The 144,179-nt window shown below is 46.5% G+C and overlaps 1 protein-coding gene across 1 annotated transcript; it reads right to left on the bottom strand.

The window, feature by feature from the left end:
* Positions 1-37,801: 37,801 nt before the first annotated feature.
* LOC120924585 lies at positions 37,802-109,889 on the bottom strand. The gene is made up of 9 exons (XM_040335571.1): positions 109,744-109,889; positions 79,638-79,931; positions 76,492-76,599; positions 73,658-73,735; positions 72,207-72,302; positions 69,887-69,991; positions 48,963-49,079; positions 44,405-44,504; positions 37,802-38,787 (listed from the first exon to the last, which is right to left on the bottom strand). Exons 1-9 carry the CDS (start codon positions 109,805-109,807, stop codon positions 38,766-38,768), a joined length of 984 nt encoding a protein of 327 aa, XP_040191505.1. The 5' UTR covers positions 109,808-109,889; the 3' UTR covers positions 37,802-38,765.
* Between the last annotated feature and the right edge of the window lie 34,290 nt (positions 109,890-144,179).

Here is a 144,179-nt window from a genome sequence, read left to right as displayed (position 1 = left end):
CTGGATTGGAACAGGCTTCCTCAGAAATTTGTTTCTGAGTTAGTGGCTTTTCTGTTCCTTGAGAGAAGATACCTCATTGAGGTGCACATTCTCATAGTTTTGGCGTTCATTCTCCCGATAGTAATGCACATCATTACTTGCATCAGGGAGTGCAATAACGCTACACAGATTAGGACAACAACAGGGTGGAGCAAAATGTTTAGGAAAGCTGAAGCGTTAGGACTATATCCAACTATACTCTCCCACCAGGAAATCTTAGCGTCTGTCTCTAAAGCGTGGGATACATGGATCAACTTATTTTGATCATGGGCGAGTCGTATAGTGGGTTTTTTCTCAGTATCTCTTAGCACATTTAATATTTCATCCTGTTGTTCAAATTCTACCAGCCAAGCCTTTAATTCAGTCCCAAATCCCAGAGGAAGTTTCTGTAAGTGTGAAGGGGATGTCAGGTTTGCTATAAAACCTTTCTTCAGGGCAACTCGGGGTGTAACCCGGGGTTCCGTCTATATCCATCCCAAGGACAAGAGAATAGGTACATTAGACTCCCCACGGTAGTGTACCTTGCTGAGTACAATTCAACCTAATGCTGACAACAGTGCATCACTAGACCAGCACCCATACCCCAGCATTCGGTATTGAGTACAACGGCACATATACCATTGAAACAATGACAAAACCCACAAAAAAAAACTCCATCCCCGTGACTTGATTTCAGTGACCATACCCCACTACCACCTAGTAGGTCCAAGGAACACCCATCGGTATCCTCTAGGACAAAGAAACAAAACTCGCCTATGTCCTAAATTATACCTAGGTGTTTCCTCCCCCGTAATGATCTTCCCATCCAGAACCCACAGTGAAATACCTTCCCAACATTCCTCCTTCACCACCGTGTATTGACCTGGAATGCAAAAGACATCGTGGTCACACTTCTGACAGGGGGAAATATCAACCTGCTCTCAGCTTCCGTACCCTCTGATCACATGTGGGTCACTTAGCCCCAAATGCACCAAGATAGAATCCCCAGTCAGTAAGCTCATTGATGCCAACATCTCTACAGACCGAGTCTGCACTTCCGTATATGGGATCATACAGCACCTCATCTCTCACAATCCAAACCAGTACAGCCCATCCCGGCATTTGACTATCATTTTGGATTAGTGTAAGCGACGAGTTTTGTCAAAGTCTTACTGAGTGGTGATGCTAACTCCTCAGGCTACCGCCCATCATACAGAGATTTGTACAATCAGCCTGATACTGGTCAATAACTCCGCCTGCCCCTGCAAGTACGCCAGAGCCAATGACATGTTTTTGTCCTATACCCTATCACACTCTCTTCCAACCTCTTAACATGGTCAATAAAATCGTGAGCCATATTAAACTGGGTATTTATGTAACTCTGTTGCATGTTGTCACAACTGTCACCAATCTCTCAGAGCAACAAAGCCGTGCTTATTGTCTGAAGCCATGGCTGCGGGTCTGTTCCTCAGGAGACCGCTGTCCACTCTATTACTAACACCCATCCCAGCTCCTATTCTCCCTATATAGTGCTGAATACACCCCTCCTCTGTTGGGTTACTCCTCAGACATAAGCGTCCTGCGTGAACCTTATGCTGTGTCTGCACATCTCTGGGAGAAAGCCACTGGTCACTTAACAATCACTGGATTCAGTGTATACTCAGCACATACAGGGTAATAGTCTTATCAACCACTCTGTACCCTGTTAGCCCGCGTGTATTCCCTTTATTTAACAGGGCATGTTCCTGTATGTAGTTACTGTCATTACTTGTGCAGGGATTCAACTTCTCAGGTGAGACACCAACTAGGTGTACCTCTCCCATGTCCAGTAAGCGAAAGCTTCTTTATAGGACTGCTAAGCTTGAGACACTGCCTCTACGAGGAAGTTTTCACCCCATTGATGTATCACCTGGCACCCTCTAGTTTGGCCAACGGACACCCTATTATGCATAGATGCCAGTCTCCTGGGTACCTGCACCACATACATTAATGTCATACTAGTCACCCATTCCAATATTTCTTTCAATTCCTGTCTGGACTCACAACCCTCAGAACAGGAATGGACTCCAGGGTATAACCCAGTAGAGTCAGATAGGATAGTACCCAAATTGACCGTGATATATGCACAAAGTTCCATCCATGCCCAAAGTTCCTTCCCTTAGGGATGAGAATAGAACGAGTTGGATTTACCTAACCCTTCCCTGATATGTAGCCCAGGGCCTCCCAATGTGTTCCTGATTATCTCCAGCTCTATAGTGATTACGGTACCCAATGACCCATCTCCCACTCCCAAGACAGTCGCCATTGAGCCTCTCTTTATTATGGGAAATAGTTTGGATACCCGGATTGAAAACCACCTGCCACCAGTACACCCAATCCCTCATAGAGGCTGCACACTTTCTCCCTCCTCTATCAATTCAGTAATTAAACTATGTGATCCTTCACCCCTACAAAACACACTGCCTTCACCATTCAGACAGGACTCCCATGAAAGACAGGAGTCTAGTGCCACCCTGGGGCACTGATATTCTTGGCATGCAAGTCACAGACCACCAGTTAAGGTACCCAAGTAATCTAGGACAGGAAGGACACCCATGGATATTAACTGAGGAGAATACTGCATGCCCACAAATATATCGGAAGTGAGGGCCTCTGGAACAGCCAAGAGCTGATATCACCCCATACAATCTTCCTGCACACCTTTTCTCCAGACTCAACCCAAAAACTATACAATACGAGGCCATACCTATGCACCTTCAACTCGTATGCCACCAGGCAGGCCCTCGTACTACATGTCTGCCGGTAAATCTAAAAGAAATTGGAAAACAAGAATTGCATAATGTGTATCCAGCTCAAGGGAACGGATGCTACCAGGCCCAACTGACCAATAGACTAAGAAAAATCCCTTGTAGCACTGAGGCGCCGGGATCACTGAACAGTAGGGGATACACGAGCCGACCAGTGTGCCTGGACACACACAGCTATTCATTAGGCAATAGGTAACAAATAACCACCACAACTGACAAAAATAAACTCTAGGAGAAAATAGGGTCGCATGGTGACACGGAAGGAAACAGTTGTGAACTTCATTTTTGGGACATACAGATAGCTAGGGACATTAGCATACCTTAGCCTGAGGCAATGCAACCTTGTACAGCCAGGCTTAACAGCGGGGGGGGGGGGAGTTTAAGCAGTCCTAAAAACACAAGTCTGGACAAAGTAGCCTCAGGATTTTACCTATTAGATCTATGGAACTACACGTGTCAGCATGGCTGATCTTCGGTAATAAGAAAACAGATATGCCACGGATCTATGGCCGATCCATTTCAACCTCTGGAGACTACCCCAAAATCCTTTTACCACTAAGTGTGGTACCCCTGAACGCTACTTAGCCTAATATATGTGTTAGAGTGCCAATTATCCCTTGCAGTCTTACTCAATTTTTCATAAAAAACTAATACGCGGACCTCAGTTAGTTGGTTCTGCTATTCAGTGGATCAGCACATGTAACCCCCACTAGGTGGTCCAAAAACATAGCCAAATGGACTGACCACTAGACGTTCCAACTAGATAATGGTCATGAAAACCTAAACCTTGTGAAACCCCACCGACTGACCAACATAAAGATTTCCTCTTATTCTGAAATCCTGAAAACCCAGTTATCGATTCTGAGGGATAAAACACAAAATAAAATTTAGTAATAAACATTCAATTTTTTCTTAACCTGGAAACAAAAAACAATGGTTATATATCTGTAACAAGACATTAGCATATGAAACACAAATATACATTACATTATATTACACTTTTTTGTTTAAAATACCAAAAATTGTTGAGCTCAACTTTTCATCAATATGTATTACTATAATACATATTGATGCCATATGGATTTTTATTCTATGGTATACCAATAATTCCCCCCTAAAAAAATGTATTCACCATGGTTAAAAATTAGCAGTTTTAAAACAAACACATTTTTATAAGTTTCCCCTTTGTCTTGCAAGACAGTCATACTTCACCTATTCTGAGTACATTGGAAAACTTCAAAAAGTTTTTTCTATGAAAACAAAGATTACCGTTAATACAAACAAAATACACACATATATATATATATATATATATATATATGAGGCATCTTACTTTTCTTTTACCATTTAATCGGCTCACTCAATTTGCATGACAATACCGAATAGAAGGGGGGTCATTCGGGCTGTCAGCACTGAGTCAGCAGCTGAGAGCACACGTCACACACTCTCACAGAATAGAAGGATCTCACACATTTCCGCACAACACGTTTAGCTAGGTCAAATATGACCTCAAGACCTTACACAGATCCACATGTTCTATATCCTACTTAAACCCATAACCACTGTTTATCACTTCTCTGGGGATGTGGATTCCCTATTAAAAATACTCACCTCATCAGTTCTGTTATCCTACCATCCCTGCCCTCCAAGCATCTCGCATTTCTCTTAAAAATACCGTTTCCAGTCTAGCGATTCCCATCATTTATATATTTCACAACCCAAGGTCCATATTTATCTATCATTTCTTCCCTCGGAGTCAAGTGGCAAGGTTCCCCACAGTTCGACTTCCTTTTCAAAGCGATTTGATTTCCCATCCTTTACGGACGAAGGACTTTGAGCTGATCCAGCAACCCTTATAGGGCGCTTATTCCAAAGCTAGCTACACTTTGACATGATTGGGTTGACAGGGCTTGCACCTGCCACCTTTACCGATTTTTTTTCACTACTTGCCAGAACAATCCCTGTACTGATTATAGTCCTTCAAAAAATTAGCCCGGAGATTTTCCAAACCAAACGGTTCAACCTCCCCGCAGACTTTCCAAAGTATTCTAAAAGAAATGCTTACTGTACCACAGGGCTTCCCAAGCGTTAAGCATGATTAGACCCTATGATGGCTTGTACTACAGGAGGCCATTTTAACTGACGAACACCGAATTACACTATGATTTTTTTTTTTTTTTAGCAGTTACAATATAGCCAGTGTTTCCAGATTCAATTACACCACTTACAATCCCCAGTTATTTGTTTAAACAGAAGAATAGATTCACACACATCCAGATAATTCAGTGTGATTTTAGTCTCCGTTTCCACTGATGCGATTTGCCATGCGACTTTGGACCCAAAGTCGCATTACAACTCGCAGCCCATTGATTTCAATAGCACCCATTCCAATCTATGTGGCTCAATGCTGCAGCGACCGATAAAGGTACCTGCACCATTTTGATGCGACCTCTGGATCAAAAAAAACGCATTCAAAGCCACACCACAGTCGCATTAAAGCTGCATTTCCAAATCGCACCCTGAATCAGGCGACATTGGAGTTGCACCAGTGGAAACGCAGCCCAAAAGCATAGGTGCTGACGAAACTGAAAATTAACTTTGTGAGATGGATAGGGAAGCTTTGCTCAACAAGAAAAAGCTTCATTAAGCACCTACCATGGATCTGGACTTTATCACAGTATATAGCAACCAATACCAACAATTGGAAAAGATCTTCAAATAGTATTGGCCCATTTTGAAAGAGCACAGAACTTTAGCAGCGGTATTGCAATCACGACCCAGACTCACCCACCGCAGAGCACCAACACCACGAACACACCCCGTCCACAATGCACTCGATCCCCCCAGGGAAGCGAACACCCGTCCAGAACCTGAAGGACTCCACAGACGCCAGAGATGCCCACCGTGCAAAACAAATAAACCCCAGCCCCGGAGACAAACCACCCCCAAGTCCCATGTCCACAACAGAGAACCCCAGACAAAACAACTCACCACCTGCAATAGCACCCATGTGACCTACGTGATAGAGTGCCCCTGCCGACTCCAGTACGTGGGCCGTACCACCAGACCCTTACGTGTAAGAACACGTAAGCACATCAAAAACATACGTAATGGATTCCCAAAACATAGTCTCTCTAGACATTTTGAGGAAAAACATCATAAGGATCCATCTTGCCTCACGTTCTATGGGGTTGACATTATTAAAGACCACTGGTGGGGGGCAACAAAAAGATCCAGGTCTCACAAAATGAGACCCGTTGGATACACAGGTTGGGGTCTCTAGCCCCTAGAGGCCTCAACCTGGATATTGATTTGAACTGCTTTATTTCTAATTTTTTAATTTTTTGATCACAAGTCACTTCTCTTTGCTGGCCTGCACAGGGTCCTGACTTTATTCATTCATCTATTTCTCCTACTAACGTGGAGGTTTCTTGGACACCAACTATTGGTGAAGGTTCACCAACTGAGTCACATAGGTTTAATAACCACTACACCCACACCTTATTGAATATTAATCATTATAGCGGCGCCATCGCCCCACTGTTTATTTACAAAAGCATAGGTGTGTTTCACTCACAAAGATTGGCCTAATCTCATTCAAAGGGTCAACTGCATAGAGGCACACAGGGCCAGATTCACAGTCAGCGGGGTAAATTTGTGCGGGTGTAACGTATCCGCTCTATGCTACGCCTCTGCAACCCAGACGGGCAAGCGCTGTATTCTCAAAGCACTAGCTCCGTAAGTTGCGGCAGCGTATCGCAAATCAGCCGGCGCAAGCCCGCCTAATTCAAGTTTGGATCAGGGGGGCGTGTTTTTTTTTTGTAAATCTACTGTGACCCGATGTGATTGACGTTTTTGCCGAACGGCGCATGCGCAGTCTGTGGAATTTCCCAGTGTGCATTGCTCCAAAGTACGCCGCAAGGACGCCATTGGTTTCGACGTGAACGTAAATGACGTCCAGCCCCATTCACGGACGACCCACGCAAAGCACGCAACTTTCTCTAACTTCGCCGCGGGAACGACAGCCATACTTAACATTGGTACGCCGCACTTTCATTCTATATATATCTACATAATTCAAAATCAGTCTCATAAACACATTCGCATAGACAAAAAAGAAAAGGTTAAGTTCTGAAAAGTTAACTCTCCTTTCACACGGGGCACCATTTGTTATAGAAAAATTAATAACGCACGTACATAATTAATAATCAGAGAAATATTAATATCGCACGTAAATAATTAAAATAAGCTATAAAAACCTTTCTGTCTATATAAAAATTAAAGCAAAGAATAGCGCTGCGAAAAAGAGAAAAATATTACATTTATTGATACAGAGAAGAAAACTTGTATTACTCCAATATATACAAACATAACATAACTGATAATACCTTTAAAACCAAGATGATATCCAAGGCACACAATTATACAAACAGTAAGACGGCTAAAATGGATACATCAGTAAGCAATGCCAAGTTGTAGAGAGAGAGAGACAGACAGAGGGAGAGAGACAGAGAGAGAGAGACAGAGAGGGAGAGAGACAGACAGAGAGGGAGACAGACAGAGAGGGAGAGAGACAGAGAGGGAGAGAGACAGAGAGGGAGAGAGACAGAGAGGGAGACAGACAGAGAGGGAGAGAGACAGAGAGGGAGAGAGACAGAGAGGGAGAGAGACAGAGAGGGAGAGAGACATAAAGAGAGATAGAGAGAGAGAGGGGGGGAGAGAAGGGGAGAAGGGGTTATATCACCACGCCTGGGTCAGCTCATCCATCATCCTTCAGTCTGCCCTCAAGTCCAGCTAGGACATCATACACTGATTTTATACCCCTCAGACTACACATTTTCCCTCCAAAAAACTCAAGTTTCCTGCGGATACGATTGGATGACTTATGTTTCTTTTCAGAATGACACATAAGGACCCCCCAGTGTGCATCCCCCTGTTATCACATCCTCTTGACATAGGAACTGTCTTAGAGTTTGCATATTTATCAACAACAAAACTTCTCGTGTGAGCACTACCTCATCCAGTTCCCACACTTTGCATATTACAGGACCCCTGGCTTATGGAGACGCCTTGTCTGTCCGAGCTCTATACACACACACCTGGTATACACAGGCAATCTAACTGTGTGTTTTTTTAATCAGATAGGAGATGACAGGAACTTCTTTTAATACAATGAGGGGGCATTTCCTATCACATCCCCCCCCCCCCCATTGAGGTAACATCCATATGCTGACATATGGTCAAAAACATGCTCCTCAGCCAGGGCCGGCGCTACCACTAGGCGAATCAGGCAGCCGCTTGGAGCGCACTGCCGCCTAGAGCGCAGCCACGGCCACTGGTTCCCCCACAGTAGTAGTCGTTACCGCTGCGCAGTCCTGTGGACGGAGAGGAGGCGCTGTGAGCTTGTCACAACCTCGAGCATCCAGTCAGTGGGTGGATCCATGTGCTCCCCCCCCCCCGGCTCCTCCCAGGCTCCCCTTCTCCCGCTCTGCGGATCTCCTACCATGTGCTGTGCAGAGCGCGGATAATGACTGCCGCCGCCGCCGCTGAGCAGCTCCTTGACCTTCTCTCCTCCTGGATGGACCGGACGGCCGTAGTGTGGAAGACCTGTCACCTGCCAGAACAGCGATCATCAGAGAGGTACTGTGATGACAGTCCGCGGCGCTGCCCGACATCCTGTGACGTCACTGCCTGATCGAGGGTGCCCCGAACATCCCTGCTGACCACACACACAGACCTCCTGTCATCATCATGCTCCTCGTCATCCCCCTGTTCCTGGCATTCCACCATCCCACCTCCAAGGCCTGTCATACATTTTATCACCTCCCTGTCACTTCCTACCGCCCACCCCTGTCATCTCCATCCTTCCTGTCACCCACCCCTGTCATCTCCATCCTTCCTGTCACCTCCCTGTCATCTCCATCCTTCCTGTCACCTCCCTGTCACTTCCTACCGCCCACCCCTGTCATCTCCATCCTCCCTGTCACCTCCCTACCACCCACCCCTGTCATCTCCATCCTCCCTGTCACCTTCCTACCACCCACCCCTGTCATCTCCATCCTCCCTGTCGCCTCCCTACCACCCACCCCTGTCATCTTCATCCTCCCTGTCGCCTCCCTACCACCCACCCCTGGCATCTCCATCCTCCCTGTCGCCTCCCTACCACCCACCCCTGTCATCTCCATCCTCCCTGTCGCCTCCCTACCACCCACCCCTGTCATCTCCATCCTCCCTGTCGCCTTCCTACCACCCACCCCAGTCATCTCAATCCTCCCTGTCACCTCCCTACCACCCACCCCTGTCATCTCCATCCTCTCTGTCACCTTCCTACCACCCACCCCTGTCATCTCCATCCTCCCTGTCGCCTTCCTACCACCCACCCCTGTCATCTCCATCCTCCCTGTCGCCTCCCTACCACCCACCCCTGGCATCTCCATCCTCCCTGTCGCCTCCCTACCACCCACCCCTGTCATCTCCATCCTCCCTGTCGCCTCCCTACCACCCACCCCTGTCATCTCCATCCTCCCTGTCGCCTTCCTACCACCCACCCCTGTCATCTCCATCCTCCCTGTCTCCTTCCTACCACCCACCCCAGTCATCTCCATCCTCCCTGTCACCTTCCTACCACCCACCCCTGTCATCTCCATCCTCCCTGTCACCTCCCTACCACCCACCCCTGTCATCTCCATCCTCCCTGTCACCTCCCTACCACCCACCCCTGTCATCTCCATCCTCCCTGTCACCTCCCTACCACCCACCCCTGTCATCTCCATCCTCCCTGTCACCTCCCTACCACCCACCCCTGTCATCTCCATCCTCCCTGTCACCTCCCTACCACCCACCCCTGTCATCTCCATCCTCCCTGTCGCCCTCCTACCACCCACCCCTGTCATCTCCATCCTCCCTGTCACCTCCCTACCACCCACCCCTGTCATCTCCATCCTCCCTGTCACCTCCCTACCACCCTCCCCTGTCATCTCCATCCTCCCTGTCGCCCTCCTACCACCCACCCCTGTCATCTCCATCCTCCCTGTCACCTCCCTACCACCCACCCCTGTCATCTCCATCCTCCCTGTCATCTTCCTACCACCCACCCCTGTCATCTCCATCCTCCCTGTCACCTCCCTACCACCCACCCCTGTCATCTCCATCCTCCCTGTCATCTTCCTACCACCCACCCCTGTCATCTCCATCCTCCCTGTCACCTCCCTACCACCCACCCTATCATCTCCATCCTCCCTGTCACCTTCCTACCACCCACCCCTGTCATCTCCATCCTCCCTGTCACCTCCCTACCATGCACCCCTGTCAGTTTCCTACCACCCACCAGGGACAATTTTTCTCATCACAACACAGACAGAAGGACATTCGTCCTTCCAGTGAAACCACAAATGAAGGGACTTTTTTTTATTTCAGCGACACCAAGGAGGGACGTTCTTTTTTTTGGGTGGGGGGGGCGCACATAACTGGTCTTGCCTAGGGCGCCAAATTGCCTAGCACTGGCCCTGTCCTCAGCTCACAGAGTAATCTAAAGACAGACCCAAATCACATTAATAATAAAGCCTTGTAAAAGAAAGACATATACATCTTCAAAAAAAACTTATAAATATGGATATGAAAAATCTCTACCACAGGTGTGAGGGGTGATGGTGTGAGGGGTGATGGTGTGAGGGTGATGGTGTGAGGTGTGAGGGGTGGTGGTGGTGTGATACAATCACTTCCCATCATTGGCTGGGCAGGTGGGGTGACTATTACATACTTATGTGGTTTATTGTTTTGGCAGAGGAATCTCTGCCATGCTTATGTAATCAGTACACAGAGAGTAACCGCAGCTCAAGAAGAGGAAGTATTGTTATCTCCAAGTCTAAAAACACATCCTGAAAGGGAAAGAAAATGTTTACATGATTATTTTTTGTGTGTATATATATATATATACTGTATGTATGTGTATATATATATATAGTTTTATGTGTTTATTATATTTATATACAGTGCCTTAAAAAAAGTATTCATCCACATTTTGTCATGTTAAACCAAAAACATAAATGTATTTTACTGGGATTTTATGTGATAGACCAGGGATCGGGAACCTATGGCTCGCGAGCCAGATGTGGCTCTTTTGATGGCTGCATCGGTACTTGCCTCTCAATCCGCAGATCGCGTGGTGTGCCGATCCGCAGATTGAGCCCATAGGAAAGGCCGCGGCTTCGGCCTATCTCCGGAGCAGCAGCCATCTTGGTACACCCGGCAGGGGCCTAGGTGAGCGGCGCTCTAATATCATCATCACCCGCCTCAACTGCTCGTGGATCTGCCTGCTTGTGTAGTGGTAAAAGAAGGAAAAAGCCCTAATGCCGCGTACACACGGTCGTTTTTTGTGATGAAAAAAAACGTCATTTTTTAGCATGGAGAAAAAACAACGTTGCCTACACACCATCGTTTTTTCAAAATGCTCTAGCAAAGCGTGGTTACGTTTAGCACGTACGGCGGCACTCTGTTCCATTCGTTTTAAACGTTGTTTTAGCCTACACACGGTCATTTCTTATGACACAAAAAACGACGTTTTGAAAAACGACATAAAAAATTGAAGCATGCTCGAATTTTTTTTTTTTAGTTTTTCAGAAGACATAAAACAATGTTTTCCCCACACACGGTCATTTTAAATGAAGTTTTTAAAAATGTCGTTTTTTTTCATCACAAAAAACGACCGTGTGTACGCGGCATAAGGCTGACGCAGCGCTAAAGGGAAAAAAAGTTTGTGAAATAAAAATTTATTGTGTATCGTGTTGAATAAAAAATGTATTAAAAATGTATTAAATAAATGAAGCAGCTAGCAGTGCATTATCGCAGTCGTGACAAAAATCACAGATCGCCACCATTACTAGTAAAAAAGTAATAATTCTAACCCCTATTTTGTAGGCGTTATAAAGTTTGCGCAAACCAATCACTATACGCTTATTGCGATTTTTTTTTTTTTTTTACCAAAAATATGTAGAAGAATACGTATCGGACTAAACTGAAAAAAAATGAAGGACCGGCCGTACTGCGCATGCGCGCACAAATCTGCTGCTCACTGGGCATGTGCAGAACTTGGCTTGGCGCAATCAGTGAGATAGGTAAAAGGCCAAGCGTACTTAGTTTGAGGATCGCCCTGTGTATAAAAAGCCCCAGACAAACACACTTCCCTTGCAAAAATATTTCCCTGTGTTCCCCTTTCTAGAGCAAGTTGCTTCTGCTCTGAATGTTTGTTGGTGTGTGTTGGTGAGTTGTGTGTGATAGAGAAGTTTTGGAGGAGTATTAGGCCTCTTACACACGGCCGAGGAACTTGACGTGCCAAACACATCGAGTTCCTTGGCCAGTTCAGCCCTGAAGCCGCCGAGGAGCTCGGCGGGCCGAGAGCTCCCATAGAACAACGAGAAAATAGAGAACATGTTCTCTATTTTCTCGACGAGTTCCTCGGCGGCTCCATCGGGCCGAAAGTGTACACACGACAGAGTTTCTCGGCAGAATCCGGCTCTGACCGAGTTTCTCGCCGAATTCTGCCGAGAAACTCTGTCGTGTGTACGAGGCCTTAGATAGTAGTTGGTGTTTGTTTCTGCTAAGAGTCGGTTCACACTAAGGCGACACGACTTCCAGCGCGACTTTCAGAGGCGACTCCGACACGACTTGAACATGAACCACAGGGCGATCTGGGGCGATTTACAACACGACTTGAAGTCGTCTCCAGGACAGGAGACTTTCCAGTGGCCAATAAAACAACAATCAGCTCTGGGAGAGGGAGGGAGGGGGGCAGGAGAGGTTTGCCTGAGAAATGTATCTTCCTGGAAAGTAGCTTCAGTGAGAGCCGGTTCACACTGGGGCGACTCGTCAGGCGACTCAGCCGCCTGACAAGTCGCGTCCCATTCTATTCAATAGAACCGTTCTAATAGGAGCGACGCAAGTCGCTCCGACTTAGAAAAAGGTTCTTGTACGACTTTGGGGGCGACTCGGGGCGACTTGCATTGACTTCTATACAGAAGTCATTTTGCAAGTCGCCTCTGAAGTCGTCTTCAGGACGCCTTGCCGAGTCACCCCCGAAGTCGTGCCGCCCCAGTGTGAACCGGCTCTTAAGACAGTGATCCGACTTCTGAGGCGACTTCCATTGAAATCAATGGGTACAAATCGCCTACAAGTCGGATTGAAGTAGTACAGGAACCTTTTCTGAAGTTGGATCGCCTTGAGTAGTGTGTATTAACACCGCTCCCATTCACTTCCATTGTTTTTCTCTACAGCGCGACTTGGGACGACTTGAGGCGTCATGAAGTCGGATCGCAAGTCGCCCCAGTGTATTTTGTGTTTGTTTTTTTCTGAGTGTATTTTCTGTTTGTTTTTTGCGTGTTTGTTTTTGAATTTGTAGTAGCTGTCTGCTTGTGTGTTTTGCTTTTTGTGTGTTTCTTCTGTGAGGTTTTTTGTTTGTTTGTTGTGTGTGTATTTTTGTTTGTTTGTTCTGTGAGTTGATTCTTGTTGCTGAGTGGTGTCTGTGATGGCACCCAAGCGCAGGAAGCTCAATTTTTCACAGGTGGAGAAGCAAATCCTTGCTCGGGCCATCGTCCTATATGGGCGATATTTGCATGGCCATGATAGCAGGAACACCTCCCCGGCCTAAAGGAAGGCGATAATAAAAAAGATTACGGATCAGATCAATGCGGCGGGGGAGGGGGGGGAGACGAGGACCCCCGCTGGCATCCAAAAAAAGATCAACAATCTAAAGAGCCTGGTCCGTAACAAGGTGGCCCAAATAAATGCCCATACCACAGGCACTGGAGGAGGCCCAGCCTGCCCCATCAGGCTCAGTGAGGAGGAATGGGCAGTGGCCCGGTGTTTCCAGCCAGAGCAGGTGGTGGGCCTGCGTGGATATCAATCTGATGTTCCTGTGAGGCCAGGTACGTTTTGGGTTTTTCTATCTGGTGATTAGCATGTGTGGGTGGGGGAAGGGAAGAAGTGCCAAGTGTGTGGATCCTCAAACCTGTGATTGTTTTGTGTCCTCCACAGATGACCAGGAGATTGCAGGCCCATCAGGCCAGGAGGTTGCTGGCCCATCAGGCCAGGCTGCTGCACCACCCCAAGGACAAGAGGCTGCTGATGAGTCCCAAGAAGGGCAGGATTCCCCAGGGGAGGGGAGTGGCCAAACCTCCCCTCATGAGGAGGTTGAGGGGGAGGAGGATGAGGGGGAGGAGGATGAGGGGGTGGAGGAAGAAGATCTGCAGATTGGCCGGGAAGTCCTTTTGGCCTTGGATATGTTGACCCTTGAGGCTACCCTTGAGGCTACCCCTGAGGCTGCCAGCAGTCAGGCCACCATCAGGGGTAGCCCCTCCCACTCCTCCCTCAACAGGCCTCAACCCACAAGGGTCACTCTCTCCCCTCCTCCAGGGCCACAAGCCTCAGGGGCAGGCAGGATGGCGACTCAGGAGACCAGGGGGGTGGCCGAGCGTCTGCCGGGCAGTCTGCAGAGGGACAATGCCCGGCAGACCCGCCATCATGGTCAGAAAAAAGAGACTCTGACCCAGATGGAGCACAGCCTGGGTGCAATGAAGGAGTCACTCAGTGATGGGGCCACAAACTCATTGGCGGTCATCACATGTTTGTGGGACCTGAAGACCGCCACGACAGGCGTGGCCCAGGAGGTGACTGCCCTGACCCAGGCTGTGCAGGACAATACCAGGGCTGGCCAGGCCAATACGGCTGCCCTCACAATGTGTCTCACAAGGATAGCAGTGGCCTTGGAGGGCAGGCCAGCAGGAGGACAGTCACCAGGGGAGGCTCCCCGTTCTCACCCACCCCCCCATGAAGATACTCCCTCCCCTGCTCACACCCCCCCATGAAGATACTCCCTCCCCTGCTCACACCCCCCCCCCATGAAGATCCTCCGGTTGGCCGTGGCCGTGCCCGTGGGTGGCCCAGGCGTAGCAAACGCTGCCGCTATTAATTTGGCAGGGGTACTTTTGTTTTTTATTTTTATGATTTTGTTTGGTATATTGTACTTATGATTTGGTTTATGTGTGTGAATGATGTGTGAATGTGGGGGGGGGGGGGAATTCCTGATTAAATAAGGGTGTCACCCTCAGTTTTGGTGGAGAAGGGATCCCCAGGACCAGGGAGAAGTGATCCCAGGTCCCTGAATGGTGTATGAATGCACAGTGACATAATTGGAGCCGTGGTGGGGCGTTACTGCTCCCAAGTACCATTGGGGGGGTTACTTGGATCTAATCCAATTCGATGTGCATGTGATGTGTCTGTGCTAGGGACCACAGTGGTGTGCATTCATGCATTCTCATTGTGACATAATTAATGTGTGTGTTTACTGTGCAAAGATGCATTCTGCGAGGCGTCTCCTGACTGCTGTTCCCTCACAAGAGGGGGTACCCTCGGTTACTAAAGTCACTAGTCTAGCTATGCGCATGGATGCCCCTGGCATGTTGGCATACAGATTGCTGTCCTGCAAGTGTGTGTGCTCAGCTCTTCCTTAATGGTATTGCTTTAGCTGACCTTTACACGGCATGTGTAAAATTAGGGCTGCTTTTATAAAGTGTAAAATTGCTCCTGGAAACTAACAGAAGTGCACAGGGCGTAATCTACGGCGCACACACTTAATTTTGTTGATCGCCTTATCTCCCTCATTTGTATCTTTGCCTCTCAAAACAGCGGTGTGTCTAGCGTATTTTGCGCTCGGAGAAGGCGCCGGTGTAAGTTTTTTAGGTAGGACTGAAAAAATTACATTTCAGGCGTAACTCGTTTTGAGGATCAGACGCATAAATACGCGCGGCGCAAATTTCAATTACGCCGCGTATATCGAGTTAAGTCGGCGCATCTGCATCTGCGTGCGTGTGGATTCGACCTCGGGGCCACGTTGGCTCAGGGTTGCTTCGCTGTTGAGTAGGCCCAGCTGTTCTGTCTGGGGCCTGCAATCCTAAAAGGGGATCCCAAGCTGTCTGTCCACAAGGGAGGAATCTGTCTTGATGAAGGAAACCGGGGGAGGACCTTCCCTGGAGGAGACTGGCAAAGTGCTAGTGTCTCGGGTGAGGCCTGGTGACCTAATTAAGGAGGAATCCATCATATTCAAAGCCCTGCAGTCTGCCGGTTCGGCTTAAAGGCTCTTCTACTGCAGGGCTGGAGGTTCGGGACTTTGAAATCCTGTGGCAGAAGATTCCTGGACGCATTCAAGTTCATCCAAAAGGTCTGTGGCAGAGACCAAGTTCATCCAAAAGGTCTGTGGCAGAGACCAAGTTCATCCGAAAGGTCTGTGGCAGAGACCAAGTTCATTCTACGACAGTTTGTGGCAGAGACCAAGTTCATCCAAAAGGTCTGTGGCAGAGACCAAGTTCATTCTACGACAGTCTGTGGCAGAGACCAAGTTCATTCTACGACAGTCTGTGGCAGAGACCAAGTTCATTCTACGACAGTCTGTGGCAGAGACCAAGTTCATTCTACGACAGTCTGTGACAGAGACCAAGTTCATTCTACGACAGTCTGTGGCAGAGACCAAGTTCATTCTACGACAGTCTGTGGCAGAGACCAAGTTCATTCTACGACAGTCTGTGGCAGAGACCAAGTTCATCCAAAAGGTCTGTGGCAGAGACCAAGTTCATTCTACGACAGTCTGTGGCAGAGACCAAGTTCATTCTACGACAGTCTGTGGCAGAGACCAAGTTCATTCTACGACAGTCTGTGGCAGAGACCAAGTTCATTCTACGACAGTCTGTGGCAGAGACCAAGTTCATTCTACGACAGTCTGTGGCAGAGACCAAGTTCATTCTACGACAATCTGTGGCAGAGACCAAGTTCATTCTACGACAGTCTGTGGCGAGACCAAGTTCATTCTACGACAGTCTGTGGCAGAGACCAAGTTCATTCTACGACAGTCTGTGGCAGAGACCAAGTTCATCCAAAAGGTCTGTGGCAGAGACCAAGTTCATTCTACGACAGTCTGTGGCAGAGACCAAGTTCATTCTACGACAGTCTGTGGCAGAGACCAAGTTCATCCTACGACAGTCTGTGGCAGAGACCAAGTTCATTCTACGACAGTCTGTGGCAGAGACCAAGTTCATTCTACGACAGTCTGTGGCAGAGACCAAGTTCATTCTACGACAGTCTGTGGCAGAGACCAAGTTCATTCTACGACAGTCTGTGGCAGAGACCAAGTTCATTCTACGACAATCTGTGGCAGAGACCAAGTTTATTCTACGACAGTCTGTGGCAGAGACCAAGGGCCAAATCCACAAAAGAGATACTCCGGCGTAAGCCGTCGTATCTCTGGTTCTAACTTTGGAACTGATCCTCAGAAGCAGTTTTCCAAAGTTAGGCAGAAGATCCGACATCTGTAAGGGACTTACACTGCCGGATCTTAGGATGCAGTACCGCATCCGCCACTGGGGGCATTTCCAGTCGAAATGCCTCTTCTGGTATGCAAATTAGCACTTAGGGCGATCCACAAAGCTTTTGTGCTTCGTTTTTTCGCCGTAAGTTTTAGTTTGCCAAGTGTAAAACTAGGGCTGCTTTTACAAAGTGTAAAGTTAGTAACACCATGTAAAAGCCCATTCAAGCGACGGCATTTGGTATGCATTCCCGAGGGAGAACTCCACGGCAATTTGTAAAATCCAAACCGGCATGGGTTCCCCCCCAGGAGCATACCAGGCCCTTAGGTCTGTTATGGGTTGTAAGGAGACCCCCCCTCCGCCGAAAAATCGACGTAGGGGGTCCCCCTACAATCCATACCAGACCCGTATCCAAAGCACGCTACCCGGCCGGTCAGGAATGGGAGTGGGGACGAGCGAGCGCCCCCCCCCCCCTCCTGAGCCGTGCCAGGCCGCATGCCCTCAACATGGGGGGGTTGGGTGCTCTGGGGCAGGGGGGCGCACTGCGGGCCCCCCCACCCCAGAGCACCCTGTCCCCATGTTGATGAGGACAGGACCTCTTCCCGACAACCCTTGCCGTTGGTTGTCGGGGTCTGCGGGCGGGGGCTTATCGGAATCTGGGAGTCCCCTCAAATAAGGGGGCCCCCAGATACCGGCCCCCCACCCTAAGTGAATGGATATGGGGTACATCGTACCTCTACCCATTCACCTGGAGGCAAAAAGTAAAAGTTAGTAAACACACAACACAAGGGTTTTTAAAATAATTTATTATTCTGCTCCGGAGGCCCCCCCTGTCTTCTTTATTAGCTCTATTACCAGGGGGGGGCTTCTTCTTCCACTCTCCGGGGGTCTTCTCCGCTCTCCGGGGGGGGTTTCTTCTTCCGCTCTCCGGGGGGGGCTTCTCCGCTCTCTCCGGGGGTCTTCTTCTATCTTCGCCGCTCTCCGCTGTTGACTCGGCGAACCCCGGTTCTTCTGCAGATGTCCGGTGCCTTCTTCTTCAGCGCTGGCTGGCTGCCTGCTATCTTTGTGTGTTAGCTCAATTACGAGCAGGCAGCCATCGCGGTCTTCTGTGACGTCAGGTTCTTCTCTTCTGTTCTTCTCCCCTCTTCCGATGTTGACTCGTCGCATCTTGTCACTGTAATGATGGAAGCGCGCCTTGCATCCCATTTATATAGGCATCACCGTCCCATCATGCTCCGGCAGGTACCCACGTGGTGGGTGCCTACCCACGTGCACCCACCACGTGGGTACCTACCGGAGCATGATGGGACGGTGATGCCTATATAAATGGGATGCAAGGCGCGCTTCCATCATTACAGTGACAAGAGGCGACGAGGCAACATCGGAAGAGGGGAGAAGAACAGAAGAGAAGAAGATGACGTCACAGAAGACCGCGCTGGCTGCCTGTTACTAATTGAGCTAACACACAAAGATAGCAGGCAGCCAGCGCTGAAGAAGAAGGCACCGGACAGCTGCAGAAGAACCGGGGTTCGCCGAGTCAACAGCGGAGAGCGGCGAGGATAGAAGAAGACCCCCGGAGAGCGGAGAAGCCCCCCCCCCCGGAGAGCGGAAGAAGAAACCCCCCCCCGGAGAGTGGAAGAAGACCCCCGGAGAGTGGAAGAAGAAGCCCCCCTGGTAATAGAGCTAATAAAGAAGACAGGGGAAGCCTCCGGAGCAGAATAATAAATTATTTTAAAAACCCTTGTGTTGTGTGTTTACTAACTTTTACTTTTTGCCTACAGGTGAATGGGTAGGGGTACGATGTACCCCATATCCATTCACTTAGGGTTGGGGGCCGGTATCTGGGGGCCCCCTTATTTGAGGGGACTCCCAGATTCCGATAAGCCCCCGCCCGCAGACCCCGACAACCAACGGCAAGGGTTGTCGGGAAGAGGTCCTGTCCTCATCAACATGGGGACAGGGTGCTCTGGGGTGGGGGGGCCCGCAGTGCGCCCCCCTGCCCCAGAGCACCCAACCCCCCCATGTTGAGGGCATGCGGCCTGGCACGGCTCAGGAGGGGGGGGGGGGCGCTCGCTCGTCCCCACTCCCTTCCTGACTGGCCGGGTAGCGTGCTTTGGATACGGGTCTGGTATGGATTGTAGGGGGACCCCCTACGTCAAATTTTCGGCGTGGGGGGGGTCTCCTTACAACCCATACCAGACCTAAGGGCCTGGTATGCTCCTGGGGGGGGGAACCCATGCCGGTTTTTTCTTTGAAAATTGGCATGGAGTTCTCCCTCTCAGGAATGCATGCCGAGCGACGCTGTCATTTTTTTTTATAATTATTTGTTTTTCCGGCGCGTATATTTTTTTCACCCGTCGCAACTTTAGTGTCCCGTCGCAATCCACAAAGCCGCCCGGCGTCAATTACGTTCGCGCGCTGCACGTCGGGAAAATTACGTCACACGCATGCGCAGTACGGCCGGCGCGGGAGCGCGCCTCATTTAAATTTTACACGCCCCCCGGAGAGGAGGACCGCCTTGCGACGGCGGCACTTAAGTTACACGGCCTGAAATTTCTAGGTAAGTGCTTTGTGGATCAGGCACTTAGGTAGAAACTTTAAGTCAGTGTAACTTAACTGCTGAAAGTTAAGTTACGCCGCCTGGCTGAGGATTTGGCCCCAAGTTCATTCTACGACAATTTGTGGCAGAGACCGTCTGGACATTAGTTTGTGCACCATCCCGGCTGCTAGGCCATAAGAGTGGAGACTGATTGACTATTTTTGAGCATTCTGTACCGTGTGCCTGAACCTTCCCCTACTGTTCTCCTCCCTTCTACTTTCTCTTCTTCAAGTTACCCTGCAGAGAAAATAAAACCCAACTGTTAAAGGTTTTACATCTGTCTGGACATTGCATTTATTTTGGACTCCCATACCCTGACAACGAAGCTTAAAAGGTAACATGCAAACCCAAAATTTATCCAGCAGCTCCTTCGGGGGTAGTGCTACATATATATTTTTAATTCTTTCTAAATTCTTTTTATACTATGCACTTTTTTCAATAAATATTGTATTTATTTTTTCCGAATATTCTCCATTGTTTACTGTGCCTCAAAAGTCCGACCTTGGGTTACCTATTATTTTCTTGTTCCCCTTATCATTTACGGATGTGGCTATGTGAGTGCTTTCTTCTCTATTTTTGCAAAGTTCGCTGAGTTCCTTCAGCTACCAAGGGACTTGTTTATTCCGTACAGGTGCTTTATGGTCCTACAGATAATCTGCTACACAGTTCTATTGACACCTGTGAATAGTTCGTTTGGAGCAATGGAGGCTGGTGCTCCAAATTTTTGGGGGGGCGCAAACAAACAAAAAAACCCCCCAAAAAAAACAATTGCAGCCTCACTGTGCCCATCATACACAGCTACTGTGCCCATCAATTGCAGCCACTGTGCCCATCAAAGGCAGCCACTGTGCTCATCATACACAGCTACTGTGCCCATCAATTGCAGCCACTGTGCCCATCAAAGGCAGCCACTGTGCCCATCAAAGGCAGCCACTGTGCTCATCATACACAGCTACTGTGCCATGCCATCAATTGTCGCCACTGTGCCTTCATTTGTCGCCACTGTGCCATGCCATCAAACGCAGCCACTGTGCCAATCAACTGTCACCTCTGTGCCATGCTATTACACGCACCCACTGTGCCCATCAATTGTCACCACTGTGCCCATCAATTGTCACCACTGTGCCCATCAATTGTTGTCACCACTGTGCCATGCCAAACGCAGCCACTGTGCCATGCCATCAAACGTTACCACTGTGCCCATCAATTGTTGTCACCACTGTGCCCATCAATTGTTGTCACCACTGTGCCCATCAATTGTTTGACACTTCTTTTACTTTATACATGCTCTCTGCCTTTATTTAATCATAAGCAGTGGGAAAAAAATCAGAAATGTTGGAGCCTTCGATTTAAAGAAGTGTGGGTGAAATGTGTTGGCTGCCATTGCTGAACTTCTTCTCGGAAATGCCAGTTTCTCAGTTACGATGGTGACATCAAAGCCTTCAATGTAATTATACACTATGCATTGCCTAATACTGAGACCTACTGACTCTCTGCAGGATATATTTTTTTCAAAAAGGTGCCAATTTTCCATCACTGATTGTTTGCTATTGGCAGCATGAATGTAGAGATGTTTTCTAAATTGTTTGATGTTGTCACCACTGTGCCCATCAATTGTACTCGCCACTGTGCCCATCAATTGTACTCGCCACTGTGCCCATCAATTGTACTCGCCACTGTGCCCATCAATTGTACTCACCACTGTGCCCTGTTAAATGCTGCCACTGTGTGCCCTGTAAAATGCCCCCTCCCCATTTCAGCCCGGCACTTACCTTTTTGGGGTCAGCCATCCTTCTTCCACCGTCCCTCGATGTCTTCTCCCGACCCTCGATGACGCTTCAGCCAATCAGGTTACCGGTAGCCAGAATCAGCCAACCTGTTTGGCCGAGACGCCTGTCAGTCTTATCCAAGGAGCGCATCCCTAGTGCGTTCCTTGTATAAGCTTCCGGGACCCGAGGGCTGTTGGCTCTGATAGGCACTTCCGAACAGCCAACCAGCTGCCGTTATTCAGATGGCCGGACATGAGCGCCGACCATCTGAATAGAACAGCGGCGATAATAACATAGATTCGTGCAATGCATGAATCTATGTTATTAGACTCGGTGGCGGTGAGAGCCAGAGGGGGCGGCGCTCCAGCGCCCTCTATGGACAAACCGCCACTGGTTTGGAGTATCCCACTAAATCCCTTCTCCTATCCAAGTTCTCCAAATAAAATACAAAAAACAAATCCCCTAGACAGGTCATTGAAGATAACGAGCGGAAGTGTGTGTGTGCACCTGGTTGTGTGAAAATACCCTGTGACTGGCTGTAGATTAATCAGTGGGAGGCTCGGGAAAATACAATATCCAAGCAGCTCCTGTGGGGATACCGCTACATATAGTTGAATAAAAAAAAGGTAATAGACAAAAAAAAGGTGAAAATTGTATACAATGAAGAAATAATCAAATGGAGATTAGCCCTTGAAAGCAGCGATAGACACTACATGACCCCGGGGGACATCTAGATTACAGAATGAGTCAACCGTGACTCAGAGCGTGCAATTTGAAAGTTTTCTCAGAATGAAGCTGTGTTTTCAGAGAAAAGGAAGTGAGAGAGGGCACCACAAAGCTTACCTACTATTGTATGATATTTATATACATTACTTACATGCCAGAAAGGCAGGAAAGATGATTGGCCAATTCATTTTAAGGCTCGGTTTACTTTGGAGCGTTGTGTGACATCGCATGTGATTCGCACCGCACTGCTGTGCAAATCCCATGCAATGTCTGTGCGATGCGAATTCAGCCATACAGATTGTATGGCTGAATTTGCATCGCATTCGGATCAAAGTCATGCAGAACCCTTTTTTTGGTCCGCCTAACAGCCTGAGGCCCCGTACACACGAGAGGATCGATCCGCTGAAATTGATCCGCGGATCGGTTTCAGCGGATAGTTCCGCTGGTGTGTACGATCCAGCGGATATTTATCCGCGGATATATTTCGGGCCGACCGATTTCCAGCGGATACAAATTTCTTAGCATGCTAAGAAATCTATCCGCTGGAATCGGCTCCAGCGGATCGATCCGGTGGTCTGTACAGACTCACCGGATCGATCCGTCCGAACCCATCCCTCGCATGCGTCGTAATGATTCGACGCATGCGTGGAATTCCTTATATGACAGCGTCGCGCACGTCGCCGCGTCATCATCGCGGCGACAGCGCGACACGTCATCGCGATGGGAATTCGGCGCGGATTTCGATCCGATGGTATGTATACTCCATCGGATCAAAATCCTCAGAAGATTTATCCGCGGAAACGGTCCGGAGGACCGTATCCGCGGATAAATCCTCCCGTGTGTACCCGGCATAAGGCTCCATTCACACGAGACGGACTCCGTTCCTACGGAGTCCGCCTGCTCCCGCCAGCTCAGCGGGGAACAGTCTGCAGATCTTTGCTGAGCCGACGCATGACAAGCTCCTCTCTGCTCACTGAGCGGGGAGGGGCTTGTCGGGCACCGCTGTCTCCTATGGAGCGATCTGAGGCCTCGTACAGACGAGCGGACCTGTCCGATGAAAACGGTCCGCGGACCGTTTTCATCGGACATGTCCGCCCTGAGATTTTGGTCTGATGGTTGTACACACCATCAGACCAAATTACCCGCGGACAGAATACGCGGTGACGGCGACGATGACGCGGCGACGTGCACGAACACGGAAGTTCAATGCTTCCACGCATGCGTCGAATCACTTCGACGCCATGCGCGGGTTCTCGGGCCAGCGGACATGTCCGATGAGTCATACTGACCATCGGACATGTCCGACGGACATGGTTCCAGCGGACATGGTTCTTAGCATGCTAAGAAACATTTGTCCGCTGGAAACCTGTCCGGTCGGCCGGAAAATTGTCCGGTCGGCCCTACACACGGTCGAACGCGGACCAGTTTCAGCAGAAATGTTCGGTCGTGTGTACGAGGCCTGATGAAAACGGACAGCATGTCCGTTTTCATCAGATCTTACCCGATCTGATCCGCATGGACGGATGGGGACGTGCCCCCCATACGTCTGTTTTTAGCGGATCGGGTCAGATGTCAGCGGACATGTCTCCGCTGACATCCGACACTCCATAGGGATGCATGGATCGGCCGTTCAGGTCCGCCGTCAAAACTGACAGGCGGACCTGAACGATCCGTCCGTGTGAATGAGGCCTTAAAGCAGTGGTCTCAAAGTATCGGCCCCCGGGCCATTTGCGGCCCGCGGACCAGTTATAAATGGCCCGCAGGCAGGGCTTGCGCCATCTGGTGGTGAGCCGTTGGTATTACAAGTTATTACCACCAGATGTGAGCTGGCGCCATCTGGTGGTGTGCCCGTTGGTATTACAAGTTAAGCATTACAAGTTAAACAGCAATTCTAATATGTTATTTTTCGCTGTTTTCACTGCCAACTTCTTCCCTCTAATTAGAACCCCCAAACATTATATATATTTTTTATCCTAACACCCTAGAGAATAAAATGGCGATCGTTGCAATACTTTCTGTTACGCCGTATTTGCGCAGCGGTCTTACAAGTGCACTTTTTTGGGAAAAAATTACACTTTTTTTAATTAAAAAATAAGACAACAGTAAAGTTATCCCCATTTTTTTTAATATTATGAAAGATAATGTTACGCCGAGTAAATTCATACCCAACATGTCACGCTTCAAAATTGCGTCCGCTTGTGGAATGCCGACAAATTTTTTTACCCTTTAAAATCTCCATAGGCGACGTTTAAAAAAATCTACAGGTTGCATGTTTTAAGTTACAGAGGAGGTCTAGAGCTAGAATTATTGCTCTCGCTCTAACGATCGCGGCGATATCTCACACGTGTGATTTGAACACCGTTTACATATGCGGGCGCTGCTCGCGTATGTGTTCGCTTCTGCGCGCAAGCTCGTCGGGACGGGGCGCGTTTTCTGGCTCCTAACTTTTTTAGCTGGCTCCTAGATTCCAAGCAAATTTGTCAAACCCTGACTTACACCAGTGCTGGTGGTAATAATGCGCTCGCTGACACCAGTGCTGGGGGTTAATAATGTGTTCGCTGACACCAGTACTGTTGTTTTTGAAGTTTGAAAGTTTGCATGCGGCCCCCCATGGCATATGAAAACTTGTCTTGTGGCCCTCAGGTCATTTGAGTTTGAGACCCCTGCCTTAAAGGGAATAAAATAAAAAAAAGTTGGTAAATGTAAAATGACATTTTTGTTTTGCTTTTAAGTGTAAATATGAGATGTGAAGTCTTTTTGACCCCAAATACCGCAAATAAAGAGGACCTGTCATGCTTGTTTATATTACAAGGGATGTTTACATTCCTCGAAATAGGAATAAAAGTGATCAAATAAGAAAATTTAAAGGGACAGTGTAAAAATAAAAAGTAAAATAAATAATATATTTTTTTTTTTAAAGCACCCCGTCCCTCCGAGCTTGTGCGCATATGCGAACACATACGCTCACATATGTAAACGGTGTTCAAACCACACATGTGAGGTATCGCCGCGATCGTTAGAGCAAGAGCAATAATTCTAGCACTAGACCTTCTTTGTAACTCTAAACAGGTAACCTATAATAAAAATGAAAACATCGCTTATGGAGAGTACCGTAGTTTGTTGCCATTCCACGAACATGCTTAATTTTGAAGCGTGACATGTTCTGTATCTATTTACTCAGCATTTTTATAAAAGTGTATTTTTTCCAAAGAAATTGCATTTGAAAGACCACTGCGCAAAACGGTGTGACATAAAATATTGCAATGATCTTCATTTTATTCTCTGCTACAAAATATATATATATATAATCGTTGGGGAGTCTAAGCAATTTTCTAGCTAAAATTAAAAATTTAAAGTGGTTGTACACCCTTTTTTTTTTTTACCTACAGGTAAGCCTATAATAAAACTTACCTGTAGGTAAAATGAATATCTCCTAAATAATATAAAATGAATAATAATATAAAATTAATATCTCCTAAACCTGTACGGTTTAGGAGAGATTCACTTTGCATGCAGCCACTGACGTCAGCGTCGCTTGCGCGGGAGAGAAGTCATTGTGGCTCTGGCTCAGCACAGATCTGCAAACCCGGAAGAAACGCAGAAGGCGCCGAGGGTGAAATGTCGGCTCCCTCGGCGTGGACCGGGATGCGATACAGCAGGGTTCGACAAAATCCGGGCGCCCGGTCGCAATAGCGACCTGGTGCCTGGGGAAGCTTAGGCCTGCAGAAGGCTGCAAAGCTGCGGCTTCAATTACCGGCAGGCACGGCCTGACACGATCACGCGCCGGGGGAGGTGGGGGCGTACGGAGACACAGGATTCCCCATCCTGTGTCTCTGTGTGCCCCCACCTCCCCCGCCGCGCCGGCCAATAATTGAGGCTGCGGCTTTGTGGCCTTCTGCAGGCCTAAGCTTACTTCTGTGATCTGGCGCCATCTTGTGGTGGCCGTTGGCATGACAGGTAAACCAGCAATTCTAATGTGTTTTTTTACTGTGTTTTCACTGCCATCTCCTTCCCTCTAATTAGAACCCCCAAACATTATATATATTTTTTATTCTAACACCCTAGAGAATAAAATGGCAGTCGTTGTAATACTTTCTGTCGCATTGTATTTGCGCAGCGGTCTTACCAGCACACTTTTTGGGGGAAAAATACACTTTTTTAAATAAAAAAATAAGACAACAGTAAAGTTAGCCCAATTTTTTTTTATATTGTGAAAGATAATGTTACGCCGAGTAAATTGATACCCAACATGTCACGCTTCAAAATTGCGTCCGCTCGTGGAATGGCGACAAACTTTTACCCTTTGAAATCTCCATAGGTGACGTTTTAAAAAAATTCTACAGGTTGCATGTTTTGAGTTACAGAGGAGGTCTAGGGCTAGAATTATTGCTCTCGCTCTACCAATCGCGGCGATACCTCACATGTGTGGTTTGAATACCGTTTACATATGCGGGCGCTGCTCACGTATGTGTTCGCTTCTGCGCGCGAGTTCGGCGGGACAGGGCGCATTTTCTGGCTCCTAACTTTTTTAGCTGGCTCTTAGGCCCAGATTCACAGCTGAGATACGACGGAGTTTCTCAGATACTCCGTCGTATCTCTCAGAGTATCTATGCGACTGATTCATAGAATCAGTTACGCATAGATAGCCATAAGATCCGACAGGTGTAATTGTTTTACACTGTCGGATCTTAGGATGCAGTACTACGGCCGCCGCTGGGGGGAGTTCGCGTCGTAAACCAGCGTCGGGTATGCAAATTAGGAGTTACGGCGATCCACAACGGTTTTTCACTTTCGCTACGTCGCTGCTAGTCTAGTTTCCCGTCGCAAATTTAGTCGTCGTTTTTGGTGCCCTAACTTTACACAGCACACGTATGTGCTGTATAAAGTATGGCCGTCGTTCCCGCGTCGAATTTTAAAAATGTTTCCTTCTTGCGTAAGACGTCCGGGAATACGGAAGTACGCTACGCACGTCGCCGTTCAAAAAATGACGTCACTTCGCGCAAAGCGCGGCGGGAAATTCAAAAGGGAGCATGCGCAGTAGGTCCGGCGCCTGCAGTCCGGCTCCTCTCTCGAGTACACGCACAAAAATACACTTAATTATTTTTTTTTTTTAATTACTTTTTTCTTATAGTAATCTCATTTTGTGCAGGGACAGTTCTAAACATGTGCTACTTCACAGGCATACTATAGACACCCAGCAGGTACGATATTTAAAGGAATTTTTCATATATATTTTTTTTATTTAACCACTTAAGACCCGGACCAAAATGCTGCTAAAGGACCCAGCCAGGTTTTGCGATTCGGAACTGCGTCGCTTTAACAGACAATTGCGCGGTCGTGCAACGTGGCTCCCAAACAAAATTGGCGTCCTTTTTTCCCCACAAATAGAGCTTTCTTTTGGTGGTATTTGATCACCTCTGCGGTTTCTATTTTTTGCGCTATAAACAAAAATAGAGCGACAATTTGAAAAAAAATTCAATATTTTTTACTTTTTGCTATAATTAATATCCCCGAAAAATATATTAAAAAAATGGTCATGTGTGGGCTTTAACGACGTGAAAAAACGCGCATGTTCAAAAGCAATTTATGAGATGGGAGCGCTCGTTCTGGTAAAACTAGCGTTCGTAATGGAGTAAGCACATTCATCACGCTGTAACAGACAGAAAAGCGCAAATTGTCTTTTACTAACATGAAATCAGCTAAAGCAGCCCAAAGGGTGGCGCCATCCGCATGGAACTTCCCCTTTATAGTGCTGTTGTACGTGTTGCACGTCACCGCGCTTTGCTAGAGCATTTGTTTTTTCATGATCGTGTGTAGGCAAGGCCGTTTTAATGATCGGGTTTAAAAATTACTTTGTTTTTTCTAAACCCTTAAAAACGTAATTTTTTTAAACCAAAAAATGGTCGTGTGTACACGGCATTAGGGTTAGGGCTTGGGGTTTCCCATTGAAGAATATGGCTAGGACTCAGGAATTGGAACAGGGACCTCCCCCAGAGGTCAAAGGTCAGAAGGCGGGTTCCCAGAGGTCAAAGGTCACAGGGCGTGGTTGACCCACCCCCACCAAAGTGTACCGCCTATCCTAACTAAGTCGGGGAATGAAGAAGTCGGGGAATGAACAAGTCTGGGTAAGCGTCTCCTGCTGCTGTCAATCAAATCCTATGACTTGGGCTCCCGGGGGCGGGGCAGAGTCATACACTTGGCGGCTATGGACGCTGAGTGTATGACACAGGAGCACGCCCGCAAGGTAACCTCCTCGGGAGAGAGCTTCCCAGAGGTGGTTACCTAATGTGGGGAGGAGCCGCGAGAGCCACCGTGGGACCTCAGAAGAGGAGGATCGGGGAAATCTGTGCAAAACGAAACTGCACAGTGGAGGTAAGTATGATATGTTTGTTATTTAAAAAGATAATAAAAGTGAACCTTTAGTGTCACTTTAAGGTGGACCCAGACAGGGCCGGCGCTACCACTAGGCGAATCAGGCAGCCGCTTGGAGCGCACTGCCGCCTAGAGCGCAGCCACGGCCACTGGTTCCCCCACAGTAGTAGTCGTTACCGCTGCGCAGTCCTGTGGACGGAGAGGAGGCGCTGTGAGCTTGTCACAACCTCGAGCATCCAGTCAGTGGGTGGATCCATGTGCTCCCCCGGCTCCTCCCAGGCTCCCCTTCTCCCGCTCTGCGGATCTCCTACCATGTGCTGTGCAGAGCGCGGATAATGACTGCCGCCGCCGCCGCTGAGCAGCTCCTTGACCTTCTCTCCTCCTGGATGGACCGGACGGCCGTAGTGTGGAAGACCTGTCACCTGCCAGAACAGCGATCATCAGAGAGGTACTGTGATGACAGTCCGCGGCGCTGCCCGACATCCTGTGACGTCACTGCCTGATCGAGGGTGCCCCGAACATCCCTGCTGACCACACACACAGACCTCCTGTCATCATCATGCTCCTCGTCATCCCCCTGTTCCTGGCATTCCACCATCCCACCTCCAAGGCCTGTCATACATTTTATCACCTCCCTGTCACTTCCTACCGCCCACCCCTGTCATCTCCATCCTTCCTGTCACCTCCCTACCACCCACCCCTGTCATCTCCATCCTTCCTACCACCCACCCCTGTCATCTCCATCCTTCCCGTCACCTCCCTGTCATCTCCATCCTTCCTGTCACCTCCCTGTCACTTCCTACCGCCCATCCCTGTCATCTCCATCCTCCCTGTCACCTCCCTACCACCCACCCCTGTCATCTCCATCCTCCCTGTCACCTTCCTACCACCCACCCCTGTCATCTCCATCCTCCCTGTCACCTTCCTACCACCCACCCCTGTCATCTCCATCCTCCCTGTCGCCTCCCTACCACCCACCCCTGTCATCTTCATCCTCCCTGTCGCCTCCCTACCACCCACCCCTGGCATCTCCATCCTCCCTGTCGCCTCCCTACCACCCACCCCTGTCATCTCCAACCTCCCTGTCGCCTCCCTACCACCCACCCCTGTCATCTCCATCCTCCCTGTCGCCTTCCTACCACCCACCCCAGTCATCTCAATCCTCCCTGTCACCTCCCTACCACCCACCCCTGTCATCTCCATCCTCTCTGTCACCTTCCTACCACCCACCCCTGTCATCTCCATCCTCCCTGTCGCCTTCCTACCACCCACCCCTGTCATCTCCATCCTCCCTGTCGCCTCCCTACCACCCACCCCTGGCATCTCCATCCTCCCTGTCGCCTCCCTACCACCCACCCCTGTCATCTCCATCCTCCCTGTCGCCTCCCTACCACCCACCCCTGTCATCTCCATCCTCCCTGTCGCCTTCCTACCACCCACCCCTGTCATCTCCATCCTCCCTGTCTCCTTCCTACCACCCACCCCAGTCATCTCCATCCTCCCTGTCACCTTCCTACCACCCACCCCTGTCATCTCCATCCTCCCTGTCACCTCCCTACCACCCACCCCTGTCATCTCCATCCTCCCTGTCACCTCCCTACCACCCACCCCTGTCATCTCCATCCTCCCTGTCACTTCCCTACCACCCACCCCTGTCATCTCCATCCTCCCTGTCACCTCCCTACCACCCACCCCTGTCACCTCCCTACCACCCACCCCTGTCATCTCCATCCTCCCTGTCGCCCTCCTACCACCCACCCCTGTCATCTCCATCCTCCCTGTCACCTCCCTACCACCCACCCGTCATCTCCATCCTCCCTGTCACCTCCCTACCACCCTCCCCTGTCATCTCCATCCTCCCTGTCGCCCTCCTACCACCCACCCCTGTCATCTCCATCCTCCCTGTCACCTCCCTACCACCCACCCCTGTCATCTCCATCCTCCCTGTCATCTTCCTACCACCCACCCCTGTCATCTCCATCCTCCCTGTCACCTCCCTACCACCCACCCTATCATCTCCATCCTCCCTGTCACCTTCCTACCACCCACCCCTGTCATCTCCATCCTCCCTGTCACCTCCCTACCATGCACCCCTGTCAGTTTCCTACCACCCACCAGGGACAATTTTTCTCATCACAACACAGACAGAAGGACATTCGTCCTTCCAGTGAAACCACAAATGAAGGGACTTTTTTTTATTTCAGCGACACCAAGGAGGGACGTTCTTTTTTTTTGGGGGGGGGCGCACATAACTGGTCTTGCCTAGGGCGCCAAATTGCCTAGCACCGGCCCTGGACCCAGACAATCAGCAGCTCTGCTTGAACACTTCCCTACTCTTCTGACTTCAGAAGAGACCACAAGAACGATGCCTTGCCACTGCTCATGTGACCTCTTTATGGGGAAGAAAAGGAGTCTTTGACATTTCTTGCTGTAACATTTTAGATAAAAAATTAATAAAAAAAGAAACAATTTGCCAAAAGTGCATTTATTTTAAAATGCAACATTTACAGTAATATTTGGTCTTCTAGAACTATATACAGTAAAAAATAAATAAAAAATACAGTTCAACAATGAAGTTAAAACACTCATTCAGCTTATATATATATTTTTTCTAATGCTATAAGATAATATCACAGGAATCATGGGGTCCCATAGCAAAACTTTGATAATACTTAGAATTAATCTGAACATAAGGTATGTCTAAATCAAGGACAGGCAGCAGGATAGAATAGTCAGTACAATTATAGGGACAAGTGCTCTATATAAAGGTTTTTGATGTAGTAGTAGTAATAATAATAATAATAAGTTATAATATGGCAAAATAATGAATACTCTTACACACAATTACTCTATAACACTAATACAAACGTCTTTAACCCCTTCCTGTCTGCTTTTTTACCTTTGTAAAGGTAAAAAAAAAAATCCCCTAAATAGCTTCCTTTACCTTAGTGCAGTCCTCCTTCACTTACCTCATCCTTCCATTTTGCTTTTAAATGTCCTTATTTCTTCTGAGAAATCCTCACTTCCTGTTCTTCTGTCTGTAACTACACACAGTAATGCAAGGCTTTCTCCCTGGTGTGGAGAAAGCCTCTTGAGGGGGGAGGGGACGAGCAGGAGTGTCAGGACACTCTCTAACACACAGCTCCTATCTCTATCTGCAAAGTAGAGAGTGTCCTGACTCTACTGTAGTCCACGGGAGGGGGGAGAGCACGACACTCCACACCAGGGAGAAAGCCTCGCATTACTGTGTGGAGTTACAGACAGAAGAACAGGAAGTGAGGATTTCTCAAATTTTCATTTTGGATAGAGTAAGGGAGGGTTATAGCCCCTGTCAGTTTATTTTTTTACCATCCCTGTCCCATTGCAGAGATTTCCCTTCACTTCCTACCCCAAAGCCAAACAGGAAGTGAGAGGAAATCTATGCAAATTAAGGGAATTCATTGCCCCCCAGGCCCTCAGACTAGTGTCCCCACTCGAAAATTTCAGGGTGGGTCTTAAAAAGCATGTGGCCTTGACAGAAAGGGGTGGGTCATATTTAAATCAGGGGTGCAGGAATTTAGTCAGGCCTAGGGCAGCACAAACCCTAAATACACTACTGACCAGGGCAGCACACAAGCTTAAGAAAGGGACTAAGGATGTAGGCAAAAACAGTTGTGCACTTGGAATTTTGTACTGTTCGGAGCCTGTTCAATAAAGCTTTCAAACCTTGTCTTCTTCCTGGTCTGAAGTTATTAAGGGAGTGTATGCAAGTAACTGGCACAAAAAAAGAGCAATAAAAAGTCAACCTGTAGTAAAGAGAGCAAGTGGTAACAAAGGGTAACAGATGTCAACCGTCAGCCTCAGTGGCGTAACTATAACTTTCAGGGCCCTGATCCCCAGCCGGGCCCATCCCTCCGAGTCCGGTGGTGGAACTCCAGGGCCCGGTCACAGGTATGACCTTTGTAGTCCTGTAGTTCCACCACAGGTATCAGTATTTTTTAAAAAAAAATATTTTTTAGGAGCCCCGTTTGGGGGACTTTTGTGAGATGTTCCACCTTTGAGATAAAGAAAAAGACTGAGGACACAGCCCCCAATCTCCTTCTCTGCAGCCTCAGATACATAGAATGAATAGACAGGAATAGCTCTGTACAGAGCTTCCTGTCCATTCATAAACTGAAGCATAGTAAACACAGTTTAGTATATGCCACAGTTATAAATGGACAGAGTCAGCGATCGGTACAGATCCCTGACTCTCAATTCAGAAAAAAAGGGGTGGTAAATTACACATTTACCAGCCTATTTCCCACTCTCACAGCAGGAGGAGAGAGGATGGGGGAACCTGGCAGAGCTGACGAGGGGGTCCAGGAAAGAGCTTTACCCTCCCTCCTCCCCTGGTGTCCAGTGACACCTGCTGGTACACCCCTCAAATGGCTGGGAATTCAGATTTCCTCTGGGTGTTCTGCCCACTCCTCCATCCTGGCACCCTAGGGTGGCTGACACTTGCCCTGCCAGCCAGCATGGTCTGTAGATGGGGTTCCTTTTCTTAGGGGAGGCGGGGTCCCTAGGTAAGATGAAGTACCCATTGCCAGGGGAGATAGGGTTTCTGTCCCTAGGCAGGATGGTGTCCCCATCCCTAGGAGAGATGGAGTCCTTTTTACCAGGGCAGATAGGGTCCCTGTCCCCAGGGGAGATGGGGGTCCCTGTGCCCAGGTGAGAAGTTGGCCCTGTCTCCAGGTGACAAAGGGCCCCTATCCCCAGGTGAGAAGGGGAACCCCTCCCCAGGGGAGATAGGGTTCCTGCCCCCAGGGGAGATGGGGATCCCTGCCCCAGGTAAGAAGGGGGCTCTGTCCCCGTGTCAGAAGGGGTCCTTGTCCCCAGATGAGAAGGGGTCCCTGTCCCCAGGGGAGATAGGGTCCCAGCCCCCAGGGGAGATGGGGATCCCTGCCCCCAGGTAAGAAGGGGGCTCTGTCCCCATGTGAGAAGGGGTCCTTGTCCCCAGATGAGAAGGGGTCCCTGTCCCCAGGGGAAATAGGGTCCCTGCCCCCAGGGGAGATAGGGGCTTTGTCCCCATGTGAAAAGGGGTCCTTGTCCCCAGATGAGAATCAGCCTTAGCTTTGTCCTGGAGCTTTGATGTATATGGCACAAGTAAAAAGTACCCCAGGTGCAGGAGAGTGACGCTATTCAAGGTGACTAGCATAGCCGAGAAGAACCCACCCAGGGTAGTCCTCTCATGTGACTCAAACTCGGCATTCAATGAGTTAATGGGGAACATGGCCTAAAGTCCATCACCTGCCCCCTTCTGCCCTACACGCCTACCTCTAATGAACAGAAGGGGATCCGTTGCCCTCTGTCTGGGTAGATCGGAGGGCAGTTGAGTGTAAATAGACAGCCGGTCCATTTACATTAGATCACTCATAGACCAGAACAGGCTGTGTCCGTGTCTGCTCTGCATAAGCAGGCACGGTCCTGCCATCTTCCCGCTTCGCTCTGTTTAGCGGATGATCAGTGGTGTGGTGGTGGGACCCTGTGCTACCTTAAAGATTGCTGGTTTATGCCAGATTTTGGAGAGAAAGACACACTGGCCCAGATTCAGTAAGCAATTGTGCCTGCGTAACCATAGTTACGCAGCGCAATTGCTGACTTGCGCCGGCGTAACGAGTTCTCCTGATTCAGAGAACATCGCTACGCCGACTGCAGCCTAAAATCTGCGTGGCATAAGGCTCTTATGCCACGCAGATTTTAGGCTGCATTCTTGCGATGACCGATAGGGGGCGTTCCCATTGTGGTCAGCGTATAGTATGCAAATTGCATACTTACGCCGATTCACAATGTTGCGCGCCCCCTGCGTACGCAAGTTACGTCGTTTCCGTACGGCGTGTTTAGCGTAAGGCTGCCCCTTCTAATAGCAGGGGCAGCCAATGCTAAACTATACCCAGCGTTCCCGCGTCGCGACGTTCTAATTTTACGTCGTTTGCGTAAGTGAATCGTGAATGGCGCTGGACGCCATTCACGTTCACTTTGAAGCAAATGACGTCCTTGCGACGTCATTTGCCACAATGCACGTCGGGAAAGTTTCCCGACGGAGCATGCGCTCTACGCTCGGCGCGCCTAATTTAAATGATTCCCGCCCCCGGCGGGATCATTTACATTGCGCGCGCTTACGCCGGGCAATTTTGCCGGCGCGCCCTCGCAATTTACGGAGCTACTGCTCCGTGAATCGAGGGCAGCGCAAAATATTTGCGGGGGCGCAGGGAAAAATCGTTGCCCTGCACCTTCGCAAATAGAGCGCAATTCTTTCTGAATCCGGGCCACTGATTGCACAGCTGTGTGTTTGGCTATTTAGTTCTGACCTGACTATGGCTCAGGGCCCCACCCAACAGACAGGAAGTCTGTTCCTGGGAGTCATGTGGACTCCCATCACTCTGAGAGGAGTCAGAGGCTGCATGTCTGCAGGAGGCAGATGTCATTGATGATTGAGCAGCAAGGCGCTGATCGGGAGTAAGCTAGGTGTGAGCTTAACTCTAGGAAACTCTGTTTGTTCTGAGGAGCAGACTTAAGGCCTAGGCTAAAGGCCTGAAACAGCCGGATGGCAAGAATGAAAGCCAGGAGGCTAAAGTGTTGAGTATGCAAGATACAGTAATGGTGGAACCGCCTGTGCCTATGGGCTACTGATGTATTTTGTGAACTTTTTGTGCTTTTAAATAAAAGGGGGCTACCAGGCCCTTAGAAATTCAGTTCTGAACTGGCATACTCACTAAAAAACGCACCTACCGCTGGAGTCTGATCACCCCAGTGGTCAGATCAGCCGCTGAGCAAAGCGGAGTCCGCCACATGTGAAAGCAGCCTAAATCTACATCATATATCTAAATTAGATAAGCAATTACTGCACAGAGAGGGAAATGTCAGTGAGGACCATTCTGTGGTTTGAATTCCGCCCTTCTATACATTGCATCCGCCTGGGCTGTTATGGCTCTTGTTACACCACTGAGCATAGAGGGGGGAACAAAATAAAATATATAACACGTCAACAATGTAAATAAACGTTAAAATACATTAAATAAAATATATTAAATGCAACAATGTAACCGAAATATAATAACAATATATAGGGCAGCATTCATTTCACTTCAATTAATGCAAGAGTTTGTAGGTTTTATCCAACAAGACAAAAATAGAGGGTTTGTAATCAGATAACAAAAACAAAATGTAAAAAAATCTACAGTTCCTAGCCCCAGTTGAAGTCTATTAAGACGAAACCGGTCGGGTTTTACTGGACTCTAAGCATTTCCACTGCGCATTAGACCTGTTCACTTTCTTGCTGTGGGTTTTTGCATTGTTTTGTGGAATTTTATTCACTGGGACTTTTTATGTGTACCCTTTTGTACTTCCTGGCCCAGATTCAGCATAGCTTGCGCTTTATTTGCGCGGGCACAGGGCAACGATTTTGCCCTGCGCCCACGCAAATATTTTGCGCTGCCCTCGATTCACGGAGCAGTAGCTCCGTGAACTGCGAGGGCGCGCCAGCAAATTTGCCCGGCGTAAGCGCGCGCAAGTTAAATGATACCGCCGAGGGCGGGAATCATTTAAATTAGGCACGCTCCCGCGCCGAGCGTACAGCGCATGCTCCGTCGGGAAACTTTCCCGACGTGCATTGCGGCAAATGACTTTGCAAGGACGTCATTTGCTTCAAAGTGAACGTGAATGGCGTCCAGCGCCATTCACGAATCACTTACGCAAACGCCGTGAAATTAAAATTTCACAGCGCGGGAGCGGCGGCTATACTTTAGCATTGGCTGCCCCTACTATTAGAAGGGGCAGCCTTGCGCTAAAGTAGCCGTACAGAAACTCCGTACCTGGCTTGCGCGGGGCCCGCGCAAGCTTGTGAATCAGTGGTAGTATGTAATTTGCATACTACATGCTGATACACAATGGGAGCGCCCCGTAGCGGCCCCCGCAAGAATGCAGCCTAAAATCTGCGAGGCATAAGAGCCTTATGCCGCGCAGATTTTAGGCTGCAGCCGGTGTAACGAGGTTCCTGAATCAGGAGCACTCGTTACACCGGAGCAAGTCAGCAATTGCGCCGTGTAACCTATGGTTACACGGGCGCAATTGCTTTCTGAATCTGGGCCCCTGTTTGGATACCTCTAAAGCTCAATATTTTTTTACTTTTGTGTTTTTAACCACTTCCCGACGGCCGTACGACTATTGACGGCCGCGGGGTGGTTCTAAATCTCTGAGGTGCCGTCAATTGATGGCAGCCCCTTTGCTCGTTTCCCGAGCGTGCAGCGGGGAACTGCTGTGCTGGCCGTGTCCCTTGGACACAGCCAGTCACAGATCGCCGTGAACGGCCAATAGGAGCGGCCGTTTCCTAGGCGATCTGTGCGGCCAATGAGAGATGATCTCATATGTTTACATATGAGATCATCTCTCATTCCCGGCTCTCGCAGACAGCGGTGCTGTCAGGGGAGAGAGGAGACGGATCTGTGTCTCTCGTACATAGAGACACAGATCGGTCACCCCCCCCAGTCACCCCCCTTCCCCCCACAGTTAGAACACTAATATTAGGGTACACATTTAACCCCTTCCTCACCCCCTAGTGTTAACCCCTTCCCTGCCAGTCACATTTATACAGTAATTAGTGCATATTTATAGCACTGATTGCAGTATAAATGTGAATGGCGCCAAAAATGTGTCAAAAGTGTCCGATGTGTCCGCTATAACGTCGCAGTCGCAATAAAAATCGCAGATCGCCGCCATTACTAGTAAAAAAAAAAATAATAAAAAAATAATAATTCTGTCCCTTATTTTGTAGGCGCTCTAACTTTTGCGCAAACCAGTCGCTTATTGCGATTTTTTTTTTTTACTAAAAATATGTAGAATACGTATCGGCCTAGACTGAGGATAAAAAATTTTTTTTTTTTTAAAAATTGAGCCATTTATTACAGCAACAAGTAAAAATTTTAAATTTTTTTTTCAAAATTGTCGCTCTATTTTTGTTTATAGCGCAAAAAATAAAATTCGCAAAGGTGATCAAATACCACCAAAAGAAAGCTCTATTTGTGGGGAAAAAAGGACGTCAATTTTGTTTGGGAGCCACGTCGCACGACCGCGCAATTGTCAGTTAAAGCGACGCAGTGCCGAATCGCAAAAAGTCCTCTGGGCAGGAAGGGGGTTTAAGTGCCCAGTAAGGAAGTGGTTAAATTAAAAACTTTTTACACTATGAGGAGGTGTTTCTCCTTTTTTCCTCTTTTCCTCTGATTGGAAATTTTTGGAGCATTCCCTCTACACCATCCCATTGGAGATTCCTGCGGCCATTCTTACCAGCTCAAACATTGGACTTCACCTGGAACATCTCGATTAGGAGTTACATCCACGTTGGTTTCCAAGGAGGGCGTTCGGCCCAGACAAGCCTTTGAGACCCACCCACCGTATGGGTGAGTCGTGGGTCAACAGGATCTGGTAAGCGTATTTAATCTATTTTATATGCCAAGGAGTATCTGCCTGAAGATGTGATGTTTCTGACAGAGGGGATAATATATATCTGTTTGCATCCATGAGATTCTAAGGACCACCTGTACACGCACATGGGACTATATATTTTTTATTTTTATTTATATATCTGTGTTCATTACGGATTTATATATATTTTTTATTTTTATTTATATATCTGTGTTCATTACGGATCTATTTTGGTTTATCATATTGTTTGGATTACATTTATTCACCATTCATATATTTGCGTGAGCATTATATGGTCTTTGCACTTCATTTTGTAACACTGGGGAATGGATGGAGATCTATTTCCTCCACGCGATTGCACTATATTAAGACCCACCTTTCCAGGTGGATCTTTTTGACTTTTTTGTTTTTGGCACTGCATTTTTTCTTTAACATTTTGTACTTTTGATCCACTGGTATGCAGGCCGCCTAAATATCACAGTCACTTTGTTCCACTAGTTTATACCTATCACAGTTTAGCGCAATATATTTGCTACATAAAAAATCTACTGCCGTCATCTTATGTGTCTCACAAAACAACGGATATAAAAAAGTGCATAGAAGAATGAAGACGTAAAAGGCAGGCATCTAACGTTTTATGTAATTTCATAGCCGACCATCAGTATCCAATGCAGGCTTTTCCTTCAGGTTAGTATTTCTTTTCTTCAGGCCTAAGCAACAAAGTACATAAATAAAAATTCATTCATTCATTAATTAATGGAAATTTATTATAAAATGGTATTATAAATACATGAAAGAAAAGTAATGGTGAGCGACATTAATCCTTGAAACCAATCACAACTTTAATAAATGTGGCCATAACATTGTCACGTATGACGAAACGCGCAGGGAAAAAGTTACATACTGACGTCATCTCGTTTTTGCAATCCCGGGAGTACAGGTGTTTGTTTTTCTGGCGGCGAGAAAATTTACTGTTTAGCGCTATTATTCTCAACTTGATGTAGTTGATAAAGTGCGATTTAAATATTTTAATTCAATTTAATAAATGATATAAAAAGATTTTATGCTTTTGGAGCACGTTGTTTTTCCATGTCCCTATACACAATCTAACGAGAGGATGTTTGGCGGAGGACTATTATAAGATTCCTGATGATCTATGATTGGATGTTTTTTTTGCCCGAGCCCTTATGACCTGTCTAGAGATAGAAGGTCATATATAGTGGGTAAGCATGCAATCTCTCTACTGATGGTGGTGGTTTACACAAGGATGCCATTCTCCAATCTCCATTTGGTGACGGATATTTACTAATCCAGTGAGCACTTAAAGTGGATGGAAACCCCAATCATGAAATCTGACCTTTCCTCCAATCAGCTGTCTCCCAGTGTAAGCCAAGAATCCACTCCTACTGCTGAATGAGGAAGTGAAAATTCTAACCCGATGTAAGAATTCTAAAGAATATAGCAAGCTGAAGACAGCAGATATACAAGTAAAACTTACGTAAGGAGATTTATTTCATCTCTGTGTATCATCTGTGTCTGTTCATTTAACTGGGTATATGTGAGGGTTTACATCCACTGTAAAATGCGATTTTCTTCATTCACAAGGACTTTCTATGGATTTATGTTTCTTTTTTATTTAGATATATGCACTCAGGGCCATCTTTAATGTTGATTGGACCCTGGGCAATTTTTTTCTTGGGCCCCCCCCCCCCCCATGCAATTTTGCTCTCCAACTGCTCTGAGACATACAATAAATATCAGCTAGACTTAAATCAGTTTACTGTATCAGATCAGGCAGTGATTGCGATTGGTTGCCAGAGGTTACAGCATATCATTACCACTTACTGACTGGTTGCTAGAGGTTACAGCACATGATTTCTTCTTGTCGATTGGTTGCAAGAGGTTACTGTACAGTAATACTGCTCACATCTCTTCACTGCAGAGGGACATGATATACATATGAATGCCGCTTTTATTTACATAGGAATGCTGCTGGCCTCAGCTATTTACATATGAATGACGGTTATTTACATGTAAACACAGGGGCCCAGATTCAAGAAGCAATTTCGCCCGTGTAACCATAAGTTACACGGCGCAATTGCTTACTTGCTCCGGTGTAACGAGTGCTCCTGATTCAGGAACCTCGTTACACCGAAAGCAGCCTAAAATCTGCGCGGCATAAGGCACTTATGCCTCGCAGATTTTAGGCTGCATTCTTGTGCTTGCCGCTAGGGGGCGCTCCCATTGTGATCAGCGTGTAGTATACTACCACTGATTCACAAGCTTGCGCGGGCCCCGCGCAAGCCAGGTACGGAGTTTCTGTACGGCAACTTTAGCGCAAGGTTGCCCCTTCTAATAGTAGGGGCAGCCAATGCTAAAGTATAGCCGGCCTTCCCGCGCCATGAAATTAGAATTTCACGGCGTTTGCGTAAGTGATTCGTGAATGGCGCTGGACGCCATTCACATTCACTTTGAAGCAAATGACGTCCTTGCGACGTCATTTGCCGCAATGCACGTCGGGAAAGTTTCCCGTCGAAGAATGCGCTGTACGCTCGGCGCGGGAGCGCGCCTAATTTAAATGATTCCCGCCCCCGGCGGGATCATTTAACTTGCGCGCGCTTACGCCGGGCAAATTTGCCGGCGCGCCCTCGCAGTTCACGGAGCTACTGCTCCGTGAATCGAGGGCAGCGCAAAATATTTGCGGGTGCGCAGGGCAAAATCGTTGCCCTGCTCCCCCGCAAATATAGCGCAAGCTATGCTGAATCTGGGCCAGGGTCTGCAGGTCATCTGTACAAAATAGGGCAGAACTGGGCATCATTAATAGCAACACTTCAAACTGAGATATTGGGACACAGCACAGGACTAAAACTTCAAGGGAATTTACACTGGGATAGTTGGCAAGTATGAGGCAGCTGCTTTGGGCCCCACAACAATGACAGGGCCCAGGGCAGCTGCCCCTTTTGCTCTGTCTTAAAGACGGCCCTGTATACACTATGGGCCAGATCCACAAAAACCTGACGTAACTTAAAAAATCCAATTTAAGTTACACTGGCTTAAAGTTTCTACCTAAGTGCCTGATCCACAAAGCACTTATCTAGAAATTTCAGGCTGTGTAACTAAAATTCCGCCGGCGCAAGGCGTTCCTATTCAAATGGGGCGAGTCCCATTTAAATGAGGCGCGCTCCCGCGGCGGCCGTACTGCGCATGCGCGTCGGCCGTACTGCGCATGCGCAAAGTTACGTTACGCCGAGTTTTGAGGATCGCGACGGCTTAAAGTTGCGTCGGGGAAAAAAAAAATGACAGCGGCATGCATTCCTGAGGGAGAACTCCATGCCAATTTTCAAAGAAAAAACCGGCATGGGTTCCCCCCCCAGGAGCATACCAGGTCCTTAGGTCTGGCATGGGTTGTAAGGAGACCCCCCCACGCCGAAAAATTGACGTAGGGGGTCCCCCTACAATCCATACCAGACCCGTATCCAAAGCACGGTACCCGGCCGGCCAGGAAGGGAGTGGGGACGAGCGAGCGCCCCCCCCCCCCTCCTGAGCCGTGCCAGGCCGCGTGCCCTCAACATGGGGGGGTTGGGTGCTCTGGGGCAGGGGGGCGCACTGCGGGCCCCCCCACCCCAGAGCACCCTGTCCCCATGTTGATGAGGACAGGACCTCTTCCCGACAACCCTTGCCATTGGTTGTCGGGGTCTGCGGGCGGAGGCTTATCGGAATCTGGGAGTCCCCTTTAATAAGGGGGCCCCCAGATACCGGCCCCCCACCCTAAGTGAATGGATATGGGGTACATCGTACCCCTATCCATTCACCTGGAGGCAAAAAGTAAAAGTTAATAAACACACAACACAAGGCTTTTTAAAATAGTTTATTATTCTGCTCCGGACGCCCCCCCTGTCTTCGTTATTAGCTCAATTACCAGGGGGGGCTTCTTCTTCCGCTCTCCGGGGGTCTTCTTCCACTCTCCGGGGGTCTTCCGCTCTCCGGGGGGGCTTCTCCGGACTCCGGGGGGGCTTCTCCGGACTCCGGGGGGCTTCTTCCATCTTCTCCCCTCTTCCGCTCTTGACTCGGCGAACCCCGGTTCTTCTGCAGCTCTCCGGTGCCTTCTTCTTCAGCGCTGGCTGCCTGCTATGTTTGTGTGTTAGCTCGATTTCAAACAGGCAGCCGGCGCGGTCTTCTGTGGCGTCAGGGTCTTCTCTTCCTTTCTTCCGATGTTGCCTCGTCGCCTGTTGTCGCTGTAATGATGGAAGCGCGCCTTGCATCCCATTTATATAGGCATCACCGTCCCATCATGCTCCGGCAGGTACCCACGTGGTGGGTGCCTACCCACGTGCACCCACCACGTGGGTACCTACCGGAGCATGATGGGACGGTGATGCCTATATAAATGTGATGCAAGGCGCGCTTCCATCATTACAGCGACAACAGGCGACGAGGCAACATCGGAAGAAAGGAAGAGAAGACCCTGACGCCACAGAAGACCGCGCCGGCTGCCTGTTTGAAATCGAGCTAACACACAAACATAGCAGGCAGCCAGCGCTGAAGAAGAAGGCACCGGAGAGCTGCAGAAGAACCGGGGTTCGCCGAGTCAAGAGCGGAAGAGGGGAGAAGATGGAAGAAGCCCCCCGGAGTCCGGAGAAGCCCCCCCGGAGAGCGGAGAAGACCCCCGGAGAGCGGAGAAGACCCCCGGAGAGCGGAGAAGACCCCCGGAGAGCGGAAGAAGAAGCCCCCCTGGTAATTGAGCTAATAACGAAGACAGGGGGGGCATCCGGAGCAGAATAATAAAATATTTTAAAAAGCCTTGTGTTGTGTGTTTACTACATTTTACTTTTTGCCTCCAGGTGAATGGATAGGGGTACGATGTACCCCATATCCATTCACTTAGGGTGGGGGGCCGGTATCTGGGGGCCCCCTTATTAAAGGGGACTCCCAGATTCCGATAAGCCTCCGCCCGCAGACCCCGACAACCAATGGCAAGGGTTGTCGGGAAGAGGTCCTGTCCTCATCAACATGGGGACAGGGTGCTCTGGGGTGGGGGGGCCCGCAGTGCGCCCCCCTGCCCCAGAGCACCCAACCCCCCCATGTTGAGGGCACGCGGCCTGGCACGGCTCAGGAGGGGGGGGGCGCTCGCTCGTCCCCACTCCCTTCCTGGCCGGCCGGGTAGCGTGCTTTGGATACGGGTCTGGTATGGATTGTAGGGGGACCCCCTACGTCAATTTTTCGGCGTAGGGGGGGTCCCCTTACAACCCATACCAGACCTAAGGGCCTGGTATGCTCCTGGGGGGGAACCCATGCCGGTTTTGTTTTTTACAAATTGACGTGGAGTTCTCCCTCGGGAAAGCATACCAAATGCCGTCGCTGCAATGGGCCTTTACAAGGTGTGACTAACTTTACACTTTGTAAAACGAGCCCTAATTTTACACTTGCAAAATAACACTTACGGCGCAAAAAAGAAGCTAGAAAGCTTTGTGGATCGCCTTAAGTGCTAATTTGCATACTAGCAACGGCATTTCGACTCGAAATGCCCCCAGCGGCGGATGCGGTACTGCATCCTAAAATTAGGCAGTGTAAATCAATTACACATGCCGGATCTTCTGTGTAACTTTGGAAAAAGCCTTTTGAGGATCGTTTCCAAAGTTACACACAGACTGAACAGCACTTAAGTCGGAGTATCTCTTTTGAGGATCTGGCCCTATATTACCAAAAATATTGGGGTGCCTGCCTTTACACACACATGAACTTTAATGGCATCCCAGTCTTAGTGAGTAGGGTTCAATATTAAGTTTTCCCAAACTTTGCAGCTATAACAGCTTCAACTCTTCTGGGAAGGCCGTCCATAAGGTTTAGGAGTGTGTCTATGGGAATGTTTCACCATTCTTCCCGAAGCGCAGTCTCTAATTCATCCCAAAGATGTTCTATCGGGTGGAGGTCAGGACTCTGTGCAGGCCAGTTAAGTTCCTCCACCCCAAACTTGCTCATCCATGTCTTTATGGACCTTGCTTTGTGCACTGGTCTAACTCATGGTCAGCTCCACCCATTTTCATAAGGCGTCCCCTCTTTTGCTGCCTAAACTATGAAGGGGCCCAGCGTGGCTCTGAAACGTTGCTGCGTATCTACCATGTGACCACGAAACAAAGCTTTGGACCCCATTTGATTATCCAAATTTTCCAGCCCATAGTCATTACAGCATCCAGCATCACTGAACAGCCGGTTTTCTTGAATGTGCGCATGGGGAACATTGTATTTAGACAAGACTTGGTAATAGCTCAGACAAAGACATCTACTATAGTGCCATCGGGGACTGTGATATGATAGTACAGTACTTACCAGTACTTACGACATAGAATGAATATCACAATTTTCAAAATAATGGAGATCAGAGGGGAGGCAACCAGGACCCAAACCATATCAGTGGAATTTACCCCATCTGGAGAACAAATAAGAAATATTACTGAATAAGGAATCTTGATGATGACCTTTATATATTTTTATTTCTAATGTTCAACCAGTCACATCAGTAAACCAGAGGAACTTACACACTAATGACCCCCCCCCCCTCCCCCCCCAGTCACACACTATTAATATTATACATTTATATAGCTCTGACATATACTGTAGTGCTGTACAGAGAAAACTGAGCCGGTCACATCAGTCTCTGTAACAGAGGAGCTTACACTTTAATATCAACTGTGACAGTAGGCAGGTTAAATTCCCTGGTTGCATCCAAGATGCTATATATATATATATATATATATATATATATATATATATATATATATATCTCCTAGGTTCAGGCTTTATGCCAGTTTGTACCTCTAGGGGGAGTGCTGGGAGTCCTGCTGGGAGGACTTGATGGGCCCAGCTGTATCAGGTGGGCTCGTTAGGTCCTCTACAAAAACTCCCAGCATGCAGAGAGATGTGCTCCAACCTGGAACCAGATCTGTGTGATTAGTCTGGGGAGTGATCTTTGTTCGGTGAGACAAAGCCTGTGTGGCTACTATTACCAAAACTCGAACCAGCAGGGAGTTAGGGACTGGGGCAGCACTAGGCTGTACCCATGCGTTAGTTAGGGAGACCGAGGTGTTTAGTAAGCGGTCAAGTGACCAGGATTTATTTTTGTATTTCTTTTGTTTCTGTCACATTTGTTTTGTATATAGTTCAAATAAAATCTGCACCTTTTTGTTTTCCTCCTACCATCGTCTGCTGTGCCTAATTGTTTTTTGTGCGCTGAACCCGTCCAGGGGGTCACACACACCCGCTGCCGGGCTAACCCCCTCACACAACATAGTTACACAGTATTATTATTATACATTTCTATAGCTCTGACATATACCGCAATGTTGTACAGAAAACACTGAGCCAGTCACATCAGTCTCTGTAGCAGAGGAGATTCTCTACCAGTTGGTGCCATTTTGCAGGGTGCTGTTGGCTCATTCTGCTTTGGTCTCAGCTGAGAGAAGCAGCAACCCTGGGAAATCTTATGCAGGCTTTTCCCAGGCAAGCATGGACCATATTGGGGAAGACAAAGGTGGAGGCTCTCCAGAGGCACTGAGGCCTACACCATGTGCTCATGCTGTAGTGGATCCTGGGTCTGTCCCCATGCAAGGGGAGTCCTTACTATCCTTCCAGGATAGAGTGGTGAACAGACTTTGCCGCATTACTAAGAAGGAACAGAAGCTTGCTGTCCTGAAAGATCTCAGGAAAAATAAATCCCTGCACAGTAAGTCAGGAAGCAGTAAGAGGGAAGTCTCCAAGGTGAAGCCTCTGGAGGAAGCATTGAAAAAGCAGGAGAAGTTGGTCGCCTCTCTGAAGCAAAGCAGCGGTGTGTTTAGAGAAAAACATGAGAATGAGGAGAGATTCCAACAGATGGAGAGTGCCTGTGTCAGTACCAGCCAGAGGATGAATACCACAATAATGGCGACAGTATTGATGGGAGATAAGGAAGTGCCTTCACATGGTGGCCCCAGTACTACCCTGTCTCAGGATCTGTCGTGTCTACGTGAGTATCTGCCCCCCCTCCTTCCCCAGCAGCCTGGGTCATCTCGGGAGGAGGTTGAGGAAAATGGCGGATTGCTGCAGGCCATTATGGAAATGGAATCTTCCTTGAGTGGCATCGACTTGTCAGATGAGGAGGAGGATGTTGTCTCTCAGACTGTAAGGGAGAAAGTTGTGGAAAATTTTTCATTTGTTAAGTCTGATCAAGATGGTGGCAGTGCTACTTTCAGTTCAGGAAAATGCTGGTAAAGGAGTGCTTGGGATAAGATTAACGTTTTCTACCCTGGTCAACCTAAGCTGTGCCATAAATGTGGAGCCAAGGGACATTTCTCCTCTTCCTGTCCAGAACAGACGTGCTCTTTGTTTCACGAACTGGGGCATCTGGCATGGGACTGTAACATCATTAAATGTAACATATGTGATAAGGTTGGTCACCCTTATAGCCGGTGCCCTGAGGCTTTGCACAATAAGCCTGAGTTAGTGGAGAAATTCTTCCATCTAGATAGAGAAGAGTCTGGGTTGGCGGAGGTTGTACCACAGGGTCCTAGTGTCTCTGTGCCGTCAGAATCTGTGTCTGTGGTGTCAGTGTCCCCCCAGTCTGTGGTCTCCCAGTCAGTGTCAGAAAGTGTATTTGTCAAGTCCTTGTCTGGACCTATTGTTTCTCCTAGTGTAGTGAAGGCAGTTGAGGGTGCTGGACCAGCGTGTATGGTTGAGCCAATACCTCCTCCTCGGCGTGGCAGAAGTGCGGTTGGAGGTCAGCAGACACCGAGGGCTGGAGTAGGTGATGGTGGGGGGGAGGTGGGAAGGGGAAGGGAATGAGAGTGGCTGGTGCAGAATGCAAGGTGAATGATATGAAAGTCAGGGTAAAAGATGTAGAAGTTGGGGTGAATGATGTAAGGGAGGGGTGAATGATGTAAGGGAGGGGTCAATGGGGGGGTTTTGGCTGAGGATGTCCTGGGGGGCCGTAGCCTCTGATGTCGGGATTGTCTAATGAGGATATGGAATGGTTGGAAGCTAAAAGGAAAAAGGGTAAGGAGGCAGAGAAAGAGGAAGGATGTCAAAGCTCCAGAACCTAGGAGGGTGGAGGTGGCAAATGCTTTTGAGGTGTTTTCTGAGGTGGAGGGTGGAAGTTCTTCTGGTGATGAGTCAGTGATTTCTATGGTGGAGGAATCACAAGGGACACTGAAGCGTATAGGGTTTCCAGGTAGGGAGGGGGGTAAGCAGGCTAAGAAACGTATACCTCAATCATCCTGATGGCGGTTCCCACTCCACTGAAGGTGGCGAATGTCGCCAGCGTAAAATCAGTAAGTGCTCGTAGCATGGCCTTATTTTTGCTCAGCAGGTTTGATGCTGATATTTTCTTTTTGCAAGAGACCCGGTTGTCTAGTTTGGCTGATATTCATCTGGTAAAGGAGTGGAGGCGCCCCCCTCTGGTCTCTTGCAGCCGAGCCTTACACTGGAGTTGCGGTATTTTTTTTCCAGCATGGTAACCTGTCGGTGGATTATTTAGGTAGAAATGGGGATATGCATGGTCTTAGATGTCTCCATTGGGGGGGGGGGGGGGGGTTGCAGGACCTGCGCCTGATCAACATCAATGGGCCCCAGACAAAGTGGGACAGGAAATGCCTCTTCATGAAGATCAAGCCTTTTCTTTTTACAGCCCGGCAAGTTGTTTTCGGTGGCGATTTCAACACTGACACTAGGACTAAGGGCAAGAAAGGTACTGGAGCCAGCCTGGACTGTGGCGGCTTTTTATTTTTAACAAAATAGCTAGAGGGTCATGTCTGGTTGATGTGCAAATTCATTGCTGCCCAGTCTACACAGGATTCACTTTTCAGCGAGGTAGTAGTCAGAGTTGAATAGATAGGTTTATTTTAAAGGGGAACTCTGCCTTCTCAGCACCAGTGTGTCAGGCGGTGGAGTTTTCCGATCACTGTATGCCGTCTGTGACTCTGAATAGCCCCGATACACCACCTAGGGTGAAGGGTACCTGGAAGCTAAATTCAGCACTCCTGGACAATGTGTATATATTTTATTTTGTGTATATATGTAAATAAAAAATTACACTCTTATTCTCTTACTTTCCCTATAGATATTTGTGAACAAACTGTAAAGCCTCGTACACACGATCAGTCCATCCGATGATAAAGGTCTGAAGGACCGTTGTCATCGGTTAACCGATGAAGCTGACTGATGGTCCCTCGTGCGTACACACCATCAGTTAAAAAACTGATGGTGTCAGAACGCAGTGACGTAAAACACAACGACGTGCTAAAAAAAAAACGAAGTTCAATGCTTCCAAGCATGCGTCGACTTGATTCTGAGCATGCGCGGGTTTTTAACCGATGCTTTTGCATACTAACGATCGGTTTTGACCTATCGGTTAGGCGTCCATAGGTTAAATTTTAAAGCAAGTTCTCATTTTTTTGACTGAAGGTTAAATAACCTATGGGGCCTACACACGATCGGTTTGGACTGATGAAAACAGTCCTTCAGACCGTTGTCCTCTGGCGATCCTATCGTGTGTACGAGGCCTAAGGCTAGTTTGGTAAGAAGCAAAACAAACACATTTTTAGTTTAGCACCTAAATTTTCATTTAGATTTGCAGCTTGGCCATTGACTGGTAAAGGGGAAATCTTCCAATGGGGACACTAGTTCTGGTGACCTGGGGGGCACCTATGGATTCCCTTAATTTGCAGCGATTTTCTCTCACTTCCTGTTTGGCTTTGGGACAGGAAGTGAAGGGAATTCTTCCGACCGGGACACAGATGGCAAAAAAAGTGATAACCCTACTTTACTCTATATAAAATAAAAAAATAAAAAATTAATGAAACTGCTCTTGCAGCCCTTGTGGAAAGTTATACTTAGACAAGGAGAAATGAATACTTACATTGAGAGAAATACAAGCAATATATAAATGCCAGAAATAGCAGAAATGCCAGGGACTGCGCCACCTCCAGAACATAACAGAATGACTGATCTCTCGGATTCAATTTTCCTTTATTACCTGGAAAGCAAAATGTTTAAGTCATGAGAGAGAAGAAAGAGAGAGAGAGAAGATGCACATGCTGCAATATGTAAAGCATTCAACTTGGTCGTGAGTGCTGGTTACTGCCCTAAAGTATAGAACCAAGCCTTTATAACACCTATCAGGGGGCGTGGTCTCGGCATGGAAGCGCAAAGACTCGTCTTCTCTGAGCTCATGGCCTGGGGCCCTATTGCAGCTTTATCCCACATTTTATTCTCCCGCAGTAACACTTTGTGACAGGAAAGCCAGGGCGCAGTGGTACGGGTCTGACTGTCACCATGGAACGGTTCCTGATCCAGGTACAGCCTGCCCCAGACCCAGACAAGATGGCGCCGACACTCACCACGAGGACAGTGTGCAGCCTGCCCGCCTCTGATGCAGTGAGAGAGAGGACTGGCAATGATATGCCGCCATTCTCTCCACCCAGCGACCTCTCTCCCTGCCTGCCTCGCTCACTCTCCCTCACTTCCATTTGCAGCCCAGGGGAGGAAGTCTGCTGCTCCCCGCTGGACACAGTGAATAGACACAGGGCTTCCTTGTGCTCTCAGACCTCCAAGCACCAGGATAACTCAGCAGGTAACCCATTGGTCAGATCAGTGTCTACGGCTGCCACATTGAGTACTGCACACACCACACTGCCCTCACAGAAGTCCCCTCCTGCTCTTTTCTCTGATCAGACAATATGGGCTCTTCTGCAGAAACTGCCCACCAGAGAGGAATTTTACTTGGTGGCCTCCCGCATGGAGGTGGCACTCCAGGGAGAGTTAACAGGGCTAAAACAGGATGTGGCTGAGGTAACCGCTCGAGTCTCCTCACTGCAAACTGATACTACCACCCTCCATCAATCTGTTTCAAGTTTGCAAGTGGTGCTGGGGGATGTGTCAGATCATATATCTCAATTGCTTCTGCTCTTAGATGATTTGGAAAATCGTGATCGCAGGAGTAATATCAGAATTTGTGGCCTCCCAGAAGCCACACCACAGACAGGCCTTAAAACAACTGTGACCGCCATATTCAACCAGTACCTGGAGCCCCCCCCCCAGAGACTAACATTGTCATCGACAGGGTCCACGGAACCTTGGGACACAGGAACTCCTCCAAGAATAGACCCAGAGACGTTCTCTGCTGCCTGCATAATTACTCTATAAAGGAAGAGAGCCTTCAAGGGGCCCATAGACTTTGAGAGAGCCTAGGTTCTTCTTTTGCCTGACGTCTCCCGGAGGACTCTACAGATGCGTAGATGCATGAAACCCCTGCTGGAGAAGTTCGGTGAGTTCAGTTGATCGTGTGTAAGGGGAGCCGCTCATTTACCCTATGACATGCCTCGGATCTACCAACTTTCTGCAGTTCTCTGCCTCCAGTGCCTTTCCCCAATTGGCTGGTGTTCACCTTACCAACGAGCAATGTCACCACAACATCAGCTGGCAGGCCTCAGCAGGCCTGGAGATATCGCCGGTCCCAGCGAAGAAGACCACAAGCTCCGCAAGATAACAAACCCTAATTTTCTTCATAGCCCAAGTTCTTGATGTCATACAACTCTCTTGATGTCTTTTATGCAAGCTGTCATCCTACCCCTGCTAAGTTAACTTGCGAATAACCCAGTCCTTGGACTTGCTTAAAGATGTTCTATATCTGCCCTATCCTGGCCCACCATCTACAGGTGATCTTTGCATGGGTCCCATAGTGACTGGTTCATGTAACCGAGTCGTTCCCCTGGTTGTGAGAGGGGGATGTTGTCGTTTTTTTTTTACCCTGCTGTTGAATCCAGACTCTTGTCCTTGGGAACCCCAGGGTTAACCCTTATAATCACAATAATGGTTTTGGTTATTCATCTCAGAGTTTACGTTTTGATTTTGAATTGTTTGGTAGATGTGGTTTGTTTTGCCTCTGGGGGGCCGCCCTGATCTTTAGCCCTGATTTGTCTGAGTGCCGGCTACGCTGACCTCATTGAGTTGTCCTGGGCTGATACTAGCTCCAGGGGTCGGGGGGACTGGGTGGGCCCTTTAGAGGTAGACATGGGCTGGAGCGCCTTCCAGGGTTTCCCTGGGGGGTTCTCCAGCCCCTCCTAAACATGCAGGCTATCTAGATTCGGCCTTTTTTCAGCCGAATATTAGGAAATAGCTGTTGCAATGCTTTATCTCTGGGGGCCACTGGTAATTTTTACAGATGGAGGAGGGGTTCCCGTGGAGTTTTTACACTTACATACCCTCACAAATATACATTTTTTTTGTCTTTATGGGCTCTCATGGAAACCTCTGTGTGTGGCTCCTCAGTTGTCCTCTTCTCCTGCCCCCTAACGGGTATCAATTCACTGTTTATTATATCTGAAGGTGTAAGGTTCTGGCTTTTTGTCCGGTCATGTGTGCTTTGCTGCATCTGGTCCCGCTGCAGACCTGGTCTGGCTTATACTAACCCCTCTGTAAGTAGATGTTTTTTAAAACTCGGACTGCGGGGGGCACCTTAACTATGAGGCCTTTTGGCTAGTGCAGCGGGGTGCGCACTCCCTGACTTAAGCCACCCTTGGGTGGCTCTAGATACAGTTGCCATAAAAAGTATGTGAACCCTTTTGAAATGATATGGATTTCTGCACAAATTGGTCATAAAATGTGATCTAATCTTCATCTAAGTCACAACAATAGACAATCGCAGTCTGCTTAAACTAATAACACACAAAGAATTAAATGTTACCATGTTTTTTTGAACACACCATGTAAACATTCACAGTGCAGGTGGAAAAAGTATGTGAACCCCTAGACTAATGCCATCTCAAAGAGCAAATTGGAGTGAGGTGTCAGCCAACTGGAGTCCAATCAATTAGATGAGATTGGAGGTGTTGGTTACAGCTGCCCTGCCCTATAACAAAACACACACCAGTTCTGGGTTTGCTTTTCACAAGAAGCATTGCCTGATGTGAATGATGCCTCGCACAAAAGAGCTCTCAGAAGACCTATGATTGGGAATTGTTGACTTGCATAAAGCTGGAAAGGGTTATAAAAGTATCTGCAAAAGCCTTGCTGTTCATCAGTCCACAGTAAGACAAATTGGCCCGGATTCACATACATCGGCGCATATTTATGCCGCCGTAGGGTATCTTTTTTACACTACGCCGACGCAGCGCAGAGAGGCAAGCATGGAATTCAGCAAGCCAATGCTCCCAACGTTGCACCAGCGTGGCGTATATTTCGTAGGGGTAAGCCGGCGTAGGTGGAAGTGGGTGTGACCCCATGCAAATGATGGTCCAAGCGTGGTGCAATGATTTATGCCCGTTGTATCATGAACAGTGCATGCGCCGTGATGGCGACGTATGATCTGCACCCCTATGCGCATGCTCACAACTACGCTGGCGCAACTTCCTTAGATACGCCGGCCCACCGGCTTATGCCAAGCTCATAAATACGCCCAGCCATACGTCCGGTGCAAAAGTGCACCAGCTTTCTTCTCTTCCCCCTGGAGCAGAGTACTTTTGCGCGGAGCCATGGCTGATGTTGAGACTGAGAGGGACAGGAGGAAAAAAAATTCTCACCAGATGAGAGGGCTGTCCTCATCTCTGCCATAGAGAAATTTGATGTTTTCCTCCATGGCGCACAGAGTGCCCGGACCAGCAGGGCCAGGAAACAACAGATCTTGGAGAAGATCACCCTGGATGTTAATGCCCTTGGTCATGAATCCCGGACAACTAAGGACATTAGCAAGAAAATTAATGACTTGCGTCGGCTTGTCCGGGATAAAGTGACCGCCATCAGAAGGCACAGGGGACGGACCACCATCTGCTGTGAAGTTGACACCGGAGGAGGAGGTTATCGCCAGGTGTCTGGAGCGGGAGCAAGTGGAGGGCCTGGAGGGCTTTGACTCCACTGATCCGGACTTGAGGACACTTAAGTGTTTTTTATCCCCCATCCGGTGTGTAGCATGTGAGGGGGTGGAAGGGAATATGTGACAAGTGTGTGGGTCCACTAACATGTGAATGCTTTGTGTCATCTACAGATGTGCTGGAGGGAGCTGGGCTATCTGCTGCCCCTGGACGACCTATGCCATCCCCGGAACATCTGCCTCAGCCTGACCCCCTGGGAAGCCATAAGACAGGAGGAGACGGTTGCTATTGATGAATGCCTCTATTTTGAGGAGGCTTCCACCTTCCCTGGACCCTCACAGACCTTCACCCCATCCAGGGGATCCCCCTCCCGGGCTACCCCATCCAGGGGAACCCCCTCCCGGGCTACCCCATCCAGGGGAACCCCCTCCCGGGCTACCCCGTCCGGACAGGCACAGGCCTCTCCATCCCCCTTTACGTATGACCAGGGTTGTACCCGGAGCCCTCCAGGAAGGGCTGCAGAGGGAGCAGGCCCGGCAGACCCGCCATATGGGTGCTTTAGCCGGTGACCTGCGCCATGTAGCAGACAGTCTGGCCTCCTCAGCCAAGACCCAGGCTGAATGCATAGTGGCTGTGCAGGGCACCACAGCCACTATGCGGCAGTGCCTCACAAAGCAGGCTGAGCAGAGCACCTCAATATCTGACAGCCTGCTTGATGTGAGCGCAAACTGCGCTGCTATTGTTACCTGTTTGGGTGACCAAGGCCAGACCCTGGAGGCCATGCGGGACCACATGGTAGCAGGGGGTCCCTCACCATCTGGTGACCAGGGCTCCAATGTTAAGGCCAGCCTGGAGGGTCATACCCGGGCAATTGGGGAGCTTCAGGCCACAGCAGCAGGCCTCGTGGCGGAGGTGAGGAGCCTGGGGGAGGCTATCCAGGCCAATACTGCTGCCATCGAGTCTGAGGGAAGGCAGACCAGGCGCCACCAGCGGCAGACCACCACCCGCCAGCTGAGGATGCAGGCGGAGACCAACTCAGTCCTCAACCGCGTCGCCCTTGCATTGGAGGGCAGGCAGCCAGCATCTGACAGACCAGAGGATGACCCTCCTGATTGCCTTCTGCCGCAGGTGCTCATGGGTGGGTTTGATGATGTGGTGGGACATGCGTGTGAGGATTGCGGGAACAACCTGGTGCATGCATCTGCTCATGGTGGATTGTGACATCCCAGACACGACTCCACTTGTACGTTGAAACGATGCACTGGCGAGGAAATGAAGTGTTGCCAGTACCTTGACCAGTGGCTGCACTGCATGTGAGCGTTGTGTCTGGCTGGTGATGCCATCATGCAGGGCTGTGGCTAATTTCAGGATGGCATCAGGGCTGAATCTGAAGATGCGATACACCTCCGATTCCCCCATGCCAAAGACGTTCATGCCCGTTCGGTATATCCTCTCCCGTGCCCTCCTACGTGCCTGTGGACACAGTAGTAGTGCTATGACCATGGCTGCCCCTGGCATGTTGGCATACAGATGTGTTGTCCTGCAAGTGTGGTTCCTCAACTCGTCTGTAACGGTGCTGCTGCAGCTGCTCTCCAGCTGACCTGTGCACGTCTGTTGCTGAGTTACACCTGCTTTATGAGGAATAACTTTGCGCTGGGCGTACAACTTACGCGCACATCGCGTAGCCTGCGTCGGGCGCATGTACGTTCGTCAATCGCCGTATCTCCCTCATTTGCATATTTGAATAGGAAATCAATGGGAGCGCCACCTACGCCTAGCGTAAATATGCGCCCACGATATGCCGGCATAGGCAAGTTACGTCGGTCAGATGAAGCCTATTTTCAGGCGTATCTTGGTTTCAGAGTACGACGGCGCATATGTGCACTTATGCGACGTATCTCGAGATACTTCGGCGTAAGTGCTTTGTGAATCCGGGCCATTGTCTATAAATGGAGAAAGTTCAGCACTGCTGCTACTCTCCCTAGGAGTGGCCGTCCTGTAAAGATGACTGCAAGAGCACAGCGCAGACTGCTCAATGAGGTGAAGAAGAATCCTAGAGTGTCAGCTAAAGACTTACAAAAGTCTCTGGCATATGCCAACATCCCTGTTAGAAAATCTACGATACGTAAAAACACTAAACAAGAATGCATTTCATTAGAGGATACCACAGAGGGAGCCACTACTGCCAAAAAAAAACATTGCTGCACATTTACAGTTTTCACAAGAGCACCTGGATGTTCCACAGCAGTACTCGCAAAATATTTTGTGGAAAGATGAAACCAAAGTTGATTTGTTTGGAAGAAACACACAACACTATGTGTGTAGAAAAAGAGGCACAGCACACCAACATCAAAACCTCATCCCAACTGTGAAGTATGGTGCTGGGGCATCATGGTTTGGGGCTGCTTTGCTGTGTCAGGGCCTGGACAGATTGCTATCATTGAAGGAAAAATGAATTCCCAAGTTTATTAAGACATTTTGCAGGAGAACTTAAGGCCATCTGAAGCTCAACAGAAGATGGGTGTTGCAACAGGACAACGACCCAAAGCATAGAAGTAAATCAACAACAGAATGTCTTAAACAGAAGAAAATACGCCTAATGGAGTGGCCCAGTCAGAGTCCAAACCTCAACCTGATTGAGATTCTGTGGCATGACCTCAAGAAAGCGATTCACACCAGACATCCCAAAAATATTGCTGAACTGAAACAGTTCTGTAAAGAGGAATGGTCAAGAATTACTCCTGACCGTTGTGCACGTCTGATCTGCAACTACAGGAAACGTTTGGTTGAAGTTATTGCTGCCAAAGGAGGTTCAACCAGTTATTAAATCCAAGGGTTCACATAATTTTTCCACACGCACTGTGAATGTTTACATGGTGTGTTCAATAAAAACATGGTAACGTTTAATTCTTTGTGTGTTATTAGTTTAAGCAGACTGTGATTGTCTATTGTGACTTAGATGAAGATCAGGTCACATTTTATGACCAATTTGTGCAGAAATCCATATTGTTCCAAAAGGGTTCACATACTTTTTATTGCAACTGTAGTTTCTGCAGTGAATGCATGGCTTTCTGAAGGTTGCCCCTATTGGGCTTTATGTCTCATTCAGCTGCATGATCATAACTTGAGATGTTAAATGTTGCCGTACAAAGCTTAGACTTGCTGAGATGAAAGTGGAAGTTTCGGCTCACTCTCGAGGTGCTTAGGCTCTCAGGGTCCAAGCAGTCTCTCTATTTTAGGAGCCTCAGCTCTGCCTGATGTCAGTGATCACAAATTTCTATCCTTAGCAGCTTCATGTCTTCTCTGCCTATATTCTTTTATTGTTTTTTCTTTTTTTATCAATGAGAAAGACACCTATTAGTGTTGCCCCTTTGTGGGTCAACCCCTAACATTGGGCTGAATGCCTTACCTCTTCCCCCACTAGACATTTGCTGCCCATCCTGGCAGTAGCCCCCAACTTAGAGCATTAGTTCTTGACCCCCTCATCCACACTTTTCTTCTCTTCACCCCTCTAGTTTCCTTGCCCATTTTCTTACTGTATCTCCTCCACTCTTTACCTCTTTTTTCCAAAGTTTTCCTTCCCCCTGCTCGCTCCCCCTCCCTTTTTTTTGTCCTTTTTACCACCCCCTCCCCCACCCCTTTTACCATGCCTTTTCGCTCCCCTTTTCCCACCCTATCTACCATTTTCAGCCCTGGCAAAGGGTCGACAGCCGGAACTCACTTCTTTGCAAAGAAACTGAAAATTCTGTCCTGGAACATGAAGGGCCTAAATGCTCCTGAAAAACAATCCAGTTGCCTTACTGATCTATGGAGACAACACTCTCAGGTGGTGTTCCTACAGGAAACACTTCAGAGCAGATACAATGACGAACCTGTACAGTAAACATTTCCTAACAGCCTATAATAGGCATGTCACCCTCATCTAAATCCAAGGGAACAAGTACTCTCCTGGCAAAAACCCTACCTTGGACCTCCATTCTGACCATGAGGGTAGATATCTCTTTTTAAAAAGGTAAAATACAGTCACAGACATTCACTCTGGTGAACATATATCTACCAAATTCAGACCAGCTTTCAGTGCTTGAAAGGTGTCTATCCTCCTTGGCTTCTTTTGCCGAAAGGAACACTTATGATAGGGGGAGACTTTAATTTCACAGTTGATCCGCATAAAGATTCTATCCCAGAGATCCAGAATCCGACTGAAGGAACAGTTTCATCCTCACCAACTGGTTGACATTTGGCGTATGCTTCACCCACAGGAAAGGAACTGTACATTTTTGTCATTGGTACACAGATCGAATCCCAATGGTTTCTAGGGCACATATTGGCCATATTGCTCTCCGATCTCACTAGAATTAGCCCCAACACCTCACATTCAGATCCACTAATTGGGGGCTAAATGAATCTCTCCTACAAAACCCTGAAGTTAATGCAGATATTCTGCGGGAACTGGACCTCTTTTTTGCGACGAATAAAGATTCAGTCTCCAACCCTCTTTCCTTATGGGCCACACACAAATGCTACATTAGAGGAGTTTTCATTAAACATGGTGACAGAATCAAGATAGATAGAGCAAAAACGCTGTCTGGGCTGCTATCCAAACTACATGACTGTGAAAAGCATCATAAGAGACATTCAGACCCACTCACGGAAGCAGAGCTAGTGCGACTACGGGAGCAGATTAGAGATCACTCGTTATTTCAAGCTAAAACAATTCTGAAAGCATGTCTAATTTTTTACGAATTTGGTGACAAGTGCAGCAGGTCATTGGCCAATGCTATAAGAGTCCAAAGTAATTTGTCTTACATCCCTGCTTTGTCCACCAAAATCCATACATCTCTAGAAATGGCAGAGACATTCAGAGATTTCTATGCTTCACTTTACAATCTGCACCCCTCTTCTTCGGGCCCCTGACAGGTTGGAAGGTATAGATGCCTACCTTAGAAACGCGAATCTGTCCTTGCTTAATGAGGAAGAAATAGAACTGCTTTCTCAACCTATTAATACAGACGAACTCTTGAGTGCATTAGCTGGATCCCCAGGGGGGAATGCTCCTGGCCCTGATGGCTTTATAGTCTCATATTACAAAACCTTTTACGAACAACTAGCAACTAATTTTGTTGCCACCTTTAACACAATATTAGATGACCATGCCATGAATGAATGAATGAATGAATGAATGAATGAAAAACTTATATAGCGCGGCACATGCAAACTGAATTGCCACCTGACCTCCTGAAAGCATATATCTCGGTAATCTCCAAGCCAGGGAAAGACCCGCTCCTTTGTGCCAGTTATAGGTCCATCTCATTGCTTAATTGCGACCTCAAGAGAGACTGGGTACAGTTCTACAGCTTATCAATCCCCTTGACCAAGTCGGGTTCATCCGTAATAGAATGGCCTGTGATAGAATGGCCTGTGATAATATAAACGCTTTTTTAGCATCTGTTGATAAGAGGATAAATGGATTATTAAGATGCCTGGACATCAATGGTCCTCCATTGATGTCCAGGCATCTTAATAATCCATTTATCCTCTTATTAACAGATGCTGAAAAAGCGTTCAACAGGGTAAACTGGACCTTTCTACTGGCCACATTGGAATGCCAGCCCCTCTCCTATCTTGGATTTCTGCGCTTTACTCGACCCCTACTGCTATTGCAACATATTAGTCTCTAGTCCTATGATGACAGGATTGAGCCTAATTCATACCATAACAAAATTGCTGCTTACGCAGATGATCTACAATTTTATATAGCAGACCCTTTTGTCTCCCTACCGGTTCTCTTATCCGAATTACGCGTTTATGGTGACTTGTCAGACTTTGAAGTCAACCTACAAAAGTCGGAAGCCCACAATTACTCTCACACCTTACTCGCTTCAGTAGTAACTTCCCATTCCGTTGGGCCTCGCAGTCCATTCAATACCTGGGGACCAAGATCTCTTCACCTCATTTTCCAATACAACTTCCAACCTTTACTGAACATTTTTTCCACCAACCTGTACAAAACGAAAACTTTGGCTGTTTCGTGGTTTGGTAGATGCAAGGTTTTAAAGATGAAAGTCATGCCGCACCTTCTATATCTTTTACAAGCTTTGCCAGTTAAGATTCCACAGCATTTCTTTTGTATGCTTCGGACAATCTTTATTAACTATGTATGGCAAGGTAAATCCTCCCATCCTAAGAGCTCCCTTTTGCAGTGACCAAAGCTTAAACATTAGTGAACTAGTGAACATTAGTGAATTAGTGAACTAAAGGAAAACATTTTTTTTGCTGAAATGACTGTTTACAGGGTATATAGACATAAAAGTTAACCGATTCCTTTTAAAAATGATTAAAAATAGATTAAATTCAATCATATAATGTGCCTGTAGTTTCATTTTCGTTTTTAAACTGGTTTCATGTTTATGTGAAGTAAAGAGACCCACAGAACAAAAACAAACAAATCCAGGGCAGTGTTTTGTTTTTAAAATGAATCTGGTTCTGAGGAGTTTTAGACACACAGCCTGGACCACAGTGAAAAGCTGCCATGAGATTTTTCATAAGGAGCCAAACAAGCAGGAAGTGTGGAGAACACAGCAGAATTACAGCAACTTCAAAGCAAAAACGAGCAATGAGGACATGAAACCAGTACTGCAGTAAGGTAAAGGAAGCTATTTAGCTAAACATTTTTTTTCCTTTAGTGATCCTTTAACCACTTCTCTACTTTGGGTGTTTTTCAGATTTGGTGTTTACAAGACTAAAACAGTTTTTTTTGCTAGAAAATTACTTAAAACCCACAAACATTATATATTTATTTTTTTCTAATACCCTAGAGAATAAAATGGCGATCATTGCAATACTTTTTGTCACACCATATTTGCGCAGCGGTCCTACAAGCGCACTTTTTTTTGGAAAAAAATCACTTTTTTGAATAAAAAAATAAGACAGCAATAAATTTGGCCCAATTTTTTAATATATTGTGAAAGATAATGTTACGCCGAGTAAAATGATACCCAACATGTCACGCTTACAAATTGCGCCCGCTCGTGGCATGGCGTCAAACTTTTACCCTTAAAAATCTCGATAGGCGATGTTTAAAAAATTCTATAGGTTGCATGTTTTGAGTTACAGAGTAGGTCTAGGGCTAGAATTATTGCTCTCGCTCTAACGATCGCGGCGATACCTCACTTGTGTTGTTTGAACTCCGTTTTCATATGCGGGCGCTACTCGCGTATGCATTCGCTTCTGCGCACGAGCTCGTCAGGACGGGGCGCTTTAAACATTTTTTTTTCTTATTTATTTTTATTTATTTTATTATTTTTTACACTGGAAAAAAAAAATGATCACTTTTATTCCTATTCTAAGGAATGTAAACATCCCTTGTAATAGAAAAAAGCATGACGGGTCCTCTTAAATATGAGATCTGGGGTCAGATCTCATATTTAGACTAAAATGCAAAAAAAATAAAAAATAAAAAAAAAAACATTGAAACTGTCATTTTTTCAAATGACAAAAAAAAAAAATGTTTCTTTTAGGCCCGGTACACACGAGCAAACATGTACGATGAAAGCGGTCCGTCGGACCGTTTTCACCGTACATGCCTGCCAGAGGGCTTCTGTACGATGGTTGTACTAACCATCGTACAGAAGTCCGCGCGTAAACAATACGCGGGGCGTGTCCGCGTCGTCGCCGCGACGATGACGCGGCGACGTGGGCGGGCCTGCCATTTAAAGGCTTCCACGCATGCGTCAAAGTCATTCGACGCATGCGAGGGACGGCGGGCGCTCGGACATGTACGGTAGGTCTGTACTGACGACCATACATGTCCGAGCGGGCAGGATTCCAGCGGACGGTTTTAAAACACGTCCAGGAATATTTGCCCGCTGGAAAAAGGCAAATGTTTGCTGGAATTCGGCCCGCTCGCGCCTACACACGACCGAACATGTATGCTGAAACTGGCCCGCGGACGAGTTTCAGCATACATGTTTGGTCGTGTGTACGGGGCCTAAGACGCTGGGCAGGACTGACGTTTTGACGTCACTTCAGCCCAGCAGAGCTATGGGGACGGGCGAAGGAGATTTTTCCCTCACTCGCATCCCCAGTCAGCAGCCGAGCGCACCCCGATCTCCTCCGCCGCTACCGACGGCTCCGGTAAGCGGCGGAGGGCGCGGGAGAGCGGCGGGAGGCCCTCTCCCGCCGCCGATAACAGCGATCTCGCGGTGAATCCGCCGCGGAGACCGCTGTTATCGTTAACAGAACCGCTGACACTAAAGACGGATACCTCGGTTGTGGCAGCAGCTGCTGCCGTTACCGAGATATCAATCTTTAAAGTTAGGCCGTATAAAGACGTACAGCGGTTTGGAAGTGGTTAAAGGAGGGACGGGCCTTTCCGACCCATCCTTATATTGCACGGCGGTCCATATGAACAGAGTGGTCGACTGGTGTAGACACTCGCTATATAAATTATGGTTATCCCTGGAACAGGAATCAATAGCGGGCCCATTAGTTGGCCTTCCATGGGCTGGGATTTGTTACTCCCGATTTCCCCTCCACACCCTTTGATTGAACCCACAATACTTGAACTTCGTAGATGCTACCGGTTAGCTGAGATGTCCCGTTTCCCCTCTCCGTTGACACATATTATTAGTCATTAGTCATTACACCTGGATTTTGTGCCCTGTTTCTCTGATAAAGCTTTTCAGCTCCAGCCGGACTTGAACTTGGCCAGAGCTTCTACCTTCCTTGGTCCTGAGTGGGTCAGTCCTTCAGTCTTATATCCCGCCCTCAATTCTTCAGCATTAGGCAAGTGGAAGATTTTACAATTGGCCCACTTTCTTCAATCCATCCCAGACCCTGCTCGTTTCCGCAGGCAGCCCAATTAATTTGAAGACCTCTGTCTGGGAGACGAGCCCTTATTGAAATCTCTTTCCTACTCCTATGTTATTTTACTTGCAGCCTCCTCCCAACATGACCCACTGTATTTGAGTAAATGGGAAAGAGATCTTAATACATAATTCTTGGAAGACCAAAAGAACAACATACTTTTCTTTGCTCACAAGCAGGGCTGTCTTAATGAGAGGACACACTTGGGCACTGCTCAGGGGCCCCATCTGTATAAGGGGCCCCTGCACTTTCCCAAAAGCAGCTTCTTCTTGAGCCCATGCTGCCCCAAATTTGGGGGCCCCATGATGGCACTGAGAGTGATGGATACACAGGGGAGGCAGGCTGGCAGCAGTGTACCATGCTGTACAGAACAATACCTATTATTTCACAGCCATCAGGGAGGGGCAGGGCCGTAGAGCCAGTGATGCTCTGACACTGCTTGATGCAGCTTGAATGCTTGGGACTTAAAGCGGTGGTTCCCCCTTAAAAACAACTTTTTTTTATTCCACTGCCCCCCCACATTCCATCACGATAAAGGCACATATTTTTTTTTTCCTGCTGTACATACCTTACTACAGCATATTCACCCGTGCATCCGGGTTGCGAGTCCCGCGGGAGTGGGCGTTCCTCACATGCTGTTGATTGACGTTTTGCCCAAAAACGAGCTCTCCCCCCGTCGCATAAGCCGCGTCACGGTTGGCGAAAGGAGCCGAACGGCGAGTCGGCGCTATACTGCGCATGCGCATCGCCGTTCGGCTCCTTTCGCCAATCATGACGCGGCTTACGCGACGGGGGGAGAGCTCGTTTTTGGGCAAAACGTCAATCAACAGCATGTGAGGAACGCCCACTCCCGCGGGACTCGCAACCCGGATGCACGGGTGAATATGCTGTAGTAAGGTATGTACAGCATGAAAAAAAAAATATGTGCCTTAATCGTGATGTAATGTGGGGGGGGGGCAGTGAAATAAAAAAAAGTTGTTTTTAAGGGGGAACCACCGCTTTAAAGGCTGTGTTGTAGGAGCTGGAGTGGGAGTTGCTGAGTCAGCAGCACTGAGAGCCCAACTGCAGAAGTAGCCTTGTGGATGGTGTCATGGTGAGCCCAGCTGTCCAGCACTGTTTGCAATGAAAGGCTTGGAATGCCCGGAGGGATGTTCCCTCCCCCGCCCCTTCTTCTGCCTGCTTGATTGGTATAGGTGAGTGTAGAGCCAAAAGTTTACATGCACTGTATCTCCACTGGAAAAGGGGGCACTACATGGATGAAATAATGGTGCTGGGGGATATCAAGGGTGTATGGGGGAAAACAATGCTGAGGGGGGATCTGGGGTGTATAGGGGGTAGCAATGCTTGAGGTAGCTTGGGTGGCTATAGTGCTAGAGGTATCAGGGATGTAGAGAGGTCACAGTGTAGGGGGGTATCAGGGATGTAGTGGGCTCACAATATAAGGAGTATATTATGGTATATAGTTACAGTGCTGGGTTTTAGAGGGATCAGAGTGCTGGGGGGATATCTGGGGTGTAGAAGGATCAGAGTGCTGGGGGGATATCTGGGGTGTAGAGGGGTCAGAGTTCTGGGGGGATATCTGGGATATAGAGGGGTCAGAGTGCTGGGGGGGATATCTGGGATATAGAGGGGTCAGTGGGCTGGGGGGATATCTGGGGTGTAGAGGGGTCAGAGTGCTGGGGGGATATCTGGGATATAGAGGGGTCAGTGGGCTGGGGGGATATCTGGGGTGTAGAGGGGTCAGAGTGCTGGGGGGAGATCTGGGGCGTAGAGGGGTCAGAGTGCGGGGGGGATATCTGGGGCGTAGAGGGGTCATAGTGCTGGGGAGGCATCAATCTAGCAGATTATATGCACAGGACAGTTTTGTTACTTTATGTATGTAGTATTTTCCTCACTGTTTCTTTGCTGTACAGAATGATTGTTCATGTGGTTAATGTGGAGCTCCACCCAAAAGGGGAAGCTCCGCTTGTCTGCCTCTTACCTACTTGATGTCTATTTACCTGCACTGTCTCCATTGTAGGGGCCCCAGAGCATTACTTTGCCCAAGGGCCCATGATGCTATTATGACGGCCCTGCTCACAAGTCTTCCCTATGTAGTAAATACCAGGAGATCACATTTAAAAGCTTGACACGCTGGTACATGACATGTTAAGGACAGATCCCAGCTAATGACCCGTTCCCCAGACTACCCAACCCCCCTATGTCCCATATAAACAAACTGACACCGCTGTGGAGTAAAATTGGCCTTACGGCCTATTTATTTAACCATTTTATAAACTTAAAATAAATAACCATTTTAAATAACACATCAGACAAACTTTTCTATCCTGGTGGTCTTGGAGGCCACGACACCCAACTTGGTCACTGGGACAAACTATTTACCCTAGGCCTCAGTCGCAAGACACCGACTCGGAGGCAGTACACATATCTCCAGTGACCTACCTTCTGTTTACCCCTTGCTGGTTAACCCTCGTAGATCGGAAGGTACCCGAATAACCCCATCCCACAGATGGGTACCACCCTTTTTCCTCAAAACTTCAGCCTTTTCCTCCTCTTCCAGAGACCTAACACTGCCACCGTCATTCCCAAACTCCCAAACCATCCCTTACTGCCAACCAAACTGGCAAGGGTGGGTAGGAGGCTTCACCTCTCATGTCTAATGGCGGAATGCCGTGCGTCACTTTCTTCCGCCCACAGTATGCTGGGACTAACCTACAACCCTCCTCAGCCACCCCCCTTTCATTAAAGGGGACTGCACACCTGGTTTGCTGACTGTCCCCTCCTGTCATGCCGTCCCTCCGCTCATTGTTTTTCCCTTCTTTTGCTCCGGGACTCTCTGGACACCTGGACCTGTGTCTTTTTTTCCCTGGCCATAGCCCGCTGTGCTGGACATGTGGTTCCCAGACAGGCACACTACTCCACATCTTCTGGGATTGTCCCATTCTGGCAACAGGTCCTGCTGATTGTTTATAGGCTTACAAACGTTTCCCCCTTCTCAGCACCTGGACTGACGCTACACGACACCAAAGTGAAGTTCCTGCTGTATGCGGATGACCTCCTACTATGGTCACCAACAGAGGGGCCTACAAGACAGCCTGAAAGTGCTGGAGAAATACAGTGCCACATGGGCACTACCCATCCACCCCAAGAAAACCCAAAGTCATGGTGGTGTTCCAAAGGAAGAACACAACAAATAATGGGTTTATAGTTTACATTAAACAACTGCAGTCTTGATGAATTAAATATAATATCGACACAACCCTTAGCCCAGAAATTAATCAGGGTAGCCATAGAGGCATTAATTTAAGACAAGGCACACAGAGCCTTCAATGCCATCAGGTAAGAGCCTGGCTTAAAATCTCTGACAGTGTAATCACCCCGATCATCCTTTATTTAAAGAAATATAGGGTCCTGTTATCTACTCAGACCAACCCAAATTGGGCTCCAGTCAGTAGTGTATTTAGGTTTTGTGCTGCCCTAGGCTTGACTAAACTCGTGCACCCCCTAATTTAAATATGACCCACCCCTTCCTGTCAAGGCCACACCACACCCACACCCCTGTTTAAGACCCACCCTGAAATTTTCGAGTGGAGACACTGGTTCTTAGGGCCGGGGCAATGGATTCCCTTAAGTTGCATAGATTTCCTCTCACTTCCTGTTTGGGTTTGGGGCAGGAAGTGAAGGGAAATCTCTGCAAAGGGACAGGGATGGTAAAAAATAAACTGACATGGGCTATAAACCTCCATTACTCTGTCCAAAATGAAAAAAAAAAGTGTTGCCTATAGTTCTACTTTAAGCACAAATTTCGGATAATTTTATAGAGAGGACTAAGAAGATATAACCATGCCAATTCTGCAGCAGAAAACATATAGCACAGTGAGGAAGGTTTGTGGTCCAGGATAATAGGACAGTCAAAATTTTAAGCAACTTGCGTTACACTAACAGTGTAGCACAAGCCGGCAGGGACTCTTTCCGTGCTGCCCCCCTGCAAAGTGCTGCCCTGGGCCTGGGCCTAGTTGGCCTAGGCCAGAATACAGTGTTGGCTCCAGTTCAAAAGAAATATTTCACCTGGAATTCTGCAAGCATCTACTCAAAGTCCATCAGAGCACCTTCAACAATGCTTGCCGGTCTAAATTGGGCTGATTTCCCTTCATTCTCGCAGTACTGAAGAGGGCGCTATCACACTGGCACCACCTAAAAAACAGCAGTCCCAACTCATATGATCATAAAGCCTTACTAACCAACAAGGACCCGTCCAAAGAATGTGTCCAGCAATCAGGGGTGAACTGACCATTCAGGCTCTCGGGCACTGTCCGAGGGTCCCATGCCACTAGGGGGCCCCATCAGGGTTGCCAGCCTCAGTAAAACCAGGGACAGTATGTAAAAATCAGTGTTTTTTAAAAAAAATCCCTAGATTATTGCTGCCCCGCCTCTCCAGTACCTTTGCAGTGTGTGTATGTATACTGTGTGGCTCCATTATCTTTTGCCTGGGGGCCCCAAAATCTCCTATTGCCCGGGGCCCCATAATCTCCGATTACGCGGGGGCCCCATTATCTCCTATTTCCCGGGGGCCCCATGAGTTGTCAGTCCGCCCCTGTCAGCAATTCATCAGCACCTTGCTTATCCCAAATTCCCAACAATGTGGCCTGACAAAATCTCATATGAAAGATATAATAAACAATTTGGCTTATCTGACACTGCAGAGAGACTACAAGCTGGCCCCCTACCTGAAGATGCTACAAGTGCCCACAGCCTGGAATAGATTGCCCCAAGTACTCTTCAGTGAGGGACTCTCACTACCAGAAACTCTGCTCTCATCCTGGACTTCACTTCTACAGAAACTCCATATTTCACTGGGAGAAGAGGAGCCAATGGTGAAAATAGCTGCACAATATGTCACAGACTGTTCTACATGGACTTACCCCCTATTCCCTTTATATCATCCTTTTATTACGCCCCAAAATTGCCCTAGCCGCCATTACTTCCCTACTCCCTTTCCCATCTAACCCATTCAAAATTCTCAATTGCCTTGGCAATAACATTTATTTGGTTATTCAAGTTTGAACGAGAGAGAAGGAGAGAAGGAGAGAGAGAGAGAAGGAGAGAGAATGAAAGAGAATGAGAGAGAGAAAGAAGGGGAGAGAGAGAGAAAAGAAGGAGAGAGAGAGAGAAGGGGGGAGAGAGAGAGAGAGAAAGAGAGAGAGAGAGAGAAGGAGAGAGAGAGAGAAGGAGAGAGAATGAGAGAGAGAAAGAAGGGGAGAGAGAGAGAAAAGAAGGAGAGAGAGAGAGAGAAGGGGAGAGAGAGAGAGAGAGAGAGAGAGAGAGAGAGAGAGGAGAGAGAAGGAGAGAGAATGAGAGAGAGAAAGAAGGGGAGAGAGAGAGAAAAGAAGGAGAGAGAGAAGGGGGAGAGAGAGAGAGAGAAGGAGAGAGAGAGAGAAGGAGAGAGAGAGAGAAGGAGAGAGAGAGAGAAGGAGAGAGAAGGAGAGAGAATGAGAGAGAGAAAGAAGGGGAGAGAGAGAGGAGAGAGAGAGAGAGGAGAGAGAGGAGAGAGAGAGAGAGAGAGAGAGAAGGGGGGAGAGAGGAGAGAGAGTGAGAAGGGGGGGAGAGAGAGAGAGAGAGAGGAGAGAGAGTGAGAAGGGGGGGAGAGAGAAGGAGAGAGAGAGAAGGAGAGAGAGAGAGAGAGAGAGAAGGAGAGAAGGAGAGAGAGAGAAGGAGAGAGAGAGAGAGAGAAGGAGAGAGAGAGAGAGAGAGAGAGGAGAGAGAGTGAGAAGGGGGGGAGAGAGAAGGAGAGAGAGAGAGAGAGAGAAGGAGAGAAGGAGAGAGAGAGAAGGAGAGAGAGAGAGAGAGAAGGAGAGAGAGAGAGAGAGAGAGAGAAGGAGAGAGGAGAGAGAAGGAGAGAGAGAAACAGAGAAAGGCCTACAAGACAGCCTGGAAGTTCTGGAGAAATACAGCGCCACATGGGCACTACCAATCAACTCGAGCAAAACAAAAACCATGGTGTTCCAAAAGAAAAATACAAAACAAACAAAGAGCCCTTCCTTCATAATAAACAACTGCACTGTGGATGAAACTAACAGCTACACATACCTCGGCCTAGACATTACCCAATCAGGAAGTTTGAAGCCAGCCATAGAGGCACTAAAAGACAAGGCATGCAGAGCCTACTATGCCATCAGGAGACGGCTGTACCACCTAAAACCACCCGTGAGAGTCTGGCTCAGAATATTTGATAGCGTCATCGCCCCAATTCTTCTTTATGGCAGTGAAGTTTGGGGTCCTGTCACCTACCCAGACCAATCCAAATGGGACCCCAGCCCAACAGAAATATTCCATCTGGAATTTTGCAAGCACCTCCTCCAAGTTCATCGGAGCACCTCCAACAGTGCTTGCCGGTCCGAGTTGGGCAGATTTCCCTTACTCCTCGCAGTACAGAAGAGGGCGCTATCATACTGGGACCACCTACAAAACAGCAGTCCCAACTCCTACCACCATCAAGCCTTACTGGACAGTAAGAAGCAGTCCAAGCCGTGTGGCCTGCAACAACTCATCAACACCTTGTCTCCCCAAAACTCTCAGCAATGCGGCCTGACAAAATCTCAAATAAAAATCATAACTTATAACTCCAAAGAAAAACATGTTGGAGAATGGAGACACGCAATAACAAACTCCAAAAACGAATGATTTACCAGTCACTGCAGAGAGAATACAAACTGGCCCCGTACCTGGAGGTGCTACAAGACCCCAAAGAGAGACAGACAATGAGCCTGTACAGACTGAGCGCCCACAGCCTGGAAATGGAATTAGGATGGCACAGACAGACCTACAAGCCCAGGGAGAGGAGACTGTGCCAGCAATGTGACCAGGGGGTCCCGGAGGATGAGGAACACTTCCTGCTACAATGTGACCAGGGGGTCCCGGAGGATGAGGAACACTTCCTGCTACAATGTGACCAGGGGGTCCCGGAGGATGAGGAACACTTCCTGCTACAATGTGACCAGGGGGTCCCGGAGGATGAGGAACACTTCCTGCTACAATGTGACCAGGGGGTCCTGGAGGATGAGGAACACTTCCTGCTACAATGTGACCAGGGGGTCCCGGAGGATGAGGAACACTTCCTGCTACATTGCCCTAAGTACTCATCGGTGAGGGACACTCACTTCCAGAGACTCTCTGCTCTCATCCCGGACTTCAACTCTGCAGAAGAGAAGAGGAAACTCCAAATTCTTCTGGGAGAAGAGGAGCCAATGGCGAAGATAGCTGCCCAATATGTGACAGCGTGTCACCGACTGAGAGGGACATGAGAAACTGAGGACTTTCACAGACTTATGTCCATTCCCCTTTATATTACCCCCCTTCCCCTTTTCTTATACAAACTCAACTGCTTTGGCAATGCTAACATGTATTTGGTCCTGCCAATAAAGCTTATTTGAATTTGAATTTGAGAGAGAGAGAGAGAGAAGGGGAGAGAGAGAAGGAGAAAGAGAGAGAGAGAAGGGGGGAGAGAGAAGGAGAAAGAGAGAGAGAGAAGGGGGGAGAGAGAAGGGGAGAGAGAGAGAGAGGGAAAGAAGGGGAGCGATAGAGAGAGAGAAAGAGAGAAAGAATGGGAGAGAGAGAGAGAAGGGGAGAGAAAGAGAGAAAGAGAGAGAAAGAGAGAGAAAGAAGGAGAGAGAGAGAGAGAGAGAGAGAGAGAAAGAAGGGGAGAGAGAGAGAGAGAAAGAAGGGGAGAGAGAGAGAGAAGGGGGGAGAGAGGGAAGGGGAGAGAGAGAGAAAGAAGGAGAGAGAGAGAGAGAGAGAAAGAAGGGGAGAGAGAGAGAGAAAGAAGGGGAGAGAGAGAGAGAGAAAGAAAGAAAGAAAGAAAGAAAGAAAGAAAGAAAGAAAGAAAGAAGGGGAGAGAGAGAGAGAGAGAGAGAGAGAGAGAATGGGAGAGAGAGAGAGAAAGAGAGAAAGAAGGGGAGAGAGAGAGAGAAAGAGATAAAGAAGGGGAGAGAGAGAGAAAGAGAGAGAGAAGGGGAGAGAGAGAGAGAGAGAGAGAGAGAGAGAGAGAGAAGGAGAGAGAAGGGGGGAGAGAGAGAGAAGGGGAGAGAAAGAGAGAGAGCGAGAGAAAACTCACATTTGGAGGTAAAATGGATGCAGCAGTATCCAGCAGCAAAGAACCAACCAATCACTGTAAATGCAGTAGCGGGTATGAACAGGCAGTCCATTGCATCTATTCTCCCTGGAGAGAGAAAGACATTACAATTACTCTGGGCTTATAGGCCACCTTATGGAACCTTATCCATTTACATGTATTTATATTATTCACATACACCAAAAAGTTGCACAGGGAATTGTATACCATTTACATCAGTTTGCACCAGAAGAGCTTGCGTTCTAATGCATAAAGAAAAACGCTCAAAATGGGACTTTAACAGCACTGGGTCATTATAGTGTCAAGTGAATGAACAATATTTCTAGGTAGTATAAAAATTAACAAATCTTTATTAGTACAGATTGTGTAAAACATTACAATACATCTTAAAAATAATGGAAAACAGGTTTTTGATACTGTACTTAAGATGGAATCAATAGGGAACAAAGGATGGGAATTGCTGAATGACTAACGCGTTTCAAATTAGATTTTCTTCTTCAGGGGTGCATACACATTATAGAAAGGAAATTACTTTCTTAATATGCTATGAGTACAACTTGAATTAAGAACCAAAAGACCGGTGCCTGAACAGTGTGTAAAAATTTTTTTTTCCCAGGTCATTTACCACAGACTAGTGGAGAAATATGCTAATGCAAGGATCACCAAGGATCACCAAGGATCATGCATCACCAACAGCTCTTAAATGCATTGTCACCAGGGATCATGAAGTGATGTTTTTTATGACATCACGAGCGCCAACAGATTACATACAAGAGAATCTGTTGGCGAACAGTCGTCCAATGGCAGCGCAGGAGACGGGACTTCCTATTACAGAGGCTGACGTGCAAACAGGAAATTCACCTGTATGTACGGCACTTGTCCTGCCTCCTCCCTGTCCTCTCCAAGGCAGCCAGCATGTATATCTTTTGTGGTCCCCGGCGCTCGGGGATTCGTTGGGGGGGGGGCAACAAAAGATATATATGTCCAAATTACCAGGCGGGCTGTTTAAACTGTAAAAGACGGGCCGCAGGTCGAACTTTGGACATGCCTGGCTTAACCTATCCAAATTTATTGCTCTGTCTTCTAAGCTTGTGAAATTTATTGGAAAACACAATGATCAGTGGCGGCTGGTGCTCAAATTTTTTTGGGGGGCGCAAACAAACAATTTTTTTTTTATTTATTGCAGCCTCACTGTGCCCATCAATTGCCGCCACTGTGCCCATCAAACACAGCCACTGTGCTCATCAAATGCAGCCAATGTGCCATAAAATTGTTGCCACTGTGCCATGCCATCAAACACAGCCACTGTGCCATGCCATCAAACGCAGCCACTGTGCCCATCAATTGTCGCCACTGTGCCATGCCAAACGCAGCCACTGTGCCATGCCATTGTCGCCACTGTGCCCATCAATTGTCATCACTGTGCCATGCCAAATGAAGCCACTGTGCCATCAATTGTTGCCACTGTGCCCATCAATTGTCGCGACTGTGCCATACCATTGACGCTACTGTGCCATGCCATTGACGCCACTGTGCCATGCCATTGTCGTCACTGTGCCATGCCATTGTCGTCACTGTGCCATGCCATTGTCGTCACTGTGCCATGCCATTGTCGTCACTGTTCCATGCCAAATGCAGCCACTGATCAATTGTCGCCACTGTGCCCAGCAATTGCCGCCAGTTTGCCCCTAAAAAGCCGCCAGGTTGCCGTCCCCCGCCTGGCACTTACCTTTCTCGGTCAGCCATCCTCGGACCGATCCCTCGAAGTAGTCCCGCCCTCAAAGGTGCTTCAGCCAATCAGGTGACCGGTAACCAGAACTGGTGAACCTGATTGGCTCAGACGACTGTCAGTGTTAACCAGGGAACGCACACCCCGTGCGTCCCCTGGTTAACTGTTTGGAAGCCGATTACAGCCCTCAGGCTGTAATTGGAAAGCCTATCAGAGCTGCTGGCTCTGATAGACACTTCCAAAGCCAACCAGCCGCCGTTATTCAGATGGCCGGCGCTCACCAGGGGGCTGGCCATCTGAATAGTGGGCGGCAGCGACAATACATAGATTCATGCAATGCATGAATCTATGTATTGTATTTCAGTGGCGGCGCAGGAGTGATAGAGGGCGGCGCTCCTGCGCCCTCTATGGACCCACCGCCACTGATGATGGAATGACTTCCCTCCCACATACCCCCATGCCAGTAATGTAATTGTAAATGGTAAATTGTGAATATTAATAACAAGATGTGTGGTTTTATTGAATCCAGAAGACATTATGAAGCTCAATAGATGTCGTTTTCTGTCTACTTACCACAACAGACCAGTGAGATGAGGCTGACGATCTGGCAGGCCAGGGAAACAACTTTAATGGAGATACAAGCAAAGTTTATCCAGTTTTTGTCTTTACCTAAAAGGTAAAAACCATGTGATCTTGACTTAATTTAAGCAATATACATATTGTAAAAAATAATGTGAATATAAAAACTATCATAGTCCACTTACAATTGTATCACTCATTGATTCCCAAAAGAAAAACTTCATTGAGGAGTCACCCATAAAACAGTCAGGGCTGGGACAAGGGGTAGGCAGGAGGGGAAGCCGCCTGTGGCGCAGTGGTAGGTTGGCTGCCCCTCCTGTCTTGTGTTCTTATTGGGGAGAATTTCTCACTTCTCTTCAGGCAAAAAGTGAAAATGGTTTTATAAAAAAGAAATACAAATATTTGATTTGTCTAAATTGTTTATTAAACACACCGCTTCCGCACTGTCACCCAGCTTGGTGTATTGCTAGAGAATTATCTTTGTCTTGGAAGGGATACATGAGATCAGCACTGTCCAGACAGAGGGTCAGGGGTCATGCAGCCTCATAGGACAGTCAGAGTAGAATGAAAACTCCTCCTACAAGCTTTAACCAGACACTGATAGAAGTCACAAGACTGCTATATACTGCTGATGAGAAAAGGTATTTAGCAGTTTATATATGATAAAACAATTGCATTTCCATGTTCTGTGTACTGTGGGAAACCAGATATAGTAAATTCAGGGTCCTGGGTTTAGTAACACTTTAAAGTGGTTGTAAAGTCTTGTTTAAAAAAAATAAAATAAAATAACAAACATGTTATACTTACCTGCTCTGTTGCAGTGGATTTGCACAGAGAAGCCCCGTTCCTCCTGTTCTTGGGCTCTCCTGGCCCCTCCCTCCCGTTGGGTGCCCCCACAGCAAGCAGCTCTCTATGTGGGCACATGAGCCAAATCACAGTTCAGCCCCACCCCCTTTCTATTCTCATTGGCTGTCTGACTTTTATTGACTGCAGCAGTAGCCAATGGCGCAATGCTGCTGTCTCAGGCGCTGAGGAGGGCAGTCCTGGATGGCCGAGACATTCCTACAACATCACTGGAGCTAGAGGGTACTCAGGTAAGTATTAGGGGGACTAAGGGGGCCTGCTGCACACAGAAGGCTTTTCCTTTTAATGCATAGAATGCATTAAGATAAAAAAAAATTCTGCCTTAACAACCACTTTAAGTATTTCCTGAAGTGAATCAGTGTAGCCCACAGATATAGTAAGACTTTTGTAACAACTGTGAAGCATGGTGTAAAAAAAGATATGGGGGACAGGTAAGAAATGCTCTAAAATTAAATTGCAGACAAATTCAATTTGAGGATTAAGGAAGGTTTTGGTTTCCCAACTGAAGCACGGACGAACGAAAGTTCAAATGTAAAAGTAGTCCTAAAACAAAGAAGTATAATGTTCTATGTTCCTCTTACCTATAAAAGAGATGACAGCCTGTTTCATGCAAGAGCCAATCTCAGCATCATTCCAGCGTTTTTCCTTCATCTTTTTAGCTGAAATACAGGAAAACAGGTTACAGGCCTGTACTATAGCTAAAATAAACTATAATGACGTTGAGTTGATTTCCATTATCTCTTTAATTGATATATTAACCACTTAAGCCCCGGACCTGTAGGCAGCTAAATGCCCAGGCCAGGTTTCGCGATTCGGCACTGCGTCGCTTTAACAGACAATTGCGCGGTCGTGCGACGTGGCTCCCAAACAAAATTGACGTCCTTTTTTCCCCACAAATAGAGCTTTCTTTTGGTGGTATTTGATCACCTCTGCGGTTTTTATTTTTTGCGCTATAAACAGAAATAGAGCGACAATTTTGAAAAAAATGCAATATTTTTTACTTTTTGCTATAATAAATATCCCCCAAAAACATATATAACATTTTTTTTCCTCAGTTTAGGCCGATACGTATTCTTCTACCTATTTTTGGTAAAAAAAAATCGCAATAAGCGTTTATCGATTGGTTTGCGCAAAATTTATAGCGTTTACAAACTAGGGGATATTTTTATTGCATATTTATACATTTTTTTTTTTTTTACTACTAATGGCGGCGATCAGCGATTTTTTTCATGACTGCGACATTATGGCGGACATTTCGGACAATTTTGACACATTTTTGGCACCATTGTCATTTTCACAGCGAAAAATTCATTTAAATTGCATTGTTTATTGTGAAAATGACAGTTGCAGTTTGGGAGTTAACCACAGGGGGCGCTGAAGGAGTTAGGCTTCACCTAGTGTGTGTTTACAACTGTAGGGGGGTGTGGCTGTAGGTCTGACGTCATTGATCGTGTCTCCCTATAAAAGGGATCACTCGATCGATGCAGCCGCCACAGTGAAGCACGGGGAAGACGTTTGGGATTTTTTTTTAAATCATACTCATCTAGGTGGATGCAGCATCGGTCCCCTGGCATTTTTAAGAATGAGAGCTGAACGATCAGACACCATTGATCGCTCAGTTCTCAGCCTTCACTGAGCTCTGCCCCTCCAGCGCTCACTGAAGCGACTGGCTGAGAAGGGGGGTGGGAGCAGCTGCCTTGCTTTAAAGTCAGGATCTTTCCCTAGCCTAGACTGGAGCATGCTTTAGCCCACTGTCGCCTGAAAATGGGTCACAGGAGTGCAGAACGTACTGCACTCCTGTGCAATAAAATTCCAAATCATAATAAAGAAAGAAAGAAAGAAAGAAAGAAAGAAAGAAAGAAAGAAAGAAAGAAAGAAAGAAAGAAAGAAAATACGTACAAAACCAGTCCCAATCTTGGACTTTTCACTGGGGTAAACCACCTTATGAAGGCTAGGTTCACGCTATTCCTATTTAATCACTTATTAGGCCTTAGTTAACCCTAATCAGCCTAAATAACTAACCTTAAATAGATTGGGTATCTGGACTGATCCAACGGGACATCATATACACTATATTACCAAAAGTATTGGGACGCCTTCCTTTACACACATGAACTTTAATAGCCTCCCAGTCAATATTGAGTTGGCCCAACTCTTCTGGGAAGGCCGTCCACAAGGTTTAGGAGGGTCTATGGGAATGTTTGACCATTCTTCCAGAAGCACATTGGTAAGGTCAGGCACTGATGTTGGACAGGAAGACCTGGCTCGCAGTCTCCTCAGTAATTCATCCCAAAGGTATTCTATTGGGTTGAGGTCAGGACTCTGTGCAGACCAGTCAAGTTCCTCCACCCCAAACTCACTCATCCATGTCTTTATGGACCTTGCTTTGTCCATTGGTCCAAATCATTAGGTGGACTTTAACTTTTGCTAATATAGTGTATATTAAAAAATCGTAACTCGGTTTGCGAGTGTTGTCTCACAAAATGAGCACGATTCAGGCAAAAGCGGTGTGCAGTAACGCTTTGGCCTGAGGTGGGGGGGGGGGGGGGGGGGCAAAGCCGAGTGGAGCCGAACAGCGCCGATCACAGCCGATCCGCACCGTTCGGAAATGGACAGAAAGGCCCGAGGACAGCTCGGCTGGCCTCTGCAAACCTCTGGAACGGAGTCTTTCCGAGGTTTGCCTTCCCGGCCATTTTCGATGCTCTCCGGCGCCCCCCACCTCTGGCCGCATGCGGTATTGCATGCCATTGAAGTCAATGCGGAACAAATTATTTTCGTTTCAATTGACTTCAATGGGGAAACTCGCTTTGATATGCGAGTACTATGGATTACGAGCATTCTCCTGGAACAGATTATGCTCGTAATCTGAGGTTCCACTGTATATTGATTTATGATATCAATAAAGTCAAAGCAAATATCTTGGGTACAGTAGGGTGAAAATAAAGACAGTGGGCAGGGAAAAATAAGATTGGCTGTGTTGACCCAAGAGGCGGAAGCAAATAACGTCCACAGGACAATGAAGATCAAAAGGGGGAGCCAGATGCAGGGGAAAAAATGGGGCCCGTCCCACAACTAAGTCGTTTGTGGCAAAAATGCACGTGACCCAGATCTCACTGTAGAAAGTTTTTTTTGGCCTGCTAGCCTGGAGGGGTTCAAAGTGGGGAGAGGAGAGGGGGCCCAATAAAGGGCCCTCTAGTCCATAGGATGGTATAAAAACAGATTTTGTAATTGTCACAAAACGGTGACCTCCAATATGATAAAAAATCAATCAAAGTAAATCACCCAAGATGGTCAGCAAGTCAACTGTAAGGATAAAAATAAACCAGATATTTTAACTTGGAAAAATATATTTTGGCCTGTAAGGGGTAAACAGGTATGAGAGAGGAAGTAGTAAAGAGTGATTGACCAAACTTACCCAAGATGATGAAGATAAGGCAGATAATCGGATCCAGTGAGAAGCCAAGAGCGACGAGCCCCGAGATACATTCCTCAGAGGTGTATTCATCAGTAGTGTCTCCAACAGCTAGGAAAGAGAAAGTCACATACCCCAATCTACAGTCTACATAATGTTCAAATATAAACATTCATAAAGGCCTGCCATTAGAGTTGGATTTAGCGACATAAAACTGTGGTCACCATTTTGTGTGCGCATGGAGACTGATGCAGCGTACACACAATCGGACATTCCATCAACAAAACCGTGAATTTTTTTCAGACTGATTATTCGCTCAAACTTGTGTTGCATACACACGGTCACAAAAATGTTGTCGGAAATTCCGATCGCCAAGAACGCGGTGACGTACAACACTACAATGAGCCAAAAAAAAAGTTCAATGATTCCGAGCATGCGTTAAATTGATTCCGAGCATGCGTAGGATTTTTGTGCGTTGAAATGTGTACACGCGGTGGGAATTTCTGACAACAACTTTTGTTGTAGAAAAAATTGAGAACCAGCTCTCAAACATTTGCGACAAATGTCCGATGGAGCCTACACACGGTCGGATTTTCCGACAACAAGCTCACATCGATCATTTGTTGTCGAAAATTCCGACCGCGTGTACGTGGCATTACTGTCTATAAACGACTCATGATAAATGGTCATACAATTGTAGTGAAGCTCTGGAACACCAATGAAATGTCCAGTTTGGCCAAATGCTACAGCTTTTGTACCCTGCCTACGTTTTATAAAAAGTGGTAAACTTCAAAAGCATTTAGTCGTTTTTTTATTAAAGGACACATGCAAATAAATCCAACACGTTTCCGGGCTTTAAAGGGTCTTCTTCCATCAGGTCTACAAAGAAGTTAAAGTGGAGTTCCACCCATAAATATAACATTACATCAGTAGTTTTAAAAAAATGTCATTAGTCCTTTACGAAAAATTTTTTTTTTTTAGATGCCTTCAAAGTGTTGTTGCTAGGCAGAATAGTTAATCTTCCCACTTCCTGCACCTGGGTGCTTAATGCTTCCTAACCTACACCGCACAGACTCCTGGGAATGTAGTGGGTGTAACTTTCCAGGAGTCTGTGCACTCCCCAGTCTCGAAGAATCATGTGACTTGGACAGCACAGGTGCTGAAACCTGATCTGACACTGCTTGTGCAGCACTGAGCATGTGCGAGATTTGCAAGGCTGAAATCCAGGAAGTCATACAGTCTGGCTTCATGATGCCCACACTTAAGATGGCCCCAGTCAATTTATATTTTATAAAGTGTCTAAATGCTGTAACAACCTAACAAAACGGACCTTAGTTTACAGACTAACTTCACTAGAATACATTAAGCTTGTGTATTACAGGGGTATTTATATTTAAAAAGTGAAATTGTGGCCGGAACTCTGCTTTAAAATGAAAGATACAGTAAATATTATCCTTATTCACAAGATAGGAAGGTGTAACAATTACTCATCATATTAGACAGTGCATGTAAAAAATTAAAAAAGTTTTAAGACCGAATAAATTCATGGAACCTCATTACAGTATTGGCATAAATTAGTGGTCTCCAAACTGGGGCATGTGGGCCGGATGCGGGCATTTGCTTGCCTTTATCTAGCCCTTGGGGCACCACTATTCCTCCTACTGATACCAACAATGAGGCAATATTCCTTCCACTGACACCAACAGATAGGCATAATTCTTCCTACTGACACCAACAAGGTAGCACTATACTTTGCACTGATACCAATTATCAGGCACTATTCCTGACCCTGACACCAATGATGGGGCACTATTCCTCCCACTGATACCAATGATAGGGCACTACTTCTCCCACTGATACCAATATTGGAGCACTATTCCTCCCCCTAACACCAATGATAGAGCACTATTCCTCCCCCTGACACCAATGATAGAGCACTATTCCTCCCACTGACACCAATGATAGGGCACTATTCCTCCCACTGACACCAATGATAGAGCACTATTCCTCCCCCTAACACCAATGATAGAGCACTATTCCTCCCCCTGACACCAATGATGGGACACTATTCCTCCCCCTAACACCAATGATAGAGCACTATTCCTCCCACTGACACCAATGATAGAGCACTATTCCTCCCCCTAACACCAATGATAGGGCACTATTCCTCCCCCTGACACCAATGATAGAGCACTATTCCTCCCCCTGACACCAATGATGGGACACTATTCCTCCCATGGAAAAAATGGGATTATGGGATGCCCAACTTGGTAGAACACCACGAGGACAAACTTTCTTCACTATATACGGAAAAATGCAGACCCTGGACTGTACTCCAACCAGAGTGATATCAATCTCTAATGGATCAGTGGCAAAGTTCCTCAGGACTCTGTGCAGGCCAGTCAAGCTCCTCCACCCCAAACAGCAGTGGCACATACGGGGCGCCACCCCCCTAATCTATGCATCCAGCCCCTAATCTACATGCAGGGCACTGGACGCATGGATTCCAATGTTTTTTTTTTTTTTAGAAGCACGTGATTAGAGCCAGAGGCTCTAATTGGCTTAAAAATAGGGTGTGCACAGGGCACAGAGCCCATCCACTTGTGCGTTAATAGCGAATTAATATTCGCTATTGTCTTCCTGATTTTCCTCCTAGCCAATACGAAAGCCGGTCGAGAGACCCGATTGGCCAAAAGGAGAAGTAAGGGCTTCCATTCTCCATCTGGCTTGGTGCTGCATATCATCCAGATGCCCCTGACACTTTGGCTACCCTGCTCTTCAGTCCCGCTTCCCAGTTGGTCTTCCTGCATTCCGTGGCATCACATCTCCCCAGATACTGCCGTGTCCCTCACTTCACTTCAGGGGTAAGTGTTGGTGGGCGGATGGACAAGTAAGCGATGGGGTGGGGGGGGGGGGTGTTTCGTGGTTTATGCCCCCCACCCCCCCAAAATGGAGCACCAGCCGCCCCTTCAACACAGTCATACCGTTTTACAATGACTCGCAACCCAGATGGGAGGTCCAACAAATTTTTGGTAAGAAGTCAAGGCCACTCCTACTACTATGTAATCTTACAATATTTATTTTACCATGCCTGCAGCTCAGCTCCAAATTCTGAAAATTGTTCATGTAGAGTAAGCTCAGAAACTTACCAGAGACAAAGACTTTGAAATCCATCCGAATTTTAGGTCCATAGTTAGTGAATGTGAAATGATGACCGTCCACCTCTGAAAAATCCTTTATTTTGAATGTGCAGCTCTTCTGGTCAAACTGAAGGCGATCCTTAAATTTCTTAAAATCCTCTAGTATGTGGTTAACGTAATTGCCAATTAGAGTTTCTCCAGCGTAAATATCAATAAAAGGTTCCTGGCATAACTGTGACAGTGGAAAGTGAAGATCGGAGCCGTATTGGCCAGAGACCTGCTGCGTCATCGAAGCTGCAACACCTAGAGAACAAAATAAAGCATTTACAGAAGATGATCATTTTATAAGCGATAGAAGCCAACTATATGTAGATCATCTAGCATTGAGGGTTCCCCTCATGGCCTGGTCTACAGGAACAATCCAGAGCATTGAGAGTTCCCCTCTTGGTCTGGTCTACAGGAACAATCCAGAGCATTGAGAGTTCCTCTCTTGGTCCGGTCTATAGGAACAATCTAGAGCATTGAGAGTTCCCCTCTTGGTCCAGTCTATAGGAACAATCCAGAGCCTTGAGAGTTCCTCTCTTGGTCTGGTCTCTAGGAACAATCCAGAGCCTTGAGAGTTCCTCTCTTGGTCTGGTCTCTAGGAACAATCCAGAGCCTTGAGAGTTCCCCTCTTGGTCTGGTCTATAGGAACAATCCAGAGCATTGAGAGTTCCCCTCTTGGTCTGGTCTACAGGAACAATCCAGAGCATTGAGAGTTCCCCTCATGGCCTGGTCTACAGGAACAATACAGAGCATTGAGAGTTCCCCTCTTGGTCTGGTCTCTAGGAACAATCCAGAGCCTTGAGAGTTCCTCTCTTGGTCTGGTATATAGGAACAATCCAGAGCATTGAGAGTTCCCCTCTTGGTCTGGTCTATAGGAACAATCCAGAGCATTGAGAGTTCCCCTCTTGATCTGGTCTATAGGAACAATCCAGAGCATTGATAGTTCCCCTCTTGGTCTGGTCTATAGGAACAATCCAGAGCATTGAGAGTTCCCCTCTTGGTCTGGTCTTTAGGAACAATCCAGAGCATTGAGAGTTCCCCTCCTGGCCTAGTCTATAGGAACAATCCAGAGCATTGAGAGTTCCCCTCCTGGTCTAGTATATAGGAACAATCCAGAGCATTGAGAGTTCCCCTCTTGATCTGGTCTAGAGGAGCAATCCAGAGCATTGAGAGTTCCCCTCTTTGTCTGGTCTATAGGAACAATCCAGAGCATTGAGAGTTCCCCTCTTGGTCTGGTCTATAGGAACAATCCAGAGCATTGAGAGTTCCCCTCATGGCCTGGTCTACAGGAACAATACAGAGCATTGAGAGTTCCCCTCTTGGTCTGGTCTCTAGGAACAATCCAGAGCATTGAGAGTTCCTCTCTTGGTCTGGTCTATAGGAACAATCCAGAGCATTGAGAGTTCCCCTCTTGGTCTGGTCTATAGGAACAATCTAGAGCATTGAGAGTTCCCCTCTTGGTCTGGTCTATAGGAACAATCTAGAGCATAGAGAGTTACCCTCTTGGCCTGGTCTATAGGAACAATACAGAGCATTGAGAGTTCCCCTCTTGGCCTGGTCTATAGGAAAAATCCAGAGCATTGAGAGTTCCCCTCTTGATCTGGTCTATAGGAACAATCCAGAGCATTGAGAGTTCCTCTCTTGGTCTGGTATATAGGAACAATCCAGAGCATTGAGAGTTCCCCTCTTGGTCTGGTCTATAGGAACAATCTAGAGCATTGAGAGTTCCCCTCTTGGTCTGGTCTATAGGAACAATCTAGAGCATAGAGAGTTCCCCTCTTGGCCTGGTCTATAGGAACAATCTAGAGCATAGAGAGTTCCCCTCTTGGCCTGGTCTATAGGAACAATACAGAGCATTGAGAGTTCCCCTCTTGGCCTGCTCTATAGGAACAATCCAGGGCATTGAGAGTTCCCCTCTTGGCCTGGTCTATAGGAACAATCCAGAGCATTGAGAGTTCCCCTCTTGATCTGGTCTATAGGAACAATCCAGAGCATTGAGAGTTCCCCTCTTGGTCTGGTCTTTAGGAACAATCCAGAGCATTGAGAGTTCCACTCCTGGTCTAGTCTATAGGAACAATCCAGAGCATTGAGAGTTCCCCTCCTGGTCTAGTATATAGGAACAATCCAGAGCATTGAGAGTTCCCCTCTTGATCTGGTCTAGAGGAGCAATCCAGAGCATTGAGAGTTCCCCTCTTTGTCTGGTCTATAGGAACAATCCAGAGCATTGAGAGTTCCTCTCTTGGTCTGGTATATAGGAACAATCCAGAGCATTGAGAGTTCCCCTCTTGGTCTGGTCTATAGGAACAATCCAGAGCATTGAGAGTTCCCCTCTTGATCTGGTCTATAGGAACAATCCAGAGCATTGATAGTTCCCCTCTTGGTCTGGTCTATAGGAACAATCCAGAGCATTGAGAGTTCCCCTCTTGGTCTGGTCTTTAGGAACAATCCAGAGCATTGAGAGTTCCCCTCCTGGCCTAGTCTATAGGAACAATCCAGAGCATTGAGAGTTCCCCTCCTGGTCTAGTATATAGGAACAATCCAGAGCATTGAGAGTTCCCCTCTTGATCTGGTCTAGAGGAGCAATCCAGAGCATTGAGAGTTCCCCTCTTTGTCTGGTCTATAGGAACAATCCAGAGCATTGAGAGTTCCCCTCTTGGTCTGGTCTATAGGAACAATCCAGAGCATTGAGAGTTCCCCTCTTGGTCTGGTTTATAGGAACAATCCAGAGCATTGAGAGTTCCCCTCTTTGTCTGGTCTATAGGAGCAATCCAGAGCATTGAGAGTTTCCCTCATGGTCTGGTCTAACAGAGCAATCCAGAGCATTGAGAGTTCCCCTCTTGGTCTGGTCTATAGGAACAATCCAGAGCATAGAGAGTTCCCCTCTTGGCCTGGTCTATAGGAACAATCCAGAGCATTGAGAGTTCCCCTCTTGGCCTGGTCTATAGGAACAATCCAGAGCATTGAGAGTTCCCCTCTTGATCTGGTCTATATGAACAATCCAGAGCATTGAGAGTTCCCCTCTTGGTCTGGTCTATAGGAACAATCCAGAGCATTGAGAGTTCCCCTCTTGGTCTGGTCTTTAGGAACAATCCAGAGCATTGAGAGTTCCCCTCCTGGTCTAGTCTATAGGAACAATCCAGAGCATTGAGAGTTCCCCTCCTGGTCTAGTATATAGGAACAATCCAGAGCATTGAGAGTTCCCCTCTTGATCTGGTCTAGAGGAGAAATCCAGAGCATTGAGAGTTCCCCTCTTTGTCTGGTCTATAGGAACAATCCAGAGCATTGAGAGTTCCCCTCTTGGTCTGGTTTATAGGAACAATCCAGAGCATTGAGAGTTCCCCTCTTTGTCTGGTCTATAGGAGCAATCCAGAGCATTGAGAGTTTCCCTCATGGTCTGGTCTATAGGAGCAATCCAGAGCATTGAGAGTTCCCCTCTTGGTCTGGTCTATAGGAACAATCCAGAGCATAGAGAGTTCCCCTCTTGGCCTGGTCAATAGGAACAATCCAGAGCATTGAGAGTTCCCCTCTTGGCCTGGTCTATAGGAACAATCCAGAGCATTGAAAGTTCCCTTCTTGGCCTGGTCTATAAGAACTATCCAAAGCATTGAGAGTTCCCCTCTTGGTCTGGCCTATAGGAACAATCCAGAGTATTGAGAGTTCCCCTCTTGGTCTGGTCTACAGGAACAATCCAGAGCATTGGGAGTTTCCCCTCTTGGTCTGGTCTATAGGAACAATCCAGAGCATTGAGAGTTCCCCTCTTGGTCTGGTCTACAGGAACAATCCAGAGCATTGAGAGTTCCCCTCTTGGTCTGGTCTACAGGAACAATCCAGAGCATTGAGAGTTCCCCTCTTGTTCTGGTCTATAGGAACAATCCAGAGCATTGAGAGTTCCCCTCTTGGTCTGGTCTATAGGAACAATCCAGAGCATTGAGAGTTCCCCTCTTGGCCTGGTCTATAGGAACAATACAGAGCATTGAGAGTTCCCCTCTTGGCCTGGTCTATAGGAACAATCCAGAGCATTGAGAGTTCCCCTCTTGGCCTGGTCTATAGGAACAATCCAGAGCATTGAAAGTTCCATTCTTGGCCTGGTCTATAAGAACTATCCAAAGCATTGAGAGTTCCCCTCTTGGTCTGGTCTATAGGAACAATCCAGAGCATTGAGAGTTCCCCTCTTGGTCTGGTCTACAGGAACAATCCAGAGCATTGAGAGTTTCCCTCTTTGTCTGGTCTATAGGAGCAATCCAGAGCATTGAGAGTTTCCCTCATGGTCTGGTCTATAGGAGCAATCCAGAGCATTGAGAGTTCCCCTCTTGGTCTGGTCTATAGGAACAATCCAGAGCATAGAGAGTTCCCCTCTTGGCCTGGTCAATAGGAACAATCCAGAGCATTGAGAGTTCCCCTCTTGGCCTGGTCTATAGGAACAATCCAGAGCATTGAAAGTTCCCTTCTTGGCCTGGTCTATAAGAACTATCCAAAGCATTGAGAGTTCCCCTCTTGGTCTGGCCTATAGGAACAATCCAGAGTATTGAGAGTTCCCCTCTTGGTCTGGTCTACAGGAACAATCCAGAGCATTGGGAGTTTCCCCTCTTGGTCTGGTCTATAGGAACAATCCAGAGCATTGAGAGTTCCCCTCTTGGTCTGGTCTACAGGAACAATCCAGAGCATTGAGAGTTCCCCTCTTGGTCTGGTCTACAGGAACAATCCAGAGCATTGAGAGTTCCCCTCTTGTTCTGGTCTTTAGGAACAATCCAGAGCATTGAGAGTTCCCCTCTTGGTCTGGTCTATAGGAACAATCCAGAGCATTGAGAGTTCCCCTCTTGGCCTGGTCTATAGGAACAATACAGAGCATTGAGAGTTCCCCTCTTGGCCTGGTCTATAGGAACAATCCAGAGCATTGAGAGTTCCCCTCTTGGCCTGGTCTATAGGAACAATCCAGAGCATTGAAAGTTCCATTCTTGGCCTGGTCTATAAGAACTATCCAAAGCATTGAGAGTTCCCCTCTTGGTCTGGTCTACAGGAACAATCCAGAGCATTGAGAGTTTCCCTCTTGGTCTGGTCTACAGGAACAATCCAGAGCATTGAGAGTTCCCCTCTTGGTCTGGTCTATAGGAACAATCTAGAGCATTGAGAGTTCCCCTCTTGGTCTGGTCTATAGGAACAATCCAGAGCATTGAGAGTTCCCCTCTTGGTCTGGTCTACAGGAACAATCCAGAGCATTGAGAGTTTCCCTCTTGGTCTGGTCTACAGGAACAATCCAGAGCATTGAGAGTTCCCCTCTTGGTCTGGTCTATAGGAACAATCCAGAGCATTGAGAGTTCCCCTCTTGGTCTGGTCTATAGGAACAATACAGAGCATTGAGAGTTCCCCTCTCGGCCTGGTCTATAGGAACAATCCAGAGCATTGAGAGTTCCCCTCTTGGTCTGGTCTATAGGAACAATCCAGGGCATTGAGTTCCCCTCTTGGTCTGGTAATCATTAAGGGCCCTTTCACACTAGCAGACCGTATGTCCGCATTTTCATCCGTCCGTTTGCGGATGAAAACGGGACATACATGGGTCCCTATGTGATTACGGGTGTCAGCGGATGACCATCCGCTGACACCCGTAATTGTCCGCCTCCGCAAAGATCCCCATTTGCGGACGGAAGAAAATCCTATTTTTCTTCCTTCTGCCGGATCGGATCGGATGAACACGGACATACGGTCCGTGTTCATCCGATCCCCCATAGGGGAGAGCGGAGGAAAGACAGGGCGGTCCCTGCACAGTGTGCGGGGACCGCCCTGTCAGCTGCCAGCTCAGGGGGGATTTTACGGAGGATCCCCGCTGAGCTTTTGAGGACACACGGAGCAGATCATTACTGATCCGCCCGTGTGAAAGGGCCCTAATACATTGCTAAATGCAAGATATTTGCCTCTTGAAGTCCTTGTACAGCAGGGCTGGCATGTAGGAGTAAGAAGTAGTACAAGATCATTAGTTCATGTGCTGACAAAGGAGTATGCTGGCAAAAAGAGAGCGAGATGACCTCATCAGTGTGCTGCTTCTCCTTTCACTGTCCAATCACAGGGTTGTGTGGGTCCAGGATGACCTGGGCTCAGAAGAAGTAGGTTTAGTTATACTATCAGGCTGAGGACATCTAGTGTCAGAAACAAAGTACTGCAGGGTAAAATCTCTAGACTGAAAAATTATTATTTTTTAAATTATTTTTTTATTGTACATTTTTTGGGGGGAATATTTATTATAGCAAAAAGTAAAAAATATTGCTTTTTTTTCAAAATTGTTGCTTATGTTTTGTCTATAGCGCAAAAAAAATGTAATCGCAGAGGTGATCAAATACCACCAAAAGAAAGCTCTATTTGTGGGGAAAAAAGGACGTCAATTTTGTTTGGGTGCCACGTCGCTCGATTGTCAGTTAAAGCGGCGCAGTACAGGATCGCAAAAAAGTGCTCTGGTCAAGAAGGGGCATGCTCCGTTCGCAATTTTCCCATCGTGCTTTGCGCGAAATTACGGCGCCCCGACGTGTTTGTGAATGGCGACGTGCGTAACGTACTTACTCCAAAAAAAAAAAAAATTTGTGGCGGGAACGACGGCCATACTTTAACATGGCTGGTGTAAAGTTAAGCCATGAAAAAGCTGGCTTAACTTTGCAACGGGAAAAAACGACTTGCGACGACGTAACGCACGCGAGTAGCTTCGTGGATCGCCGTAAAAGCTAATTTGCATACCCGACGCTGGAAAATGATGCAAACTCCACCCAGCGGCGGCCAAAGTATTGCAGCCTAAGATCCGAAGGCGTACGAAGCCGTAAGCCTGTCGGATCTAAGCCAAATGCCGTTGTATCTTGTTTGTGAATCACAAATTAAGATATGACGCGGCAAATTTGAAAATACGCCGGAGTATCAGCAGATACTCCGGCGTATTTCTTCTGTGAATCTGGCCCATTGATTTCAACTTTTCAATTTCAAGCAACAAATGTCAGATATAGGCTTACCGTAGTTTCCGGCGTATAAGACTTTTTAACACATGAAATTCTTCTTTAAAGTCGGGGGTCGTCTTATACGCTGGTAACCTAACATGCAGAGTCTCAGTCAGACTGTGGGCGTCCATCTTTCAAAAGCCACGCCTCCTCCTCATGCTGTTCCGTGATAGGCGGAACACTCAGCTTCCCAGCAGAGCCTCTGTTCAGTGTTCCGCCTATCACAGACATCCTCTCATCCTCAGTCTCGGTCTCAGAACAGCACGAGGAGGAGGCGTGGCTTTTGAAAAATGGATGCCCGCGGTCTGACTGAGATTCTGCATGTCAGGGATAAGGTCAGGGATCGTTGAGGAATGCAATGGCACTAGGGTGACCACGTGTCCCGGATTGCCCAGGACAGTCCCACATTTTACAGGTCTGTCCTGGGCACCTTCATTCCAGGACAATACAGTGTCCCGGAATGAAACTGACACAGCCACTCCCCAAAGCCAAACGAATGCCCCCAAAAAAGGCCGTCACATCACCGCTTTACTCACTGACCGTACTTGTCCTGGCTGGGAATGTCTAAAGGAGGTCCCCGCCCCCTGCTTGTGATTGGAGAAATCATAAATCTCCGGCCTCTTGTGTTCAATCACTGTGCTGTGATTCGTTACACCACAAGCTGATTTTCGGGAAGGGGGGGGTGTCCCTGAATGGTAGTTTGGAAATGTGGTCACCCTAAATGGCACAGTGAGGTATGCAGTGGCACAGTGAGGCATGTAATGGTGGCACAGTGAGGCATGTAATTGTGGCACAGTCTGGCATGTAATGGTGGCACAGTGAGGCATGTAATGATGGCACAGTGAGGCATGTTATGGTGGCACAGTCTGGCATGTAATGGTGGCACAGTCTGACATGTAATGGTAGCACAGTCTGACATGTAATGGTAGCACAGTCTGGCATGTAATGGTTGCACAGTCTGGCATGTAATGGTCTGGGCATTCCACAGGTTTTTGTTGTTATCTGCTTTAGCCTTCCAATGCTTCCAATGCTACTTACTGTTATGGCCAGCTATAGATGGGGGCAGTGGACATGTTTATGCTTCACCTGTGGTGTTTATATTGGTCCATCAGTGCACCAACACCTTTGCAGCCATTGTGCTACATGCTGGGTGCTTGGTGTGCTCTTGTACCTTTAAAGGAGGGGTGGCTTCCCTTCAGTTCACCTGCCCCTGTCTATCCATTAAAATGCATGTGCCTCCACTGTGGGGACGCTCATTGTTTAGTGTTAGGACCACAGATTACAGGGTGCCTTGGCGCGGCTCTGTGGCTCACGCATGCGTTTGCAAATGCGTGCGGACTAAACCCCTGTTTTTAACGCATACTGTAGACAGGTTAATTGGTTTTCTGCAAGCTGGTCGGTAAGTAGGCTTGGTTTTTCCCTGGGCATTCCCCAGGTTTTTGTTGTTATCATGTAATGGTAGCAGTCTGGCATGTTATGGTGGCACAGTGAGGCATGTAATGGTGGCACAGTGAGGCATGTAATGGCACAGTGAGGCATGTAATGGTGGCACAGTGAGGCATGTAATGGTAGCACAGTGAGGCATGTAATGGTAGCACAGTGAGGCATGTAATGGTAGCACAGTCTGGCATGTAATGGTAGCACAGTCTGGCATGTAATGGTAGCACAGTCTGGCATGTAATGGTAGCACAGTCTGGCATGTAATGGTAGCACAGTCTGGCATGTAATGGTAGCACAGTCTGGCATGTAATGGTTGCACAGTCTGGCATGTAATGGTAGCACAGTCTGGCATGTAATGGTAGCACAGTCTGGCATGTTATGGTGGCACAGTCTGGCATGTAATGGTAGCACAGTCTGGCATGTAATGGTAGCACAGTGAGGCATGTAATGGTGGCACAGTGAGGCATGTAATGGTAGCACAGTCTGGCATGTAATGGTAGCACAGTCTGGCATGTAATGGTAGCACAGTCTGGCATGTAATGGTAGCACAGTCTGGCATGTAATGGTAGCACAGTCTGGCATGTAATGGTAGCACAGTCTGGCATGTAATGGTTGCACAGTCTGGCATGTAATGGTGGCACAGTCTGGCATGTAATGGTGGCACAGTCTGGCATGTAATGGTGGCACAGTGAGGCATGTAATGGTGGCACAGTGAGGCATGTAATGGCACAGTGAGGCATGTAATGGTGGCACAGTGAGGCATGTAATGGTGGCACAGTGAGGCATGTAATGGCACAGTGAGGTGAGGCGAGGCATGACTAGTAGGAAGGGGTCGTCTTATACGGCGAGTATATCCCAAAACCAACATTTTAGCTGGAAAATTAGGGGGTCGTCTTATACGCCCAGTCGCCTTATACGCCGGCAAATACGGTAGTCTTGAAGTGGTTAAAGTAATGCAGTGCCGTATCGCAAAAAAAATGGCCTGGTTATCAAGGGGGGGGGGTAAATCTTCCAGAGCGGAAGTGGTTAAGCTCCCATTTAATTTCGCAGCCTTGCACCTTCAGAGGGGAGCAAACTAGTCTTGCTTCCTGTTGGTCAGGGACTGTTGAGCTGCCACGTTGACTACATTATAATAATATGATGAAACAGGAAGTGAATATTTCAAATACTTGACTAGCAGATAAGGTTTTCTCAGAAGCTTTTCTGCGCGCCTTGTGAATCGTCTCTCTCTGTAAAGTGGATTTTACCTTTTGGATATTTTATTGGATCTGCATTGTATCTCAGTTTTTTCTTGAAGACGCAAGTTTGTCTCTATTGGCGACTTCATGGATTTTACCCAAAACTTGGAAAATATGGCTTACTGGAACTTGTACTACGACCAGACTCATCTCCATCTGGATTATATTTTTGTTTTATGAATCAAACTTTATATTTCTTTACTAGGTATGGACAAAATTCACTGTAAGTTATGTTCAATATGGGACATTGTATTATTATTCCCTTTACAGTATATACTGCAAATATTACATTGGTCAAGGGTCATATCAACCCCAGGTTGACACGCAGCAAATATTAAAGCGGGGGTTCACCCTATCGACGGGAAAAAAACATTTTTTTTTTCTTTTACCTTTAAATCAGGCATTGTAGCGCGAGCTACAGTATGCCTGTCCCGAATTTTTTCCCCCCATACTCACCTTGTAGTCGTCCATCGAAGATACCGGGGAATGGGCGTGCCTCTGGAGACGGAGGATGATTGACGGCCGGCTCTGGCGCGTCACGCTTCTCCGGAAATAGCCGAAATAGGCTTGGTCTTCACGACGCGTGCGCATAGCCTGTGCGCACGCGCCGTGAAGAGCCGAGACCTACTCCGGCTGTCTTCGGGGAGAGTGACGTGCCAGGGCCGGCCGTCAATCATCCTCCCTCTCCATAGGCACGCCCATTCCCCGCGGGAGCCGAAATCTACGATGGACGACTACGAGGTGAGTACGGGGTTAAAAAAATCGGGACAGGCATACTGTAGCTCGCGCTACAATGCCTGTCTCGATGGTAACATCAAGTACGAGAGGGTGAACTACCGCTTTAACAGTATAACTTTGTATACTACAGTGGAACCTCGGATTATGAGTATAATCCGTTCCAGAAGAATGCTTGTAATCCAAAGCACTTGCATATCAAAGCGAGTTTTCCATAGAAGTCAATAGAAACAAAAATAATTTGCATGTGGCCAGAAATGGGGGGGGGGGGACTCAGAAATACTCGGAAATCGTTTGGTTGCCCTCGGAAGCCCCCAGAAAGGCTCGGAAACGGAGTATTTCCGAGTATTTCTGAACAGCTCCGGACGATCAGAGCCATTTTATTGTCTAGGGTCTCTGCTAAAAAAATATCGGGCCAGATTCACGTAGCGCAGCGGATATATAGATCCGCTCGATCTACGTGAATTAAGATCCGCTCCCGCAAGTTTAGGAGGCAAGTGGCTAATTCACAAACCACTTACCTCCAAACTTGCGGCGGCGGATCCTAAATCCCCCGGCGGAATTCAAATTCCGCGGCTAGGGGGAGTGTACTATTTAAATCAGGCGCGTTCCCGCACCGATTTAAATGCGCATGCGCCGTCCGGGAAATTTCCCGGCGTGCATTGCTCCCACTGACGTCACTAGGACGTCAGTGGTTTCGACGTGAGCGGGACTTGCGACGCGCGTGTTCGTGAATCGGCGTACGCAAACGACGTTGGAAAATTCAAATTCGACGCGGGAACGCCAGCTATACTTAACATTGGCTGCGCCTGCTAAAAGCAGGGGTAAGTATACGACGGGAAAACCGCTACGGAAACGACGTAAGAACACTGCGACGGGTCTGCGTACGTTCGTGAATTTGCGTATCTCGCTGATTTACATATTATTTATCGTAAATCAGCGGGAACGCCATTTTTAAATTGAAAAAAAGATCCGACAGTGGGCCAGATTCAGGAACATCAGCGGATCTTTGGTCCGGCGCAGTGCATCTTTTTTACACTGCGCCGGAGCAGCGCAGAGAGGCATGCTAGTGATTCAGGAAACTTTTTTCCTGTCTCTTGCCCCGGCGTGGCGGATTTTACACGGCGTAAGGCGGCGTAAGGCGGGGTAGAATAAAATGGGTGGCTCCCTATGCTAATGAAGCGGGGAGCGTGGCGCAGGGGTCACGCCGGGGCGCATCTTAGACCGCACATGCTCAGTGACATCCAGGGGTAAATGCCCCAATCTGCACATGCTCAGAACTGCGCCCCGGCGTGATCCCTGAGCTACGCCGACCCACTACCAAAGCCCAGTCCATGAATCAGCCCAGACTTCCGCCCTGCAGGTGCAAATGTACTGAAGCTTTTTTTTTTCTAAGCTAGGTGGTTTGCATTGTGGTGGGGCAGTTATGGCTGATGAGGAATCCTCAGGTGGGCGGATGACCAATTTCAGCCCAGAGGAGAGGGCTGTAATTATTGAGGGCCTCTCCCAACATGGGGACCGCCTCTATGTGTTGTCCAGCAAGTGTTGTTGCTCAGTTCGTTTGTAACGCTGCTGCTTTAGCTGCTCTCCAGCTGACCTCTGCAAGTTTGGTGTAAAGTTACCCCTGCTTTATAAAGGGTAACTTTCCGCTGCAAACCAGAGTTACACGCACCGGGAGTAGCCTGCGCCGGCAATTCGTAATTTGCTGAATCGGACCAACTCCTTCATTTGCATATTTAAAATAGAAAAACCAGGGCCGCGCTAGTTCAGACCAGCGTAAATGGGCGCCCACGCCGCACCGGCGTGGAAAGGTCCAAACGAAAAAAAAAAATCTACGTTACGGCGTAATATTGTTTGCTGAATACGGCACGGAGATACGCCGGCGCAAATTGGCATTTACGCCGCGCATCTCAGTCTACACCGGCGGAAATTGTTCCTGAATCTACCCCAGTGTAACACATTGTAACACTGTCGGATCTTAGCCCTATCTATGTGTATCTGATTCTATGAATCAGGCGCATAGATAGGACCAGTGTAAGTCAGAAATACGATGGTGTATCTGTAGATAATACACCGTCGTATCTCTTTGTGAATCTGGCCCATCATGTTTGGGTGTTCCAGGTAATTTTCTATCAGAAAATAATGATTTTTATTTGTAAGCAACAAATGTCAGAAAAGGTTTGGGCCCGGATTCACGTAGAGCGGCGCATCTTTGTGCCGGCGTAGCGCATCTCATATGTGCTACTCCGACGTAACTCTGAGAGGCAAGAGCAGTATTCACAAAGCACTCGCTCCCTACGTTGCGCCGGCGTAACGTAAATTGGCCGGCGCAAGCCTGCCTAATTCAAAGTAAGAAGGAGGTGGGCGTGATCCATTTAAATGAAGCTTGACCCCATGCAAATGATGGGCCGAACGAACGGCGCATGCGCAGAATCACGTAGAATTTACGCCCAAAGATACGACGGCTCAATGCCTACGACGTGAACGGAACCTACGCCCAGCTCCATTCACGTACGACTTACGTAAACGACGTAAAATACGACGGCTGTTCCGTTGTCCATACCTTTGCATGGGTTGCGCCTCCCTATAGGTGTATACTCATGCGACGGGCACAAGTACGTTTGTGAATCAGCGTATCTCGGTCATTTGCATATTCGACGCATAAATCAATGGAAGCGCCCCTTGCGTCCAGCGTAAATATGCGCCCAAGGTACGACGGCGTAGGAAAGTTACGTGGGTCGAAGGAAGCCTAATTTCAGGTGTATCTAGTTCTATGGGTACGGCGCATAGATACGAGGGCGCACATTGACACTTACGCGGCGTATATTGAGATACGTCGGCGTAAGTCTTTGTGAATCCGGGCCTTGGTCTTTAACTGGTTAAACGTCCTTCATCTACACACCAAGCTCTTTCCTTTAATAAAAGAACGAAAAGAAACTTTGTTTCACTTAGGTGTTGTTATAAAACTTGGCAGGCTGCATGGATTTTTTTTTCCCAGCTGTGAGAACTTTCTGCACTTGTTAGAAAGAATCGCAACATACTGTTTTGAAGATCGGGAAGGGAAAAAGATTGCGATTTCAATTCTTAACCACTTAAAGGGTCACTAAAGGAATTTTTTTTTTTAGCTAAATAGCTTCCTTTACCTTACTGCAGTCCTGGTTTCATGTGCTCATGGTTCGTTTTTGCTTTGATGTTGCTGTAAATCCTCTCTGTTCTGGACACTTCCTGGTTGCCTTTTTCCTGATAACCACAGTACTGGGAGATTTCTCACGGTGGTCACTAATCAAGGAGCTGTGTGTAAAACGAAACTGGATTGGTGCTGAGGAGTTTTAGACAAAGTATCACTGCTCTCTATTGGCTGACTGCCCTCTAGTGGCTCTCTGTACATCAGAGAACCAGCAAACAACAGCAAAAACGAAACTACACTGCAGGCACATTATATGATTGTTTTTTTTATCTATTTTTAATCATTTTTAAAAGGAATCAGTTAACTATTATGTCTCTATGCCCTGTAAACAGTCATTTCAGCTAAAAATTTTTTTTCCTTTAGTGACCCTTTAAGACCCGGACCATTATGCAGGTTAAGGACCTTGCCCCTTTTTGCGATTCGGCACTGCGTTGCTTTAACTGACAATTGCGCGGTCGTGAGACGTGGCTCCCAAACAAAGTTGGCATCCTTTTTTTCCCACAAATAGAGCTTTCTTTTGGTGGTATTTGATCACCTCTGCGGTTTTTATTTTTTGCGCTATAAACAAAAATAGTGCGACAATTTTGAAAAAAAATCAACACTTTTTACTTTTTTCTATAATAAATATCCCCCAAAAAAGATATACATTTTTTTCCCCCTCAGTTTAGGGCGATACGTATTCTTCTACATATTTTTGGTAAAAAAAAAAAAGAACGCAATAAGCGTTTATCGATTGGTTTGCGCAAAATTTATAGCGTTTACAAAATAGGGGATAGTTTTATGGCATTCTTATTAATATTTTTTTTTTACTACTAATGGCGGCGATCAGCGATTTTTTTCATGACTGTGAAATTATGGCGGACACATCGGACAATTTTGACACATTTTTGGGACCATTGTGCTGTAAAAATGCACTGATTACGGTGAAAATGTCAATTGCAGTTTGGGAGTTAACCACTAGGGGGCGCTGTAGGGATTAAGTGTGACCTCATATGTGTTTCTAACTGTAGGGGGGCGGGGCTGGACATGTGACGTCAGTGATTGTCTTTCCCTATATCAGGGAACAGACGATCAATGACACTGCCACAGTGAAGAACGGGGAAGGTGTGTGTTATGTACGAACGTACCTGGTAATCAGAGCCTAGTTGCAGGAGAAGGCTTCTCTTAGGCTCCATTCACACCTAGGCAGACAAATTCGCGGCGTTTTGTCGCCGCAAATCGCGGTACAAATAGCGGCGTTTTGTACCGCGATTTGCGGCGACAAAACGCCGGTATTGTCCGCCTAGATGTGCCCCAGATTGACCTCCTCTATGGAGATGCTTCCCATCTCCTAGCCGAACGCCAAAAGCCGCCTGAAAAAAAGGTCCGGGACCTTTTTTTAGGCGGCAGGCGTCCGGCGTTCAGCGTGGAGATGTGAACCATCTCCATAGAGGGACATGTGTTTTCATCCCTCTGGCGGCAGCGGCGTAGCACTACAGACGTAAAAAAGCTGGGGGGGTAAACAAGCAGGTGATTGGCTGCTAGGATGAAGGGCGGTCTTAGCAGCCAATCACCATCTAGCAGCACCCGCCCTCCATCGGAAATATGCCGTACCTCCCTCCAATCTGTGCAAGGTGAGGGAGGGGGCAGAGTTGTAGCGGCCCTGTAGTTCCCTCGCTGTGGGGGGGGGGGGGGGGGCCCAGAAGCCCGGTATATCACTCCAGGGTTTCTGGCTGCAGTTATGAGCAGAGAGCGTCTACTCTCTGTCACACTGCCCAGACCCCGCACTGACAGCCCACCCCCCTCCTCCTCCTATGGACACTCAGACAGGAGAGCAAAGAGATTGAGAGAGCAGGATCTTCTCCTCCTCCTGTGTATACCAGCAGCTCCGCCCACATTCCAATCCCTGGCAGCTCCGTGCCTCGCAAAAGTTAAAGGGTCACTAAAGGAATTTTTTTTTTTTGCTGAAATGACTGTTTATTGGGTATAGAGACATACAAGTTAACTGATTCCTTTTAAAAATGATTAAACATTGAATTTAATCTATCATATAATGTGCCTCTAGTTTCACGTTCGGTTTTAAAAGTTACATACATGAAGTTCCGGGTGAGAGGTGAGTCGGGAAGACTCACAGAACAAAAACAAACAAATGCAGGGCAGTGTTTTGTTTTTTAAATGAATCTGATTGGTTCTGAGGAGTTTTAGACACAGTGGGGTAGATTCAGGAACAATTTCCGCCGGTGTAGACTGAGATGCGCGGCGTAAATGCCAATTTGCGCCGGCGGATCTCCGCGCCGTATTCAGCAAACAATATTACGCCGTAACGTAGACTTTTTTTTTTCGTTTGGACCTTTCCACGCCGGTGCTGGTCTGAACTAGCGCGGCCCTGGTTTTTCTATTTTAAATATGCAAATGAGGGAGTTGGTCCGATTCAGCAAATTACGAATTGCCGGCGCAGGCTACTCCCGGTGCGTGTAACTCTGGTTTGCAGCGGAAAGTTACCCTTTATAAAGCAGGGGTAACTTTACACCAAACTTGCAGAGGTCAGCTGGAGAGCAGCTAAAGCAGCAGCGTTACAAACGACCTGAGCAACAACACTTGCTGGACAACACATAGAGGCGGTCCCCATGTTGGGAGAGGCCCTCAATAATTACAGCCCTCTCCTCTGGGCTGAAATTGGTCATCCGCCCACCTGAGGATTCCTCATCAGCCATAACTGCCCCACCACAATGCAAACCACCTAGCTTAGAAAAAAAAAAGCTTCAGTACATTTGCACCTGCAGGGCGGAAGTCTGGGCTGATTCATGGACTGGGCTTTGGTAGTGGGTCGGCGTAGCTCAGGGATCACGCCGGGGCGCAGTTCTGAGCATGTGCAGATTGGGGCATTTACCCCTGGATGTCACTGAGCATGTGCGGTCTAAGATGCGCCCCGCCGTGACCCCTGCGCCACGCTCCCCGCTTCATTAGCATAGGGAGCCACCCATTTTATTCTACCCCGCCTTACGCCGCGCTACGCCGCCTTACGCCGTGTAAAATCCGCCACGCCGGGGCAAGAGACAGGAAAAAAGTTTCCTGAATCACTAGCATGCCTCTCTGCGCTGCTCCGGCGCAGTGTAAAAAAGATGCACTGCGCCGGACCAAAGATCCGCTGATGTTCCTGAATCTGGCCCACTGGGCCAGATTCATGTACAATGGTGCAGATTTGCACCGGCGTGGTGCATCATTTTTAGACTACACCGGTCCAGCGCGGAGAGGCAGTTAGGTGATTCAAGAAACTTTTTTTGTCTACGATGCCCCAGCGGGGCGGATTTTAGACGGCGTAAGGCGGGGTAAGGCCAACTGGGAGTCACCCTATGCTAATGAAGTGCCAACCGTGGCGCAGGGGTCACGCCGGGGCGCATCTTAGACCGCACATGCTCAGTGACATCCAGGGGTAAATGCCCCAATCTGCACATGCTCAGAACTGCGCCCCGGCGTGATCCCTGAGCTACGCCGACCCACTACCAAAGCCCAGTCCATGAATCAGCCCAGACTTCCGCCCTGCAGGTGCAAATGTACTGAAGCTTTTTTTTTTCTAAGCTAGGTGGTTTGCATTGTGGTGGGGCAGTTATGGCTGATGAGGAATCCTCAGGTGGGCGGATGACCAATTTCAGCCCAGAGGAGAGGGCTGTAATTATTGAGGGCCTCTCCCAACATGGGGACCGCCTCTATGTGTTGTCCAGCAAGTGTTGTTGCTCAGTTCGTTTGTAACGCTGCTGCTTTAGCTGCTCTCCAGCTGACCTCTGCAAGTTTGGTGCAAAGTTACCCCTGCTTTTATGAGGTGTAACTTTGCACCGGAAATTTCAGCTCCGCTCACCGGGAGTAGCCTGCGCCGGTCAAGCTTAAGTTGATGAATCGGCCCAAAAACCTCATTTGCATATTTAAAACACAAAAACCATGGCCGCGCCAGATCCGACCAGCGTAAATCTGCGCCAACGCCGCGCCGGCGTGGAAAGGTTACACCGAGGCGATGAAGTCTATTTGGAGGCGTAATCTGGTTCTCTGGGTAAGGCGCAGCGATCCGCCGGCGCAAATCTGCACTTACGCCGTGCATCTACCAAAAAAACGGTGTAAGTGCTTCATGAATCTGGCCCACTGTAATGACAGCTTAGACCACCGTGAAAAGCTCCCAGTATGATGGTTATAAGGAAACAGGCAACCAGGAAGTGTGGAGATCACAGCAGAATTACAGCAACTTCAAAGCAAAAACGAACAATGAGGACATGAAACCAGTACTGCAGTAAGGTAAAGGAAGTTATTTAGCTAAAAAAAAAAAATTCCTTTAGTGACCCTTTAAAGTCCAGCAGCTAGATAGATAGTGGATGAAAGATCAGCATGTATGTAGTTGTACCCCATGGATGATGCAAGTTTACAACCCTCCACAACAGGGGATCCACAGCTCTGCAGGACAGCCTTTCTTCCTTCAAACTTTTCAGTGATTGAAAAGAAAGCAGCACACAGGTGGGTCAGTCATGAGGAGAGAGTTTTATGTCACCTCCAGTACCCCTCTACCAACACAGCAGCCTGCTGGGATTTCCCTGGTATGGTGCACTACAAGCCCCAGCATGCTCTGTCAGCCTATGTGTATGCATAGCACAGGCGAATAGGCCTGCTTGCTGATCAGTGGCATAACTCCACTGCCCAAGTCATCGGTGGCTGGTGATCAAATTTTTTTGGGGGCGGCGCAAACTAACTGAAAAAAAAAAACATCAATTGCAGCCTCAGGCCCCGTACACACGTCCGAGGAACTCGACGTTCCAAACACATCGAGTTCCTCGTCGAGTTCAGTGTGGAAGCCACCGAGATCTCGGCGGGCCGACTTTCCTCATTGAACAACGAGGAAATAGAGAACATGTTCTCTTTTCGGCCCGACGAGTTCCTCGCTGAAAAGTGTACACACGACCGAGTTTCTCGGCAGAATCCAGCTCCGACCGAGTTTCTGGCTGAATTCTGCCGAGAAACTCGGTCGTGTGTACGGGGCCTCACTGTGCCCATCAAACGCTCCCACCTTGCCCCATCAAACGCTCCCATTGTGCCTATCAAATGTTCCTATTGTGCCCATCAAATGCTCCCACTGTGCCCATCAAATGCTCCCACTGTGCCCACCCGCCATCTGCCCGCCACTTACCCTGTTTCAGTGAGGCAGTGGGTGACAGCAGCGGTTTCCTCCATGCTCCCTTATATTCATTCGCTTTTCTAACCCTGCTGGGGGAACTGCGAGCACCAAGAATAGGGGGTGTCAGCGGCGGCCATTGATAGATTCATCCAATGCATGAATCTATCTATTGGTGATAGAGGGGGGTGGCGACTGTGCGCCCTTATAGATGCACCACCACTAGCCCAAGCCTCCATCATTATCAGTGGAAAGGGCCACGGGACCAGATATCAGGGGGGGCCCTTTATGGTTTCCTGCATAGGGGGCCCAGATGGTTCTATTTACGCCTCTGAGTTACAGAGAGTGAGGACACTAGTTTGGAAAGCGGAAAAAGCTTACTCGCTGAGGACATTAACCACTTCCATACCGAGCACTTACGCACCTTCCTGCCCAAGCCAATTTTCAGCTTTCAGCACTGTCGCACTTTGAATGATAATTGCGCGGTCGTGCTACACTGTACCCAAACAATTTTTTTATCATTTTGTTCCCACAAATAGAGCTTTCTTTTGGTGGTATTTGATCACCTCTGCGGTTTTTATTTTTTGCGCTATAAACAAAAGAAGAGTGACAATTTAAAAAAAAACACTATTTTTTACTTTTTTATTTAATAAATATCACAATTTTTTTTTTTAAAACTTTTCCTCAGTTTAGGCCGATAGGTATTCTACTACATATTTTTGGTAAAAAAAATCGCAATGATCATATATTGATTGGTTTGCGCAAAAGTTAGAGCGTTTACAAAATAGGTGATAGATTTATGGCATTTTTATTTTATACATTTTTTTACTAGTATTGGCGGCGATTTGCGATTTTTTTACTGTCACCGTGACATTGTGGCGAACACATCGGACACTTTTGACACGTTTTTGGCGCCATTCACATTTATACAGCGATTAATGCGATAAATATGCACTAATTACTGTATAAATGTGACTGGCATTCAAGGGGTTAACACTAGGGGGTGAGGGAGGGGTTAATATGTATACCTGTATTGTGTTCTAACTGTGGGGGAAGGGGGGGGGTGACTGGGGGAGGTGACTGATCTGTGTCCCTATGTACAAGAGACACAGATCGGTCTCCTCTGTCCCCTGACAGGACGTGGAGCTCTGTGTTTACACACAGAGCTCCACGTCACTGCTCTTACGTTACCGATCGCTGGTACCTGGCGGACATCGCGACCGCCAGGCACGCGCATCGGCATCTCGGGGACGCGCGCGCCCCCCAGTGGCCGGAGGAATACAGGACGTCAATAGACGTCCTGTTGAGTTTTCAGAGTCACCGTGGAGCCGTCATTTGACGATGGCCCGGTACTCTAGTGGTTAAAGTGGAGTTGTTGAGGGCTGTCATGTGGTGGGCTGAGCAGACTGTGATGTATGGGAGAGATGTGGACATTACAGTGGGGGGGGGGGGGAAACTGTATTGAATTATAGTTGCTACCATCTGATGGAATGTACTGTACATCATCTCTACGGCCCTGTACACACGACCAAGTTTCTCGGCAGAATTCAGCCAGAAACTCGGTCGGAGCTGGATTCTGCTGAGGAACTCGGTCGTGTGTACACTTTTCAGCGAGGAAGCCGACGAGGAACTCGTCGGGCCGAAAAGAGAACATGTTCTCTATTTCCTCGTTGTTCAATGAGGAAAGTCGGCCCGCCGAGATCTCGGCGGCTTCCACACTGAACTCGATGAGGAACTCGATGTGTTTGGCACGTCGAGTTCCTTGGACGTGTGTACGGGGCCTACTAGTTCATTGGAAATTTACTACAAAAAAAAAAAAACACAACAATTTGCAGTTACAATTTTGAATCAAATTGCTTTTGCTGTTTATTTGGAAAGTGTACCTTGCTGCCAATGTGTAAATAAATGTGTCTACCCTTTCTATGGGATGTTGTGGTGGGAATTTGTGAAGAACACCAGTTTTATAGCCTGACAAAATGTGTTTGTGGTAGTGGAGCTGCTCTATAATAAAGATGTGGACATTACAGTGGGGGAGGCTGAGGACTGTGATGTGTGGGGGCAATGAGGACAGTAATGTGAAGGGGGCAAAAGATAGTAATGTGGGGGGATAATGTAAATTGGGGCAAAGGACTGGCGGGGGGTTGGTATCAAGGAAGTGTGAGAACGTTACTGTGGAGGGGGGTGATATAAAGGAGGACCTGAAGACACTCCTCAAGAGGGAGAGGACTCTGATGTGCACTGGGGACTGAGGATGCTGATTTAAGAATGGGTTCAGATCTGTACATGTGCATTAGGTGCACATGTCATGAGTGGGTCAGCCCAAAAATGGGCTGCAATACCCGCAAAAAACACGGAGAAAGACGTCTTTGACGTCTTTTCCAAAATAGTGCGGCAGCAACATGCGGTTTGGCACATGCGAAAAGGCGGCACGGGTAACGACATGATGTTCGGACCTCTGCTGGAAGAAAATTTTGCTGACTTTACCTCAGTGAATTTTAATTCATTACCCTTGCTATATAGTATATAGGATGTTACAACACATATAGAGCACGTTGCCCTGTAGGTGTTCACCATTTTTGTTTCATGGCATGGGGGGGCAACAAAGCAGCTACTGGGGTGATAAGCTAGATTCAGATAGCCCGCCGTAACTTTGTGCGGACGTAGCGTATCTCAGATACGCTACGCTGCCGTAACTTAGTGAGGCAGGTTCTGTATTGGCGTATGTGGTCCGGCGTAAGCCTGCGGAATTCAAATTATCCATGTAGTGGGAGTGTTGTATGGTAATGAGGGCTGACCCCACGTAATTGACGTTTTTGACTAACGGCGCATGCGCCGTCCGTGAACGTAACCCAGTGTGCATGCTCCAAATTAACCCGCAAAAAGCCAATGCTTTCGACGTGAATGTAAATTCCGCACAGCCCTATTCGCGAATGACTTACGCAAACGATGTAATCGACGGAAAATTTGACGCTGGCCCGACGTCCATACTTAACATAGGATACGCCTCATATAGCAGGGGTAACTTTACGCCGGAAAAAGCCATATGTTTCTGAATCGGCGTATCTACCTAATTTGCATATTCCTTGCGCAAATCGATGGAAGCGCCACCTAGCGGCCAGCGTAAATATGCAACTAAGATACGACGGTGTAAGAGACTTACGCCAGTCGGATCTTAGCCAAATTCCTGAATACAGAAAAAAAATATGCCGGAGCATCCTAGAAGTTACGCGGCGTATCAATAGATACTTAAAAAAGAGTGCACAAAAAAAAAACGCTCAAAGGGGACCTACACAGTGCACTTCCCGGCGCCAAGAAAAGGACTTTAATATAAGATGGACAGGAAATGGACTAAGTCTAAAATAGTATATATATAAAATTAACAGAAATAAATCAAATCTCTGTTAAAACCCGGAAGGTGATATATATATATTGCAGCAGCTATTTAAAATAGATAAAGCACATCTATTAAAAGTATAAACAGAGAATCAATCAAATAAAACCAGTAAATAATGGTTATATAATGATAAAACAGCGCTATGCATAAATAAAAACATATAGATATAAGATGTTGGAAAAGAGTCCATAGATCAGTGAATCAGGTAGAGTTCAAGATAATAAGGGAAATGTTTTCCAGGAATGGTAGTACACCCTCCACCGATTTCCAATCTTCACCAAAACGTGAGACACACTTCCCCTCTGGGGTTTACACTCACCAGAAGATCAATACAAAAGAGCCTTGAAATAAATCATCCTGATCGGACTTCCAACCTCATTCCAGAAGCAGCAAGGGATTTTTTTAAAAACTCCAACCAGGGGTTCATAGAAAAAACAAATGGCACCAAATAGTGTAATATCGCTTTAATAAATAAAATCCCGTATAATAACACACCCCTCTTCCTATCTACGTACAATGAGTAAACTTGTAAATGAGCATAAGAATAAAGAGTCAACTTCACCGCTCTCCTCCACACACAGGGCGTCGCGCTTGTGCTGGATGCACGCTGCTGAGGACACCTGGTCTGATAGGGATGGTACAGCGGTGGAACGCACTCTTCACAACTTCCTGGATACGCCGTCGTAGCCACGCCCTGACGCGTTTCGTCACATCCGGACTTCAACAGAGGGCGTGGCTACTCGGCGTAGATTACGTATCTATGTAGTTCCCGATCGACGGCTATTGGATAAGGCGCGCACACACCTCCGTTCCCATTGGTGTATCAAGGGACGGAAGATGGAGCAGACATCAGCCGAGTCAAAATATTGGGGAAACAACAATAGACACGTAACGCTTAGAGGACCCTGCACGTACGATCGCAACAATGCTGCAACGTAATTAAAAGTACATGACACTAGACCACAAATTCGACAACTAAGCAAACTAGCAGGCATTCATATACAAAAGGTCATAATAAAAATAACAATTCGATATCTTTAAATTACAGATAGTCCGCACATGCTTTAACCCATGAGTGACGAGAAGAAGGCTCATCAAAGTTGTAGATGGTAGGTCAGGAAATCGGAGACATAACATCGATTCCATTAACCCTTCAGTTGCCATTCACTATTGAATTTGGTCACTATGTGCACATTCACTCTTGCAGGTCAAGACATGGTCCTAGCATATAGGACTGTGTGTTAAAATACAGCAGATGCAAAAATGCATAAAACCAAATATATATAAAACACACTGGTAAGTAATTCTATATATAAAGGAAGAGGAAAAAGGAATAAATATGTATATATGTATAGAGAGGATAAAAACCTCAAAAAGTCTTAACATTGCAATCGACATTAATGCAATATAAAATTGATATGGAATATCAATATTAGAAAAAGTTTAAAATTTAATTTTAAAATTTCAAAATGTCTAAAAACATAAGGTTGGAGAAACAACTGAGCAGAGGAGTAAGAATACAAATCAAACTAAAATAAAATAAAGATCCCAGAGAGGATATGTCCCATAATGTTTCGATAATAATTAAATATAACGAAATATGTATATACCGAGTGAACTCATGTATATATATATGAGTATTTTGTATAGGCCCCACAGGGGAGTAGGGACCATTTTAGGGACAATAATAGGCATAAATATATCTAGGAGACAATAAAAGGTACTAATAATCGCTAATAAAATGATTGGAGCTAAGTTTGCGCCCAGTGTAGCGAACTTATTCATGGCAGAATGGGAAGATAAGACGATTTTTATGATTAAACGTGATCATTTGATTTTATACCGAAGATATATTGATGACTTGTTTTTTATCTGGGCTGGACCCATTTTATCACTTGAGGCTTTTTTAAAGGAACTCAATGACAATAAGTGCAATATTAATCTGACAAGCGAGTATAATCAGAATAGTATCCATTTTCTAGATGTAAATATCTATCGTAGTGGTGACAAACTGGGGACTAAGGTATATTTCAAACCCACGGACTCAAACAGTTATCTACCCACTTTCAGTGGGCACCACCCCAGTTGGCTACGAAATATCCCGAAAGGACAATTTACCAGAGTGCGGCGCAATTGCACCAACGATGAAGATTTCGTTTCCCAGGCCTGTTTACTAAAAGAGAAATTTTTAGAAAAGGGATATCAAGAAAATCAACTTTCTAAAACCATTGAAGATCTTGCACTGATACCTAGAATTGAGTGCCTTCGAATAAAACCATTTACTACCAATGTGAACACTCACGAGTGGAGCTTTGTGTCTGGCTACCACTCTCAGTACAAAGAAGTGGAAACAATTTTTTCATCACATTGGCATGTGCTTTTCCTGGACAAGATTTTGAGAACGGTCATTCCTATTAAACCGAACTTCATCTACAAAAAAGCACAATGCTTTGGAGACCGGATCGTAAAGAAGGTACTAGACCCCCCTAAGAAACCCCCCACTTTTTGGGACAAAGACGTTTTTTTTGCATGTCGAAAATGTTTACCTTGCAGGGAAGTTGACAGACCGATGAGAGCTATTGAAAATATCACTTCCACATCTAACAATATGACATTCCCCATTAAGGAATTCATCACGTGCAACACTGCTTATGTAGTGTATGTCTTAGAATGTCCATGCAAGCTTATGTATGTAGGCCGCACAAAGAGGGAATTGAAAGTCAGGATAGGGGAACATATAGCTAACATTAAATCGGGTTATAAGGACCATAACGTTTCCTTGCACTTTAAAATCTTCCATGACAAGAATCCAGCAGGTTTGAAATTTTGGGGAGTTCGTCACCTAAAACCTTCCTGGAGGGGTTCGAATCGTGTAAGGGAGCTGTCAAAACTTGAAACTGAGTGGATCTTTTCTGTTGATACATTGGTGCCGAAAGGGTTAAATGTCGAGTTAGACATCAATTGTTTTATTAGCGATTATTAGTACCTTTTATTGTCTCCTAGATATATTTATGCCTATTATTGTCCCTAAAATGGTCCCTACTCCCCTGTGGGGCCTATACAAAATACTCATATATATATACATATATCTATGTTCACTCGGAGTCGGTATATACATATTTCGTTATATTTAATTATTATCGAAACATTATGGGACATATCCTCTCTGGGATCTTTATTTTATTTTAGTTTGATTTGTATTCTTACTCCTCTGCTCAGTTGTTTCTCCAACCTTATGTTTTTAGACATTTTGAAATTTTAAAATTAAATTTTAAACTTTTTCTAATATTGATATTCCATATCAATTTTATATTGCATTAATGTCGATTGCAATGTTAAGACTTTTTGAGGTTTTTATCCTCTCTATACATATATACATATTTATTCCTTTTTCCTCTTCCTTTATATATAGAATTACTTACCAGTGTGTTTTATATATATTTGGTTTTATGCATTTTTGCATCTGCTGTATTTTAACACACAGTCCTATATGCTAGGACCATGTCTTGACCTGCAAGAGTGAATGTGCACATAGTGACCAAATTCAATAGTGAATGGCAACTGAAGGGTTAATGGAATCGATGTTATGTCTCCGATTTCCTGACCTACCATCTACAACTTTGATGAGCCTTCTTCTCGTCACTCATGGGTTAAAGCATGTGCGGACTATCTGTAATTTAAAGATATCGAATTGTTATTTTTATTATGACCTTTTGTATATGAATGCCTGCTAGTTTGCTTAGTTGTCGAATTTGTGGTCTAGTGTCATGTACTTTTAATTACGTTGCAGCATTGTTGCGATCGTACGTGCAGGGTCCTCTATTAAGCGTTACGTGTCTATTGTTGTTTCCCCAATATTTTGACTCGGCTGACGTCTGCTCCATCTTCCGTCCCTTGATACACCAATGGGAACGGAGGTGTGTGCGCGCCTTATCCAATAGCCGTCGATCGGGAACTACATAGATACGTAATCTACGCCGAGTAGCCACGCCCTCTGTTGAAGTCCGGATGTGACGAAACGCGTCAGAGCGTGGCTACGACGGCGTATCCAGGAAGTTGTGAAGAGTGCGTTCCACCGCTGTACCATCCCTATCAGACCAGGTGTCCTCAGCAGCGTGCATCCAGCACAAGCGCGACCCCCTGTGTGTGGAGGAGAGCGGTGAAGTTGACTCTTTATTCTTATGCTCATTTACAAGTTTACTCATTGTACGTAGATAGGAAGAGGGGTGTGTTATTATACGGGATTTTATTTATTAAAGCGATATTACACTATTTGGTGCCATTTGTTTTTTCTATGAACCCCTGGTTGGAGTTTTTAAAAAAATCCCTTGCTGCTTCTGGAATGCGGTTGGAGGTCCGATCAGGATGATATATTTCAAGGCTTTTCTTTATTGATCTTCTGGTGAGTGTAAACCCCAGAGGGGAAGTGTGTCTCACGTTTTGGTGAAGATTGGAAATCGGTGGAGGGTGTACTACCATTCCTGGAAAACATTTCCCTTATTATCTTGAACTTTACCTGATTAACTGATCTATGGACTCTTTTCCAACATCTTATATCTATATGTTTTTATTTATGCATAGCGCTGTTTTATCATTATATAACCATTATTTACTGGTTTTATTTGATTGATTCTCTGTTTATATATTGTATCAATAGATACACCAGCGTAACTTCTTTCTGAATCTACCCCTATAACTTTTGCACAAACCATTTAATAAACATTTATTGCGATTTTTTTTTTTACCAAAAATATGTAGAAGAATACGTATCGGCTTAAACTGAGGAAAACTTTCCCTTTTTTATATATTTTTGGGGATATTTATTATAGCCCCGGGAACGACGGCCATACTTAACATAGGATACGCCGCATATAGCCGGGGTAACTATACGCCGGAAAAAGCCGAACGCAAACAACGTAAAAAAAAAGCGCCGGACGGTCGTTTTCATTTCTGAATCGGTGTAACTCCTCATTTGCATATTCCTCGCGTATACAAACGGAAGCGCCACCTAGCGGCCAGCGTGAGATTGCAGCCTAAGATCCGACGATGTAAGTCACTTACACCTGTCAGATCTTAGGGATATCTATGCGTAACTGATTCTATGAATCAGGCGCATAGATACGACCGAACGGAACTCAGAGATACGATGGCGTATCAGGAGATACGCCGTTGTATCTTCTTTCTGAATCCAGGCCAGTGTGTCTTCTTGAGGAAATATAAATATAAGACAGTCTTATTTTCAGGGAAACACGGTATATATATATAATGTTTGTGGATTATAAGTAATTAAGTAATTTTCTAGCAAAAAATACTGATTTAAACTTGTAAACAAAAAGTGCCAGAAAATGCTTCCGAAGATGGCCGCTGGCATTGTACCAACATAGATGACTTGCACTCTGGTTTCTGGAGGGCAGCCTAGAACATGCCTGGACATGTTCCTATAGCATATGTATAAAGAATATTACATTCAATTCTATATGTATTGATTACATAATGAGACCCTTTTTAAATAAGACTTCTAAATTATCTACAGACACTAGCAACAACCTACAAAGTTATGCACAACTCTGCCCTTATCACCAACCTCATCCTCACTCATCGTCCAAACCACCCTCCTCACCCCTCCCAAGACCTCCTGTACTGGAACAGATTCATTCAGTGCCTTGGACAGAGATTAGGAACTGTGTCCCCCTACCCCACAGCTAATACATATAATGTCTACCCCCTTTCCCTGGCTGCCCAAGGTGGGCATGGTGTGTGTGCACTGCACATGTGTGGCGTGCTTATTTTCTAGTAGCTAGAGGGTAGTTGCACATGCATGGTGTGTCAGCTGTGGGTGGATGGGGTGGAGAGTGGGCATGTTGGAGCAGAGTGTGTCTCACATACTTGGAGATTGAGCTGTAGAGGGGGCTTCTCTTGCCCCTCTTGTCCAACACCCCTGGTAATGGTCCAACACCCCTGGTAATGGTGACAGGAGATGTGAGGACACAGCTGCCAGCTGGCAGTGCCAGCTGTTGGTTGAAGGATACAGATGACTGTGAATGACCAGACAAGGACCAGAGGCTGGACACTTAATCAGAAGATATGAGCATAGCCAGGACAGCAAGGCAGAGGCGAAGTCAGGGTACAAGCCGGGATCAGTTAACAGCCTGGTAGCGAGGTACAGGAACGCAAGGCAGAGGCAAAGTCAGGGTACAAGCCAGGGTCGTAATACAGCCAGAAAGAGAAGCACAGGGATGCAAGGCAGAGGCAGAGTCAGGATACAAGCCAGGGTCGGATTACAGCCAGACAAAGAACTACAGTAACATAAAGAAGAGGCAGAGTCAGGATACAAGTCAGGGTCAGTTCACAGCCAGGCAGCGAGGTAGGCAAAGTCAGAGTACAAGCTGTACAAGCCGGGGTCAGATTACAGCCAGAAAGCAGGGTGCAAGAATGCAAGGCAGAGTTGGAGTCAGATCACAGCCGGTCAACGAGGTACAGTAACATAAAGCAGAGGCGGAGTCAGAATACAAGCTGGGGTTAGATCACAGTCAGAAAGCGGGGTACAGGAATGCAAGGCAGAGGTGGAGTCAGGATACAAGCCAGGTCAGATCACAACCAGACAACAAGGTACAGGAACGCAAGGCAGAGGCGAAGTCCGGGTAAAGGCTGGGATCAGATCACAGCCAAAAAGCGAGGTACAGGAATGCAAGGCAAAGTTGGAGTCAGGATACAAGCCAGGTCAGATCACAACCGGACAACAAGGTACAGGAACGCAAGGCAGAGGCGAAGTCCGGGTAAAGGCTGGGATCAGATCACAGCCAAAAAGCGAGGTACAGGAATGCAAGGCAAAGTTGGAGTCAGGATACAAGCCAGGTCAGATCACAACCGGACAACAAGGTACAGGAACGCAAGGCAGAGGCGAAGTCCGGGTAAAGGCTGGGGTTAGATCATAGTCAGAAAGCGGGGTACAGGAATGCAAGGCAGAGGTGGAGTCAGGATACAAGCCAGGTCAGATCACAACCAGACAACAAGGTACAGGAACGCAAGGCAGAGGCGAAGTCCGGGTAAAGGCTGGGATCAGATCACAGCCAAAAAGCGAGGTACAGGAATGCAAGGCAAAGTTGGAGTCAGGATACAAGCCAGGTCAGATCACAACCGGACAACAAGGTACAGGAACGCAAGGCAGAGGCGAAGTCCGGGTAAAGGCTGGGATCAGATCACAGCCAGAAAGCGGGGTACAGGAATGCAAGGCAGAGGTGGAGTCCGGATACAAGCCAGGTCAGATCACAACTGGACAACAAGGTACAGGAACGCAAGGCAGAGGCGAAGTCCGGGTAAAGGCTGGGATCAGATCACAGCCAAAAAGCGAGGTACAGGAATGCAAGGCAGAGGTGGAGTCCGGATACAAGCCAGGTCAGATCACAACCGGACAACAAGGTACAGGAACACAAGGCAGAGGCGAAGTCCGGGTAAAGGCTGGGATCAGATCACAGCCAGAAAGCGAGGTACAGGAATGCAAGGCAGAGGTGGAGTTTGAGTACAAGCTGAGGTCACAACAGGTAGGCAGGAATCCAAAGATACATTAGGTCAAAGGCAAGCCAGCTCATGCACAGGAAGGCAAATGTAGGAGGTCAGGGCACAGGGTAAGCAGGGACTAAAGACTACCCAACAACCTGTCACGCTGGTTGCCTACTGCTGCGCTTGGGGTGGCTGCCCTTCCTGGCCACCCCCTATCCTGACCCTGTCTCCTTCTCTGTAGCTCCCTTGTTACCTCCTCCCTTCAGTACTGCTCCAGGATTTCTCCAGAGCCATTCCAGTCCTCTGGAACTCCTTACCCCAATCTGTCTAGCTATTTTCTACTCTGTCCACCTGCATAGTACAGTTATGTGATCTCTCACATACAAATATAGTAGGCTACAATAAGAAAAGATTGCACCAGTTGGGAAAGTTTACAAACTACGGTAATCAAAATTATTTTACAAATGTACTTACTGCACATGATGACCAGCAGGATTATCAGCAACCACGTCTTCATATTAAAGATCTCTCCAAACATAACTCTGTCCTCTCTGGCACGCTAAAGTGCACGTGAACAAATTGTATACAAGTGACCCGCCACGCCTACCCTCCCCTATGCCACGCCTCCCCCATTCCTTTATGACATATGACTCATTGAGTTTTGCACGTATACATAACCCTTAAGCTGCCTGAACATTTTTTTCGCACACATGCTAAAATGCACACGCAAATGCAGATAGTTGTTGCAATTTTTTTATGTTGCACAATTTTAGCACAACTGATTATCAATTCTTAATTTTCAGCGAAAAGTACACTATATTGTCAAAAGTATTGGGACGCCTGCCTTTACACACACGTGAACTTTAATGGCCTCCCAGTCTTATGCCGCGTACACACGGTCATTTTCTTGTGATGAAATAAAACAACGTTTTAAAAAAACGTCATTTAAAATGATCGGGGCTAGATTCAGGTAGATTGGCGCATCCTTATTCCGGCGTAGCGTATCTCATATGCGCTACGCCGACGTAATTTTGAGAGATTAGTAAAGTATTCACAAAGCACTTGCTCGTTACGTTGCGCCGGCGTACCGTAAATTTGAAGGCGCAAGCCGGCGTAAGTGTAAGGCCCCGTACACACGACCGGATCTATCCGCTGGGATCGCAAGTAAATCCGGCAGGCTGGTTGTTTTTTAGAAGTTGAACGATCGATCAACTTTGTACATTTAGGCCGCCCATACATGGTTTCAATCGTTCGAGATTTGAACCATCTATGGCTGGCCTTACAAAATAAAATATGAAACATGTCAACAATGTAAATAAACATAAATACATTAAAGTGGTTGTATACCCTCTTGTCATAATTGCACATACAGGTAAGCATACATTACGGCTTACCTGCAGGTGCTTGCAATATCTCCTTAACCTACATGGTTAAGGAGATATTTGCAGAAAAGTGGACTCCGATGTAGACAACGGCGCACTGAGCGTGGCGGCTCTTGAATGGGAGCCTGCCGGAAAGGGCCGGAAATGTGCGCATGCGCGGGAGTGACGTCATCGCCGCTCCGGCCAGTCACAGCGCCGTAGTGTCCATACCCGGAAGTCACTCCGGGTGTCATGTCGGTGGAGGAGGACGTGTCCGAGGACCACTGCGGGGGCTTCGATCTAAGGTAAGTAATTGATAATGAGCTAGTATGCTAGTCATACTAGCTCATTATACCTTTGCCTTGCAGGTTTAAAAAAAATAAAAAAATAATGAATTTTGGGGTATACAACCGCTTTAAATAGAGCAGATAAGCATAACATGTTTATTATTTGAATGAAAAAATTGTAAAGCTTTACAGTCAATTTAACCACTTGCCGCCCGCCTTATGCAAAAAGACGTCGGCAAAGTGGTTTCAATATCCTGAGTGGACGTCATATGACGTCCTCAGGATATTGAGCCGCTGCGCGCCCCCGGAGGCGATCGTTGTTGCAGGGTGTCAGTCTGACACCCCGCAACACCGATCTAGGTAAAGAGTCTCCGACGGAGACTCTTTTCCATGTGATCAGCCGTGTCCAATCACGCTGATCACGATGTAAACAGGAAGAGCCGGTAATCGGCTTTTCCTCACTCGCGTCTGTTAGACACGAGTAGAGGAGAGCCGATCGACTGCTCCTCTGACAGGGGGGGTTTGTGCTGATCGATTATCAGCACAGCCCCCCTCGAGGATGGGATGCCACCCTAGACCACCAGGGATGACAATGACAGAAATAATGGATGCCAATCAGTGCCCACAATGGGCATCATTGATTGGCAGGCATTGTTTGGCACTGATTGGCATCCATTAGTACAACACATACGTTAGTGCCACCTATCAGTGCCCATCTTTTCCCATCCATGCCGCCTATCCGTGCCTATCCATGCCGCCTATCCGTGCCGCCTATCCGTGCCCATCCGTGTTGCCTATCCGTGCCGCCTATCTGTGCCCATCCATGCCACCCATCAGTGCCGCATATTAGTGCCCATCATCAGTGCCCATCAATGCCACCACATCAGTGCCACCTCATCGGTGCCCATCAGTGCCGCCTTATCAGTGCCCGTCAGTGCAGTACCATCAGTGCCCATCAGTGAAGGAGAAAACTTACTTATTTACAATGTTTTATAACAGAAACCAAAAAATACCTTTTTTTTTTTTCTAAATTTTAGTTTTTTTTTTTGCAGAAAATAAATATCGCAGAGGTGATCAAATACCACCAAAAGAAATCTCTATTTGTGGGAACAAAATGATAAAAATGTAGTTTGGGTACAGTGTTGTATGACCGCGCAATTGTCATTCAAAGTGCAACAGCGCTGAAAGCTGACAATTGGTCTGGGTGGAAGGGTGTATAAGTGCCCCCCGGTATGGAAGTGGTTAAGAAGCAAGAGATTTTATCATATGTTATGTTTATCATAATATGAGGTGATCCACAGTATAAAAAGTGAGAAATCCACCCCTCCCCCACATAACACATCCTGGTAATATACAACGACCTGTGGATCACCTCATATTATGATAAACATAACATAACATATGATAAACATGTCCAAGCTCTAGATATGTAAATAACCTGTCACTCAAAGCAAGGAGAGAGGAAAGGACTTTTTATTTAGACAGGTTTTTATCTGGAAGTCTGTTAATTTTCACTGAACAATAAAAGAGGATTGCTCAGAGCTGGATTAACTCTGTGTGGCAAGACTGGGCACAGATGATAGGAAATCTTATACTCTACATTGTGACATAAAAAAAAAGCCTTTCTCTAGTCTCCAATATAATTGGAAAATTCTCAATTTTAAAATCTCTTGCTTCTTAACCACTTCCATACCGGGCACTTATACACCTTCCCGCCCAGACCAAACTTTTGGGTTTACATCCACTTTAATAGTAAAGTATAGAATGTGAGGGCTGAAAAACACTGGCCCAGATTCAGGTAGCAATTGCGCCTGCGTAACCATAGTTACGCAGTGCAATTGCTGACTTGCGCCGGTGTAACGAGTTCTCCTGATTCAGAGAACTCGTTACGCCGACTGCAGCCTAAAATCTGCGTGGCATGAGGCTCTTATGCTACGCAGATTTTAGGCTGCATTCTTGCGATGACCGCTATGGGGCGCTCCCATTGTGGTCAGCGTATAGTATGCAAATTGCATACTAACGCCGATTCACAATGTTGCGCGCCCCCTGCGTACGCAAGTTACGTCGGTTGCGTACGGCATCTTTAGCGTAAGGCTGCCCCTGCTAAAAGCAGGGGCAGCCAATGCTAAAGGATACCCGGCGTTCCCACGTCGCGACGTTCGAAAATTTAACGACGCTTGCGTAAGTGAATCGTGAATGGCGCTGGACGCCATTCACGTTCACTTTGAAGCAAATGACGTCCTTGCGATGCACGTCGGGAAAGTTTCCTGACGGAGCATGCGCTGTACGCTCGGCGCGGGAGCGCGCCTAATTTAAATGATTCCCGCGGGATTATTTACGTTGCGCGCGCTTACGCGGGCAATTTTGCCGGCGCGCCCTCGCAATTTACAGAGCTACTGCTCCGTGAATCGAGGGCAGCGCAAATTATTTGCGGGGGCGTAGGGCAAAATCGTTGCCCTGTGCCTCCGCAAATAATGCGCAAGTGGTACCTGAATCTGGGCCACTTTTTCTGAATAAAGCAGATCCTCAGCCCTGGATATCGGGGAAGAAGCCCCTCTATGTTTTGTGAGGGAATAAAATGTATATAAAATTCCCTGAGAACTTGATATCTTTTCCTAGTTAAAGTGGAGTTCCACCCATAAATATAACATTACATCAGTAGTTTTAAAAAAAATGTCATTAGTCCTTTAAGAAAAAAAACATTTTTTTTAGATGCCTTCAAAGTGTTGTTGCTAGGCAGAATAGTTAATCTTCCCTCTTCCTGCATCTTTCGTCGCAAGGACATAAAGATCGATCACGGGATAGATCTAACCATGATCGATCACCTTATAGAAGAGATGAATACTCAGACCACCCCTCTAGATCATATGGAACACCGGGTGGACCTCGTACACCACGATATGATCACCCCCCGAGGACCCAGGAGTCCTACTATGGGTACATGGGAAGGGAGGACGATTATTTTGATCGACCACCCTATAGTTATAACCAAAGTCTGCCCAAATCCACCCATCCGGGGGATTTTCACAGGGGACCAGGGAATTATCCCAGGGGGGAGGAACGAAACGGGGGACGAGAGGGGGGAGGAGGGCAAGGAAGAAAAAGGAGAAGAGTGTAACACTGGCAGGGATTTTTAATCTGAGCTCAGCTGAATTCACCAATGCAGAAAAAGTGGTCCTAGATAAGGGTTTAAAATTTGTTCCTTCAAAAACCCTTAGTAAATTTAATACCTTTATAGATGTGCAGAAATTTGTGAGAAAAATGAACATTCAAAGGTATTTTATTTCTAATCCATGTAGACCTAATCTCCCAGAAGTCTCTACACAGATTATACATACAGGGCTCTCAAACCCATCCCTCTTCAATCCGCCATGTTCAATGGCACCTAATATCAAGGTCTTTAGGGATCTGGTCATCAAAGATTTGGAAGAACTTCCTGTCAAAAGGAACTATTCAGACCCCAATATAAAACTTGGTCTTAAAACCCTATGTGAAAGGAGGGATTTGGTGATCCGTCCCGCGGACAAAGGGGGAGGGATAGTGGTCCTTGATAAAACTGCATATAATGAAGAGATGTATAACATTTTGGGAGACAGTTCTACTTATACTAAATTACCCTCGAACCCCACTTCCAAATTCAAGGTTTCTTTGAAGAAACTTATTGACATTGGGGCTAAAAGGGGAGTATTGGATATTAAAGAGAAAAGTTATCTTGTGCCTAAAGTTCCGCGTATACCAGTTATGTACTATTTGCCCAAAGTGCACAAAAATAGTGTCCGCCCTCCAGGGCGGCCTATTGTAAGCGGAATTAACTCTATAACATCCCGAGTAGGAAAATATATAGACTATTATCTCCAACCTATTGTGAAAAATGTTCCCTCTTATCTGAAGGATACCCGACACACAATTGCCAAAATACAAGACGTACCCTATACAGAAGACCTTCTACTTGTCACAGCTGATGTGGCATCCTTATACACCAGCATTGCCCATCACTTAGGCTTTCAAGCTGTGGACTGTTTTTTGGACAGAGTGGAAACCATTCCTATGGTGCAGAAGTTATTCATCATGGACCTTTTAAGTACGGAGGAGATTTTTTCTTGCAACAGAAAGGGGTGGCGATGGGGGCTAAGTTTGCCCCCAGCCTTGCCAACATTTTCATGGCCAAATGGGAGGAGGATGTCGTCTATGCCCTAGAGCGACCTGAGATCGTTCTGTGGGCTCGTTATATAGACGACATCCTCCTCCTATGGAGAGGCGATCGCACTTCCCTGGATACCTTTATGTCAGTCTTGAATGATAACCATGTTGGGATTAGTCTCTCCTATGAGGCTAGTTTTTCTAGCATACATTTCCTTGACCTTGAAATCTTTGTTGAAAATAACCAACTTAAAACTAAAACCTACTTTAAAAGCACCGACCGTAATGGGTTTATCCCAAAGGATAGTTGCCATCATCCTTCCTGGCTTGGCTCGGTTCCCCGTAGCCAGATGCTCAGGATTAGACGGAACTGCTCAAATTTAGAGGATTTCAAGGTCCAGGCACAGACTTTGAAAAAAAGGTTTGTGGATAAGGGATATTGCAATATGGCCATAGACGATGAAATTAAGAAAATCTCTGCAGTTGATAGGTCTACATTAACTGTGGAGAAAGTCAAAACAGCGCAAGATAACAAATTTAGACACTCTTTCTTTACCACTTTTTCCACCCAACACAGACAGATAAAGAGTATCATTCGGAAACATTGGGCAGTTTTAAAAAATGATCCTCTGTTGGGACCAGTTCTTCCTGCACAGGCAGGTGTGATTTATAGAGAGGCTGTCTCCCTAAGAAATCAACTTGCACCTAACATTCCAGACCCTCCAGTTAAGACCTCTTTCTTTCCCCTGTCTAAGGGCTACTACCCTTGTAGAAAATGTAAGGTGTGTCTACATAATTCTAACAGAAAGAAAACCGTCCACTTCACCTCGACGGTTACCGGCCTTGTGTTTCCCATGAAACAATTCTTTACTTGTGCGACCAAACACGTGGTTTACCTTATCACTTGTCATTGTGGTAAGCAATATGTGGGTCGCACTATAAGAAGTTTCACCATAAGGGTGGGGGAGCACATAGCCAAAATTAAAAAAGGGTGCACAAAACACACTGTACCTAGGCACTACCTGGAACAACATAATAAAAGAATTGAGGGTACAACCTTTCAGGTTATAGATCACTTCGTCCCTCATTGGAGAGGGGAGCCCAGTGTACGGGGTGTATCAAAACTCGAAGTCTTCTGGATCTACCAACTAAAGAGCTATGTGCCCCATGGCCTCAATGTGGAGTGGGATGTCAATTCTTTTATTAATCAGTCTTGACTTATGTACAATTTTTGCATATGAGCGGAAGTCTATTTGTTGTTTTCCAGATGACATTTATATTTTTTCTGTTTTTTGATTATTACTTTGTCCTCACCTGCTCCCATGAGACCATCTCTTAATATTGAATTTTTGAAGATTCTTTTATAGCCCAATATTATGGTTTAGAAGTGATGGTCATTTATCTTTTCTGACCATTAGGTGGCGCTCTATATGTGGGAATTCGAATATGCTGTGAGCCCGTGACTATGTGTTAGATGGGAAGGAAGCGTGTAACTACCACCTCCCACCACCAGGAGGCTCCCTATATACATCCCCTATGAGTGGCCACTGCTATCTCCAGTTCCATTCGCTCTATTGCCCTATGATCCAATATGGATCAATGAGTCCTCTCCATGCACTGACATGACGCCAAGACTGTGTTTTATACATAGTGGCGGCGTCTGTCTGTCTTCTCGTCGTTGGGCCGCGTCATGAGGGGGCGGGGCTTGCGCTGGATGGTGGCGCGCTCCGCCTGCGACTGACCTGGACAGGCGGGGAGTGGTGTGGATAGGCCTGATCTCCTGTCATTCATTGGAGTACTGGCCTATAGAGGAGAGATCCGGGTGATGGGCGGGCGCGAAGGAGGTGTCATTTCCGGGCGCCTGGAACGCAGGACACAGGAAATGGATAGCAACCATTTGGGCCTGCATAGTAAGTCATTTCCGGGCGCCTGGAGCGCACGAATACCGGAAATGTCGGAGATTGGAACGCACGCCATGAATGGTGAGTGCTGGTGTCTCATGGGGGCAATTAGAGGTAATATTTAAAGCGCAGGGGGGAGATGTGAGTCAGATATGTACCCCAGTTGAAGTATTTGGATACGAAACCGGTCGGGTCATTTGATCATATCCACCCCAACTGCGCACACTTTGTTCCATCTTCTTTGAAGTTTGTGTGCTCAGATGCTGTGATTCGTTTGCAGTGTTGTCCAATCTTGGATTTTTTGGTGTGATATTGTTTTGGAGACCCTTTTTTCTGATATTTTGGGAACATGTCCTTTTGTGAAGTTGTTAATAATTTTTTTACGCGATGAGGAGGTGTTCTCTCTCCTTTTATTTTTATATTGGCACATTGGATTCCTTGAAAATTCCCACCGCTTCCAAGAACATCACCATTATCATCACATGTTCCTGGTTCCTGGTCTGATCAGTGTGAAAGAACCCTGCTGGAAAGTGTGAAAGCCCTGCTGGAAAGTACATCAGGATTGCCCGGAAGGTCACCCTAGTAAGGCAGTCGGCCTACACAAGTCTTGAGGACCCCCCGCCGTATGGTGAGATGTGGGTCTACAACTTCTGGTAAGGGCAAAATATATTTCTACCACTGATCATTTTTGGGAAAGGGATACCACTGACCAAAAGATTGATGTTCCTTTTGGACCATACAACTATAAGAATAGAAGCCACCTACATGCAGGAAATGGGACTATGTGTGTTATGACACTCATCATCCATTTAACACATTAATTGCACTTAATGACTATCACAGTGATTTGTTTTTATTCATGTGTGCATTTTTCTTTCCTTTTTTTTTGTGAATTTCTTATTCCAGCTGGTCTGGAAAGTTTTAGGTTGTTATATCTAGATTTTCACAAGTCAAATTGGTCTAGGTTACACCCTATTGACCTCTGAATTTGGAGGATATATTTTTGTCACTCCCTGTGTACTCACCATTCACCTATATTGCTCTTGTTGAGTTTACACGCGATATTGCCCAACAGGGCATATCTGTTCCTATTGGCGCTGCACTTTTCCTTTATATTTTGTTTCACAGTTTTTCCATGTGGTGCTGGCAGCCTTACACATTTTTTCATTTGCATATTGTGTTCACTATCACATTGTATTATAGCGCAGTATTATTTATTTTTATTTACTTGGTGGAGGAACCCTTGTTGGCAATCACAGAGGGCAGACGTTTCTTGTATTTGGCCGCCAGGTTTGCACACATCTCAGGAGGGATTTTGTCCCACTCCTCTTTGCAGATCCTCTCCAGGTCATTAAAGTGGTTGTAAACCGTCATGCTGTTAGTGGCGGCTCCTGCGTGCCTGCGCGGGAGTGACGTCATCTCTGCTCCGGCCAGTCACAGAGCCGGAGCAGCGATACCCGGAAGTCACTCCGGGTATCATGGTGGCGTCGGAGTAGGCGAACGAGGTCCGCTGCGGGGGCTTCGATCTCAGGTAAGTACTTCATAATGAGCTAGTATGCTATGCAGGGAAGGGGTTAACCAGTAAGGGGTGGGGAAGGGGTTGTGTGTCCTAGGGATGTGTTCTAACTGTAGGGGGGATAGGCTGCGCATGACACAACACTGATCACTGCTCCCGATCACAGGGAGCTGTGATCAGTGTCCTGTCACTAGGCAGAACAGGGTAATGCTTGTTTACATAGGCATCTCCATGCTCTTCCTCTCCGTGAGATGATCGCGGGACTCCCAGCGGACATCGAGTCTGCGGCACCCGAGGTCAGACTCACGGAGCTTGCGGCGGGCGCAACCCCGGGCCTTAAGGCAACGTATATATACGTTGATCTGCCCAGCCGTGCCATTCTGCCGACGTATATAATTGTGCAGTGATTGGCAAGGGGTTAAACAAACTACCCACTAGATGGCGCTTTCCTTTCTAAACACACACAGGAGCGGTGGGGGAAATCACAAATGCGAATCGGACAGGAATGGCACTGCATTTCTGTTCAAACTCCATGCGATTATTTGCAGTGTGATTTGCGCCCATTTATTTTGTATTGACACAAATCGCACTACAAAGCATCAGTTTTAAAGTGAAACTCATGCGGCAGCTCCCTAGCTGCCAACCACTTTCACAGAGCCGGCAGCATGGTGCCCCCCCTCCTCCTGTTGGCAGCCCGCCATTCTCCCGTGGTTCTCAGGCTGTGCCGTGCTCACCGGTGCCCATCGGAATACATCCGCCAGCAGGGATAGAGAGAGAGGTTGCAGAGGCAAATCCATGCCTCGATCCTACGTGCAAACAATGTAAGCTGAAGTGATGTCACTTCTTATTTCAGATTCACACTATGCTGGGCAGTACAGCCAGGAGACACATCTAATGCCTTGTAGACACGATCGAAATTTCCAATGAAAACAGTCAGACGGAATTTTTTCATCTGATATTCCGACCGTGTGTGGGCCCCATCAGATTTTTTCCATCAGAAATTCCGACGGACTTAGAAAGATTACATGTTCTCTTTTTTTTCCGATGAAAAAAAATTCTATCGCAAATTCCGATCGTCTGCGTGGAACTCCGACGGAGAAAAAAAACATGCATGCTCAGAATCAAGTCGACGCATGCTCGGAAGCATTGAACTTTCTCGGCTTGTCTTAGTGTTGTACGTCACCGCGTTTTGGACGGTTGGAATTTGGTGTGACCGTGTGTATGCAAGACAGCTTGAACAGAATTCTGCCAAAAAATCCGTCTGAGTTTATTCCGACGGAAATTCCTAATGTGTGTACGGGGCATAACCAAGCCCATCTGTGCTCGGTAAGATGGTGTGAAGGGCAGGTGAGACATTGGGGTCTATTAGACTTCTAATGCCTCTATAAAGAGTACCTTTCATCTGCCCAATGCTATCACATGGGGATTTAGTAACCCCCTTGTGATAGCAATCAAGTAAAAAAAAAAATATATATATAAAAAAAAAAAAAAGTATAATAAAAGAAAAAAATTGATGAAAACGCTCATACACAACACAAAAGAAAGTCGAGGGTGTGCATAGTCATGTAAACCGCAGTCGCACCATACGTGTGACATCTCACCGCGAACGTCAGAGTGAGAACAATACTTCTAGTACAAGAGCTACTAGTTAACGCTAAACTGAAGAGTTGTAAGGACTTTTAACTACTTGCCGACCAGCCGCCGGCGGCAGGTCGGCTCCCCTGCGCGAGAGCCCGTAGCTCTACGTCGGCTCCTGAAGCATTTTTATAGCACTGATCGCTATAAAAATGCCAATGGTCCCAAAAATGTGTCAAAAGTGTCCGAAGTGTCCCCCATAATGTCGCAGTACCGAAAAAAAATCACTGATCGCCGCCATTACTAGTAAAAAAATAAATATTGATAAAAAGGCCATAAAACTATCTCCTATTTTTTAAACGCTATAACTTTTGCGCAAACCAATCAATAAATGTTTATTGCGATTTTTTTTTTACGAAAAATATGTAGAAGAATACGTATCGGCCTAAACTGAGGATTTTTTTTATATATATATATATATATATATATATATATATTTTTGGGGGATATTTATTATAGCAATTTTTTCAAAATTGTCGCTCTATTTTTGTTTATAACGCAAAAACTAAAAACCGCAGAGGTGATCAAATACCACCAAAAGAAAGCTCTATTTGTGGGGAAAAAAGGACGCCAATTTTGTTTGGGAGCCACGCCGCACGACCGCACAATTGTCAGTTAAAGCAACGCAGTGACGAACCGCAAAAAAGTGCTCTGGTCTTTCACCAGCAATATGGTCCGGGGGTTAAAGTGGAGTTTCCATCCCAATTTTTTTTTTATTGTTGTGCTCATTAGACCTTAAAAAAGTAAAAAAAAAAAAAAAAAAGTTTTTTTTTTTTTTTTACTCATCTGGAAATGCCTGTTGCTATGCGGTCCCACGAAATCTGCCATTGAAATCACCTAGGATTCTGACATCATCTCCCTCTAATGCTCCTGGGAAACGTGTGTCATCATTTCCCAGGATGCAGTGCGCTGTCCAATTATCACTCCCCATCCAAGACTTCCAGGAAGTAAGTGCTTGTAGGCTTCACAATGCCCACAAGCAAAATGACAACGGTGTGGACATAGTTTTATAAACTATCTTTTTTGAATATCTATGTGGATCAGCGGCGGATTGTTAAACAGTAAGTGACCGGATTTATATTATAAAAACGCATGATGAAAGGACATATATATTTAAAAAATGCTAATTGTGGTTGGAACTCCGCTTTAAGTGGTTAAAGCATTACATATTGGGATTTTTGGGCACCATCGTTTTTGGCGATATCGTGGGCGCACGCAGTTTTAAGACATGGAATGTTTGGTATCTATTTACTCGATGCAACCTCATCTTTTATATTTTAAGCAAAAATTGGTATTATATTGTGTGGTTTTTGCACTAAAATTAACTGTATTATATTTATTTTCGGAAAACTTGCATTTAATACACAGTTGCGCAAATATCATGTGAAACAAAAGTTTGCAACTATCATTATCACTATTTTGTTATTCTAAAGGGCCTCTGCTTTCAGAAAATATTTAATGCTATGGGCGTTTTAAAAAAATGTATTGCGGCGGAGCTAGTAACATGGCGGCGTAGTGCTGTGTCAGCTCCGTGCTCCATGAACCTCTCCAGGTGATCCCGCAAGAGGGAGGAGGAAGGAGACCCAAAACCGAATGAGAGAGCAGGGAGAAGGAAGGACAAATAGCTGAATAGCGTGGAGCAACTGGCGTGAAAGACGGTGAAAAGCGGTTCCCTCGAGTCCTGTGATTGGTGGACTGAGAGCAGAGGACTGAGCGGTGGGTGGCCGGTGGCGGTCCGGTGACACTCGCAGCGAAGGCAATCAAAGCAGAGCCAGAGGGCGGCAGGGGAGCGAAGTAATCTGGAGCAGCCTGGAGCGGAGAGCGGAGGTTGCGAGGAGAGGTAGCGGGGGCACTCACGAACGTCGGTGGCCGCAGCGATATTGCAGAGGAGCACTCCGGGGTAGCTGCCCCCCCCTTTCCTCCCCCCGTGTCCTCGTTGGATAAGAAGGCTCGGAAGGACTCACGGTGCCGCAGGACGAGGTTGGGAGGTCCATAAACAGGCTGCAAGAGGCAGGTGGGTCAGACCTTTTTTTTTTTTTTAAAGTTAAGGCGCTAGTAGCTCATTGAAGGACTGAAGAGGTCTCCCCTCTCCTCTGCCTACTGCCTAGGACCCATTATACCCAGTAAACTTAAGGTGGGAAGGACTGTACATAAGAGGTGCAAATATAAAAAAAAGAAGATATATATATATATATATATTTTTTTTTTTTTACCTGCCCATCCTCTGCACTACGCTGCACCCTGCTGCTCCTCATGATATCTCACCATAGAGCTCATGATACATATGGACAGACTTTAATTCATTGATTTACCAGAGAACCAAGAAGGTCAAGATAAAAGGTACCTAAAGACAAGAGGAATCCTGTGGCCTAACAATTAATTAAGGACCTGAGCTAACCTGATTTACTAGTGATGTTCAGGTCCAACCGCTAGCTACCAATAGAACTAGGGAAACATAATTTGAAAGCACCGGTAGGCATAAAGCCTGCTGGAAAGACAGTGTTTTCCACTTTCCTTAAGCGTGAAACAAAGGTCAAACTGGTCCAGTTTTTTTTTTCTCTTTTCCTGAGTTTTGTATTATTTTTTTTTAATGTTCTGGAGACACGTCAGAAGAGAGGGACTATAGAAATTGCTAAGCGTACTCCCACGCTCCCACACCCCCCCCCCCAGCCCTTGACTGTCCTAGGTAACTAGGGGAAAATGGTAAAAAAAAGCTCCAAAAGCAAATCGGGGGGAGGCATCAAGTAAAAAAAAACAATTAAAGCCTATTTGATCACAGAAGGGGAGGGCCAATCGGGTGGAAGTTTCAGTAAGATAGGTTTGGATTCAGCTCCATCCACACCGATGAAGGAGAAATCTTCTTTGGATATCCCCAAGGATACGGGCGAGAAGGATGGTAGAAATACAGCAGGAGCTACCCCAGGGAAGGACAAAGGTAAGGCCACTAAAGGTCAAACACCAGAAGCAAAAAGTAAAGAAAAAGTCCTAGAAACCCCTGAGAGACAGCAACAGAGGGCAATACCCCTGGATGACCTACAACTACCCCCTACAAAACAAGATATGATTGATATGATATGTCGCCTGGAGTGAACCATTAAAGGGGAGATGGGAGCTACTAGAAAAGATATACAGAGTGTTCTACAAATAGTTGAAGGGATAGAAGAACAATTAGAAGAACACAGAAGCGCAATTTCAGAACTAAGAGAAAGAGCAGATATGGACTGGATCGAAATAAGAAACGCCCGCTATAAATTAGAGGACCATGAAAACCATAGCAGAAGGAAGAACCTCCGGATAAAAGGTCTCCCCGAAGAGGTTAAAGATACAGATCTTGGAGATGTGCTGCGAGAGCTATTCAATCTTGCTTTAAAACGGGACCTAACCTCGCCAAAGAGTCCACAGAATCCAGAGGTTCTATAGTGCTCAGAGGGATGTACTACGGGATACAATAGTAAGATTTCAGGACTATAGTCAAAAGGAGCTAGTTTCCCAAAGTACAAGAAATTCCACTCCTATGGAATACAAGGGCAGTAAAATCATGATCTTTTCTGATTTGTCCCCTGAGACACTGGCTCGTAAAAGGACCTTGAAACCTCTGATAAGTGTTCTACAAGCAAAATAAATCCCCTATAGGTGGGGATTTCCAGCGTGCCTGTCAGTGAAGTATCAAGGAATATCTTCTTATGTTCGATTCCCAGAAGATATAAGGGAGTTCTGTAAACTAAATTTGCAGATGGTTCTAGTAGACAACTGGGAAAAAAGACCTCCAGTATGGAAAAGATGGAAGGACCAGGACTGGAACAGAGCGTAGCATAGCCGATACGCCCTAAACTGAGTGTCCGCCTTTTGTTTTGTTTTTTTGGGGGGTTAATTTTTTTTTTTTTCCCAGGACGACTTCTAAGGAGAGACTTTCAAAGGAAACATATTTTTCTGTGGCCCCCCTTTTTTTTTTTACCACTTAACGACCGCCGCATGTAAATATATGTCCACAGAATGGTACGTACAGGCAGATGGGCGTACATGTACGTCCCTGCCTTTCCGCGGGTTGGGGGTCCGATCGGGACCCCCCCGGTACATGCGGCGGTCGGTTCTTCCGTGGTAGCGATACGGGATGAGGGTCCGATCGCTCCCCGGAGCTGAAGAACGGGGAGAGCCGTATGTAAACACGGCTTCCCCGTGCTTCACTGTGGCTGCTGCATCGATCGTGTCATGCCTTTTATAGGGAGACACAATCGATGACGTCAGACCTACAGCCACACCCCCCTACAGTTGTAAACACACACTAGGTGAAACATAACTCCTTCAGCGCCCCCTGTGGTTAACTCCCAAACTGCAACTGTCATAAACAATGCAATTTAAATGCATTTTTTGCTGTGAAAATGACAATGGTCCCAAAAATGTGTCAAAATTGTGTGCGGTCTCAAACTTGTTCTGATCAGATGATTACAATAATAGGTTTGGAGGTTCTCTGCCTGTGGGTAAACCTTGAACTTTTTTTTATTTTCTCTCCCAAATATGGATACAGTATGCGATGGAGGGAGACCTGGGGTCAGTGGAAGGGGGCTGCCCTCGGCGAAAGGACTCCGCTTGGGACCGCCCCCTCCCAGTTGTCCCCTGGGAACAACAGGTTGTATAGGCCAGAAAATGGAGAAACTAAAAGAATATGTCTAACTTAAAAATAATCACGTATAATGTCCGAGGACTAAACAGCCCCAATAAGCGTTACCAGATTTTGCAGGAGATGAGGGGTATGTCGGCCAACATAGTGTTTCCCCAGGAAACTCACCTAAAAGAGTCACCTAAATCGAGACTGTACTCAAGGGATTTCCCAATATGGTTCCACAGTTACTCTCCAAATAAAAGATCAAAGGGTACTGCGATAGGTTTTGACAAGAACACACAATTTATGTTGGATGCAGTGGAGTCTGACCCCGATGGGAGGTACATTTTTATTAAAGGGTCCTTACTGAATATGAAATATACCCTGGTGAACGTATACTACCCGAACACCCGCCCTGTCAGGTATATGAGGAAAATTCTAAACAGACTAGAGGGCTTCAGAGAGGGCAGGGTGGTATTGGCTGGAGACCTTAACTTTGTTTTTGACCCAGTATTGGATACTCAACCGGTATCGCTAAGGTCAGAGGGCAAATATTTACATGCAATTAAACATACGTTACATCAAATGCAACTGGTAGAGACTTATTACACCCAAAAGGAGAATATTACACCCAAAAGGGAAGGACTTCTCATATTATTCAACAGTCCATAGATCCTATTCTAGAATTGACCATATCCTCCTGGATCACCGGCTGCTTGAGGGTTTGAGAAGGATAGAAATAAAGTCAATAACACTCTCTGACCATGCTCCGGTTGAGATGATACTGGACGTAGGGGAGATTCATCTTGGCCAGAGAGTTTGGAGAATGGATGAATCCCTCTTAAGGGATAACAAGACAGCTGATGAAATGGAGAAGGATATGTGTCTCTTTTTTAAAGAAAATAATAAGGAAAACGTGGCTCCATCGGTTTTATGGGAAACTCACAAAGCATATATGAGAGGGAGAATGATAGCAGAAAAGGCTAAGAGGAATAAAATCAGGCAGGCCAAGAAACGTACTTTGTTAGAAGAAATACAGGCCCTTGAACAGAAGCATAAGGATAGTCAGGAAGAACAGACTCTGACCCTGTTAATCAATAGGAGGGAAATGTTAAGGGAATTACTTGAACAGGAAACTAAGTGGATATTTGATAATGCGAGTAAAAGGTTTTACGCCATGGGGAATAAACCGGGAAGACTCTTAGAAAGGACAATTAAACCTAAAAATACGAATAATTATATCCTAATAATCAAAGATAAAAATGGAGAAATGAGGCACTCCACAAAGGATATAATAGGAGTCCTTCAAGATTACTATCAAAACTTATACAGAGTAAATAAAGACCAAGATGCAATAGAAACTCAGAGGAGGGGGATTGAAAATAGAACAATACCTAGAGGGGTCTAAGACTCAGCGAATGCTAGTGGAAGATATCATTAACTTGGAAAGAGAAATATCAAGAGAAGAAATTAGTCAAACAATAAAAAATATTAAAATGGGAAAGAGTCCAGGCCCTGATGGGTACACCTCTCTTTATTATAAAAGATTTGGAGAAATCCTTATACCTTACTTCCAGGAGTATATGAACTCCATTGGGAGAGGCCTGGCAACGCGGGAGGAAGCCTTGGGCACCCACATAACTCTTATAGGCAAGGAGGAGAAGGATCCCACACTTTGTACCAGTTATAGGCCGATCTCCCTGATTAACGTGGACATAAAGATTTACAATATGATTGATAATGATCAGGCGGGGTTTATACCGGGGAGGGAGACAATGTGCTAAGAGGACTCTTTTTAATACAAAAAGCTAGGAAAAATAAAGTACCGGTAATGTTTATGTCTCTCGACGCTGACAAAGCGTTCGATAGACTAGACTGGAAGTTCATGATAGCAACAATAAGATATATAGGCCTAGGTCATAAAATGCTTAGATGGATAGAATCATTGTACTCAAAACCCTCGGCGCAGCTCCGGGTGAATGGCACCCTGTCGGAGAGGTTCCCACCTTTTAATGGGACCCGCCAGGGCTGCCCGCTCTCTCCCCTCCTGTTTGTTCTCTCAGTAGAACCTGTATTAGCTACTATCCGATCCAATCAGGAGATAAAAGGGATGATGGTGAAGGGGAGGGAGCACAAGATCTCTGCGTTCGCTGACGACATGATGCCTTATGTATCTAACCCAAGACAGACATTACCAAAAATTATGGAGGAATACGGAAAATATAGTGAGATCTCAAATTTAAAAATTAACAATGAGAAAACAGAGACTCTGATTATATCGATGGGACAGGAAGAACGCAGGGACCTTGGTGTCCTCTACTCATTCACGCTAAAAAAGAAGGCCATGAAGTACTTAGGGATATTCCTGTCAAAATCAGAGAGGGCACTATATGTAGATAATTTTATTTCTTTACTAAATAAAATTAAATTAGAACTTAAAGGGTAAAGGACAGACAAATTATCCTGGTTTGGGAGAATAAATACTATTAAAATGATGACATTGCCTAAAGTCCTGTATATATTTCAAGTACTCCCAATCAAAATCCCAGATGTTTTTTTTAAAGTGCTGGGGAAAATGATAAGGAGATTTATATGGAAAGACAAAAAATCTCGCATCTCAGCAGAGATCTTGTCTAGACCTAAAAGTGAAGGAGGAATAGATTTACCGGACTTTAAAAGATACTATGAGGCGGCGGTCCTAAAGAGGATAACTGATTGGCTTCAGGAAAAAGGACTAAGGAAAAAGTGGGTAGGGATAGAGGAGAATCTAAGTGGAAATGCCCTGGGGAAAAGAATATGGATCCCAAAACAAGATAGGGGTCTCTCGGCAGACACACCAGTAATATCTAAAGAATCCTTCAGAATATGGGACAGAGTTTGAAAAGCTAAAGGGTGGCCCTATAACAGTCCTTGGTTGCCCCTCACAGGCACCTACTACTTCCCGCCAGGGAAGGGGGGTGGCCGGTTCCTGAGATGGGCAACTACGGATACATTAAAGTTGGGGGACATTCCCCCTTCTGTCAGATTCTGGAAAAGCCTAGTAAATGCTAGTTTGCCCTTGTATAGGGCCACCTACTCGGGCAGGGGATGCCCACAGAAATTTGAGAAGGTATGGAACTGTTGGCTAGATGACAACGCCACGGTAAATGATCCAGTAGCAAATGCCTAGATAGATAATGTGCCTGCAGTTTGTTAGCTCTTGACCCAACTATTTTAATGCTGCACTCTTCTGTCAATACCGATTTGAGCACAAATTATCCTGAAGTTACCCTCTCCCCACATTGGGGATATAGTATAAGTTACGTTAGGATGTTTAAGATGTGTGTTGTGCCCTGTTGCGGCATGTTGTCGCGACCGGGGTACTGCCCCTGCGTGGGCAACTGTTCGGCCCCTGCGTGGGCTAATTTTGTATGTCAATATAAATCTCAATAAAAAAGATTTTGCAAAAAAAAAAAAAAGTTGGGGGACATAATGAAATGCGACACTTTGTGTCCTCTGACAGAATTGCAAGGAAAGTTCGGAGCAGCGGTGGGCGACGACTGGAGGTACAGACAGATCCAGCATTTTGTAGACTCTCTACCAAAACCCCTGAGGGACCCAACTGAGCTGAACCCATGGGAGAAGCTCATAGATCGGAGAGGTTCGGGGGGACAAGGGATATCGGACATATATGGCATATTGGCCCCGTTGAGGGAAATAGAGATGATGAAACTGTTGGGGGACTGGGAGTTGGAATTAAAACAAAAACAACCAGAGGGCAAGAGGAAGCAAGTACTGGACTACGTTCACTCCTCCTCAATAGAAACTCGAGTAAAAGAGATGAACTACAAACTCCTGACCAGATGGTATTTTGTTCCATGTAGACTCCACAGAATAGACAGCGGGTCATCTCCTCTGTGTTGGCGTGGGTGCGGGATGGAGGGCACCCACGCCCACATTTGGTGGCAGTGCCCGCTGATACAGATATTCTGGAAAGAGGTCCTGTATGTTATAAAAAAGATAAGTGGAATAGAGGTAAAGTGGGACCCTTGGGTCTGCCTGTTCCATAACACGAGGACCTCAAGGAAAAAATACAGAATGTCCCTGATCCCTTACCTATTGAATGGAGCGAAGGCAGTGATACCAAAGAATTGGAAAACAGAAAATGCTCCATCAACGGGCGAATGGATCAGGGAGGTCGACAGAATAGCAGTTATGGAGGAACTACTGTCAATTCAGAATGAATGTAGGCCAGGCTTGTATTAGTATCAGGAATCTTTAGGAGGGTCCCCCCCTCTTTTTTTTTTTTTCTTTCTTCCGTCCTACTCCAATCCAAAACAGACCCAAAAGGGGGATGGGTTAACAATGAGATAAATCACTTCACTTCACTTTAACCACTTCCCGACCGCCGCATGTATATGTACGTCCACAGAATGGCACGTACAGGCAAATGGGCGTACAGGTACGTCCTTGCCTTTCCGCGGGTCGGGGGTCCGATCGGGACCCCCTCCGCTACATGCGGCAGTCGGATTCCCGCGGGGAGCGATCCGGGACTACGGCGCGGCTATTCGTTTATAGCCGCTCCGTCGCGATCGCTCCCCGGAGCTGAAGAACGGGGAGAGCTGTATGTAAACACGGCTTCCCCGTGCTTCACTGTGGCGGCTGCATCGATCGAGTCATCCCTTTTATAGGGAGACTCGATCGATGACGTCAGTCCTACAGCCACACCCCCCTACAGTTGTAAACCCACACTAGGTGAACCCTAACTCCTACAGCGCCCCCTGTGGTTAACTCCCAAACTGCAACTGTCATTTTCACAATAAACAATGCAATTTAAATGCATTTTTTGCTGTGAAAATGACAATGGTCCCAAAAATGTGTCAAAATTGTCTAAAGTGTCCGCCATAATGTCGCAGTCACGAAAAAAATCGCTGATCGCCGCCAATAGTAGTAAAAAAAATAATAATAATAAAAATGCAATAAAACTATCCCCTATTTTGAAAAACGCTATAAATTTTGCGCAAACCAACCGATAAACGCTTATTGCAATTTTTTTTACCAAAAATAGGTAGAAGAATACGTATCGGCCTAAACTGAGGAAATTTTTTTTTTTTATATATGTTTTTGGGGGATATTTATTACAGCAAAAAGTTAAAAATATTGAATTTTTTTCAAAATTGTCGCTCTATTTTTGTTTATAGCGCAAAAAATAAAAACCGCAGAGGTGATCAAATACCACCAAAAGAAAGCTCTATTTGTGGGGAAAAAAGGACGCCAATTTTGTTTGGGAGCCACGCCGCACGAGCGCGCAATTGTCGGTTAAAGCGACGCAGTGCCGAATTGTAAAAACGCCTTTGGGCATTTAGCAGCATAAACATTAAGCATTGGCTTAAGTGGTTAATACATAATATTAACACTCAGGCCTCGTACACACAACCGAGTTTCTCGGCAAAAAACAGAAAGAAAATTGCTGGGTTTTTTTTTTGCCCGAGGAAACCGGTCGTGTGTACACTTTTCGACGAGGAAACTGTCGAGGATCTCGTCGAGCCAAAAAGAGAGCATGTCTTCTTTTTCCTCGACGGCAATGGAGAAATTTGGCTCGCCGAGATCCTCGACAGCCTAACAAGGAACTCGACGAGCAAAACGATGTGTTTCGCCCGTCGAGTTTCTTGGTCGTGTGTAAGGCCTAAGTAAGTATGGGGAACACAGGAATTATCAACCAGACTTTACACATATAACTGGTCTTAGACCCCAACATTTTATATAGTCTTTATTATATATATAATATATATATATATATATATATATATTATCAAATTTCCTACCAGTATATGAATATAGGATCACGTGAACACATGGGGGATTGTGTATTAAACACAATTTTCTTATTTATTTTTTTTCCTCTCTGTAGTCGTCGCTAGGTTCAAGACCGATCCTCACGCACGAATGTGAACACCTAAAACCCCCTTCCCCCCTTTTTTTTTCTTTCACTATTATATGCGTATGTGCACTCAAGGTTGATTGTGCATGTGTACACACTAATTATTATTATTTTTATTTTTTTTCCTTTTTGGTGGTCGCCCTTAACCTTAAGACTCACCCTTACTCACCCATAAGAACACTTAATTAGCATTTTAGATCTGGTCACTTATATAACTTAAAACCACCCCCTTCTATGCCCCTTTTTTTTTTTTCTCTCTCCCCCTCTTCTTCCTCTTTCCATCCCTTTTTTCCCCCTGCTCCTTATATTGAATTCCAACTCCAGGACCCCTGACCTCTTAGAGGAAAAGTAGAAAATGGGTAGGGCCAAGTGTTGGATAGGAGGACAACGAGAGGTTTTGGACTTTGGGGTGAATGAGGGGGCCGAGACCTTCTTACTGCTTCCTACTGTTTTATAATAAGTTGTTAGATTGGGAGAATGTATTGAGACTGTACGGGGTACGGGTTTGGGTAATGTATGTAAAAATGTATTGTAAGGATGAAATATATTTGTACTGTATTAGCAATGAAAATCAATAAATACATTTTGGGAAAAAAAAATGTATTGCCACATGTATGCCGAAAATAAAAACAATTGCTCTGGAACCGAACTGGTTAAAGGGATTCTCTCTTTTTCTGAACACCATAGACAATGGATTTTCCCACCTGAGTGACTGCGTGCAGGGAACACAAGGCAATGTTTACTTGTATTGCATGGTAGTAACTATGTCACTTTGCTGGTATGTAAGAGTTGTGCTGAACAGGATGTTGACATTGTCTGTGCTTCGGGAAAGCTGCTTCTAATTTAAAAGCAGAGGTGGTGTGAGGGGTGGTGGTGTGTTACAATCACTTCCCATCATTGGCTGGGCAGGTGGGGTGTAGGGTGACCACGTGTCCCGGATTGCCCGGGACAGTCCTGCATTTTTCAGGTCTGTCCCGGGCACATTCATTCCAGGACAATACAGTGTCCCGGAATTAAACTGACACAGCCACCCCCCTGGCCAATCTGATGCCCCCAAAAAAGGCCGCCACTCACTGACAGTACTTGTCCTGGCTCTAAATGCCTGGAGGAGCACAATCCCCGCCCCCTGCTTGTGATTGGAGAAATCATAAATCCCACCTCTTGTGTCCAATCACTGTGCTGTGATTCGTTACAGCACAAGCTGATTTTTGGGAAGGGAGGGTGTCCCTGAATGGTAGTTTGGAAATGTGGTCACCCTAGCTGAGAACTCCCACTGACGTCAGGAGAGACGAGACCAGAGACGTGAGAGAGGCGGGCCAGACCATGCAGTCGCATGAGCGGGATATACAGTTCTATACACAGGCTAAATGCAGGGCCGGCGCTAGCGTAAGGCAACATGGTCACTTGCCTTATGGCGCCAGCGCCGCCAGGGGAACAGGGTGGAAAACTGAGCGGGTCACAGTATTACATGTAACGCCCTGCTCCTGTTGGGTAGGAGCTATTTGTAAATTTAAGTTATCTGAGATGTAGTTTAGCTCCGAATGATTATGTCAAATTATTGGTTTCTGTTCAAGTTCAGCTGCGTTGCACATTTTCCTCTTGACTGTAGGTGTCGCTGTCACCACCGGTCAAGGTTGGGAATGCAGCGGGCTGGGTGTATTGAGTATTCTTTTCCCAGAAGCAGTCCAGTTCTAGGAGAGGGTACTTAAGGGACAGACACTGTTTTGGCGGGATCTTCCGATCCTGACCTGATCCTACTGGCCTCAGGGATGTGCTAGCATTTTTTCCGGCCTTGGGGCCAGCTGGGCCGAGGCTCGGCTACTGAGAGTAGGCCCAGAAGTTTCTGGGGCCTACTGGTCCAGGGGTGGTCCTGTGCTGTCTTGCCTGCGGGAAGAAGTCGAACAATTGGGGATTCAATTGGAGGATGTATCGATTTTGCCCTGCGCCCCCGCAAATATTTTGCGCTGCCCTCGATTCACGGAGCAGTAGCTCCGTGAATTGCGAGGGCGCACCGGCAAATTTGCCCGGCGTAAGCGCGCGCAAGTTAAATGATCCCGCCGGGGGCGGGAATCATTTAAATTAGGAGCGCTCCCGCGCCGAGCGTACAGCGCATGCTCTGTCGGGAAACTTTCCCGACGTGCATTGCGGCAAATGACGTCGCAAGGACGTCATTTGCTTCAAAGTGAACGTGAATGGCGTCCAGCGCCATTCACGAAGCACTTACGCAAACGACGTGAAATTCAAATTTCACGTCGCGGGAGCGGCGGCTATACTTTAGCATTGGCTGCCCCTACTATTAGAAGGGGCAGCCTTGCGCTAAAGTTGCCGTACGGAAACTCCGTACCTGGCTTGCGCGGGGCCCGCGCAAGTTTGTGAATCAGTTGGTAGTATGCAATTTGCATACTACACGCTGATCACAATGGGAGCGCCCCCCTAGCGGCAAGCACAAGAATGCAGCCTAAAATCTGCGAGGCATAAGTGCCTTATGCCGCGCAGATTTTAGGCTGCAGTCGGTGTAACGAGGTTCCTGAATCAGGAGCACTCGTTACACCGGAGCAAGTAAGCAATTGCGCCGTGTAACTTATGGTTACACGGGCGCAATTGCTTCTTGAATCTGGGCCATTGTCTGTGCTTTGGGGAAAGCCGTTTCTAACTTAAAAGCAGAGGTGGTGTGAGGGGTGAGGGGTGGTGGTGTGAGGTGTGAGGGGTGGTGGTGTGATACAATCACTTCCCATCATTGGCTGGGCAGGTGGGGTGACTATTACATACTTATGTGGTTTATTGTTTTGGCAGAGGAATCTCTGCCATGCTTATGTAATCAGTACACAGAGAGTAACCGCAGCTCAAGAAGGAAGTTTTGTCATCTCCAAGTCTAAAAGCACATCCTGAACGGAAAAATGTTTACATGATTATTTTTTGTGTATATATACCGTATTTATCGCGGTATAACGCGCTCCCGCGTATACCGCGCACCCCTAAAGTGGCCCCCAATCCTGTGGAAAAAAAGTTTTTTTGTACTTACAGTTTTGGTGTCTTGCGCGGCGTCCATCGGCGGCCTCGTCGGGTCCGGCGTCCTTCTGCGGCTTCGGGTGTCCTCTTCGTCGGGTCCGGGGTCCGTCTGCGGGCTTCGGGTGTCCTCTTCGTCACGTCCGGCGTCCTCCCCGCTCGTTTCCCGCGCCGAGTTTGAATACTGCGCCGACATATACAGAGCGCAGTACACTCGTGTATTGTCGGGCAGGCTCGGCAACACTCGTGCTCACGTCCTGTACGCCCAGGACGTGAGCGCGGAAGGTGCCGAGACTGGCCGACTATACCCGAGTGTACTGCGCTCGGTATATGTCGGCGCAGTATTCAAAACTCGGCGCGGGAAAGCGGGTATCGGCGTATACCGCGCACCCACGATTTTGCCCTGATTTTCAGGGCAAAAAAGTGTGCGGTATACGCCGATAAATACGGTATATATATATATATATATATATATATATATATATATATATATATATATATACTGTATGTATATATATATATATATATATATATATATATATATATATATATATATACTGTATGTGTGTATATATATATATATATATATATATATATATAGTTTTATGTGTTTATTCAATTTATATACAGTGCCTTAAAAAAAGTATTCATTCACATTTTGTCATGTTAAACCAAAAACATAAATGTATTTTACTGGGATTTTATGTGATAGACCAGGAATCGGGAACCTATGGCTCGCGAGCCAGATGTGGCTCTTTTGATGGCTGCATCGGTACTTGCCTCTCAATCCGCAGATCGCGTGGTGTGCCAATCCGCAGATTGAGCCCATAGGAAAGGCCGCGGCTTCGGCCTAGCTCCGGAGCGGCAGCCATCTTGGTACACCCGGCAGGGGCCTAGGTGAGCGGCGCTCTGACATCATCATCACCCGCCTCAACTGCTCGTGGATCTGCCTGCTTGCGTAGTGGTAAAAGAATGAAAAAGCCCTAATGCCGCGAACACACGGTCGTTTTTTTGTGATGAAAAAAAAACGTCATTTTTTTGCATGGAAAAAAAACGACGTTTTTCAAACTTCATTTTAAAAATAGACGTTGCCTACACACCATCGTTTTTTCAAAATGCTCTAGCAAAGCGCGGTTACGTTCAGCACGTACGGCGGCACTCTGTTCCATTCAAGCTCACGTCATAACTTGCTTCTGAGCATGCGCGGCTTTAAAAACGTTGTTTTAAACGTTGTTTTAGCCTACACACGGTCATTTCTTATGACACAAAAAACTAAGTTTTGAAAAACGACATAAAAAATTTAAGCTTGCTCAATTTTTCGCCTCAAGACTTATACACCTTTTGGCTTGAATATAGAAACAGATGTTAACGCCTTTATTAACAATGCCTAATGTGAGTCTAATGTGATCGGCTGTTATGAGGGTAGGATTAACAATTTTTTTTCCCCATGAAAAGTGCTTCTGTGAAGCAATACCATCATCTCTGGAATTTATTCATTTTTGCTTTTTCATTTTTTTTTTTATCTGTATGTAAAAAAAAATTTGTAGGTATTTAAAAATTTAAAATCTAAGATTTACACACGTATATACTTTACTTAGATAATAAGTATTAATTTTGGTGACTAATTAGTAATAGATAGATCACATGCTCACGGTCGCATTGATCTATGCACAAACAGGGACACTAGTCCCCGTAGACACAAAGCTATTCATGTAGTTTTATTTTATTTTTATTTCACATTTAAGTACACACCTATATTTACACTGTGGTCGGTGACTGTAGAAACGTGGCGAATAGCCATTATGCCACGGACGCTTTGTATAATTTTATTGAATCACACTAAGGGGTTTGATTCCCCGTATATGCTACTGGAGGGTCAGGCCGTAGTTGCCTGCTCTCTCTGTGTTAATTTAGCACGTGACTGAATGAATAGGCAGCCAACTGACAAAATTAGTGTCTGGTGGCATTACATTTGATATATATTTTTCACTATTTATTTTAGTATTAAATTATATATTTATTTGCTAAGTTAGGTCTTTATAGTATTAAATTACACATACACTAGATAAGTTTAACTTTCCTTCTTATGGATACATTTTCCAGAAGAACCTAGATTTAATATAGTACATGATTCCTCCGATCCTGAATGGGGCTTTAAGTAGCCGTTGTTGGATTGTGTCGGGAGCGAGTACTTTTCCATTTTCTATGTTTCTCGTTGGGGGAAGTAAATTCCTCTGTATACGCTAGATGGCGGTGGTGAGTCCTTGAGGGGATGAAATGGGAGGAATGTCCGGTGCCAGGCATTCAGCTTCCCCTCTTCCGGTTCCTCGAGGTCCCTCCGCCTTCAGTGTTTTTAACTGTGTCCTCGCCCGTTACGGGCAGCCCCGCTATGGAGGCGGCTAATTTTTATGTCTAAATTTTGTTTATTAGTTTTTTTCTTTTATTATGGACGCGCGATGTGCGGTCCAAGTATGGGCAAGGTTTACCATATTAAAGATGGCGCACCTGGACTCATAGACAGCCGTTCACAATAGGCGGTGGGTCTATTTATAGATGGTGAATTACTGCTTGGCCCTACCCCCATTGACAACGTCCAATAGCGACGAAACGCGTCTGGGAGGATCACGCAGTGACGTCACCACGACAAGGAGTAGGGCTCCTGTATGCCGGCCGGCAAATTTACTGTTATGCAGATTTTAAACGCTCGTTTGTGAGTATATTTTACCCTTTTTTTAAATAAAAGTGTATGTCACAGAGTCACGCTATGTGCGCCTCTTTTCTTATCTATATTTAAACGGTGGAGCTGAGATACATCACGCTCAGGGGACGGAGGGCTTCCTGGTGGAAACATCTGAGGACCAAAGGCCTAGGCTGGGTTATAGCCATCTGCCCTAACCGCTTGCCTTCTGGTAAGCGGCTTTCCTTTTCCGGTGGAGGGTCACTTTATGTATATGTGTCACTGGGTGGTGTGGAACGTAGGAGTTGCCATTTCAAGGATTGCATCCGAATAAACCTGTGACCGTACAAGGGCCATCTAATCAACCACGGATCAAACTACTCTTCAGAGAAGCCTATCCTACCCACACCTAACAACTGTATTTGTATTTGAGTCCATCTGATCATCCCCCACAGCTACTACCCATTGTTCGACTTGACCCTCCCTTCTAGATTGTAAGCTCTAACGGGCAGGGCCCTCTGATCCCTCCTGTATTGAATTGTATTGTGACTGTACTGTCTTCCCTGATGTAAAGCGCTGCGCAAACTGTTGGCGCTATATACATCCTGTATAATAATAATAACTACACCTTTATTGATTGTGACTCAAATAGACTGTTTGTGGCGCGGCTTTCTTTTGTTTATTTTGTCTTGTGTTTTCGCACGCCAGCTGCTGCCTGGGGTCGGAGGGTGGGGGGGATACTAGCGCGTTTTTTTGTTGTTTTTTTTATATATATATATATACTGTCACATGACATTAAAAAAAAGAATCGGTACTTGTACTCGGTCTCAAAAAAGTGGTATCGGGACAACCCTATATACAATGATACAATTTGTACAATGAGCCCTTATGCATCAATGTGTTTCACTGTTAGGCTTCTTCAGGATATGATCAAGGTTCAAAGAAGTAACAAGAAGAGAGAATGAGTCTCACTGTCTTAGGCTCCATGCACACTGGAAGCTAAACCACCATGACGTTTTTGAGCTGTAGATGGCTGAGCCGTTTTTAAGCTGCAAAAAAAAAAAAAAAAAACAGGACCAGTGCGTTCTGAAGCTCCAGCGTTAGAGCTGTAAGCCTCGTCCTGCGTTTCTTTCTCTATTCAAATTCAATGGTTCCCATGGGAGCCCATTGATTTGAATAGAGGTCGCACCAGAAGTCGGATCAAGATGATCAGACTTGCGGGGTGACTGGTGTGCAGAGAATCTTGAAGGGGAACCCCAGCGCAAATTGAAAAAAATGTTTGCGTGAGGTTCCCCCCCAGGATGATACCAGACCCTTTGGTCTGGTATGGATTTTAAGGGGAACACCTACGCCGAAAAAACGGCGTGGGGGTTCCCCCAAAATCCATACCAGACCCTTATCCGAGCATGTCGCCCGGCCGGTCAGGAATGGGGGTGGGGACGAGCGCCCCCCCCTCCTGAGCCGTATCAGGCCGCAGGCTCTCAACATGGGGGGGGGGGGTGGGTGCTTTGGGGCAGGGGGGGGACTGCGCCCCCCACCCCAAAGAACCATGTCCCCATGTTGATAGGGACAAGGGTCTCTTCCCGACAACCCTGGCCGTTGGTCGTCGGTGTCTGCGGGCGGGGGCTTATCGGAATCTGGGAGCCCCCTTTAATAAGGAGGCCCCCAGATCCGGGCCCCCCACCCTACGTGAATGAGTATGGGGTACATCGTACCCCAACCCATTCACCGGGAGGAATAGTGTCAATAAAATAAAAACACAACACAGGTTTTAAAAATAATTTATTAGCCAGCTTCGGTGGTCTTCTTCTGACTTCGGGGGTCTTCTCCGCTCTCCCCGGTTCTTCTCCAGCTCTCCAGTGCTTTCTTCGGGGATGGCCGCTGCTATCTTCTTGCAGCTCTTTCACTAGCAGCTGCCAGCCGCTCCGGTCTGCCTCGTCGCCTTCTTCCGATGTTGCCACATCACTCCCTCCCGCTGTAATGCCAGGTGTGCGGTGCGCGATGATTTAAATGGGCCTCTTATGACGTCACAGTCCCTGGCCTCGTTTGCAAATGTTCAATGGCCAGAGCGTTTCACGCCAGCAATATCCAATACAGTGGGGATCGAAAGTTTGGGCACCCCAGGTAAAAATGTGTATTAATGTGCATAACGAAGCCAAGGAAAGATGGAAAAATCTCCAAAAGGCATCAAATTAAAGATTAGACATTCTTATAATATGTCAAAAAAAGTTAGATTTTATTTCCATCATTTACACATTCAAAATTACAGAAAACAAAAAAATGGCGTCTGCAAAAGTTTGGGCACCCTGCAGAGTTAATATCTTGTACTGCCCCCTTTGGCAAGTATCACAGCTTGTAAACGCTTTTTGTAGCCAGCCAAGAGTCTTTCAATTCTTGTTTGAGGTATCTTTGCCCATTCTTCCTTACAAAAGTCTTCCAGTTCTTTGAGATTTCTGGTCTGTCTGTCACGCACTGCTCTTTTAAAGGGGTTGTAAAGGAAAAACATTTTTTTCATAATAAGCATCCTTTACCTGCAGACATTCCTCTTTTCACTTCCTCATTGTTCGTTTTTGCTCAGAAGTTGCTCTATTTCTTCTCTGTTCTGTTCACTTCCTGCTTGTCTGATTGTTACTGACCACCGTGACGGGAGGCTTTACTGCGGTGGTCAGTGAGGTGCTCGCCCCCTCCTGGGAACTACATCTGTGTGGCAGGACTCTCTGTACATGTTAGAGACTTCAAGGAGGTGTGAATTACTGGGCGTGCCGCAATTCATACTGGGAAATGTAGTTCTTACATGACCGAGCACCGCAAACCAGGAAGTGAATGAGAGAACAGAAACTAGAATGCTGGAGGTGATATAGATGAAGGAATTTATTTACTCGTTTTTTAACAGAATCATTACACTATTCTGTCTGTCTACCTTGCAGACATAATTTTTTTTTTCCTTTAGTGACCCTTTAAGGTCTATCCATAGATTTTCAATTATGTTGAGGTCAGGAGATTGTTAAGGCCATGGCAAAACCTTCAGATGTAATCCCCCGTGGATTTTGAGGTGTGTTTAGGATCATTATCCATTTGTAGAAGCCATCCTCTCTTTAACTTCAGCTTTTTCACAGATGGTATCAAGTTACCATCCAAAATTTGCTGAAATTTTATTGAATCCATTTTTCCTTCTACTCATGAAATGTTCCCTGTGCCACTGGCTGCAATACAACCCCAAAGCATGATTGATCCACCCCCATGCTTCACAGTTGGACAGAGGTTCTTTTCATTAGATTCTGTGCCCTTTCTTCTCCAAACGTACCTTTGCTCATTCCGGCCAAAAAGTTCTATTTTAACCTCATCGGTCAACAAAACTTGTTTCCAAAATGCATCAGGCTTGTCTATATGTTCATTTGCAAAGTTCAAACGCTGATTTTTGTGGTGAGGACGTAGAAGAGGTTTCCTTCTGATGACTCTTCCATGAAGACCATATTTGTACAAGTATCTCTTTATAGTGGAATAGTGTACCACAACTCCAGTGTCTGCCAGGTCTTTCTGGAGGGATTGTGCAGTCAAACGTGGGTTTTGAATTGCTTTTCTCACAACCCTGCAAGGCTGTTCTGTCTGATATTTTTCTTGGTCTTCCAGATCTTGCTTTAACTTCCACTGTTCCTGATGACTGCCATTTCTTAATTACATTCCGAACAGAGGATATTGACATCTGAAAACGCTTTGCTATCTTCTTATAGCCTTCTCCAGCTTTGTGAGCGTCAACTATTTTCACTTTCAGTTTTCTAGACAACTGCTTAGAAGAACCCATGGTGCTGATTGTTGGGGCAAGGTCAGATGAGTTTGGGCATCTAAAACCTTTGAGATTGACATCACCTGGTCTTCCCAGACGATGATTGAGAACAATCCATGACACTGGCAGGTCTCAGCTTTGCAAAGGGGGCAGTGCATGCTATAAATTCTGCAGGGTGCCCAACCTTTTGCAGACGCCATTTTTTTGTTTTCTGTAATTTTGAAAGTGTAAATGATGGAAATAAAATCTAACTTTTTTGACATATTATAAGAATGTCTAATCTATAATTTGATGCCTTTTGGAGATTTTTCCATCTTTCCTTGGCTTCGTTATGCACATTATTACAAATTTTTACCTGGGGTGCCCAAACTTTCGATCCCCACTGTATATGGGGAATTCCAAAGGACTGCAGAGAAATGATCAGAAAACGGCGAGTTCTACTCACACCGAGATTAGAAGGGTAATGAGCCGGGGCATATGGACGTCTCATATAACATCAAGCGAAGGACCATATCAAAAGGATCCAAGATCAAAAGGAGAAAAGCCAACACTTGGCTCCTAAATGCTGATGCTGAGGTATAGCCCAACTGCATGCTATACCCATAAGGGAGAGATATCAGTGATCAGACGAACGAGTATGCCCCTGGGAGACAGACTGTTGCTGTACAAATTGTATCATTTGATATGATTTTTATAAATTTTGAATACTTTTGACTATACCATGTACTTTTTCCAATAAAATTATTTTTTTCTACTTCTACGGCCTATCGGTGTCTCCCTGAGCACTGTTTTTTCTTGTTTCCTCTCTGAATGTAAACATCCCTTGTAATATAAAAGCATGACAGGGCCTCTTAAATATGAGATCTGGGGGTCAAAAAGACCTCAGATCTCATATTTACACTAAAATGCAATATAAAAAAAATCATAAAAAAAAGAAAAGAAAAAAGTCTCTAAAGCCCTGTACACATGATCGGTTTGTCTGATTAAAACAGAACGATGGACTGTTTTCATTGGAAAAAACGATCGTGTGTGGGCCCCATCGGTTTGTTTTAAATTTTTCCTATGGATACAAAAACGATACAAAAAAAACGATCGTCTGTGTGGAAGTCCATCAGTCAAAAATCCACGCTTGCTCTGAATCAAGTCGAGGCATGCTCGGAAGCATTGAACTTAATTTTTTTCAGCACGTCGTTGTGTTTTACGTCACCGCGTTCTGTCACGGTTGGATTTTTGACCGATGGTGTGTAGGCAAGGCTGATGAAAGTCAGCTTCATCGGATATCCGACGAAAAAATCCGTCGGATTAGATTCCTTCAGATATCCGATCGTGTGTACAGGGCTTAAGAGCGTTGGGCGGAAGTGACGTTTTGACACCGCTTCCACCCTGCAATGGTATGGAAATGGGTGGGGACCATCTTCCCCTCACTCAGCTCCATACCACAGATGGGAGCAGAAGCGATCACCGCTGCCGGTGGCTCCGGTAAGCGGTGGAGGGCACTGGAGTGCGGCAGGGGAGGCCCTCTACCGCCGCCGATAAAAGTGTTTTTTGCAGCGAATCCACCGCAGAGACCACTTTTATCTGCCCAGGGTTATGGTAGCTAGCTGCTGCCATAACAACGATATCCCTCTTCAAACAGATGACGTATAAAGACGGCGGGCGGTCCGGAAGTGGTTTAATATGCCCTGGAATTTAAGTGGATAAAACAAGCTGCTGTATCGTTTTTTCGGACAGTGATCGCTTGTTCAGTAAATGTGATTGAGGGGCTTTTATTTGGTATCTATTAAAGCAATGCAACCCCATGTGTTTTTTTTTTTAAAACCAAATAGTTATAATAATGCGTTTGACATACATAAATAAAAACAAAAAAACACATATAAAGAAATGTACATAAAAAAATGCTAAAATACCACCTAAACCATAATAATTGGATGTAAGCACATACAAATCTACTAGCCGATATTGTGTTTGTGTGTAGTAAAATACATTTTAGTGCATTTTTTTCCTAAAAATATGTTTGATTAACAGCTGCCATTATTTCTTTTTTTTTTTACAGGACCTCTGCTTATAAATATAGAAAAATAACATAAAAAATAATATAAAAAATATAAAAATTAAAAATATAAAATTGTTTGGGGGTTCTAAGTAATTTTTAACCACTTCCAAACCGCTGTACGTCTTTATACGGCCTAACTTTAAAGATGGATATCTCGGTAACGGCAGCAGCTGCTGCCACAACCGAGGTATCCATCTTTAGTGTCAGCGGTTCTGTTAACGATAACGGCGGTCTCCACGGCGGATTCGCCGCGAGATCGCCGTTATCGGCGGCGGGAGAGGCCCCCCCCCTCCCGCCGCTCTCCCGCGCCCTCCGCCGCTTACCGGAGCCGTCGGTAGCGGCGGAGGAGATCGGGTGCGTTCGGCTGCTGACTGGGGACGAGACTGAAGGAAAAATCTCCTTCACCCGTCCCCATAGCTCTGCTGGGCGGAAGTGACGTCAAAACGTCAGTCCCGCCCAGCCTCTTAAAGAAACATTATTTTTTTGTCATTTGAAAAAAGTTTCAATTTTTTTTTTTTTTTTTTGCATTTTAGTCTAAATATAAGATCTGAGGTCTTTTTGACCCCAGATCTCATATTTAAGAGGACCTGTCATGCTTTTTTCTATTACAAGGGATGTTTACATTCCTTGTAATAGGAATAAAAGTGATCATTTTTTTTTTTTCAGTGTAAAAAATAATAAAATAAATAAAAATAAATAAGAAAACAAAAAAAATTTTTTAAAGCGCCCCGTCCCGACGAGCTCGTGCGCAGAAGCGAACGCATACGCGAGTAGCGCCCGCATATGAAAACGGTGTTCAAACGACACAAGTGAGGTATCTTGCCTGGATGCAATGGATGTTTACATATAAAAGTGACCCAATTTTTTATTTGTTTTAAAACAGTGTAAAAAAATTTTTTTAAGGTAAAATAAATAAGAAAAAAAAATGTGTTTAAAGCACCCCGTCCAGACGAGCTAGCGCGCAGAAGCAAACGCATACGTGAGCAGCGCCCGCATATGAAAACTGTGTTCAAACCACACATGCGAGGTATCGCCGCGATCGTTAGAGCGAGAGCAATAATTCTAGCCCTAGACCTTCTCTGTAAATCAAAACATGCAACCTGTAGAATTTTTTAAACGTCGCCTATGGATATTTTTAAAGGGGTTGTAAGGGTTCGTTTTTTTATTTTCTAAATAGGTTCCTTTAAGCTAGTGCATTGTTGGTTCACTTACCTTTTCTTTCGATTTCCCTTCTAAATGTTATTTTTCTTTGTCTGAATTTCTCACTTCCTGTTCCTCCTCGGTAGCTGTTCTGGCTGACTAACCACCAGCCAGAACGGCTCGGATGATGGGGGCATAGGGTGACCACGTGTCCCGTTTTGAAGTGACTTCAAAACGTCAGTCCCGCCCAGCCTCTTAAAGAAACATTTTTTTTTTGTCATTTGAAAAAAGTTTCAATTTTTTTTTTTTTTTTTTTGCATTTTAGTCTTTTTGACCCCAGATCTCATATTTAAGAGGACCTGTCATGCTTTTTTCTATTACAAGGGATGTTTACATTCCTTGTAATAGGAATAAAAGTGATCATTTTTTTTTTTTCAGTGTAAAAAATAATAAAATAAATAAAAATAAATAAGAAAAAAAAAAAAAAATTTTAAAGCGCCCCGTCCCGACGAGCTCGTGCGCAGAAGCGAACGCATACGCGAGTAGCGCCCGCATATGAAAACGGTGTTCAAACGACACAAGTGAGGTATCGCCGCGATCGTTAGAGCGAGAGCAATAATTAAAGCCCTAGACCTACTCTGTTACTCAAAAAATGCAACCTATAGAATTTTTTAAACGTCGCCTATCGAGATTTTTAAGGGTAAAAGTTTGACGCCATGCCACGAGCGGGCGCAATTTGTAAGCGTGACATGTTGGGTATCATTTTACTCGGCGTAACATTATCTTTCACAATATATAAAAAAATTGGGCCAAATTTATTGCTGTCTTATTTTTTAATTCAAAAAAGTGATTTTTTTCCAAAAAAAGTGCGCTTGTAGGACCGGTGCGCA

The sequence above is a fragment of the Rana temporaria genome, chromosome 1, assembly GCF_905171775.1.
Source record: "Rana temporaria chromosome 1, aRanTem1.1, whole genome shotgun sequence".
NCBI classification, from domain to species: domain Eukaryota; kingdom Metazoa; phylum Chordata; class Amphibia; order Anura; family Ranidae; genus Rana; species Rana temporaria.
This window is presented reverse-complemented; position numbering and strand designations above follow the sequence as displayed.

Coding starts and splice junctions, on each gene's coding strand:
- LOC120924585 (XM_040335571.1), bottom strand. CDS start 109,807: ATGTTTGGAGAGATCTTTAATATGAAGACGTGGTTGCTGATAATCCTG. Junction 69,992..72,206: donor CATCTCACTGGTCTGTTGTG/GTAAGTAGACAG, acceptor TTCTCTCTCCAG/GGAGAATAGATGCAATGGAC. Junction 44,505..48,962: donor TTGCTTGTATTTCTCTCAAT/GTAAGTATTCAT, acceptor TTTGTTCTCCAG/ATGGGGTAAATTCCACTGAT.